Source organism: Bactrocera dorsalis, chromosome 2 (assembly GCF_023373825.1).
Source record: "Bactrocera dorsalis isolate Fly_Bdor chromosome 2, ASM2337382v1, whole genome shotgun sequence".
NCBI classification, from domain to species: Eukaryota; Metazoa; Arthropoda; class Insecta; order Diptera; family Tephritidae; genus Bactrocera; species Bactrocera dorsalis.
In genome coordinates, this window is record NC_064304.1 from 84,990,409 (window position 1) to 85,134,587 (window position 144,179).

Here is a 144,179-nt window from a genome sequence, read left to right on the forward strand (position 1 = left end):
GCATTGCAAAGAGGTAGCCGTGCAAAATGTTGCCTATAATATTGTTTAATCATTTGCAATGAACGAAAAGTTAAATTGCGTGAAATGTATGAAATTAAAGGTATCTCAACTAAAGGAGTCCACATCTTCAATGAACAACTGAAATAGTGTTTTAAGATCGTTTAATAACAGTTCAATACTGGCCACTTGGAGGCAAACCAACCGCTAACCATCAAGAACGAAATATGTATATTGGGTCTCGAAATATATTCGTACTATTTCTCAAGAGATGATGTAACTTGATTATTATTCCACTGAAGCCAAAGACGATTTTACAAGTCAATAATGCAGCTTGAATGCAACGAAACCCCTAAACTCAAAGGAAACTTATGTGATTGAACGCGGATCACATAAGAATCGGGTATCAAAAGTTGACGCAGTGTTTTTTTGAGTTGAAATCCACAAATTGCCAGAACGAAAATGTTATATAGTCCGACGGGTAATACATTGAAAAATTCTATTGTATTAGTTTTCTTTTCTTTTTTAATGAACGTTTAACTTATGAAAAAAATAGACCACACGCAAATACATATTTATGGACTTAATACATTGATGTGCCATTAGCCCTCCTGGCTCTTCATTAGATATATATTTAAGTAAGATGCTCTTTCGAAATGGATAACAAGTCTTACAAGTTTTTCGATCACCAATGTCTATTATCAATATTCTCAGTGATAATCTCACTTTAAATCGTTCGTACATATTTAATTGTGCATTAAAATTAGTATAAATACTTGTAGATATGTACTTGTTTTTAGCACCTCTTAACTGGTGAACATGTAGTTAGCCCCTGACTAGTGTGGGTTAGAGGAAGCATAACTCACTCTTCGCCAAACAATTGTTACATCAGTGGAAGGCACATCACGCTAAAACTTGCATCCGCTTTTCTATTTTGTGCATGTATGAGTATGCGGTACTAAGCTTATGCATTTGATAACATGTTTGCATACATTTGGTTAAAAATTGCATTACAAGAATTTGTTCACGCGCCAGTAAATCATCGCATTTTTTATGACGGCTGGAATTCGTAATAATGGAAAATACTCGGTATTGCGCAATCCTCAGCTGTTTTGGAAATTATGCTATTTCATGTGCAGTCAAAAATAGTTGCATTGCACTTCGAATGCCATACATTCGCAGCCATATACACATATACATACATATTTGGTAGGTATAGCAATAATTTTGTAATTTTGTTTTCAATAGCCAAAAATTTTCAGAAAATTCTGAAATAATTGAAATATTATGAAACAAATGGAGAATGCGTTAGACATGATTTATCACATTTGTAATCAAAAGAATGCGCCAAAGTATCCTCAAATTGGCGAAAAAATGCATAAAATTATGGACGTATGAGTGTATGACCTACCATATTTATTAAATATATTTAGAATATTTAAAGAGAATATGCTGAACCCTTTCATATGTGTAAAATTCAATTATTAATATAAAATTATATTTAAGCTTTTGTACATATGGGCACAGGATCAAATAAACAGGCCCTTTTTAGCTTATTCCAACATTCGTGGCACCTCGAGTGTGTTTTATTATGTATTTTGAAATGATATTTAATATGCATTTAGACAAGTACTCAAATCATCAACGACTCAAACGATCAATGACTCAAAGGATCAATAAATTGATCAATAGTAACACACACAGTTTCTTTGGTATTGACGACGCTGCCCGAGCCAAAGATTTTTGAAACACTTAATTTTTTATAGCTTATTCGACAGACCATGTTCTCTAACTGTAATCACAGACTGTAGTCCAATTGGTACAAATATGGATTTTCAGACAGCCAATCACTATGAAACTAACTAACTATGAAACCAAGAATATTGTTTTAAGCCACTACTGTGTGGTCATTGCCTTGTGTTCTGGAGCAGAACTTTCCTGACAGATCCAATGCTATCCTTCGAAGTGAGTATAGTTTAACTGTTTGTCACGCTTTCTAAAACATTCTCACAAAAATGAAGAAGTGTCGGCTCTATAGGAGACTACCCAAACATTATAGCAGCTGAATGGTCACCACGTTCATACCTTGGAATAACATTTTTTGCTTCGTTGGAAGTTTTGCGTAGGTTTTGTCGTTTTGCGTATAAAATCTTTTCAACAGTGCAATTTTTGTCACCACCGAAGAAGTCACTTGGACTGTTGAGCCTAATTTGTTTGAAGCACAACAATGGAACAGAATTTATGGTAAGACGAAGTATATTTATGTATATACGTAATGCAATCATTGACACTATCACTAGCACGGCGATGTAATAAATATTTTATGGTAACTAAAAAAGTTAATAATTCCAAATTTTCAATGTATCTAAGAGAAATTTTATACAAGCATGCGAAAAAACAAATCATTGATCAGTATTCGAACCCGAGCATTGTTCATACCACTAGAACCACATTCGATCTTACACAGGCAGTATTTTATACTTCGGGATAAGAGAACAAAAACAGATTTTAATCATTCAAAATCGCTTTATCGTTTTTTCAAATTGTTCTCCATTAAGATCTCCAAAACATGCGTTCTTCAGGTGTCGAAAATCTTTACTTTGGGCGCAAGCGCGTTAATCCACGTTTCATCACATCTCGCAATTTCGTAAGCGTATTATAACTTAATCCAGAAAATACTGTACAACGGTTTGGTGTAGTTTGTGAGCAGGTGGAATCATCGGTACATATTTTTCCAAAAAAGTGGTGAGTACGTAACCGTCAATGACAACCGTTATCGCACCATAATAACCGATTATTTGATACCTGAAATTGAAGCTCGTGATTTCGGCGACAATTTGGTTCCAACAAAACGGCGAGACTAGCCACACACCGCATCAATCAATAAATATATTGAGAAAACACTTCGGTGAGCAGATAATTGGTCGGTCAATTGGCCACCGAAATCGGTGGTATCACACCGTTAGACTCTTTCCTGTGGGGATATGTAAAGTCTAACATTTATGCGAATAATTCCGCTTTGATTCAGGTCTTGAAGCAAATCATCACGCGTGTCATTCACCAGTTAATAGTCGAAATGCTCGAAAGAGTCATCAAAAATTTGACTTAACTGATGGATAATCTTCAAACAATAAATGCCAAGGAATGTTCTTTGAACGTTGCCACCAGGGGCGCTAGATTCAAAAAGTCCTGTTTACTTTGGAAAGCTCCTTGTATATATAAATCATAACTAATGTCCATTTAAAATTTTAAATACTCTTTATGAGCAAAAGCTAATTTTAATTATTTTAATTTTGCTTGCCAAGTCATGTTGCAAACCGCAATAGGAGCAATAAACTTATTTGTAGATGTGGTTATTAAAGTCTCAATTAAGCAAACCGATGTGGTGCTTTATGTGGCGAAAATCATATCTATAACAATTTAAAGGCTTCCATTTGCTTAAGTAGTGCATGATATGTTGAAAGCCAATTAGTTTTACAGTTAAATTCCACCAGTCAAGCCTTATAACTGCACAACTATTGCTGTGTTGTGTATTAAATTCCCTTGAATTGATTTTTCGCCTCGTGTACTCAGTCACGTTTTGCTGCAGTGACAGCGCCGGAAAAGGAAAAGGATATACATCCTGTAGTAGTGAAATGCAAATGCATATCTATGGAAATCTCAATGGCTGATGTATGATTACCATTGTTCACACATATACACGCACACTGATTTATATATAAATTCTCACCAGCTCACTGGTGTATGTGTGTATATATTTATGTAGTATATCGGCATATCTGTAAGCATTTTCATTTTTATAGTGGCACGTGTAAATTGCCAGCAGCTACAAAAGCAACAGTAAAGCGATAGCAACGCAAATGACGGTACGGCAGCATTGGCAATGACAACGCACTAGCAACACCCGCAGCCAGCAGCAGCAAATACATAAGCGGCCGAAGCGAAAGCTGGGCTCAGGCTGAGCTTTAGCAGGCAGCCAGGAAGAACGGAGGAAATAAAATGCAGTCTGCATTTTCGTCAACGCAATAAAATGACATTGGACAGAAAAAGTAATATGCGAGTGGGGGGTGGCATTGGGTTTGGGTGCAGTCGATTTGGTTTGCGTTATAAAATTGTGTGGGTGGCTGCCGGCTCGTTCTTTTAACTCATGTTGGCTTTTCTTCTGCTCTCACGTTTTCCGTTACTCATGCGCATCGTATGAATGTACGTCATTCACGGCTGATAAAATGACACTGAGCTGTGAATTGTATTTGATAGCTTCAAAATTGTCTGTACGATATAAATTTTTCATCTATTCAATTTCGTTAAAACGTATACATACATATGTATGTATGTATGTATGTATAAGGAGAAATGAACGGGACGCGCACCACGCGAGTGCGAATGCCGCTGGTGATATTTTGTTTTTGACAGCGAGGAAGTGATTGGAAAGAAAGCAGGGACATTTGCGCGAGGAAATGGGATCTCAAGAATATTTAAAGCCAAATGAAACGTCATGATAAATAAGCAAGTAGCAAACAATCTACAAAATAAGGGAGGTGTGGTTGTTAAGTTATATGGCTAAGCGGCAAACTAAGAAAGAAGATATATTTGTTTTTGGCTAAAGTACACATTAGGGTCTTAAAACGTTTTTAATAGGCAAAATATTACAAATTTTAGTTTGCCTGATCAATCCGCTGTAGTAGAGTTTAAAGAGGATGTTCTTGAAACTGTGTTTTTTAAATTGCTAAGTTTTTCTGTAAAAATGGAACCAATTTTACCATTCCGGTTTTTCGCAAAAAACCTAAGTTTTTTACTTAGAAGTTTTAAATAGATAAGGATCCCATATTGTATTTAAAGAAATTATAAAATCGGTTCTGTTTTCATTACCTTCAGATTAAATTGTCATTTTGAGAAAGCAGTCTTAATTTATTTATTTAATTTACGCTGTCTTTTTTATAACATCCTAATCTAATCGAGATAGATGTGCAGTTATACACATATAGTTATATAAACGATCATGAGACGAGTTGAATACCGAGTAACTGTCTGCCTGTCTGTCCATGCAAGCTGATATCTTGATGGAACTTGGTACAAGAGTTCCTTGGCACCATAAACCGTTCCGCGTTGCAGATGTGCGTAGTCGGACCACTGTCACGCACACATGCCATTAATCGAAAACATACGAGTATAACACGCTATAACTGAGACGCAAATGAAGACACTAAACTTTAATTTGGTGCAGTGAATTCCAGTAGGGAGGACAGATGTGGTTTAAAATGAGGGCGTATTGTCCATACCTACCGCACAAGCCAGCTGTATAAACCGAATTCTTTAATGAAAAATCTTTCAGTTATCGTTTCCGAAGTGAAATTCTATATCTTATGACCAACTCAATTAGTATCCACCAAATTTGATATATACCATTATTGAATATCTAGATATTATACGATATTATCACACCTAATTCCTAACGGGTTTTCCAATAAAATCGCTACAAAAGCGGTTTCGATTATCAATGAATTCGATGCCATTATCTATGGAACTCAATTTCTTTTGCATGGCAAGCACGGGCATGATTGCAGAACTCAGATGCTGAACTCAATTTCCGAGGGTTTTGAAGCATAAAAGCATCGCTGATACTGCGGCAATTTCACTTGACGTATCTCCACAGGAAATAGTCTAAAGGCGTCAAATCGCACAATCGAGGCGACCAATAGACTGGGCCATTTCGTGATATAACACGTCCACCAAATTAGGATTTCAATAAATCGATTGTGACATTCGCTGTGTGGCTTGTGGCACCGTCCTGTTGAAACCACATATTGTCCAAATCCATATCATTTATTTCGGACCAAAAATGTTCGGTTATCATTGAGCGGTAATGATTCCCATTCACAGTAACATACTGGTCTTGAGCATCACGGAAGTAGTACGGCTCAATGACGTCGTCGGCAAATCGCACAATCAATAAATCGATTGTGACATTCGCTGTGTGGCTTGTGGCACCGTCTTGTTGTCCAAGTCCATATCATCTATTTCGGGCCGAAAAATAATATATCAAAAATAAAAAAAAAATGCTTTATTTGCGATGAGAGGTCGGGAAATTGAAGTAATATAACGTGTTAAAGTTGTTGAGGTTTAAAAACGGTTTAATTCAATTTTAGGTAAAATTATGAAAAACTGCATATGACTTCTTCATTTTAGCACCCAGGTAGCTCGTTCCATAGGGTTTAGATTTTCTTTACCATCCTTCAGTCGAGGTTGTCTTACAGACAAGATTCAGATGTTTGCCATACACTTCTTGGCAATCTCGTCCACTATTTCATTGCCCCCAATGCCTTTGTGGCTTGGCACCCAGGACACTTCAGGCCGATATGCGATACGAGGCCTTGATTACTGCTTGGCTGTCTAGGCAGATATTGACTTTAGAGTTGCCTGTAGGTGCATTAGAGGCTAGCTCAGCGACTTTCGCAATATCAAAGACCTCAGCTTGAAATATACTGCAGTAGTCTGCGATTTATTTCCTACTTTATCTTCGTTTAGCTTGATGCACTTGACCCAGCAATGTTCCAACTTTTTTAATACGTCTGAAAAAAATACGTTTTCGGGAGGTCTAAAAAGTAGGCCGCCGTGAGGAAGAGAGCCTTCTCGGTCATCATTCACTGCTGTTGGTATTATGAGTGAAACTTTCATTAGGAAAATATTTATATGACCATCATTGTAAGCAACAGAATTTTCAAAGCTTTGGAATTAAGTTCTAAATAAATGTTTTAATTGCTTTCTAATAAAAATCGCCAAGTTATGGTCCATGAAAGTCGTTGAAACAGTCAAGCCAGCAGTAACTGATGATATCCCTTAGACTTCTTTTAAGATGTTGGACTGGTTATTATTAACTACATGTAATAAATTCGAGGAGCAGTTGCATCCGCTGCACATAAGGGAAAGAAACAAAAGAAAAAAAAAATGTTTTTAATCGAAATTATATTAACTGTCTTCGATTCGCCAAGCGTTACTCTCGAGCGAATCGTACAAACTATGTCAGATGCTCAAACCAATGTGCAGCATTTGTGGTGCAACCCTACGCTAACATATCCGCTGATACATGCGAAAAAGTGTTATACTATAATTCCTTATTATTAGAAAAAGCTCTTCTCGCGTGAAAAAAAAACGCTGCAGTAATCCTTTATTTTTGTTTTTATAAATTGCTATAATCTTAAGTTTTGAAAATACAAGAAAAAAATGTTATTTTCATTTGTCGTTAGAATCATTCACATTAGTCCAACTGATTTAAAATATGCAAAACAAAACTTGGTAACATTGGAGTTAGCAGCTGTACTAATAATACCAATAGTTCAACTCGATAACTTTTTTATTGAAGCGACCAGAAGCGCGCAGAAAAATTGCGAAACGAAGACAGCTATTATAAAGGAATATCAGTTCACAAATTTTTAGTACAACTTTTTATTAGAAATAATATACATACATACATATATCTACTAATTTAAATTTTAATTAAATATTTTTGAGTATTTTTATAACTTATAGAATATAAAAGCAAAACAAATTATTTAAAAATAAATTTCCATTTTTACAAAAATAATTTCTTAAAACATAATATCACTAACAATTCACATTGCTTGTATAATATCCAATTGCGATATATATTATATATTAGTATATAAAATACAATGAGAAACGATTCTTATTTATTGCCTTGCAAATTAATGTACTTTCAAATTATATCATACATTTGCATTTTAGTCTCTGGCGAAAATTGTTGGGATAGAAAATATGTTATGCCCTAAAAATTTTTTTTTGATTCATAATTTGGCATAAGCAGCTTTTTACTAAAGACTCTACTCACAATTTGCAGCTGAGTACGTTAAAAGGCGCTTAAAGTAACCGAAAAATGATTTTTGGTATTAATTATTTATTACTGGTTAACAAAAGTATACATAATAATGTTATACTAATGAATTGTAACAAAATTTTAATCTGCACTTTTTTCTGCTAAAGTGTAATAAAAAATTGTTGTTTTATTTCTACGAATTGACTTCTTGACAATTTATTTAATCTGTATTATTAATAATGATTTTTTTTTGATTGCGTCATTAATCGATAGTTCGGTTAAGTTCAATAAGCAGTTTAACGATCGATTAAATTGTGATCAACATTTGATAATTTTAAATAGAGCTAAAACGAATATTTTCATTTTGACAAATCTAAGAAAAAAGATGTATTTCTTTGACAAAGTTTGGCTAAGATAAATTTAATAAAATGTAGTCTAATTAATTTACTAAGTATTTAAAATAACTGAAAACTAAATTTTCGAGTAGTCAAATAATTGTGCAGATTCCAATTAAATCTAATCTTCCACATTATTTATATACACTGCAGTCTGTTAGCACGGACTTCAGTTTCCAAGATTCCCTCCATTTCATTAATTCAATTTGTTTGGCGGGCACTTAGAATTCTGTGTGGAAACTGTTTGCCGTGTCTATCATTTTGGAGGTGAGAAAAATCTCCGCATTTTCAGTTAACTGGAAGAGAAAAAGATTTTCAGAAACAAAATAAATATTTTTAAAAAACATCGTAAGTAGCAATTTGCCTTTAATCTGCACCTCTCCTCTACTTACCTCGTTCAACGTCAGTCGCCCATCCTTGTTCTCATCACATAAACTGAATAGCGTTGCCGCCTCTTGCAGCGCATAACGTGGCGTCTTCGGATTTACATAATTCAATAACTCCTCCCTATCCGCCCTGCCATCGTTATTCTTATCAATAATTCGCTTGAATTCCGCCCTTCTCTCCACAACCGTCTGTGAGATGAGCGACTTTCTGCGTAAATCTTCATCATCATCCACATTTACTTCGGAGAACTCATCGATCGTCAACTGATCATCGCCATCCTGATCGAATTGTCGCAGTAAATCATCAACTAATTCCAGTAAATTTGATATACTCGATTCGGGATGTCGAAATGAAAGATACTCATCGATTGTGAGACTAAAGAGATCGGTGCGCGCTGCTTCCGACCAACGAGCCTTATCGCGCATCATATCTTCGCGCGCTTTTCTATTCAATGCTGTATGCTTTATCTCATTGTGCTCATCAATGTCTGCATCGGTCATGCCGTGCTCTTTGAGAAAGAAAGTGTGATATTCTTCCCATGTGATTAAGCCATCGGCGGGAGATTTGTCCACACGCTGAAATTCGTGTGGATTATTCTGTATCGCCTCCTCAATATGATCCAAGATCTTCTGATTTATGTAAACACCAAGTTCCTGAATTGTCAGCTCAGAGTTACCATCTCGATCGGCGCTAAAAGAGAAAATGGAGTGGGAGTATAATAGATTAGAGTAAAAAGCACTGAAAGTTATTTACTGAAAGTTAGTTAGTATATTTTTATCGATACTGTTAGATTACACTTATTTATTTTTAAGAATATATTGGCGTTGTTTGATATTTTATACAAAATTGGACTAGACTGATATTAAACATATCACTTTATTACTCTAAATAAACTAACGGCTGTGTTTCTTTCGCAATCAGTTGCAATAACTATTGAACATAACTTGAGCAATTGCAGAGCTATCTTGAAACAAGAAAAAAAACGTTAACTTCGGTTGGACCGAAATTATTTATGATGTGGATTCAGAACAAATGAGGTCTGTGAAATAATGAACTGCTTTAGTTTTTGAGACATAATTGCGGAGGTCAAAAATATTTACTCCTTACAAATATTACATAAGGATGTACATAGAAGGAGCGATCCAAAGTAAACAGGACTTTTTCAATCTAGTGTCGCCTGGTAGCGCCATCTATATGTCGACTGGTCTATTAGAATCTGCTATCTTTATCGATTGTCCAGTGAGAATTTCATGACATTTCATTGATTGGAAGTGAAGTTATTGCGTTTTAAGTGTCAGTATGTTTGTGTTATTATTTATTTTTTAGGTTGGTAGTACTGTCAGTCACATTTTTGTCAAATTTCATGTCAAAATATTCATTAGTGTTTGAGATACGTGTCGTTTTGGGAACTGCTAAAAGTGAGTTGTCGAAATTTGTTGAGCAAAAAATTTGCATTAAATTTTGTTTACGGGTTTATCAATTTTCTGCTGTGGATACGTTGAGGATGGTGCAGAAAGCCTTTGGTGATGAGGCTATGTCTAAAAAAAAATGTTTACAAGTGGTATAGTGAGTTCCAAGGCGGCCGTGAACGTGCCGAAGACGAATAGCGTCCAGGGCGACCATCAAGCTTAACCGACGAAGCTCACGTTCAACAAATCAGAGATTTGGTGTTGAAAAACTGTCGATTTACAACTAGAGACCTTCCTGATGAAGGTCGCATATCGATATGCTCAGCCAATACCATTTTGAAGGAGTATTTGGGCCTCAAGCGCGTCAAATCTCGACTGGTACCGAAAACTTTGAATTTTTTGGAAAAAGTTCGTGATCATTTCGCCAAAAACTCAACCCATATCGTTCCGCAACCACCGTATTCACCTGATCTGGCGCCGTGCGACTTCTGGCTGTTCACCAAGCTCAAAAGACCGCTCCGGGGACACCGTTTTTATACGATAAAGGAGATTCAAGCCGCAGCGAAGACGGAACTGAAGGCCATCCCGGAAAGTGACTACAACCAGTGTTTCGAAGATTGGAAAATCCGTTGGCATAAGTGCATTGCATCGGGAGGGGATTACTTTGAAGGGGATGAAATTGATTTGGAAGAATAAATAAAGAATTTTCAAAATAAATACAATGTCACCTTATTTTTTGGACACGGTAGTAAATCACGATCAACATGTGGGCCAATCAAAAACTGTGCGTGAATTAATCAAAAATCAGCCGAAATCGTCATTGAAATTCAGGGAAATCGAATTGAACATCTCCAAAACATCGACTTCGGTGGGCATACCGGCCAAGGAGATAAAACACTCGTTCGACATGCTTTTGGACCGTGCAAAAAGCTGTATTGAAGCAGAAGGAGACTATTTTGAATTACGACAGTTATATCCAATTACTTTCTTTTGGATCTATTCAACAGGAAAATACTTTAGCTTGTGACGTCAATTAGCTTTGCTTAAAATATTATGAAAGTTTGACAGTTCGTTTATGACATAGCATGTCAAAATACTCTATTGTAATGGAATGAAAATGCATAAGTATGGGCGATATGGCTATGCTTTTATGATTTCATCATCAGAACAATAATTAGTACTACATATACACAATATTCATAATGTATTCATACTTTCTTGACTAAATAGATGAAAAGAGATAATGTTTCACTATCATTTCAGATACAAAGAGCGTAAAAATTTAATGTAGTTCAAAGAGAAGTAAATTAAATGTTTAAATAATGCGATTATATAAAATTACTTATTAACAATATTAGTAAATTTCTGCATTTTCGAGTTTTGCAGATTTTTTATCAATTAACCTAAAGTACCGCTTAAAACTTTTTAATTTAGCCGCTAAAAATAGTTAACGCTTTGCTTTGCTGACTATCGTCGGAAAACTTTACTCAACCGAAACAATTTCGAAACTATTTTAACGATACATACAAACATAAACACATCAAGACTTACATATATAGGAGAATATGCTAGTGGACAAACATTCCTGTAAGTGAAAATATTTTAAGATTATCAGAACTTTTCGGTAAACACGTTGTCTCCTTCACACGAAATTCGTATTAACCCAGTAGATTTTCCTGGTATCCACTGATTAATTTAGCAGCACTACTTCGAATAAATGAATAATTACGTATTATGTCATTGTCCAACAATGTATTGTCGTAAAAGTCTACTGAATGCACTGGTTAAACGCTATCGCCCGAACAGGTACGATTTCCTCAAACTGTTAAAACTGTTTAAGATTAAGCTACCTAAGCAATTTGAATGTACTCGAAGAACGGCTCCAACAATAGCATTTTATTCCTTCCTCGGAAATTGCCGGCAGGTGCATTGCTGAGAAGGTCGCTCTAAGGCTTATAGGATCTGCGTATATGAGGAGGTCAAAACAAAGTCACGTTGAAACTGTAAACTTGAACCACTGCGTCACAGAAGTCGGTTGCTGTGTCTCCACTTGCTTGCCGACTAGGAACAGAGAGAAGTTATTGAAGAAGATGCGCAGTAAGCTTTTTGATGAATGGGTCGAAGCAAAGGGGGGGAGTTTGGAGAGGAAGTTTTCTGAAATAAGGTTTCTAGCAAGCTTAGTTTTAGGCTACCGGGCTACTGCAGTGTTTTTCAGCTTCTATGCAATTGCGATGTCCTTCTGACTTAGAGAAGAGCGTAGGAGTTCAACTGAAATTAAATTCAAGCTTAAAAGAATTTCGTCGATTTGTGGCGGTCTTTTTGATGAATTCTATAGGAGACGTAGGAACCGCAACACAACGGCGTTATAACATCCATCATTGTTCTGTTTGTGAACCGAAAGGGCTACTATTTTGTTACCCGCTTTTTGAGAGGCCTCTATTAAGTTTCCTACTGGGTATTTGTTGATATGTAAGTATGTATTTATGTTCAAAAAGTAAAATCTTTTATTTGTTTTTCATTATGTAATTTTTGTAACTCTGTGTTCGCATTCCGAAGTTCGATGCTTTAAGCGCCTGCGGGAGAGGCTTGCCGTTAAAAAGTTTTGCATTTGCGTTTTAAATGCCGCATTGCAGAGCAGATCTTAGCAAAGATATCTAAGTAAAAGTTATAGCGCAGCATAGACAAACAAACATTCAACATACATTTATATATCTGTATATTTACGATTACGTGCTTATTTGCACTTGTTTTATAGACCACTTAATTTAGTTAACTGTTGCCAAATTTTCTTGATACACAAGCAATAAATTAGCACATTTTTTTGATATTGTCTCAGTGCGGACTTTACATTCGAAACTTATGAGTAACAGTAAATTTTACAAATTTATTTTAAAGTAATTACCCTATAATTGGTTTTGGAACTTATTCAAATTTAATAGAATAATGTTCATTAGTGAACTTTTAATTTTTAATTAAGCATAGTGGTATTGGAAACGAGAATTAGTATTCAAAAATTATGTAAAAATGTAACAAATAAATATTTCAGCCTCAGATTGGTATAAAAATTTGCATTATTTACCTATCTTAAAAGAGGATTTGATTGAACTCTATTTCCTGAAAACTCATTTTGTTCTGTTTACGAAGAACACTATGTATTAAAGTCAAGACTCTACATCGTGAAGATTTCTGACCTTCTTACACTATCGCCAGATCTTGACAAAAAAAAAGTTGGTATATTAATACACTGCTAACTTATTTTTCAGTGTGCAGCTTTCATTTTGGTGGTTTGATGACTCAGTTCTTATTTTTAAGAAATACAAATAGCAGCAAAATGTTTCCATTGGTGAATATCCGCGTTTGACAATCCTAGGTTTGTTTTGTGTGCATTGTAATTTAACAAAATGAGATTTGAAATAAGAAAAACATTAATTTCGCTTGCGTGGAAGCTAGAATACCCCGCAAAAATAGAAATAGAAAAGTTTCCATAAAGTAACTTGATTTTGACTGGTCACTTTGTATGACAACTATAGGCTGACTCAATTTGAATAATTTCTTCGGAAATAACACCGTTGCCTTGGACTATAACCTATGTCAAAACTGCATCTTGAAGATATGTCATCAAATAAAAAAGCTTTCTGTACAAGTACTTCATTCCGCTCTTTCAAAAACTGTTGGACCAGTTCGCATATATACAGAAGGACACGGCTAAGCTCGTCTTGCTGATCAGTTATACATACATAAATGCATTTTACAGGGTCTCCGATGTGTACTTTTCGGTGTTACAAACTCCGTGCAAACTTCGTACAAACTTAATAAACCCTGTTCAAATATTACATTATTGTGATGATAAAATAGAAAAAATATTTTTATATTACAACAAGTAAGAAAGGGTTAAGTTCGGGTGCAACCGAACATTTTACACTCTTGCAACTTGCGAGAATCAAAGCCTGTAAAACGTTAACCAGAGGATCGAAATCCAAGCAATTTTATATAAAATATCGTATATACAAGTGCAACTCATACACTGAAAGACACATAAGGTTTGTTAGAAAACCGACTCGAATTTATCTATTTTTCCCTATACCACATACTATTAACATGCCACATCCTAAAAAACCAATCATTTAGAGTAAAGTCAGCCGGATGTTCGAAAATCATGATATTCGTTATATATGGGCTAAGTCAAGTTTTTGCTCAAATTTATCTATTTTAGGCACTAAGATACACAGTTTTGAGTAAAACATTCTTCCTTATTTTTATTAAGATAACCCATACATTGGCCGATATATGCGTTACAAAGCCACCCGGAAGTTCGATTATCTTTATATTAGGTATATGGAGCTAATGGAAGGTTTTTGGAAAGGCCCGATTCAACCCATTTTTTACATACGGACACATTATTGTTGGAGAAGTATTATCCCTGAATTTCAATTATATATCTCACACATTGACCGCTATTTTTGGTCAAAGGTCAACTACTGATACTTAGATTTGAAAAGGTTTTGGTCATAAGGCGAATTTAATCCCGTTATATTAATTGCTTTATTATTTGTGTACCAGAAAGTAAAAGAATCAAGCTGAATTTAAAATGGTACTATATTGGAAGTACGAGTAGGTGGGGTTATTGTCCGATTTCGCTCATTTTCGCAACGTAACATAGGAATATAAAAAAAATGCTAAATTTTGTCAAAATCGGTCAGCCGAGGCTCGAGATATGGCATTTCACCAACAAGTGGGCCACGCCCATCGTCCAATTATTACCCCGCCTCCGCTTTTAGTAGTTTTGAACAGTATCGTTATATGGGGAGTGAACGGCGTTTTCATCCGATTTCATTCATTGTAGTATTAGTGCCGCCCGAATTTGGTAGTTGCAGTTTTAGTGGTTTGAAGATATGTATATTAAACTTATTTGAGGGCAGGCCACGCTACTGCGATCCCCTGTGCCAAATTACAGTTTCATATCTGAATGTAATGCTTAGTCATGTACTCGTACCTTTATATGCTTTCGGTCATTGGCGATTTGTGGGCGCGGAAGTGGTCAGATTACGCCCACTTACAAACTCGTAATTTTTAAGGAACCTGCATACCACGTTTAATCAAGATATCTCAATATTTTACTCAAGTTATAGCTTGCACGGATAGAAACTTTCTTGTCATCCTGACCGTTTATACATTGCATATATATTAAAGCGTTTTTTTTATTGAACTATTAATTTTTTTCAGTCCCGTTACGAAATTTCCTTGGAAATACCCAAAAAAAACTCCCTGAAAATTTTAGCCCTTAATATTAACATTAAGAACTGGACCAAGGCCTGTAAAAATTTTCCATAGAAAATAAAATCGTGAGTTTTTATCTTTAAATTCCTACAGATCAGAGGTATTTTATGGCATCGCTTTGACTTTAGGCGCATGTTTCTTAGAATTGTTCACTCTACAAAAGTGCCCAGTGCAACAAAGTCGTAACTCACACCAGCGAGGTAGTACGGGGCTCTAAACTTGATTTTTAAATGAAAATCGTATTTTTTTTGTATTTATCTCGTAAATGACAAGAGCTATAGAAAAAATTTAAATGACAGATTTGTAGGAAATTTTATTTGTTATTTGTTTTGTTTTAATTTTTTCGAACATATCTATTCGACTCGACTATTCATATCACCATCATTTATCTTGAGACCCAGCATACATTATTGGATAATATTCGACAGAACATACCACGTCCCGCAAGTGGTGAAGAAAATATAGCAGACCTAGTTGAGAGTCCACGAAGACCGTGGAGCTCGATTCGGCGCCGTTCGCAGCAACTCCGACTGACGTATGAAACGACTTGGCGCATTTTACGTCAAGATCTAAAATTGGAAGCGAACAAAATACTTGTGCAAGAACTGAAGCTGATCGACCTTCCTAAGCGATAAAAAGCTGCAGAAAGATCCGACGTTTTCTAGCCAAATTTTGTTCAGCGATGGGGAAATTTCTGGCTCAATGAATATGTAAACAAAAAAAATTGCCCCACTTGGAACGAAGAGGAACCTGATTCAAGAGCTACCATTTCATCCAGAAAAACCACGGTTTGAAGTGGGTTGTTGATTGGTGGAATTATCGGTCCTTATTTCTTCAAAAATCATGCCGCTGAGAATGTAATCATCAATGGCGACCGTTATAACTGACTATTTCATGCCTGAAATTGAAGTTCGTGACCTCGGCGACATTTGGTTTAAACAAGACGGCGCCACTTCCCACACATTGCAACAATCAACGGATTTATTGAGAAAACACTTCGGTGAGCAAATAATTTCACGTTTTGATCCTGTGGATTGGGAACCAATATCGTGCCAAAATCGTGTGATATCACACTCTTAGACTTTTTTCTGTGGAACAAAACATCACGCATGTTAGTTACCAGTCAAAATGCTCGAACGAGTCATCGAAAATTGGATTAAACGGATGGGCCATCTGAGCCGTGGCCAACTTTTGAAAGAGATATTCTTCAAAAAATAAATGCCGAAGAATATTCTTTCGAATGAAAGTAAACATTCCCGATTAAAGTTCAAGTTTCTGTGTTTTTGGTCTAAAAAAGTAGGGAGCCTCGAAATGTATCACCCTTCATTTTATACTAAATCTCGTATAGATCTCGCATTAATTTCCGGTGAACGGAAATGAACTTACACAGCATTGAAAGTGTTTGACTTGCGAGATTAGAAATGCTGCTCCACGTGTTTGAAAAAACTTTCACATTTCATTATGTTGGAAAGTAATCATTCAAATACTGATCGGAGAAGGCTAAGAGGAAGTAAATAACAATATCGCTTATTGCCTAGCTAAAGGTTGTTTGTTATGTATATATGTATATATATAACAATCAGGGTGACAAGACGGTTTTCAGGTGACTGCCTGTCCGTTCTTCTAATCGTCACTCCTGTAGGTGGAAGCGATAGCACAAGTGACACACATGTTCCATAGCACCCAAGGCCGGTTGGTACTGCAGATTGGCGGATAAGGTTAGCCACACTTATATAATGGCGTTAAAGAAAATATTATAAAGGACTATAATTCTCACCGAGAAAATGTTTTTTACAACTTCAGAGGCTGTGTTAAAATGAGGAAATCGAATGGTAATCTCGACCACTTCCCTTATAACGGTCGACCTCCGAAGCGTTCGATTTTACATCCAGCCTGATATAAAAGGGCCTCATAGGAATCGGGGAAGCACTATTCCTAGCTGCCATATATTTAATATAAAAACTTTTGAACTTCCGGTTGACTTTATACGGTATACATATATCGGTCAATATGTGATTTATCGTAACGAAAATCAGAGAGCACCTTTGTTATGATAATTGTATGCCATGGTGGCGAAAATTGATAAAATCGGTATTATAGTACCCTTCGTTCCCATCTGCCTAATATGAAATTTGTAACAAATCTTAGTCAAATTAAAGGATTTCACCTGACGCTAAATGTATGATATTTTAATGAGGATTAAAGTGGACATGACCAAATTAAGTTTAAACCTGAGTATGAATAAAATCGTTTTAAGCCTCATATTTCCAATATAAGGATTTCCGATTCTTTGTTTGACTGTTTGCTTATACAATATATACCTCCTATGTAATTTATATCACATATATCTTACATATGTATACGTAGATTGTACCACGTACATCTCATTTGAGCTAATCTCGACGTTAATATATGTAAATATCTTGGACATGAAGCAAAATCGAGTATTGCAACTACGTGAGTCAACGCTCAATAAAAAAAACTTAACGAAAATCCAATTTTGATTGTAATAAATTCGCGCTTTCATGAAATGTAGAAAATTTAGTTTTTACTCAACTTATTGCTATAGAGTATAACATAGTATTTGATAAAAGAAATGAAGCTGTGCGGATTGCTATAGTTTCTTTTTTGTTTTTTACTGTTTTAGAAAATTCGGAAATGTGCAAAGATGACTCAAAAATAGATATACTACTTAAAAACCGCTAGTTTGCGTTAAGTTGTCCTTTCAGTTCGTAATCTTCCCACCGAAATCACATGTAATTGATTGAGAGTCTAGCCTCCTTATATTTTCGATTACCAAAATAATGGCAATAGCGACACTCTTTTCACCACTCTTTATTTCAACAGCCCATATTTTTTTATGGATGGTAATAATATTTTTTTTTAGTGGCAAAAATGCTCGAAATTCAGGCCTCTAGCCTAGAATACCCTCGTGAAATAGATTATTGCAAACTGTTATTCAGCCATTAACTGCAAGCTTTTGACTATTCACTTGTAAGCGCATAATTGCATTTCGGCGCTGATTAAAATATGCTCGTGCGCTTTTAAGGTCATTCGGCGATGCATAAAAATTCAGTGCGGCACAAGCGCTTGAGGCGACCGGCGCGTTGCGCACGAAAATATCTTTATTATTAACATTTTTAATATTTCCTTTGTATGGCCGTGTTGCAGCTAACATACTTGCGGCTTTTGTGAAACAAATTAAAATTTAATTCCTTTTAGCATTTAGCGTTTACACGGCAGCTTCATGGAAATTCGAATCAGCGTGCGGGCCATGCCATTCACGCGGCGCCGTGTGGTGTGAATGGCGGAGTGTAGAAAATGTAAATTGCAAAAACATAATGGGAATGTTAAAAATGTGGCCGCGGCACGCATATAATATCTTCATGTATGTATGTGTATGTACGAATACATAGGTATGTATTTGATAAGTCTGAATGCGGGAACTCATACGCCGTGTACGCCAAAATTGCAGATTAAAATATCACATCCATACTTACAGCGCTCATACATTTTTGTGAAGCGCCCATATCGGTGTGTTTGTGTGTCAGAATGTGCTTGAATTTCCTTGCATAATCACATTTCGCCTGCGTATGTGTTTATGTGTGCGTGTGATGCAAAAACGACATAATAATTATGCGCTCACACCCGCAGTGCAAAGTCACTGCAGTCCATCGCCCCCGCTGTTTGCGTAACTGACTAAATATTGCCAGTTGAATGGCAGTTTGTGTCTATGTGCCTTGGTGTGTGTGGCTCTCCGCGTGTGTGTAGAAAACAAAATCACTTTGGGAGTTCGTGTGGCGTGTTGTTGTGTGCAACCGCGGAATGTAATAGCAGAAAAAAAACCTGGCAACTAACGGGAATGCTAACACACTCACACACTCTCGCAGATGTGCGAGGGATTTGCGTTCATCGATTTCAGCTCATCCTCAGCGATTTTTAAAGCTGAACAGAGATGTTTCGCAGTTCTTTTTGCCGCTAATTCCCCAGCGTAGTTTTGTTGTTTGTTTTTGTGTGCAGCTTGGTATTTGAGGAAGCGATTAAAAAGTGAAATGTGATGACTGAGTGCTGAATCCACATATTGGGAGTTGAACCTTTTTATTATCAGAGAGATGAATAGTAATATTCACTTCGAAATCCATTAATATAAAGCAGTTGACTGCGGAGAAAATTAAATATTTATCAAAACGTAAAAATACATACATATATACTAAGGGACGAAATTGTATATTTGCGAATAAAAGACATAAGGAAAACTACGATGCGCTTACGAAATTCCAAGAACTGACAAAATTTCTTATAATTTGAGAAAGTAAATGTAGAGAATTCATCACCAAATAAGTTCATTTTCAAAAGTTCAGTGTTCGTGGAAGGGAACAGCTTTTATACCAATACAACTATTTGGGATAACTGCATATGCCGCTATCACTCTCCCACAAGATTACTGGCTTGTACTGTAGATAAATTTTAGGATGCCTTATGGATCCTTCTTCATCTCGATTTTGTAGATCTTTCCAACCAAAACAAAAAATACCTCGATTGGCTAGAAAAGCTCTTGGAAAAAAAAACTTGGTTATTTCTATTTTTCAAAAAAATCTTTAGGCTCTGTGAAAAAAGTGTATATAAAAAAGTTGTAATCTTTTCATTACGTACAACTTTCACATATAACTTTTTTATATAGGACTCGTATTTTACTGAAAATCGATTTAAACCGTTTTACCCTTAAAAATTCCACCCTATTGTTTTCTCGACCTCAGATTGCTCGTAAACTACAAGTATTCTTCCACACATTTTATCTTCCTTTTCCACATTCTATGAACCTTTTACTATTCTTAAAGTCTTCTGCACTGGCCTATTGATCGCGAGGGGAAAAATGTATGTTATTACGCTTTACGAATAAAAATTGTAAATGATTTTGTAATCTTATAATTAATAAGTATGGAAGGGCTAACTTCGGGTGCAACGAATATTTTATACTCTTGCAACTTGCAAGAATCAAAGCCAGGGAAATACTTTAAGGTATAAAACCAATCATATAGAGTAAAAGCAGCCTGGTATCAGTTTTATAGGAGCTAGGCCAAATTTTCGTTCAAATTTATCTATTTTAGGCACAAAGATACACTTCTTCTTCTTAATTGGCGTAGACACCGCTTACGCATTTATAACCACAGCGCGCCAGTCGTTTCTTCTTTTCGCTACTTGGCGCCAATTGGATATTCCAAGCGTAGCCAGGCCCTTCTCCACCTGATCCTTCCAACGAAGTGGAGGACTTCCTCTTCCTCTGCTTTCCCCGGCGAATACTTTCAGAGCTGGAGTGTTTTCGTCCATTCGGACAACATGACCTAGCCAGCGCAGCCGCTGTTTTTTAATTCGCTGGACTATGCCAACGTCGTCATATATCTCATCGTTCCTTTGAATGGGATATTCGCCGTGGTCAACGCGCAAAGGGCCGTAAATCTTTCGCAGAACTTTTCTCTCGAAAACTCGCAACGTCAACTCATCAGTTGTTGTCATTTCCAAGCCTCTGCACCATACAGCAGGACGGGAATTATGAGCCACTTATAGAGTTTGGCTGTTGTTCGTCGAGAGAGGACTTTATTTCTCAATTGCCTACTCAGTCCAAAGTAGCAGCTGTTGGCAGGAGTTATCTTGGATTTCCAGGCTGACATTGTTGGTGGTGTTTACACTGGTTCCCAAACATACGAAACTATCTACAACTTCAAAGTTATGACTGTCAACAGTGACTGTTTGTTTGATGACAGGAGATATTTCGTCTTGCCCTCGACCACATACGCATCTGCTTTGCTTCCTTGTCCAGTCTGGAGCAAGCAGAACTAACGGTGCGGTTATTGAGGCCGTTGATATCAATATCATCGGCATACGCCAGCAGTTGTACACTCTTATAAAATATTGTACCTGCTCGATTAAGTTCTGCAGCTCGAACTATTTTCTCCAGCAGCAGGTTGAGGAAGTCGCACGATAGGGAGTCGCCTTGTCTGAAACCTCGTTTGGTATCGAATGGCTCGGAGAGATCGTTCCCGATCCTGACGGAGCTCAACGTTAGTTTACACAGCCGTATTAGTTTTGCGGCGATACCAAATTCAGACATCGCGGCATAGAGGCAGCTCCTTTTCGTGCTCTCGAAAGCAACTTTGAAATCGACGAAGAGGCTCGGCTCGAAGATAGCTCGACCGGTAATCCATCGGCCCCCGCCGCTTTTTTATTCTTCAGGCGGGTAATTGCTATTCGAACTTCTTCATGGTCGGGCAATGGAACGTCTGCTCCATCGTCATCGTTTGGGGAATCGTGTTCGCCTTCTCCTGGCGTGGTGCATTCACTGCCTTTCAGCAGGCTAGAGAAGTTAAGTATGCTCTGGGCATCGGTCACTAGATCACCTTTGGGGGTTCTACAAGAGTATGCTCCGGTCTTGAAACCTTCTGTAAGCCGCCGCATTTCTTCGTAGAATTTTCGAGCATTACCCCTGTCGGCCAGCTTATCAAGCTGTTCGTACTCACGCATTTCGGCCCATTTCTATTTTTGTCTGAAAATGCGTCTCGCTTCCCTCTTCAACTCTCGGTATCTATCCCATCTCGCACGTGTTGTGGTCGATCGTAACGTTGTTGTTTTCTCTCCGCTGCAACACGGCACTCCTCGTCGTACCAGCTGTTCTTTTGCATTTTCCGAAAACCAATGGTTTCGGTTGCAGTTGCACGTAAGGAGTTTGAAATGCCGTCCCACAATTTCCCTATACCGAGTGGTCTCAGGGAGCAGGAGCGCAAGTCGAGTAGAAAATCGTTCGGCTATCTGTTGTGATTGCAGCTTCTCGACGTCGAACCTTGAGCTGCTTGAGCCATATGTAAAAGAATCGTTTCTGGCCACTCCCAAGTGAATGGCGATCAAAGAACTTTCCTCACTTGCGCGAACTTCTACACATGACTCCATCCACCACAAATATACACTGTTATGAGTAAAACACGCTATCTTGTTTTTATTGAGATAACTCACATATTGGCCGATATATGCGATACACCCGTAAGTTCAAAAATCTTTATATTAAGTATGTGGCGGCTAAGGGAGGTATTGGTCCGATTAAACCCATTTTGTCATACAGACATACCGTTATAAAAGAAGGTTTATCCCTGAATTTCAATTATACATAAGTACATATATGTAGTTTTTAGTTTATTAAGTTCATTAATTTAATATTTTTACACATTTTTCACAACTTATATACTCACTTAACTTATTCTAATTTATTACATTTTTACATTACATTACAGTTTACACTTCAATTGTCAGGCACTGGCTTGTCTGCCCCTCTTGACTATTTCAGTACTACTATGCCAATCAACTCGATTCTCGACTATGCTTGACTATATAGTTCGAATATTGTGCGAGTGTTGTTCGAATTAAGTAGATGTTCGTGGTTTCAAAGGCACGTCCGCTACGTGTGGACCTTTGACCCACAGGTTCCACTCCACATATATATCACACACTGACCGACATTTTTGATCAAAAGTCAACTATAGATACCGGGGTCTACAAGTAAATATTCGGTACATAGGGTCTTGAACAGTTCTTATTGCATGTGATCTAGTGAATGATGCCCAGAGCATAATGAAAATTTGGGAGGGCAGTGAAAGCATAACACCAGGAGATGGTGAACCTGATTCTCGAATCGATGACGATGGAGCAGATGTTCTATTGCCCGACCATGAAAAAGTTTAAATAGCAATTACCCCTCTGAAGAACAACAAAGAAGCGGGGGCCAATGGATTGCCGACCGAGCTATTCAAATATGGGCATGACAAAGGGCCAACACATGATTCTTTGTAAAACAAGGTCGGACGAAAGCATGCCCGACAATTGGAATTTAAGTGTGCTATGCAAAATACACAAAAACGGAGACCCACAATCTACGTCAACTACCCTGGTATAAGCCTCCTCAACATCGCATATAAGGTTCTATCGATCGTATTGTGTGACAGACGTCAACAAATTATTGGACCTTATCACTGTGCAACATGAAAAGGAGCTGCCTGCCGCTACGTCTGAATTTCAGGTTTCAGACATGGCGACTCCCTATCGTGCGACTTTTTCAACTTACTGCTGGGAAATCATTCGAGCTGCAGAATGTACAGCTGCTGGTGTATGCCGATTATATTGCTATCATTGGCCTCAACACCTGCGCCATTAGTTCTCACATACGAATTTGATATCTCAGCAAATTAAAATGGCGGTTAAGCTGATGTTGAGCAATACCAAAGGGTCTGTCAGGAATGGGAAGAACTTTTCCGAGCTATTCCATATAAAACGAGGTTTCAGACATGGCGACTCCCTATCGTGCGACTTTTTCAACTTACTGCTGGGAAATCATTCGAGCTGCAGAATGTACAGCTGCTGGTGTATGCCGATTATATTGCTATCATTGGCCTCAACACCTGCGCCATTAGTTCTCCTAACATAATTCATCTATTATGTATTAAAGCTGAAAAATAATTTAATTTGTATATATCTAGGATTGTTAGGCAAAATTATGAAAAGACAAAAAACACGCTTTTCAAATTGTCAATGCAAGTAAAATCGCTTTAAACCAGAGAAGGCTAAAAAATGAAGCAGAGATTGTTGGTGCAAGTACTTGCGCCAGTTACGGTTTGGATAAAAATTATGTGCGATAATTTAATTTATTAATGTTTAAAAAAACTTAGCTTTTGGACTTTTTTCTTTAAAATAACATCCATTCATATAAAAACCTAAATAAAAGTTCTCATCACCTGCTTATTATCATCTGTAAGTGCTTTTATCCATCCTCTAGCGAAATGGCAGCCTAATCCACACTTAATCTAATGAAAGAACATTTGTAAATTTCTAGGCCATAGCCTGTGCATTGAAACCACTTCAGTTGTGCTATTCCACATTGCTCATTAGCGCTTGCTTAAAACCATCAAAACTCTGCACAACAATTTATACGGATTTAGTTATTTCACCCTCATACTAATGAAGGCATTTAGTAACCATTAATTATTTTTTCTCCCACACTGCTCACCGTCTCATTGGGGGATAGGCAAGCAAATAAAAACAAAAGAGGAAAAGAAGAAATATTGCGCGCTGAATGCCTCGCCTTCGTGTTAATGCTTCGTGCACGTTTATCTACATAGATATGCTTAAGGATATGGATCCCCACAAGGAGGTACTTACCGTTTGAATGCTTTCTCGAGAATTTGTTTCTCGTTGACGGAGCTCGCTGCTAAAATAACAGTTTCCGGTTCGCTAGGTTTACCGCCTTGCCGCGCGCCACTCACGCTCACAACACCGCCGGCCGCGTCGTTAGCCACAACGGCAGCAACACGCGCCGCTGTACTCTTCTGACTGCCCACTTGCTTCGCCGGCCCATTGCTAGCACTACTCAAGCGCTGCTGGGCATTTTGTTGTTGAAATGTTGTGGCCAACACAGCTTCCGGCGGTGTTTTCAGCACATTATTTCCGTTCGCTGCGCTCGACTGCTCGTGCAACGCCGCCGAAACTGCCACCTTCTCGGCCACACTCTTTTGTCCGTTTCGCTGTAGCGCTTCTTTTGTTAGCCTACTTTGTTGTTGTATTGCTGCTTTCGCTTCTATTGGATATTTGTTTGAGTATTCCAGCATTTGTTGTGGCAGCGCGCCTGGCTGTGGTGCCGCTCCGCCATCGCCGCTCCCCGCCCGCGATTTGAGCGTGTGCTGCAGTTTGTATGTGGTGCTGTGCAGTATCAGTCCAATGAAGAACATGTAGAAGAGTATGGCACAAATGGTGGACCAGCGCAGCCAGCGGAAAGTCTTGCTGAGTTTGCTGACAAGTGGTGACATTGTCAATGTGCTATTGTTTTTGCTACTCTGATGTTGTTGTTGTTGGAAGTGGCTGACCGCACGGTTGCTCGCCGCTCAACGACTGATATGGAACGTAGCTGCGGTGGTGATATTGTTGTTGTTTTCGTTGTTGCTGCAGCTGTTGCAACAGTTTGTAGCACTTCCTCGTTTTATTTAGGAAAATTGTGAAATTTTTAATTATTTTTCTTGTCTTTGTGCGCTTTGCGCATTCTTTATTGGAATCTCTTGCGAGCCTAGCAAGCAGGACCCTGCTGGAGCCTTATTATTTGTTGTTATATTTTTATTGTGCTCTTTTAGTGTCACTTCACCATTATTTTGGTTGTTGTTGTTGTTTTTCGTCAACGCTTTTGCAAAGTTAGTGACAAAGCTGTCACAGTCACTGTCACTCTCACTGTGGCGCTCTGACTGTTTTGCAGTCGTTTTTAATATCGGCGCACTTCTTTTATTTTGTATGTATTTGTTGTTGTTGTGTGTTTTTGTGCGTGAACCCTGAAAAAGATGTTGCTTTGTGAAAAATGTGATTTATGGCGGAAAGAAAATCACAAAAGCCACAGCAATCACTTTAACAAAAACTTCCGAAAATCACAAAAAGTTCTCTCTCGAGCCTACCGCATGAGTTGTTAGTGTTGTTTGTGCCACAATTGTTCGTATGTAGTATGGGTTTTTCAGTTATTTGACCGCCACTTGTTACAGCATTTATCCTTTTTTTAACATTTTACTTTTTCACAATTTTTGTTGATGTTTGTGTTGTTGAAATCCAATATGCTTTCACTTTAGAATTTATTTCTTCCTTATTTTTCAATATAAAGCAAGTTAGGGTACAACAGATCAAAGGCCTCAGTGTATAATTTTATCTTCCTTTCTTTTAAGAGTCTAAAAAGTTTTTTTTTTGCTGCTTGTTTTGGTTTGAACCAACAAGCGGTCGGCATACATACTAAAACAGATTGCGAGTCGAATCTCATTACATAGTACTGTTTGAAATCCAAAGGCAGCTATTTTGTTTATTTACTGAAACTTGAACCTATTTTTTTCGATCTAGAGTATCTAGGGTCTATACTGCTGTCGAGGAGTCATTCGCAAGAGGTGGCGTCTATTAACGAAAGTGGCCCTCTGGCTCTATGACACCATAGTCAAGCCCATCATGTTCTGTGGAGTCTTTATGTGGTGGAGGGCTCTGGAAAAGACCACACTTGCAAAGAAACTCGACAGCGTTCAACCGGCGGCGCTCATCAGCATGCATGGTGCACTAAGGTTCACTCCAGCCATGGCAATTAACGCCATTAGCTATCTATCCTAACTTAACCTCTATGGAATGATTTATCAAACTGTGGTTTGTTGGTTAAAAGTGAGACACGAGAGCGCCGGTCCGCAGTTGGCTGCATTCACGCCATTTTTGGCCTTATTGTAACCCCAGGTGGTAACCAAATTAAGTCTTATCCAAAACTTAAGAGGATTTGGTAAAACACAAACTGATGCATTTCTTTTTCAATTACACTCCCAAAAAAGTAATGGGCCACAAAAAATTATTCGGGATGCATTATTATCTATGGTAATTATTATTACTTTTTGATTAGACTAATGTCATGTTCAATAATTTTCGATTAGCAGCATAAAAAATTTAATAGTTTTGTTCACCTAATGGTTAAACGTAATTTCTAAAAATAATCGAGATAGGTTGGGTTGAGTTAATCTGGTAGGCCAATAAGTAACGCATAGAACACGCTTGACGTGAATTTTAACAAAGTCTACGGCCTCACTATTGATACTTCCTCCCGTGTATCATACCATGGGGACCTCAGATGCTTACAGCGTAGTCTTGCCAATGTGGGACACGTACACAAGTGTTGCTCCTTTGTTTCCTTGGTGCCCTGCTCTAGACATTTCCTGCAGCCTTCTCGATCTGTCAGCCCCATTCTGCGGGCATCAGTTAGCATTCTCATCATGTTCCTACAGTCTCTTCTCTTCGAGTTTAAAATATATAGGGTTATGTATATCAAAACCATCAGAATGTTGAGGCGAATTGATTTCGGTATATCTGTATGTTCGTTCGTATGACTATGCAAACGATATCTTGATTAAAAATTAGGAAATATTGATGCAGCTTGTGATGGGCAGAAACAGTTTGTTGCTACTTTAGAAAAATGGTCGTATTGAAAAAGATTAAAAAAAACATAATAATTCACTTCAACTTTGTGCCTAATTAAGCTATAAAGCTTGACTTTAATACAAGATAATGACTCTTATTTTATAACGAGCGTATTGCCACCTTTTTTCTGCAGGAACTTTGACGTCGAAGCTTAAGTTTACTTGCCTTTACAAGGGATGCCTTAAACTGATGGCTGAAATCGGACTTACTTGAATCACTAAAGCAGATTTTTGGGAATGTTATTTCAAATTTTACTCAAATTAGTTTAAAACTGAAAAAAGTTATGTTATTTTTTCCCAATCTATTCCAATACCAGATTTTTTATGCTAATTTGTTAACTCTTGATCTGTCACCACATCAAATTTAGGTAAATGAAGTCGAAAACGAAGAATGTAAACTAATCGTTGTTGTTGGCACAGAGTTAATAAATCAAGAAAACTTTTATATGCAAGTGTTGGTTTTACTTGCTGGGGCCAGAAAACATAAAATGAAATTCATAATTCGCCGTTCGTCGCACAGTGTCACATCATGAACCATTCACAAAGCGTCTCGTATTTATTATTGCGAAACTTTTTATACGCTGCGCTAATAGCTGCACTTAAAGCACTCTTGCTTTTACAATTGCCGCACACCCACACACACGCATACACATATGAAAACACTTTGGTTTTTGTTATTGTTATTGTTATTTTTGTTGCTGGTATCACTCTTAAGTGTGCGCCATTGAAACGTTTTAACAGCCTTTCTCGCATCCCATAAGCACTTCGCACAAACAATTGCTGGCCACACACATTTGTGTGTGTGTGTGTGTCGTGTTGTTCCTGTTGCTGCTCCTGCCGCGGTGCAGAATGCCGAGCAACTGGCGCGCTTTATTATTTATTTATGTTGTTCTTAGCATTTAAATATACACTCATCAGCAACCCTTGGCAGCTGCTCCAGCAACAATTGACGCCGTAATTCACTTTCAATGCCTTAAAACACACAAAACTAAATGCGGTAAAAATGTTTTATAATTGTGTCTAGTGGTTTGTCGTGCTTGTTGTGCCATCGTTGTTGCTGTTATACACACGCTTACTCACTGTCCCACTACGCTCGACTGACGACTGACGGCTGATGAATTCAAGTTGCGCCGCGACATTTGCACGCGCCCGCACGCCAACTCGCTCGATGACTTACTGGCTGACTTCTGTGTGTGTGTGCGCTATGTATATGCATATGTATGAATTTGTGGCCTCAATGGCGCTCGAGATTGTTGCTGCTTGCGCCGCCGCTGCTATTGAGTCGTTTATTGTGGTTGTTGCAGCTGGTTTAACTCGTGCTCTTTCGCTGTTGTTGCTGGTGTTGCTGGCGTTGCCTTATCGCTTGTGTAACTCTTTGATTTTCTTTTGGCTTTTTGCTGGCCTCTTGGCTGGTTGTGGCTCACGAGTTGTGTGTGGTGCCCGTATATTTGTTGTTGTTGTTGTTTACAACAGACAACAACAGGCAACCGCCTCGCCTTAGCATTTACATATATTTCATGTAATTCATGGTTTTTACGCGTGTCTTTCGTAGTAGTTGTTGTTGTATTTCTTGTATTAACTTGGTGCTTGCTTACCGCCACTATTGTTGTGTTTACTAGCGCTTTGTCTTAGCTGTTTTCTTGTCTTTTTTCCACTCGAAGTTCTCCAGCCACTTGCTAAACCAGTTTTTTGTCACTGCTCTCCACTCTGGTTGCGCCATAAGAAAGTAAATCAACGAACGCAGAACCGACGCTTGAGTCCACCTTAACGTTCACTTTTAACTCGCGCTCTGCAAGTTGCCCCTGTCACACCGCTCACTTACCTCCTACCTCCACCCTCCGCCACGTGCATGCTCATGCTTACCATTTATGCACTTGCAATTTTGTTGCTCTGTTTTTATGTGAATTTTTTCGTTGCTTTCGGCTTAGCTTGGCCTGGCTAAAAAATAGGTTTCAGTCTAAATTTATTTTGGTATTTCAGGTCTTTCAATTTTTGTTTGCGCGGCTTAGACTTTTGTCTTTTGGCTCGCTATTTTCGTCAGTTTTCGTTTTTTTCTGCACTTTTCTTTTTTCGTTGGATGTCTATTTGTGTTATGCACGTTTTCTGTTGTTATTGTTGTTGCATTCTTCGCTAGTTTATTACAGTTCACGTATGTTTTGTTGCTGCTTTGGTGAATTGTATAAATGACTTGTTTTACAACTGGTTTAAATTTTGGCTTCAGCGCTTACAGTGTGACAAACTGAAAATATAAGAAAAAAAAGTTATTTTGTTGGTGTTATTTTGTATAATGATACACATATGAAAGACAGTAAAGCCTATATAATATGTAATACAAGAACTTAAAACATATGTATGTATATGTATCTCCAGAATAGAACATTCTAAAAGAGAATTTATTGCGCGTTTTGACTAGAAAGAAATGTAAAATTTAAAATTTTTCCATTTTAAGGCTGCGCCATACAAAGATATAGTGTCCTAGAACCCACAGCTATGAGTATCGTATATTAGAGGCTCAAATTTCAGCTTTGAAGATAAATAGGAATATGGATCTGATTAAGAATCGTTTAGGAAAAGCTATGCTTATGAGAAGGCAGTCAACATCTTTATTGAAACTGGTATATCAAAACACTCTTTACAGCAATCCTGAGTATTAAGTAGATGTCGACATTCGTTATACATCTAATGTAATGGGTGATCCATTTCAAGGTTATCTGCTTATTAAAAACAAAACTCAAATACTACAAATTGTATGGGGAATGTTTATTATTAATCGAATGAACATTCTTTGGTATTTTTATTTTAAAGATTATCTCTTTCAAATGTTGGCCACGGCTAGGTATGAGATGGTCCAACCGTTGAGTCTAATTGTCAATGACTCGTTCGAACATTTCGACTGGTAACTGGCTTTAAGGATCGCCATTGACGGTTACGATCTCACCGGCATTATTTTCGAAAAAATATGGATCGATAATTCCATCGGCCCACAAACCACGCCAAACCGTTGTTTTTTATACCCTGAACAGGGTGTCACGAAGTTTGCAACATCCAGAGGGAAACGTCGGAGACCCTAAAAAGTATATGTATATATAAGTGATCAGTATGTCGAGCTGAGTCGATTTAGCCATGTCCGTCTGTCCGTCTGTATATGTACGAACTAGTCAAGAAGAAGAGTCTCTCAGTTTTTAAGATATCGTTTTGAAATTTTGAAAACGTCATTTTCACTTCAAGAAGCTGCTCATTTGTCGTAACGGCCGATATCCGAACACTATAACATATAGCTGCCACACAAACTGAACGATCGGAATCAAATGCTTGTATGGAAAACTTTCATATTTGAAAAGATACATATATTCACGAAATTTGGTATAGATTAGTTTCTAAGACAACAATGTAATCTCCAAAAAAATTGTTCAGAACGGATTACTATAGCATATGGCTGCCATACAAACTGAACACATAGTTACTAACAGAAATGCACCTGTGAAGGGTATTTGGCTTTGTTGCATCCGAAGTTAACGTTTTTTTCTTATTCTGGATAAATTTTGTACGCTTTCAATTAACGGCGTGATGGACGTGGTATATTCTCTCAAGAGGGGTAATGGTGTTGCGAATAGTAAACTCAGTGGGCCGATTATGTTGACCATAAGTTGAGGGAAGTGCGCGAAACACATTATTAACAGAACTTGAATTTTCGTAATAAAGTTGAACAATTTGTAAACGTTGTTTACGCGTAAGCCTTTCCTTGATGAAATGCCAAAAAATACTTAACAAAAATAACATAGTAGCTTGATACGACTGACGAGTGATTTGCCAAAAAATAGGCTAATGAAAAAAGTTCTTCTACTTGGATCACCCATAAGATATAATCCAGTTGTTTGCCGCATTTGCTTGGCGAAAATTGTATTTCCAAGTAATTTGCGTCAAAATTCGTAAAACTAGATGGTTTTCTTAGATGTTAAGTGACAAGAAACCCGTCAAAGTTCGCCAAAGAGCGTATCGGTTAAAGTCAAAATTTTAAGACGAAAGAGATGATTTAAATGCTAATTTTAATTGTAAAGATTTCCAGTTAATTATTTAGGTCAAAATTAAGACTCCATCTAGATCAAAGGAGATAACATTACGAAATAGTGTATTTAAAACGAAGAGACGGAACGTTGTTAATTGCCAGAGTTTGCTACGAATATTTGAAGCTTAAAAGCGTTTAATACAAATAATAATACGTTAATACAAATAATAAAAATAATACAAAGTTTTATCCCGTTATATTGATTTCTTCTTGATTTGTTGATTGAAAGGAAAGAATCAGATGGAATTAAAAAATTTGTTATATGCGAAGTAGTCGTGATTGTTGTCCGATTTCTATCTATGAACTCTACCTTACTTCTTTGCCAGGAACATATGTACCAAGTTTCATTATTATAGGATCTCAATTTTTACTCAAATTAGAGCTTGCTGGGACGGACGGACAGCCAGTCACTCGAATTTCTACTCGTTTCTTCATCCTAATCATTTATACAATTTATACATAACCCTATATCGGTTAGTTTTAGGTGATACATACAACCGGATGATATGTTGCAATAGTATAGAAATGCAATCTTAAATTGATTTATCGCAGTTACTAACACTTTGAATAATAAGTTTGTAAATTTATATTTAAAAAAATCAATAATTTTTCTCATGAACTATTTGAGGTGCTCCTTACGGTGCAGCTGCAACCAGCTTCTCCAATATTCTGACATGACTAAGTGGGATAGGCTAAGTGTTTGATCCTAACAGCATCCTCACATTTACCGCTTAGAACGCCCCTTTGTTGTGATACTTAAAACTCGAACCTCTAAAACCTAAGAGATCAAAAGAGCCTTACAAATCGGCAAAGCGCTTTGAGGATAACACAAAAGTTATTGAGGCCGTTAATGTCAGTTACGGCTATTTTTTCGGTTTCGCCGAAAGTAAAAATGCCGAAATTTTTCATCCTTGTTCGAGATGTTTCATCTCTTAGGAGAGTGTTTTCACTTCACCCTCCACCATATAACTTTGCAACTTACATACATCCGACAATGTCCAGTAAGAACACCTGCGATTGCGGTAAGATGAACTTTGCTAAGCATAAGTGATTCAGTAGAGCTCCTGGTATAGTGAGATTCGATAGATATGATTTTGGAGAACTTGTCACATGGCTAACATCCAACAATTCTTGTGAGTTTCAAAAAATCACTAGACTTCTTTGAATTGTCCATGATTCGTAATTAACAGTAAAATCCATTTCCATGTGAAGTGTCATCGTCCTCTAACCTCTTTCAAGCTATACATACATACATGTATATACTTAGGGGACTCACAACTTGTCATAACGCAAATACAATTCAAACGCTGTTTTCGATTCCTTATAACTTCTAGCTTTATGAGACTATATGAAACCCATAAATATGCACTGTGTACATTCCCTTACTAAGCTTCAGTCCTAACCAATCCACCCTAAAGTGTACTTATTGCTGTTATTTCAGCACTGAAACACACATACATACATATGTATTTATAAAATATATGTACATATATCGTTCTGAGGTTTATCTATGCAATTTCTAGGTTGCCAAGATTCCTCTATCGTGTTTTATAGATCCGTCGAATCCCACGTACAAATTCAAAATATAATTGCTGTATGAAAATTTTAAACCGAGCTAACACAATTTCGGGTTCATAATGTATTAAACACCTCGTTCGATTTTGATATTAATCGCAATTTGCCAACATTTTTCAGTAATATAGTTTTGAAAATTATTAAGGGTTTCATTAATATACCTACATATTAACATTCAAAACGCCGACAACATATCAATAAAACAGACAGCGTTGGGCCGCAGCTCGCAGCTCGCTGCTTTGACAGGATTTGTTCATGCTTGAAATTGCACCATGTCCAATAGTGCGACCAATAATCACAGTGCACTCTTGCAATTCTATGGTCCTATTTATTTGCACCCAAATCGTGTATGCAAATTAGGTGGATAGCGGTTGAATCGCGCTTGCTGTACAGCACAACAAATATGTGACCTATCTGTCGGCTTTCGTCGTAATCCTTTTCCGCATTAAAACCGAGCCTTCGCTGTAACCAATCGCTGCGCCATATCTTCTGCGGTATTTGCTTTTTCCGCATGTCATTAAGTGTGTTTGTTGTTGGTTGCACACATTTGTTTGCTTGTGTGCGAACGTGAGTAATTGCTGTGGTGTGTGGGTATTTGATTCATGCTTGCAGTAAGGCCCACTTGTTGTGAATTTATAATATTAATCACCCACTCATGAGACATAATACATACGAGAATTCAGTGGATTCATTTACAACACTTCCTGTGAAATATTAATATATAATTAGGAAGGAAGTATTAAGTTTGAAGGGAGCCGAATATTAAGTGCTTTCTTATAATAATAAAATTTAATATTTTCAAGATTCGAAGGTTTTTTTTTACATCGATGGTTTTCAATGTGGCAATGCATTTTTCGAAGTTGACAGCCTTTATTTGATTTATACGCAGTTTGGTTTGCCATTTTATAATAAACAGACTTATTCCGGAACAACGTTGCAAATTGTGCAAGACTATTACCAAAACAATAGTTCGGTCCGCCCAACTGAGTCGGATATTCGAGCAACTATGTTTCGGCTTCGCGTCATCTTTTAGTGGATAATTTAAATGAACAGATATGTCATACAGTGCGCACCGAAAAAACTTTTGCTGTTCCGAAACAGAGTATCGAAGAAGACCGGAATGTGTCAAGCCGACATTGCGCTGTTGAAGCTGTACTCATCCACTTTATGGGAGAGTTTGCAGAAGGATCTTTGTTTGTGGGCTTACAGAATTATGGCCATCGAAATCATTTAAAATAAAGCTAAATTCTTTGCCATAATGATAAGTTATATGCGTTTTATTTATTCTTGAAAATCACATCTCTAACAAAACAGCCTTTACCATATTTAGGAGCAAGGCTGGCAAACATCCGTTTTATATAATCACGAAATTTTTTTATTGCGATTGAGTTTTAAATGAAATACGAAACAAAAGCCATTACACCAGGCATCATTACATGGAAGTCATACCTGTGGAGACCCAAAACGTCAGTACTGAAAACCAGGTAAACGTTGAGTAATCTAATTGGGTCAAAGTTGGCAAGAGATTTGCCTGAACCAAACAACTTTCACCAACTTCCTTTAGCAAAAATAAACGCAGATGTTTAAAATTGTCCCCTGCAGATTGTTTCATAGTTCGAATCCCCACTGTAGCTAAAGCAGGTGTTGGCAGCAAGCAAATTACCACCGCATACACGCACTCACCATGAACTGACCGACTGACAGACCGCTCAACCGCATTTGCACAATTCGCTTACCACAACTGCAAATTTCGAACAACAACAACAACCACTGTAGTCATGTTGCATAGGTAGGACAGAGCAAAATTTACAGAAGCCACAATAAAGTTAAACAAATAAACAATGGCAACAACAATAAAAACAATAGAGGAAGAGTCGAAAGAAAAAACAAACAAAAAAAAAAACAAAAATACAGAAACAGCAACCAAGTAAATGCGCTAAAATGGCTGCTAGTAGTAATTACTAATGCATAAGTGAACGGCAGTTGTAGTGCAATGAACAAAGCAAACAACAAGAACAAACAGCATAATAGCATCAGCCAACACCAACAGCTGGCTATGAAAACCGAGCGAGGTGAGGGGTAGCGACACAAAAAAAGAGCAAATAACCAGTGGCGGCAAATGCAAATAAGAGTTGAAGCGTTGGAAGAAAGAGCATGGTGCAGAGAGCGGATGGGCAACGAAGTTCAAAAGGTTGCCAGCAACTGCAGTTACAGCGGCAACACCGAATGGCAGCAACAATTGTTTCTGTAATTGCGCATAAAGTGCAGTTAAGTGTGAATTTTGCATAACGGTACCGCTAGTTAACAACAGTAGCTGTGGATAAGGGACAGTATAGGGCGAGCGGGAGAGAGACTTGGAAATAAAAGTTAAGACAAGAGTTGAGAGAAGCTTTCGCATTCAAATGGGGGCAACAAATGACGCATAAGAAGCCTAACAAAGGCTCTAACGATGCTTAAATGCCATATACACATACATACATACAAACACACGTACAAACCGTCCAAATGTATTAACGGGTGATCGAAGTAAAGGTACTTATTTCAATAGCATTTTTTTGGCAGATCACGTGTGAGTCATGAACTGAAATCGCTCGATCTCTCCAAACGACATCATATTTGGGACGAAGGCCAACCTGAAGAGCTTCAAAAGTTGCCATTTCTTCCAGGAATAATGACGGCGCCACTTCCCACACATCGCATCAATCACTGGATTTATTGAGAGAAACCTTTAGGCCGGTCGATTGGCTACCGAGATCGTGTGATATCACTCTATTAGACTTTTGCCTGTGGAGATATGTAAAGTATTAAGTCTATGTGGACAATCCCGTTTCCGTTTAAGATTCCGAGCAAAACATCATGAGTGTCATTCGCCAATTATCAGTCGAAATGCTCGAACGAGACATCGAAAATTGAACTCAACGGATGGACTATCTGAGACGTAACCGCAGCCAACATTTGAAGGAGATAATCTTCAAAAAATAGATGCCAAAGAATGTTCTTTCGGATGATAATAAACATTCCCACTGAAATTCTTTGAAAAAGTCGAAAACCTCGAAATTAATCACCCTTTAAATGCATCGCCAAGCTTCTTTGCCGACACGTGTTGTCTGCATTGAAGTTATGCGACAAATGGAAGGTTCTACATGTTCTAAACCAACACAGAGTGATATGACAGAAATACGTTGAAGGTTTTTTAATTGCTTCCTAGGCCATGTGCGATTTCAAAGTGGACATTTTGTTCGGTACTTTATGCTTATCCCAAGACAAATGAAATGCAAAAGGATTCGCTTCATCGCCTGCCCGTAGGCAATCGCTCTTAAGCCTTCATTAGTCTCATTGTACTCCCGTATTTTAACCAAATTAAATCTTATCCAACAACTGGTAAAACTAGTTTTTTCACCCCAGCAGTCCAAAGTCTCATAAGTTGGAGAATTGGGAGCCGGGGGCAGCCGAAGTTAACGGCTGAAGGTTAGACATTCGCATAACAGGTAGGTGCCTTGTGAAGACCCCCACAATTTTACTAGGGTTTATTTTCCTTAGAAGTCGAAGCTTTTTACTCTGTCTTATAGAAGCCGAATGGTAAGGAGCAGCTGAGTGATTTGTGTTTCCTTTTTCTTCCTGTATGACTGGGTATCCAATAACCTAACGCAATAACGTATTGGTGCTACGGATAGCCTTAATTCCCGTTTGGAAATCTACTAGAAGGTTTATGGACTTGTCGGTTAGAGCAGAAGCCCACTTCAATTATTTACTCCAACAATGGACTAAATAAATCATATGGAAAGGGTCACCCTAAATGAAGTATACTTCAAGGATATCTAGAGCAAAGAGTCATTCTCGATATAATTCAAGTCACTTAGATTGAGCTGCAGGAAGCTCAGCAGCTAACCAATTTACCTAACCTGTTTGGGCATAGTGATCGTAGCTAAAAAGAAAGGTTTTGTGAATAAGTGAGCTAGAGCAAGCGGGCAGATTTGTGGTTGGTGTCGGCTATTTATGTGAGTAGTTCAAAACAAGAAAAAACGTTAAACTCGACTGCACCGAAGCTAGTATACCCTTCACAGGTGCATTTCTTTTAGTAACTATGTGTTAGTTTGTATGGAAGCTAGCTAAATTATCCGGTCTGAATGATTTTTTCGGAGATTATATTTCGTGAAGATACCACGTCAAATGCGAAAGTTTTCCATACAAGCCCTTGATTCCGATCATTCGGTTTGTATGGCAGCCATGTGCTATAGTTAACCGACCAGAATAATTTTTTCCGATATTACATTATTTCTATTAACAATAACTCATACCAAACTTCGTGAAGATACATTGTCAAATGTGAAAGTTTTCCATACAACTTGATACCGATCGTTCAGTTTGTATGGCAGCTATATGTTACAGTAGTCCGATATCGACAGTTCCGACAAATGAGCAGCTTTCTGAAGAGAAAATGACGTTTGCAAAATTTCCAGACGATGTCTTAAAAACTGAGGGACTAGTTCGTATATATACAGACAGACGGACAAACAGACAAAAGGACATAGCTAAATCGACTCAGCTCAACATACTGATCATTTATATATATATATATAATATAGGGTCTCCGGCGCTTCCTTCTGGGTGTTACAAACATCATCGCAAATTTAATATACCCTGTTCAGGGTATAAAAAGCAATAGCGAAAAACTACACAAGTATCTTCAACAATACGAACACTTCGATCACACTTCGTAGTGATCTATTCCTCGTTATTACTTACTCTATGGGAATAATTTTTGGGAGACTGCCATCAATGATACGAATGATACAATTTTATAAATAATTTTCGATTTTTTATTTATCTATGTGGACATAAATCGTCTATTGCTAAATTAAAATAGAATAAAGAATCAAGCCAAAGAGCACTAGAAATCCTTACTTCATTTGTTGGTATCGGTAACGATTAGCAGAGAATATAAATCCCACAATTATTGCTAAATACTTATATTTGCACACTATGATCCTTACTTCTTGGGTGGAATGACTCTTGAGATAACTGCAAACGAATGCCCAAGTATTTATCTGCTGAGGATTAGCAAATGCCAAACGTTCACATACCAATCAGTGAAGCTCAGTCTAGCAGGCAGGATTTACATGCTAAGTAGCAGCACGGTCAAATAGTAAATGCAAAAAGAAAATTCCAAGCACACATACGCACATATATGTCTAGGGGGAACTAACGGGTGATTTTTTTGAGGTTAGGATTTTCATGCATTAGTATTTGACAGATCACGTGGGATTTCAGACATGGTGTCAAAGAGAAAGATGCTCAGTATGCTTTGACATTTCATCATGAATAGACTTACTAACGAGCAACGCTTGCAAATCATTGAATTTTATTACCAAAATCAGTGTTCGGTTCGAAATGTGTTTCGCGACAAATTTTGTTCAGCGATGAGGCTCATTTCTGGTTGAATGGCTACGTAAATAAGCAAAATTGCCGCATTTGGGGTGAAGAGCAACCAGAAGCCGTTCAAGAACTGCCCATGCATCCCGAAAAATGCACTGTTTGGTGTGGTTTGTACGCTGGTGGAATCATTGGACCGTATTTTTTCAAAGATGCTGTTGGACGTAACGTTACGGTGAATGGCGATCGCTATCGTTCGATGCTAACAAACTTTTTGTTGCCAAAAATGGAAGAACTGAACTTGGTTGACATGTGGTTTCAACAAGATGGCGCTACATGCCACACAGCTCGCGATTCTATGGCCATTTTGAGGGAAAACTTCGGACAACAATTCATCTCAAGAAATGGACCCGTAAGTTGGCCACCAAGATCATGCGATTTAACGCCTTTAGACTATTTTTTGTGGGGCTACGTCAAGTCTAAAGTCTACAGAAATAAGCCAGCAACTATTCCAGCTTTGGAAGACAACATTTCCGAAGAAATTCGGGCTATTCCGGCCGAAATGCTCGAAAAAGTTGCCCAAAATTGGACTTTCCGAATGGACCACCTAAGACGCAGCCGCGGTCAACATTTAAATGAAATTATCTTCAAAAAGTAAATGTCATGAACCAATCTAACGTTTCAAATAAAGAACCGATGAGATTTTGCAAACTTTATGCGTTTTTTTTTTTTTTAAAAAAGTTATCAAGCTCTTAAAAAATCACCCTTTAGAACAGTAAGTGTCATAGCCAACAGCAGGCAGCAGAATGGCAACAGTGTAAGCGACAGAATTTTAACTAAAAACAACACCGACAACAGTAAGGAAAGAATAGCCACGTTCGATCTGAATTGAACATTATTGCACTTTTTTTCGTTATAAAAATAACCGGTAGTTGGAAGAGGTTTCGGTTATGATATTATTCCCTATATCATGATATGATATATTTCCAAATAACTGTCATTTGTGGTCGCGATATCGTTACGTTTCCGTCCGTCTGAGGATTAACCTCCCACATCCTCAGAGTGACAAGGAATATATATTATATGTATATCAAATTCTTCATAAAACAAAATGTATATACTTTGGGCAACATGTGGCGGGGGTTTAAAAATAAGATAAGGAAAATACACGTTCATACAAGAAAAAAAACAACAAAGTAAAAGTGCAACTTCGCCACTTTGGCGCACTTCAAATGCCAAGTGGCATACGTGAGTGCAGAATTTCAAACTTTGTGAGTGCATATATGTATGTTTACATGCATACATAGTTTGCTACATACGTGCCTGAGTACATGCATGTATTTATATTCTACCTCACAACACACGCCATGGCGAATACGTAACATTTTTAATGGGGGGACGCACAGTGGCACCGCTCCATACATTTCTTGGAAAAAAATAGAAGGAGTGGTCGTACAACAATGAAACTTTGCAGAAACACTTCTCTGGACAAAATTAAGAAAATTTGAAAAAATTTTGGAAAACCGCCCACTGCCACACCCACCTCCCATATAACTGCAATTGCCAAAATTTTTATTTTTGGACCTAGGGACTTGAAATTCGGGACACTTCTTAATAGAGTTCTCCTGATGAAAAAAAATTAAACTTAAACGCAAAGTGACGTTATTTATACCTTTACCTTGATAAAAATCCAATATAATATGCAATGTTTTAATTGAATATGTAACAGGCGAAAAATTGTGTTAGTTTTTATTTGTAATATTATGCAAGCACCATATCTTTAACAATGGGATCTAGTTCTAAGGAAATTTTGTTCGAATGACGCCTTAAGCTACTTATGTAAGGATCCGAAGTTATGAGAAGTCTGTTGAAGACATTAGTATTTGTGGAAATTCGATCACACTTTCTCGAAAACATCAATCGATACTTCCTGTAGTCTTTGTTTCTGGCTTTCTCGGCTTCGTCTGAAAGCATTCCCATTGGTAATACGGCAGCATCCATTATATCCTTACCATGCATTAGTACTTCGTGCACAGTAACAGGCATATAAAACCAACTATAATTTTGTACGAACAGTTTCGCAGTTTCCGACGTATATAATTTAAATTTGTCACTATCAATTTTTTCGCCACATGTAATTATTTGAAGAATTATCCTGAATAGATTGATAAGTTCTTTATTGACGCCAGTAATATCCGCAACCATTTGTGGGTTTAAAAAAAAAGCCTTGACGTGTTCCCGTCGTTAGAAGTTCCTGTACCTTGTTGAACAAAATCAACTCGCAACCGCATTTTATCTTTAAAGGCCGCTTGTATTTTTAATTTATTTTGTATTTTAATTTCTTTGTTTTCGAAGGTTGCAGCCCATTTCTGAAATGGTAAATTATAAGAAGGAGAATGCATTCCATAAACTTGATTCTAGCATGTAAGAATGAAATTCCCAATTCACATGCATCAGGTTTAATTGTTTTCATGGAAACTAACTCTAAGTTGTTCATTTCAGTAGGTTTCGCTGCACAAATGTAGCGTACTGCTGCTGCAGTAGTATGTGTCACTATCTGAGCGGTTTTACCATCCAGCATTGTAAAAAGGACCTTGTGTAATACATTAATTTCCTTGCCCTTTACATGAGCGCCTGAAAGTATACTACATTTTTTTTGGCTTTTTGACCATTTGTATGAAATATTGGAAGCGACTTTTGAAATTAAAATCGATGTTACTAAAAGGGACGGTAATTGGCGGTTGTTTCTTTTTTTTTAATTGAAAGTACAGACTTGGAACTTTCATTTCTTTATAGTAAGAGGGCTAAGCAAGGCAAAGCACATAAAGTTTTTTTCCATCAAAAAATGAAAAGTTGATATTTTTTAGTATAATTTTTGAAAAATTATAAAAATTAGCTTCCTTTGCCAATTTCAATAAATCTTTTTTTTTATAAACAAATAGGTGCTATATTTTCACTAGAAAATAAAAGAAAAGTCATAGCTATAAACTTACACACAAAAAAAAATTCTTTATTTGGACAATAATTTTAATCTGATTTTATTGAATATCTTTCCGTCGACTTCTGTTAGTTTTTTTAACATGCATACATAGTTTGCTACATACGTGCCTGAGTACATGCATGTATTTATATTCTACCTCACAACACACGCCATGGCGAATACGTAACATTTTTAATGGGGGGACGTTCCGTTCAAATACATACATATTTCGGCGAAAATCAAATTTACAACGTTTGTGGAAGCAATTTCTTAAAAATATTTTTGTGAAATTTTCCGCAAAAAACTAGATTCAATATTTTTGAGTATATGGTTTTATTAAGTTCGATTAATTTTAACTGTTACTTCCTATTTTTTAAAAGCCACTCCGAGATTCACAAAAAATGGCTACCACGGAGAATAAAGTGACAAAAGCCTCGAACTCGTACTGATAGACTGCTGACAGAACGTGCCTTAATAGCTGAGACTCTATGCGTCTTAAAATACCGTGTGAGCCATAATTTCAAATATTGGACACGAGAAATCTTTGGTCACTGCGAACAACAAGGCAGCTGTAATCCACTTAAGGTATTAGGTGGGTTTGAAAATTTCAAAAAATCGATTTTTTTGTTTGTCTTATTAAATTCTACAACACCTCTAGAATATTGTTTTGAATTTTCAAATTGACCCGAGTAATAGCTTCGGAGATACAAACCTGAGAACTTGTGCGCTAGCGTTTTTCTCGAAACTGAACACTTTTTTGTGAGACACCCAGGGAGGTGAAATCTCAACGGGTGAATTTTCAAAATTTTTATTCCTTTGATATGCCATATTATATTTTTCAAATATATGATTGCTTCTATTAAAAAAAAACTCGTAAAAATATTTTTATTTTTTGTACCTCTGAAACCCAGCTAACCCATTAAAAGTAATTCGAATTAGCGTCGTTGAACGCTTTTTGAGCGCCAATAAAACGAAAGTGGTAATCTGAAAAGACTATACTACCTGTAGAAATAGTCCCGGAGCTGTATTCTGCCGAATTATTGGGCTAATTCAACACTTAATTACAAGAAGAAGACCTCAGGCTTTCATACTTCCGCCGTCGAAACTTATTCAAAATAGGCTGCGAATTGCTCTATCTAAGTAATCACTAGACCAAGCGCTTATCGATCCTGTATAGTTTCCTAGCGTCAATCTCGAAACCGTTCCTACGATAATCTGATCTATCCGACCACCCGGCCAACCTCTATCAACTCAAAATCTCAAGCTTAAGAAGCTAAACCTATTGAAATTCGAATTTCCGAACAAGTTTTGAATAATTCTCCTTGAAAAAATATTTAAACTGGCAGATAAGCTACCAAGAACTCTCCATCAGCTGTTTCTTAATTGCTTAATTTATAAAATATTTTTTTGTTTGATGAAGTTTTCAAATTATGCATTTTAATTTTTCACAACAATTTTGATTCCATCATAAAATCTTGAAAAATACATACAACGATATTTTTTATCCGTACTTAGGAGTTGTGGGCATCACAATGTACAAGTTAGTTGTATTTGTCCAAGTGGGATTATTCGTGGCCTCACTAATAATCAGTCTATTTACCTAACCTTACTTTCTGTCGAGAACATTTCAGAATCTCAAAGGTTCCAGATGCAATAGTGCAACCCTTCATTTCTTCTTCTACCATACCGCTGTGCCAATATAAGTGCCACCACTGCATTTATGTAAAACTCAAGTACTTTTGGTATAAGTACATGGGATTGTAAAAGACATGTGTTGCTATAAGCCTGGTTCCGCATAGTTTGTTCTTCTTTTTAGTTTAGCCATCGTGTCAATTCGCTGTATGTTGTTGCTGTTGCTGCGCCATGCGGTTTTTTATTTCGCCTTTTGTCACAAAGCATAACAGCACAATGACACTTGCGCATTTCATTACTTACATACGCACACACAGGCGCCTGTCTTTTTAACCTTTGGCTGCTCTTTGGGTTGCTTGACACTTACTGCAACGCCTCGCATTTCTATTATTGTCATTTTTGTTGTTGCCACAATCACTGCTCGCGCTGTTGCAACACAGCCACTGGTCGTTGTCATTGTTTTGGTTATTATTGTTGTTGTTGGGATTTTTTCTACATTACGACAAAACAAGTTTCATTTCGACGTCTACCTGTATATTAATATGCAAGTGTGTGCGTGTGCGCGGCGCTGAAAGTGAAAGTGCATTCACACACTCATCGACACATTTCGCTTTCAGCGTTGACAAGCTTGACTCACCGATGTTCACCTCACGCATGCACCCGAAACGTGACAGGCGATGGACTACGAAAATAGGCGCGGCATGCATACATTCACCTTTGCGGCACAAAACAAGGCCTGACTTTATTTGATTACCCTGTGAGAAATTGATTTATCACCGGTTTATGATAGTTACGTTGTTTTTGTAATAACTATAACTAGAACAAATTTGTCTGAAGAGATTCGTGTTGTACGATAATGATGTCGAAGTGCCACAAATATGTACTTCTCAAAGGCAAACCCGTTTCGAATATCCGTTACAGTTACGAAAGAGTTCTCTAAAAGGTCAAAATCTTCTCGCAAACCTGCATCTTGTTTAAAATACTCGTACATACTGTATTAAGCAAATAGTGTAAGTTATGTAATAACAAAACAAAGTTTAATTATGGAAAACATTGATTTTCTCTCAGAGGCAGTTATCGCTGTCAAACGAGATTTGCAGGCCTGGATCGGACATCTTAGTAGGGCGTTACGATTTTTACAATGAAAAAAAAAATACATATGGAACAAAGAATTTGTCTCAATTTTTGTATTTCTAACCAAATTTCGTATGCGGAATCATTGCGAATGTTGGAAAAAGTTAACGGTGATTCAGTTTTATCATAACCACAGGCTTACGATTGGTACAAAGTTTTCAAAGAAGGCCGAGAGAGGTCGTTGAAAGCTTCTAACACATATACGATTTTCTTTCTTTTAAAAACCTGAAGAAATCAAGGAGATTTCGAAGAACCCATCTGGCAAAAAATATGTAGGAAATCTACAATAAAAGACAGTGCGGGGCGAACGCAAAAGCAATATTTTTCAAGTTCCCAGATTACAGTTTTTGCGAGCTAGAAGCGTTAGTAGAAATAACTGTCATGTGAAATAAATTCTCGACTGTTAAATAGGAATAAGAAGCCATGCGCTAGAGCGGAGAAAAAAACTTGGCTCTTTCTCAATTACCCCATAGCATAAGCTGTCCCAATGGGTCACTCAACATGGGACAGCATTAAATGGAATTACTGTGTATGAGTAAATTTGTGGATGCTGTTGTTTTGCATACGAATAAGCAGTTAGTTTGTTGGCCAGCCGACCACGCACGCCACGCAGGCCGGCAGACAGCTCCTTGTTTAGTCGTTCAGTTGTTTAGTCGCTTGGCTGATTGTCTATGCTGGCGACAATGACGACGGCAGGTGATGCAAACGAGTTAAGAGAGCGAAAAGTCAACAACGACACAGCAAATAAAGGGGGGTGCACAACAAAAACAAAAAACAAAAACAAATATAACAACAAATAGAATGACACACAAAGCGTTAAAGGAACACTGAAGCAACAGGAAAGAGTACTACAACAGCGATGGAGGAGAAGGAAGTGGCGACGAGTGGATAGAAAGCCTTTGTTACATAAATATGCGAATGAATGAATGGAGCAGCCAGCGGTGCCGGATACGGAAGCATTTGTTGTTGTAGCTGTTGCTGTTGCTGTTCCCGCTGCCGTTTTTCTTAAATTATGTGTTTTGTAGGCGAGTGTTGTAGTTGTTGTCTGCACTGTTGCTTCCTCAGTTTAGTCAAGTTAAATAAAGTTGGTCTCGAACGATTTCGGATGAAATGAGCGTTACGAAAGTGTTTCGCAAATTTATGCAAAAATACATGCATATTTATTTTTATCACGCTTTACACCAATTTTGTTCATTTTTTGCCCACACAAGAGCAAAATGTACGAGTTTAATTTTAGCATTTCGTGGTTATAATATAAAGTATCAAAGCCATGAGCGTATTAGGAACTGCCAAATCGCTATGATAGGTTAGCAACAACATGGTCTTAAAATCCTTAGATTCAAAGTGTGCAAATCAAATGGTTGCTCTAACCTCCAGATACTGGTACTTCCCAAACACAAAGAATTGGATTATTGTTCGATAAGAAATAAGTGCGTATATTGCAGCAAAGCAATTGTAAGAACGAGACGAGGAGGTCTTCTGATTTTCAGAGTATACTTGAGATATTAGATAGAAACAGCAGCGAAGGAATACGAGAAGGAAATGAAATACCATAAATAAAAGAAAAATTGTTCCTATCTTTTAGCTCATAGAATCTATTGGCCGGATCGAGTGGAATGTAAAAATGTGTTAAAACCTCCAATGTTTTTGTTTCCACGGGCAATATTTTTAGTTCCTTTATGTAGTCCTTTTTATCTCTTTCTTACGATATTCATGTCGTTTTCCTTCTCATACATATGGCCATGCTGACAGCTAGTCACTGGCAGCAGCAGTAGCATTAAGTTACATCCAACAACTCGTCTGAGTGATTGGCCACGGCGGAATCGTGAAAAATTGTAAAGCCGAAGAGATTTTTAGAAACTGCTCCCTAACCCGAATTCCATCAAGATAGGAAAGAGCAAGGGCTCGCCCCTCTTCGTGCTTTCTGGCACTGGATCTATGGACATCGCGCAACCTCAGCAAGCTTGGTCAACAACAAGCACTTACGAAGGGGCGAAACCCTTCTCGCCCACAGTGAACGCAAGAGATTCATTGAACCAGTAGCCCTTAGCAAACTCATACCTTTCGAATTGATTGGTGTCTCAACTGAACACTGTCCCATTGGCTCTCACGCGGTGAGACTAAAGATTTTGTATTCAGACAATTTCTCCTCCAATTTCTATCTTGTAAGTTTGAAGAATCTCGGTTGCCATACTTTTTACGTACCCAGCGAAATTGAAATTTCCCATCTCAGTAAATTTGTGACAAGCTCCAGGCATTTTGTCGATATGCGACGGTCTTTTAATCCTCTAAAAACACGCTCGGAGGTCGACGTGAACTGAAGACCCCCAAAAACTACCATTGGCCCCTCCTCGGGCCGTCATGGCTGTGAACTTTTCAAAAGAAATTATCTGAAAAGCAAAAAGAAATGAAAAATTCCAACAATTAGAAACTTGAAGTTAAAATTAACTTTTACCTCACGCTGCCAACAAAGTTAACGTAATACAGCTAAACACATATACAAACTGACTTGTACATACATAGACATATGTACATGTCAGGCATTCATATATTTAGATATGTGGATTTGTAGTCTCAGGTGAAGGTGAACAATGTAAACTCTTGGCTCATAAAAATACTTCACCTACTAACTTCAATTGTTGTTGTTGCACTATTTCCTTGTTAACAGGAAGCTTAGCAAGTGAGACGCCGAGAAGAATTGTTCGCATTTCTTGTCGACTACGACTACATACGTGTGTGTATGAGTAAGAAGGAGGAAAGGAAGGCGAAACCAGACCAGACAAGTAAAGGCGAAGGAAGGCGGAGAATGATCATTAGTTTAACTCGCGGCAGGAACGGGAGCAGAGGAGGTCTAAGGAGGTGGAAAGTTAACTAAAAGTGTCAATCAGGTGAAGTGGCAGCGTGCGTGCGAAAGCATTCATTTGCGAGATGTGGGCGAATACGCCAAGAATACTGAACAAGCGTGTACGCGCTGAGAATGTAAGTGCTTATGTATGTGTTGGTTGGTGTATGTAGCCTAGAATGCGGACAACTAAACGCTCAGCTCGGCCTGGTACATTGTTAAAACAATTCCTTGATAAGATGGAAACGTGTCGGAAAATATGAGCGATAAGCAAAAGGAGGAAGTAGTTATGAACGGTAGTTGGTTAGACGCTTGCACACATACATATAAATACACCATAGCGTCCGTTACCTGCTATTGTACAAGCACACGAAGTGTTCCGCAGTAAAGTGAAAGTGAAACGGATACAACACGCAATTGTTGCGCAATAAAGTAATTAAGTACTTAACAACAGTTTACGTAATTCATGCAAATAATATTGTTTGGCTTCCATGGAGTGAGAGCTTATCTTACATCATTTTCCTCACACTGGATATGAATAACAAACATTTTCAACAAATTAATTATAGATTTCCGCTTCCATGGAAACTTTAGGGTCTCTCTCTGACTAGGAGACCACTACTGGAAAGACCAGGGGTAAACAATTTCTTTTCATTTTGAGATTCATTTAGAGAACAGCCTATATTTCCAAGAGCACCAACTGCGAACGCCTTCAAGACCTTCGGAGCTAGAGAGCTTCTATCTAGCAACTACAGGACGACTTTATATAACGCTGTCAGATATAACCAATATAAAACGATTTTATAACGAAAACTCAAATTTTGTTTCAATATGAGTGATTTGATATTGTATCACTTTTCTTCGCCTGTAAACTTATGAAAAGTGATGTTCCGTTATTTCGCTTTTTAGGTGACTATATGTAACAATTTGGATCTAATTTATTTATATTAAAAGGGTTAGAAAGAGCCTCGTTTTATAAATAAATCTAAAAATCTGATATCTAAATCTATAAATCTGTTTATTTCAAAAACACTGCATTACCATTCATTGCAGGACTACGCTTTTTTCGCATTTTTAACATTTTTCACAATCCAATCGCTATGATTTCTTATCCATTCTAAAGAATGACAGAGGAAGAAAAAGACTAACTAAAAGTTTGTTTCTTTTTTCAAAATTCTAACTTTTACTTAACATAGTTGTCGTTGAGGTACGACATATACCGTAAGTATGATAATTATCTGACCTTGCGCCAAAAATTATTATATTTGGGTCAATACTTCTCCTACTTTCCATATATACTACTTAATATATTGGTTTCCGACCTTTCAGTGGACTTAAACAGCTTTTTAGGCAAATATGAACATTTTAATGAAGTTTAGTGTTTTGTAACCACTAGCTAAATATGAATGAAATCGTTCCTTACTCTCGCTACCTTTGCCTCATATTCTCAATATTTAAATTTCGTCCCTTTGATTTAGTTTATTTAGAAGATAGCTGAATTAAAATAATCAGAAATTCAGCAATACAAATAATAGATATCGGAAGGTACCTTATCACATCAATAATAAGATGAATGTAGAGATTTGTGTCAATTATATGGATTTTAATTTAAGGAGTTTCATGGGTATACGGGCTCGAATTTTTGCATTGTCTTATTAAATTCTACAACACCTCTAGAATAATGTCCTAAATCTTCAAATTGATCCGAGTTATAGTTTTGGAGATATAGCCTTGAGAACTTGTGCGCCGTCTTCAGACTAGTTTTTCCCGAAACTGTGTTTTTGAAGTCGGAAGGTCTTTGAAATACAATTCTAAAAGACTTGAACGAAGAGTTTGCTTTCGATTAAAACTATTTGAAAAAAAGTCGCAAAATTTTCACTGAAATTTTAATTTTTTTAATGTCTGCCAAAAATCCAATTTTCAGTTTCTTTTCCTTCATTCAAGTTCAAAGTTAAGGTTTTAACTAAAGCACGTATTTTTCACTTTAGATAATCCTGTTAGGAATTATCCTGCCAACGCGAAAGCATTTTTTCCGAGCGGTTACCGGAAATGCCGACGCAATGACCGGGTTAAAATCTTTTTTCCAAAAATGTCAAGATTTCTTAGTTAATAGTGTATGTTTGTAACAATAAAAATTTGAATAAAATATTGGTTAGTTGAAAAAGACTTTTCGCATTTATAATCAAACTTCAACTTATTTTTTTATTTATACAAATGAATAATTAAACAAATATATACCATTTTTTGTCATTTTTTCGCTAGAGGCATTATTCCATCAGTGTAAATCGAAATTTCCAGAACCATTGTTGTGCTATACGATCTTATACAACATCTTCTCCGTAAACTTCCAAATTCCATTGATGGCTGGCGTGGCATTCTTTCCTTTTTATACAAAGTTTTCAAAGTATAGCGAATTTTTTTATTATTTTCACTCATTTTTGAACAGCTGTAACTCTTTTCAACTTCATTTATTTTTGGTTAAATCAAACTTAAAAGCACACCTTTCCAACACTACGAGTATATGGCAGGACACAATGCGATTGGTAGCACTGAAGATATAGGATTGCAACGACATCTCTTGACAAAATACGAATAGACTTTTTCGACTACCCAATATTTCACTTTTTATATGAGATAAGCTGTGTTTTAACCGAGGAAACCCATGCAACCTCTTAAATATATCAAATCAACTGATTATATAATTTATAGTTTAAATTTAAATAACAATTCTGATTTGGGTTCATTCATAATTTCGCCGAATAATGAATATTGAATAATTTCCCAACATGTTTTAAATTAAATTTTTGTAAAATTTGAAAATCTGCCCCCAACTTTGGTCTTTTAAAATTGCGAGAGTATAAAATGTTCGATTACACATGAATTTAATTCTTCCTTCCTTGTTCTACTAGTTTTTGGTAAAAATTTCATTTCACTTATTTTAGAAAAATCATAAATGTCATAATTTCCTTCTCGAAAGAATAATATTCTATACATTTTTAACTCAGAAGAACAGTTGTTTAAACTAAAAGTGCAAAAAAATTACAACAACAAAATCTTTGAAAATATCGAAAAAAGTCGTTTACGGAATGTTTAAAAATGGTTTGAGCCATTTTAGAACCATATTGAAAGAATAAATATTAACATTTGCCTTAGTTTTTTCTATTGAACCAATTCGAACTTAACAATGTTCACATGTATCAATTGTTGAGGTGTTCGCTTTGAATAGAGTTCTTCAAGAAACAGGGGTGTTGATGTTGTTGATCTTTCGTTATTTTAATCGGCCTAAAAAAAATTTTTCTAATGAGAAGTCTGCAGAGAAGAGGATGGCATGTATCCCTTTTTCTTGGAGGTATGTCTTCTAAGATAACTGTCTAGTTGATAGTAGATTAATCAAATATAAAACTATGTAGCTGAGATCCAAACTAGAGTAAAAGTGTTAATCACACAAATCATTAAGGGGTTACATGGGTTTCACAGTTTCAAAAAATCGAAAAAAAAATTTTATCTTATTAAATTCTATAACATTTCTAGAATATTGTCCTAAATTTTCAAGTTGATCTGATCAATACTTTCGGAGATACAACCCTGACAACTTGTGCGCTCGAGGCAATCTAGGCTAAGTGCGCCGTCTTTAAGCGCGTTTTTCTCGAAACTGTGTTTTCAAAGTCGGTTGTCGAGATTTCTCGCGAACTACTCAACCGATCTTGATGAAATTTTACACAGGTCTTCGAGATATCATTTACAAGGTCTTGAACGAAGGATTTTCTTTTTTTTTAATTACAACTATTAAAAAAAAAATGTCGAGAAATTTTCATCGAAATTTGCATTTTTTTATAAAACGTCTGCTAAAAATCCAATTTTCATTTTTTTCTTTTTCCTTCGTCCAATACCCAGTGTATTAACTTTACTAAAACACGTATTTTTTATTTTTATTTCTGATGATCCTGAAAGAAGTTCTGCTGACAACGCAGATGCACCTTTTTTCCGAGGGACTGCCGGAAATGGCGTCGTAATGACTGCCATTTTGATATTTTTTTTTTGAAAATTTTACAAAATGTTTACTAAATATGAGTCTTTTAAATAAAAAAAATTCATTAAAATATTTTATTTTTTATATGTAAAAAAAATTATTGAAAAAAGGCCGTTTTTTGCCCGAGGAAACCCATGTAACCCCTTAACTTTGCATCAAATCATATAGGTTAGTTATACTAAGAAGATTTAATTTTTTGGAAAGACGGTTGGATCGCTCTTCTCACGAACTAAATTTGCATTCCAGAGCATAGTTTGTTAGAGAATACAATTACCATCATCTACTAATGAAAGTCTGAATTCATTGCTTTTTTATCTACGATCTGAGCCTATGTTGGGTGTTTAGAAAATTTATTGAATTTTTTTCAGCGCGAAGTTTGAAAATACAAAGAATCATACACCAGACAAAAGCATTATCGAATATGCATATTCCGTTTCGAAACTTTTATGTTGGGTAGAAAATATAATGATGGACGGCCACATACATACATGTATTAGTAAAAGCTATTCTCTTCAGCCTATCGAAGCTTTCAGTAATGAATTTTAAGAGTCTAACAGACCTCTCCTCTTTTTTCATGTATGTGTCTTGACGTTATTCGACTATCAGAGTGCATTACAAGCTTTGAATCGTCTGCGAACTTCCGATGGATTTTGTAATAAGCCTTTGCAAACCATTATGCTACAAAATGAAGCTTAATGGCAATCGACCACAAGCTCATTTCTTCTGTGGCGTCATCAAACTGCTTATTTATTAAATACCACAGCTATTTGTTACATTAATATGCACGCACATATTTATGATACTGTCACATGTGACGGGTAAACAACAACAACACATACATATATTACTCGCGGTAATTTACAGCTTTCCACATGAGCTTTTATCGCATACCAAGTCCTTATTACTTTTGCCCATGCCATTAATAACACAAACATTTGCCTATTTGCATGAACATCTCCACACACACGCAAATAAGGGCCTGCGTGTGGGTGTGAATGCGCGCCGCTTGTATATTTGTCTACATACACACTCTTTCGTCCTTTTGTGTTCTCCACTTCATACACCAACAACTCTTGTATTTACGTATATGTGCTTGAGAGTTATTTTTTCTACCGTTAACTTCATTTCCATTTGCATTTTTTTCATTTCCACACAGATGCATATATGCGCATGTGTGTGTGCAGATATAAGCACTTTTCCTCTTCCACGTCTTTCTCCCTTTTGTACTTGCTGTTTCCGTTGGTCTACGGTGCTCTTATCCTGTTTTATTTATGGCTATTTATTTGTTGCTTTAATTATGTTTTACGCATACGCACCGGCGCACACGCATACACATGCATGTATGTAATATATTCACGCATAATGTTTGCGTTTCGTACACTCGTAGGCTCTCACACGTGACTACATTTGTATATACATACATATATGTACGTATATGCGCATGTATGTGTGAATGTAAGCACGTCTGTACATTTGTCATATGTGTGACCCTAGTTCAAGGAGGTCTTCATTTGCATACAGCAACCGTCGTGGCATTCCAACATGTACGGCAATGTTTCCCCAACACTGCTGGGTATGGCCACATACACATCCATACTTACCATGCATATATACTTGTGTACACATGCTTTGGTGTATACGCTGCTGAACTACAAGAAACAAGAAAACAAATCAGGAAAGAAAATTCGCTTGGGACTGACAAGATTTATGCCCTTTGCAGATATTTTCTTGTTGGCACAAAATAAGATGGGACATCATTTTTCAACAAACCATAAATATTTTTTTAATTTTCCTTACATTTTCCTTAATGAAAGGCGGAGAAATATATGTATGTACCATAAGTTTTCTGGTTGTACGGAGATTGCCAAGTAATTAATTGTCGGTAATTCCTTTTCTGCTTGATGGCGGTAATGTGTATGGTAGTAATTTTAGCCAAGTTTACAGTAGCGTGACAATTATTTTTTTCATGGCAAAAAGTGGTTGACCAAAATGGTCTATATTTGTTTATTTATTTATTAGTATAAATACTAATAATAATAAAGGCCTCACCCCCTCACTTTATAATATAAAAATAGATAGGACGTTAAGAAAAATGTGTAGTCTAATCTGAGATTATAGTGATAGAAATAGTTCTCTCTTTCTTAGGTGTGACATGTTTACAGCACTTTAACTTCTTGGTGAACGTCATTCTAAAATCGGAATAATGCTCTAAATTTGCCTTTCAGCAATACCAACTTTCTACGTGCATGAATACGTGTACCAAGGTTTTTCAAGATATTTAAATTTGTACTCTAAATCCATCTCCATTATTTTTAGATGGTATAAAAAGACCGTTGCAGAAACATCAACGTAATGTGAATAAATATTTCCGGACACTATAGCGAAATTCGCTCCACATATTTCACTTGGTACACTTCTTACTCCTAAATCATAAAGCAGTAAAATTTGGAATAAAGTGAAAGCAATCAAAATGTAATGAATGTGGTAGGTTCACAGTGGTTTTCTCATGCTCTTTAAATAAAATCTTACGTCTTGAAGGTTCTATAAGTTACTGCAAGTTAGACTTATTTGCTGAGGACATCACTTTTGTTGAATTGAATAAGACTTTAATTAATCATCCATGGTATTAGTGCAACGCCAAATCTAAATCAAAACTAAAACTCAACAACGCTTTTCCGAGATGCGCAAAATATCTTATATTCCAACAAAAAAAATTTAAAATAGATTGTTTCTCAAAACCGAAAAAAAATTTCACTGAGCTTATGCTTTTTAAATCCTATAAATCTTCGCTTCATTAATATGCATTAAAACCATACATATAGAATCATATTTTTATACATACATAGCGCGCACTAAATTTCCCATTTACAGTTTGACAACCGACGAAATACGAGTATGTATGCACGCACATCAACTCAGTCACTAATCCATGCATTTATTCATATGTTAATTTCGTGCGTAAGACTACGGGCATAAATGGAGCAATAATAGACTACTTGACTGCAAAGTATCCTAAGCCAGCTAAGCCATTCAAGCCAAGCCAAGTCGAGCCAAACCGAGCGGAACGCGGCAATGGGGCGGCGCAATGCTTGTGTTAAGTGGAGCGTCGCCGCCGGTGTACGAATATGGCTTTTGAATTACACATGGGTTGACAGACATACAGACAGACATCTAGATATGTAGGCATGGCAGATCCGTAGCGAAAATATAGCAGACTAACACACGTGCACTGGTATAAAATTATGACTAATATGGCTGTGGGGAAGCTGATATAACGTCTTCACTTAGGTTTTAAGCGCATCGCTAAGCCGACTGACCGCCCGTCGCACTAACTGTCGGCGTAGCTATTTGTCTGCCCACTTGACGGCTTTTGCACGTAACTGCCAACTTGGATGCGGATATTTTTAGGTTGGTTGTTTTGGTTGAAGCAGGAAAATAAGCAAGAAAATAAGAATCATAAAATGGGACTTTAAGAGAAACTAAATTCTGATTTTTATCTAAGCAGTTATGTAAATATTTACTTAATGAAAATACAACTATCCTAAATGACAGATGATGTAATTTTCGTTCTCAAAAAAGATAAGTACTGCTCGAAAATTGCCAATTACTTTAGTACTTAAAGCTTCTCTCAATATTTAGTGCCGTTAACACAACTCTTTCAAAATTTGTCATTAAGATACATTGACGACGAATGGAAAATAAATATTATGTTATCAATTTTTGTTCGGGGCACTACAAAAGTAGACCGATAGGGACAGCAAACGACGCCATATTTTTTCCTGCGCTTTTCACATTTCTCTTCAGTAAAGTTTGCCATTTCATCATGAAAAGATATACGATGCAACAATGAGTCGAAATCGTTAAAATTTATTTCCGAAATTCGGAGTCAATGGCCTCAATTTTAAGAGCGCTATGTCCAATTTATGATCGTAATAATCATCCTGCCTGACACAAATCAGTCTCTCACACGTCGTTCTCATGCGATGGGCATCTCTGTGACAACATTGTAGTGAATTTTGCTAATAGATTTTGGCCTATATTCTTACAAGATCAAATTGACGCAAGAACTGAGCCACTTGACCGCAAAATCGTATGTATGTTCGTAAATTGGGCTGAGCAACAACTTAAAAATGATCCAATGATGCAATAAGTTATTGCATAATTTTTGACTGAAAAAATCATAGTGGTAGGAAAGGTCGGATATATATTGGATATATTGGAAAAGGCTTCCGGTGATAATGATTTGTTGCAAGCAAGTGGTTTTAATTAGTACTAACCATTAAAAGAGAGTCGAGAACGCGTTGACGACGAACCACAGGACGGCTATCAACATCAACTGAAGATCAACATGACAATAAAATATAGGTATCGGTGTTTGAGAATCGATTCACAGTCAGGGATCTTACTGGCATCATTGGAATATTGTAAAAATCAGTAAAAACTGTTTTGATAGATCATTTGAGCCTAAGAAAAGCACGGTTGGTTCCGAAAGCACTCATTTTTTTCGAAAAAACAGCGTAGGCCGAATATCGTGGCAAAGGTGAGCCGAAGCCGAAGAAACCAAAAATCAAGCTTATGTTCACAGTTTTTTTTCGATTATGGAGATGTGGAGCACTGCGAATTCCTTCGATTTAGCTCCGTGTCACTTTTGGCTATTCAGCAAACTCAGGGAAAACGTTTAGAGACAATATTCCGAAAATTGACTTTAACAACTGTTTCAAGGATTGTGAAAAACGTTGACACGAATGTATTGGGGGCCAAAATGGTTTACCTTGAGGGGAACGACATAGAATTTGAAAAATATATATATGAAGAATTTTAATTATGAAAAAGTCTTACTAATTTTTACTAATTTGTAAAATTTTATTTTTATTTTTTTCCTCACAAAATAATCAATATATTTTGACTTTAATTTTTAGCTTACAAAATAAGACTTATTTTATGACTCTTTTATTGTTCACAATTTAATAGTTATGTGGGTTAACAAAATGTGGTAACATCAGAAATAGATAAAATCGGTTCAACGCTATGTCCAATTCCATTAACCTGATATGAGATTTTCAAACTTTCGTTTAGCTTTATACCGTATATAGCGGTTAATATGTCTTAGCAAAATTTGCAGCATAAAAGATGTGTTCTCTAGTATATGTACTTGAGCAATCTGAAAAGTTAGTACAATACTCGTAAGTCCAGACTTTTTCTGCACCTTATATAATGATTTATGGCTTATCATGTATCGTAAAAACGTTCAGATTGTTAAAAATTTATATGATTAAGCGATTGATAGGAATGGATTTGCTTTAGCCCTTTGACCAAACCTCATATGTATTCTCAATATATTAAATTCCTGTTCTCTGGTTGACCTTTTGCGCATTAACTCAGTATATTAAATTTTGCTTCTTCGGCTGAGTTTATGTCAGATATATCTTATTTGAGTATGATTTTAATATAATTTTCGCCGGCAATATAATTATACAACTAAATCCATAACCTATAATATAAGTTAGTATGATACAAATTTGTTTGATTTACGTTGAATTCTTTTGCTTAATAAAAATAAAACTTTGTTAACACTTGAAGGCATTTCCTCGGCTTCGATGTCTGCAAGTTGCAAGATTATGAAATGCTCGGTTATAACGTAGCCCTTCCTTACTTTTTAAAACATTTACTTTTAGGCGTTAACACTGGGGACAAATTCCACAACCAATTAGCACTCAAAGTGCAGTGGAAAAAATTTAAGAATTTTTATTAAGAATATGTCAACTTTACTTTACTACAAGACTTCCTTCTGAAAATCGTTTCATACGCAGAAATAAAATTCTCTACATTTTCTATATCAGAAATATACTCCAAGTTATGTTAATAATGTAATAACTTACTATTTGCAAATAACTCAAATCAATACCAACTTGCATTAATTTTACTCATATAAAAATATTTCCTATAAAATTCAACCCACAACAATATCAATTTTACTTCGTTGGACGACAAATGTGTTTGAGTCATAAATAATTGTTAAATATAAAAGCAACCTATTAAATTCTCTTTTTGTTATATGTAAGTCGCAAAGAATGTTTGATTTTTAGAATGCCAAATGCGTTGCCTAAATTTACAAAATACACACATTTCGTTATATGAACAAAATAAGCACATTGCTGTTATGTGAAATTTATATAATAATAGAGACTGAAGGATAATAAAATTCTTATCACATAGCAACAGCAAGCGACAAGGACGAAATGGCCAAAGCACAGCCACCGAGTAAATTTGCTGTTTGACATGGCGTATGAGTAACAGATAGAGCCAATAATATGGATTGGCTTTATATAGCCATTGCACACACATTCTTGCTTCATATACATATATGTCACAATACAAATGTACATACATATGTGTGTGTGCAGCAAGCAGTTTACATTCTTTACAAATATTTTCTTATACTATGTACCATTGTACTACGTCAATAGATTGGCAACTTGTGGTTGTAATAGGTTGGATTATTCAATCACACAATCGCACAATGCGATGGGAAAACTGTCCTTTCATTTATTGGGACAAGCTGGATAAGAAGTCACACACAGCATTTATGGCACAACAAAAGAATGCGTTTATTGTTTCCCTTTTCTGCCATAAACTGCACGAAGTTCAACCATGAGATATAAAAATGAAAAAGGAACGGATTTAATCTTTGTGAATGTCTTAACTAACATAATAGCCATTATTGCATCATATAACTCAAAAACTACAGTTGAGTTAGAATAGAATCAATAATTGCACATCGGTAACTCGTAGGTCAATTTAAAAGCCCCCGACCTGATACATAGATGGCGCTACTAGAATTAAATCCATATAATTTTTAGTTAGCCTATATAAAGGCGGGGGTATAAATTTGTCAGCTGTCGTAATGTCATGAATTCTATCATTTTGTGTGAAGCAACTTTAGTTATTGTGAAAAAAATGAATAGAAAGGAAATTTTGCAGCAAATGTTTGGATTGATCAACATTATTTGAACTCTTCACCAAGGAAATCATCCCTTGAAAAATTGCATGCCAAGTTTAGACGTGGTGAAATGAGCACCGAAGACGATGAAGTCCAAAAGAGGTCGTCATCAAAAAAGTCTACATAATAATTTTGGATGACCGTAAAGTGAAGTTGTTCCTGACAACAGGCGCTGTAAAGATATCAAATGTTCGTGTACATCGCGTCATTCAGGAATATTTGGGTATGAGAAAGCTCTGTGCAAAGTAGATGACGTCCGAACTCACTTTGACCAAAAACAACGACGTGTTCTTTAAGCGTAATAGACCCGAGGTTTCGGGTCGATATATGATAATGGATGACACGTGGCTCCATCATTTCACTCCGAAGTCTAATCTGTATTTTGGGATGCATATGGAATAATTTTTATTTACTCTTGATAAAGGAAGGCCCATCAGTTGCGATTATTGCATAGCATTATTAGACCATTTGAAGTACGAAATCTATTAAAAACGTCCGTATTTGAAGAAAAAGAAAATGCTGTTTCACCAATACAATGCACTGTGTCGCAAAACGATGTCAAAAATCCATGAATTTGGTTTTGATTTACTTGCGTATTCCGTATCTTCAGATCTGGCCCCAAGTGAATATTTCAAATTTCAAAGGAAAGCTCGCTGGGAAGAAATTTCCTTCGAACGAAAACGTGACCGCCGAAACTGAGGCCAATCTTGAAACAAAGGACAAATCGTACCACAAAAATGGTATCCACAAGATGGGAGGGTCGCCATAAGCCATAGTTTTCGTTGAATAAAAAAAAACGAATTTTAATAAAATTATTAGTTTTACTATGCTAAAGAGGGGATCTTTTAATTGACCTGTTACATACGGCTATGTAGCAACGTGTTGCAAAATTGTAAAAATGTGAGGAACCCAACATTAATTTTTCATCAAAACCGTGTATGAATTACCATCGTATTTGGTACTTCATTAACGTGTGTGATAGATCATAGACTCATTTAGTTTAATTGCCATATTTTGCTTCGTGTCCAAAATCCGCATATTACAATCAACCTGAATGACTCAATATATTATAATTATTATATGATATTTGTATGTGACATAAACTCAACCACGTGGGCTAGATTTAATAAATTGAGTATATGGTTAAAATAGCCACCTAAAACGTTTAACTTCAAATGGATTGTCTGGGAAATCACTATATCGGGTATATTGTGGCGAAGGAAGTTATAGACTGCTTGCTTTATTTAAGTATTATATAAAGAATTCGTCTAAAATTGTATTTCCAACCAAATTTCGTTTGCGGAATCGTTGCTAATGTGTTAGAGAGATGGCAGGAGAGCTCTACATCTCTCGAGAATCCGATAAAATGATTTTGGTGGATATTTTGGGTATGAAACGCGTTCTTGCACGTCTCGTATCGATAAAGCTGATTTTTCATGTGGAGCATTATAACTGGCGATAAGACAATATGTTTATGAGTTTGACATGCGAACAAGTCAGCAATGATCGAAATGGAACCCGTTTTCAGACGAACGAAGAGACAAAACAAAATTCGCTGTAGGCCATCCCAAGAAGTGCTTATGAAAAGTGTTTCGAGGACTGGAAAAATCGTTGGCATAAGTGTATTATATATAGTGGAGATAGCTTTGAGGGCGACAAAATAAATATAAATGTATAATTGAATATTTTGCGTTTTATTTATAATATCCGGGTACTTTTTTCTCACAATTTATAAATAATGTTTGTAAAAAAAAATATTTGTTCTATCGACAACTAAAAAATTAATTACAATTGTTGTAGTTTCATATTTAATTAATTTTATAAAAAAAAATTCTTTAACACGAGTATTTTATCACTTCAACTTCAGTTTTCCCTCTCTAGCTGATAGGCTCTGCATTTTTAACAACTACTGTACTCGTATGCGGTATGTAAATCATTTTTGCTTCGTCTTCTTAAATTTCTACATAAAAATGTAATACACACTGCCGTGTTGACAGGCTGCTAGTTCGTGGCACAGAATTTTGCACGTCAGCACACGAATCGACCAGCTACGAGGCTTTCTGCGCTGGCTAGATTGCTTGACTGATATATTGCTGGCTTGCTGAGCGAGTGGCTGGTGGGTCGGTAGCGCCTGTTTGGCAGCTGATTAGCGGCTGCGATATACCGTTAAGAGTCATTTGTCAGTTCATTTTGGCCTCAGCTAAAGCTCAGCTTGCGCAGACACAAATTGGGGTAGAGTAACACTACATGACGTTTGTGTGTGTGTGTGTGTCGATGGTATATGTAAATTTATTACACTTACATTCACAAACAGTACACAGTGGCGCTATGAACATCAAGTTACAGTACAGTAGCTCGATTATATGTGTGCATACCTTTTTTTTAATGCATTGTACCTGTAAACGAAAATTCCAGAAGTAGCAAAAACTTAAAAATAAATACGTTTTACGTATGTACAAAAGTCAGTGCCTTCTTATGAGTTGACTGGGCCTATTCAGTCGGTGTTAAGGTGTTACATGGGTTTACGGGTTTAAAAAAATCGATTTTTTATTGTATTATTAAATTCTACAACACCTCAGAATATTGTATTAATTTTCAAGTTGATCCGAATAATAGTTTCGGAAATTCAGCCTTGAAAACGCGTTTTTTCCAAACTATGCTCTTGAAGTCGGTTAGCAAGATTTCTCGAGAGCTACTAAACTGACATTCATGAAATTTTAAAGAGGTCTTTGAGGTATAATTTTTAAAGACTTGGACGAAAGATTTTTTTCGATTACGACTATTTGATATAAAAAATATTGCGAAATATTCACTGAAATTAGCATGTTTTTATAAAAATGTCTGCCAAAAAACCCGTTTTCAGTTTTTTTCCTTCGTTGAAGTTTTAAGATAAGGTTTTAATTAAAACAAGTATTTTTTCAATTTAGATGATTCTGTAAGGAGTTATCCTGCCAACGCGAGCGCTTTTTCTGAGAGGTCACTGGAAATGGCGTCGCAATGGCCGAGTTTAAAATATTTTTTTCCAAAAATTTCAGAATTTTTGAAAAAAAAACTGCTTTTTACCCGAGGAAACCTTCTTAAAATACAGTTAAAAAATACTATAAAATATGTAAAAAAAAATTTGGATCAACAAAGTTAAAAGTTTTCTCAGAAAAAATTCCCGAAAGATTGCCTTTTTCTTGTTGCCTTCTAACTGTATATAACCCCTTAAGGAAGTAGGTTTTAAGGGAAATTGAATTTTTCAGTACAAATTTAAGCTTTTTGTTCTTCCTTTTAATTTTAATACATAATATCTTTAGACAAAATTATTTAAGTTACATTTACATTTTATGTGATGGCATATACATTTATGTATGAATAGTCTGTACCTTTTACTACCATACAGTCATGTATTTTTTGGTTATTACAGTTGCTATATTCGGTTTTACTGTACTCACTGTTGTTCTTCCTGTGCAGACTACCGTAATTTTATATTGCTGCCTACATTTGCCTGCCTGCCTAGAGATAATTTCCAGCGTTGCGACATCGACTAAGGTGGTTGGTAGCTTTTGCACTGCTTCATCATCCTCATCAATATTTTTTCCCTTTTTACTTCCCTTCCGTTCTCTACTTTCTACTTTAATGTCAATGTACTCAGCGCCACCATGTTTTTTTTTTATTTTCGGCTCCTTTAGATTCGTATTTATAGCATGTTTGTCATTCATGTTTCTATGTATGTATGTGTTAGTTTACGTCGTTATAGGCGCAGTCGTGCGTGTTTGCAAAGGTTCCGATTCGAAGTATCTATTTCTGGAAATTCGTAATAACGTCTTCCTTTGTGAATTGTGAATAACCTGTCAAAGCGTTAATCAATAAACAGTTATGCGATTTCGAAGTCACATTCGTGCTTGCGAGGTATAATTAATATTCGCTCTTCTCCAACCACTTAATCCAAGGAAAAGCCGACAGAAGAAGTAAGGTTAATTAAGAATTTATTTGAAAAGTTTTGGAATATAAACTACTTCTGCTTAGATGCCATTCACGCCTGTTTAATTGGATTCATAATCATGGATTATTTTACAATAAGTGCTCAAGTCAAGTCAAGAAGTGGCGAGGGGAATCTTCTTACAGGTCTAACGTTTTATTATGGCTTCGAATCTTGTAATCGTAAGTGAATGAAGGAGAAATATTATCTTAATTTGGGCATGAAAAAAAATTTCACTTACGTAATGTTTCGAAATTTTAGATTAAAAGTTGAGTGAGTATATGTACAGTAAATCTCTACAAGTTTAAATTTTTTAAAGAAATTGTCATTGTTATTGTTATCAATGGCGGATTCAGAGGGGGAAATGTGGACATTTTTGTGTGTTTTCAAGTTTTCAAGAACACGGATCCGAAACGTAAAACCGCATTAGAAAAATTACTTGACGAACAACTTATCCAGTTATGTGAAACATGATGTGTTCAACCTGGTTATCGAATTTGCCGGAAAATTGTAGTTGATCGTCAAAGCTCTGACAAAAACTAGTAACTGGAAATATAAGGATACAGCGGGAAAAGGCAACAATGCTCGTCGCAGCCATGTCCAAATTTGAATTAATACTTGGGGTTTTTGCCTATATGATATTCTATCTCCGAGTCATTCACTCAGGATGATTCTTCAGAAAGAATCGATGGATCTGGCAAAGGCAGCAAATATGATAAATGCGCTGCTTGTAACGTTCTAAAATCGAAGAATTTATTTGGACACGAAAAAATGGCGGCAGAACTGTAAGTTGACGAAGGAAAACCAAGAATCTGTGGCCGATAAACAAAACGCGAAAATTTCTGCTTCAGAACTTGCGAAGAATACTACAGGGTCACAGTGTATGTACATTCTTCTGTTGAATTCAATCGGCAAAGATTTGAACACCCGATTTTCTAGAGAAGTATTGGATGTATTTCAACTGAGTTTGATTATTTCAGAAAAGTGTGTGCTTTGAAAACAAAGAAATGGAAAATTTTTTGACTGTTTGATAGATAGATTTAAACTACGATATTTAATATAATAATCTTCATGTTTCAAGTAAATGTTTATTGTAAATCATCACATTTAATAAAATATCTGTTATAGGAGGAACCATGGGGGTATATAACGTAGTGCCGATAATCAAAATCTCAAAGTTTAGAATCCCAACAGGCCTTGCGGAATTCGGAATTCGGCCTTCGGCCACGAACACGCTCAGGATCATAACTCTTAGTCAGTGGAATTCTCTTTCTGTGCTTCGATAGATACAATGTCGGCATTTTGGTTTGTCGGTATTTTGAGCTTCGATATTTTAAGTGTATCCCGAACCATGATTGTTCAATAGACATTGGAGGTTACATATATAAATTTACAACAAACTGAAAATTAAAGAGTATGTTCAAATCATGATTGAAAATAATATATAGAAGTAAAATAATCGAGGTCAAATAATAGTTGAACTTTGACCTCGAGTATTTTATTTTCGCATTTCGAAATGATGAGTAAAAATCCTAATATACTACTGTGATCAAATTGAAAATGTGTCCCTTTCATCTCCTTCAAACTAGTCCCCTCCCTCTGCAATACACTTATGCCAACGAATTTTCCAGTCATCATAGCACTTGGAAAAGTCCTCCGTCGTGATGGCCATCACGCCTTCTTCGATTCAGCTTTTATATCCTCAATTAAGTCAAAAAGGTGTCCTCGGAGCGGTCATGTGAATTTGCTGAATAGCCAGAAGTTACACGAAGGTTAATCAGGCGAATGCGGTGTTTGCAGCACGATATTAGTTGAAAATGTGACGAAATGATCACGAACAACAAATACAGTATGACATGGTGCATTATCGCAGTTCATTGGTCAATAATATTATTTTATTTTATTATATGTAATATAATGTAGTGAATCGTAAGGAATAAAAAACTCAATTTCGATTCTTTTGATGTTACGTTGTTTTACATTTTATGTGATGGCATATACATTTATGTATGAATAGTCTGTACCTTTTACTACCATACAGTCCTGTATTTTTTGGTTATTACAGTTGCTATATTCGGTTTTACTGTACTCACTGTTGTTCTTCCTGTGCAGACTACGGTAATTTTATATTGCTGCCTACATTTGCCTGCCTGCCTAGACTATAATTTCCAGCGTTGCAACATAGACTAAGGTGGTTGGTAGCTTTTGCACTGCTTTATCATGCTCATCAATATTTTTCCCTTTACTTCCCTTCCGTTCTCTACTTTCTACTTTAATGTCAATGTACTCAGCGCCACCATGTTTTTTTTTTATTTTCGGCTCCTTTAGATTCGTATTTATAGCACGTTTGTCATTCATGTTTCTATGTATGTATGTGTTAGTTTACGTCGTTATAGGCGCAGTCGTGCGTGTTTGCAAAGGTTCCGATTCGAAGTATCTATTTCTGGAAATTCGTAATAACGTCTTCCTTTGTGAATTGTGAATAACCTGTCAAAGCGTTAATCAATAAACAGTTATGCGATTTCGAAGTCACATTCGTGCTTGCGAGGTTTAATTAATATTCGCTCTTCTCCAACCACTTAATCCAAGGAGAAGCCGACAGAAGAAGTAAGGTTAATTAAGAATTTATTTGAAAAGTTTTGGAATATAAACTACTTCTGCTTAGATGCCATTCACGCCTGTTTAATTGGATTGTCAGGAATATTTTACAATAAGTGCTCAAGTCAAGTCAAGAAGTGGCGAGGGGAATCTTCTTACAGGTGCTCTAACGTTTTATTATGGCTTCGAATCTTGTAATCGTAAGTGAATGAAGGAGAAATATTATCTTAATTTGGTCATGAAAAAACATATTCACTTACGTAATGTTTCGAAATTTTAGATTAAAAGTTGAGTGAGTATATGTACAGTAAATCTCTGCAAGTTTGAATGTTTTTAAAGAAATTGTCATTGTAATTGTAATCAATGGCGGATTCAGCGGGAGAAATGTGGACATTTTTGTGTGTTTTCAAGTTTTCAAGAACACGGATCCGAAACGTAAAACCGCATTAGAAAAATTACTTGACGAACAACTTATCCAGTTATGTGAAACATGATGTGTTCAACCTGGTTATCGAATTTGCCGGAAAATTGTAGTTGATCGTCAAAGCTCTGACAAAAACTAGTAATTGGCAAAATGAGGAAACAGCGGGAAAAGTAACAATACTCATCGCAGCCGTGTACAAATTTAAATGTGTAATTGGGATTTTTTGTCTATGTGATATTCTTTCTCTAACTCATTCACTCAGCATGATTCTTCAGAAAGAATCGATCGATCTGACAAAGGCATCAAATATGATAAATACGCTGCTTGTAACGTTCTAAAATCGAAGAATTTATTTGGACACAAAAAAAATGCGGCAGAACTGAAAGTTGGCGAAGAAAGACCAAGGATCTGTGGCCGACAAACAAAACGAGAAAATTTCTGCGTGAGAACTTGCGAAGAATACTACAGGGTCTCAGTGTATGTACATTCCTCTGTTGAATTCAATCGGCAAAGATTTGAACACGCGATTTTCTAGAGAAGTATTGGATGTATTCCAACTGAGTTTGATGCTTTCAGAAAAATTATGTGCTTTGAAAACAAAGAAATTGAAATTTTTTTGACTGTTTGATAGATAGATTTAAACTACTATATTTAATATAATAATCTTCATGTTTCAAGTAAATGTTTATTGTAAATCATCACATTTAATAAAATATCTGTTATAAGAGGAACCATGGGGGTATATAACGTAGTGCCGTTAATAAAAATCTCAAAGTTTAGAATCCCAACAGGCCTTGCGGAATTCGGCCTTCGGCCACGAACACGCTCAGGATCATAACTCTTAGTCAGTGGAATTCTCTTTCTGTGCTTCGATAGATACAATGTCGGCATTTTGGTTAGTCGGTATTTTGAGATCCGATATTTTAAGTGTATCCCGAACCATGGTTGTTCAATAGATATTCGAGGTTACATATATAAATTTACAACGAACTGAATATTAAAGAGTATGTTCAAATCATGGTTGAAAATAATATATTATAGAAGTAAAAAAATCGAGGTCAAATAATAGTTGAACTTTGGAGAGTGAGTTTTGTGAGTGGTGATGATGAGTAAAAGTCCTCATATACTACTGTGATCAAACTGAAATTTTGTTCCTTTCATCTCCTTCAAAGAAATCCCCTCCCTCTGCAATACACTTATACCAACGAATTTTCCAGTCATCATAGCACTTGAAAAAATCCTCCGTCGTGATGGCCATCACGCCTTCTTCGATTCAGCTTCGATTATCCTCAATTAAGTCAAAAAGGTGTCCTCTGAGTGGTTATGTGAATTTGCTGAATAGCCAGTAGTTACACGAAGGTTAATCAGGCGAATGCAGTGGTTGCAGCACGATATTAGTTGAAAATGTGACGAAATGATCACGAATAACAAATACAGTATGAGATAGTGCATTTTCGCAGTTCATTGTTCAATAAATTCAAACATAGTGAAAATCGAAGAATTCACTTTTAGAGCCTCTCAAAACGACGCGTATCCCAAATACTAATGAATATTTTGACGTGAAATTTACACTTAGTGTGCTCGATTTGTTTGGAATATAAACAAATTCTAAACATATGTTCAAACGACTTTTTTAGTTCGAATTGTACTTAACTGGCTACTATATCAACTTTAATTTAAAATTGCTTTTCAATAAAATGTGTAAATTTTTCATTCTACTAAATTTAATTGAACTCAACATAATGCACTTCAATGCAATTTCTTTAAGAAATTTATAAAAATTTAGCTTTCAGTGCTTGAAGTACTAGAAAAACAAGTCTTATCTCAACTCGATTATCGAACAAAATCTCAATATTTTTTTTAAGTGTGTTGAGTTTGCAAAACCCCGTCGACGAACTTCTTAGCCAGACATTTATATTGTAAAGGATTATGCTGGTATACAAAAATTCGTTTCTAGTTCAATGATACTCCAGCAAGAAGGCAATCAAATTTTTACATTACTCTTTCGCTCATTTCTTACTACACAATTTTCCTTTTCATTGACTTATCATTGAAGTGTCTGCCATTTTGTGCCTTTTTGCCGCTATTTTACAAGCTTCCGTAGCTTTTTCCGCGAATGCACATTTACCATACGCTTCATGCCTTATTCACTTAATTTATTAGATATACTTTTATAAAATTTATTTACCCGATGCTTATTGCCAGCCATCGACATTCCATTGACTAGCATTTTAAATATTTATCAGCCACTATGCAATCACTTACTCATGCTCTCAAGCATGCCAGTACGGTGGTGGCGGCAGTGTGCAGTGCGATGGCGTGCGGTGCCCATCAACAATAGCAGCATGCAATGCACACACATACATACATATGCGCATATCTAGTTGTTACCGGCAATGAAAGAACTGCACTCAGCTAATGCTAGTTTGCTTAGTTAGGGCTTCTATTATCCCACCACGACAACGCGCGCTTAAAAGCCCGCATACAAACACATACATATCTACATATGCATACATATATACATATATTCATATACTTATGCTAACTGTACGTCTGTGCCGTTGCATTTTTCGCGCTTTCGTATTTTCGCATTCGCTGATGCCGTTACGTATCCGCCACGGCGTACCATAGCAGTCTTATTGCCTTCTGCACGCTTTCTGCGTTTACGTGTAAATTTTTGTGTGTATGTGTGTGCGCATTTATTCGAGTTTTGTTTTTAGTTTTACGGCATTTTTCCACCTTTCAGTTAATGACGTTTCTCTGTTTCCTTACTTCCTACGCCGCTTGTCTGCCGTTAAGTGCGCTGCTCTGCTTTCGGTCTGTCTTAAACTGAATCTTGTTCACTGGGTTTTATTACTTTTCTGCTTTGGTTCACTTTCCGCTATTCGCTATCCTTCACTTGTTAACCTTATTCACCCGCCTTTCTTTCTCCTGCCCTTCAGCCGAACATTGCCTTAACTTTATCTGTTTCCTTCACTTTTCACCTTTGTCCCACAACCACGCCGCGCCCTCTCTCTCTCTTATCAATCTCTCACTGCTCGTACTTTGGTGCTGCCATCACCTGTTTCTACCTTCCGACCTTCCGCATTCCCTCTTTGCCAACCCGCCATGCCGTTGGCCCACTCGTGGCTGGGACGCTTGTTTGCTTTTGCTGCTGTGTGGATTTCTAATTTTCTTTTGTAATTAGTTAATTAACTAATTAATGAAGTTTGTGTTTAAATTGTTTGCGCTGCACTAAAAACAAAAACATAAAAACACTGAATAAAAATAAAAATGGCTCAAAGCAGATTTGCAAATTGAGATCCGCCATCCGCCATCTATTTACCTCCCACTGCAGGGCCGCATTCCCTTGAGTCCATCACATTTTACAACTTTTTCGCATAAACGACTGCTGATTTACTTGTTGTCTGTCTGCACTTGCTTATACATATTTGTTTGTTGCTTTCATTGACTCAGGCTGGGCATTTATTGTTGTTAAATTGCTTCAGCTGCCAGGCTAATTAAATGCAGCAAAACAAAGGCGACACACGCACAAATGCAAAAACCTGCAGAATGAGCGGTTATTTTGCGCTGTTGCTTGCTCTCTTTCTCTGCTGTTGTTATTTTTTCCGCCTTTTGTTTTCACACTCTGCAACAACAATTGTTGCAAATCAGACACTGTATAAATTTACTACACAAATCACTCATTCACAACAAGCGCAACACAGACACACCTCCCCACACACGCGCACACATGCACACGAACACATTAGTCCACATGTGCGCTCGTAAGTACTCACTAACGGTTGCTACGCGACGCGCCACTAGCCCATACGCTCGCAAAACAACAGAGTCGAAATGATAAACCGCACAACAACAACAACTCAACGGTGGACGCAACAAATAGTAGCGTTACATCGTCACACTCGTCCACGGCACGCTGCTACCGACGGCACACTAACAGTACACTTCGTCATCGTCGCGGTTCATGCGCCATCCGCAAAAGCAACTTCTACAGTATGTCCAAAAACAACGCCGCACCAACAGTTACTGCCAGTGGAAGTCGTCACTGGCGCCGTGTAAGGCCACTGAAATGCCTCAGTGCTGCTTGGTTCTGTTGTTGTTGCGGCTGCGTCGTCGACGCTGCCAAGTTGAACAGAGCCGAACTGGACATGTGTCGGCATTCAACAACAAACAGCAGCCTTACACACGCACCTACACATGTAAACTTGTAGAACTGTTATAAAGCAAGCAGGAGCAATGTAAAACAAGAAGAAGCAGTCTGTAGCGCAGAATGTTGTCCAACACAACAACCTCGCCGACAGCGACTACGCAAGGGCAACATACGAAAGCCAATTTGTACAACAACAATGAAGCCGACGTGAAAACGACAGCGAACGGAAGGACGAGGCCGAAGAAGTACGTGGCCGTCAACAGCAGCGTTAACGTCAGCTAAGGGAGCTTGATTGCAGTGATGTTAACAGTGTGCTACCATTACATGGCCACAGAGTTAAAGGCATTGACGAATAGTTGTATGAGCAACATTTCAAAGAACTCAAACTTTATAAACTTTATAGTTTTGATTTTTCATTTCCACGAAATTATAATAATAAATAAGCTGTTTATATATTTTTATAAAACACATAGAATAACAGAGAGAAATTCGTAGATATTATTGATGGCTTTAAAATATTTTGTTTGTTTTGGAACACCCAATATAACTGGGACCCAGTGTTATGATATTCACTCAACCCAAATATTTCGCTACAGGCTCATATCTACAAAGCTCACCATGACTATTTCCGATTTTCCATTCAGTTTCTTGGAAATTATTATTTTTTGCTTTCTGCTTCATTCTATAGGCTTTGAAATGGCTTTATGTTCCGAAAGTACATATGAACAGTTGGAAAACTTATTTGGAAGTCAGTCGAATTTCATTTTTAAAGTGACTAAGCGCACGGTTGAGAGCGTACAGACGTTTACTGCTCCTGCCTGCTCTGTAATGACGTCACACCATTCATTCATTCACCGATTTTCCAATTCCAATGCGACTACAAAGGTTTCACCAAGGATCTACCGTTAAAGAACTGTTAATAATCCAAAATATTAGATGATTCTTCTTAAAAAAATATCTGTTGATTTAGTTTTACAGTATTTCCTCTATTTGCTTCCTGAGATTGGATTAGAGTATCGACCAAGACACATCAAAAGAAAAAAATGCTAGTTTTTTGTAACGACATTACGTCATTTCGAAAATAGTTAAGATTAACCATTATTATATGCCCACTTTGATTACGTTCAATTGATAAAATATCGAGAAGTTTCCTTTCAATATAAAATTAATATTCCATTAGTGCAAAAAAGGAAAGTTCATTTACATAGCTAATAGCATCAATTCGCTGTTTGTAGTGTATTATTCTACGGGTAATCATTTGTGTTAATAATATAACTTATGCGTTATTTTGTTTAATAATCTGAAATCTCTATTATTCATACGATATTATAAACACAATAAGCAGATAAAATTTCAGAAGAACGCAATAAGTTATAAGATATCTAACTATATTTCCAACAGGAACACAAGCACGCTGTGTTGCGCGCCATCTATCAGGCAAAGAAAAAGTGCTGCCACAAATGTATTCGTTCTCTGGTTGCTGCCTACTCAATTTTACACCGCTAGGAAAGCAACACTGTGTTTACTTTGTACAAAATTTTGACGTTTCACTATTTCTTTGCTCTGTTTTTATTCCCAGTTTCGCAAAATTTGTAAACAAAAGCTAAAAATTGTGAATTTCGCAAGGAAAATTGAAAAAAAGCTTTAAAAAATTTAACGAAAGAGAACCGCAAATAAAACATTTAGAAGAAAAAAGAAAAAATCACAAAGATAATTGTGCGATAAAGTGCAGAATATAAAATCGCCGCTGATTCCGAAGTAACTTCGGCAAATTTTAGCTTTGTATTATTGGTTAAACATAAAGGATAGAACGGGAAATTGTCTAACATCAACAACAAATGCCAAATCAGGTTTCATTGTGCATCGTAAAGATCGAAATTGACCCACAGCTGAGTGAGGATTTTGGTGCGTAGTTTTTAAAAGCATTACGGAAGAATATAACTTATTGACTTACAGAACCCGGAGCCACATCTGCTGAACATCCCACAAATCCGCGCATGCTAAAAGAGCGTGAGCGTGATCGAGGTCTGCGACAAGCCAACCAGATTGTAATTGAAACCTACACAAATCGTTTATTGGCAGACGCGGACGAACTACAGCTTTCAGCAGCAGAAGAGAATCATCCAGCACTTGGAGGTGAAGCTTCTGTACCGATTGATATGAGTGGCGAACGTAAAAGGGAATTGCGCTCAACAGCTAGTGGTTCACGCGAAGCTACGCCGCTCGAAGAAGGCCAATGTGCACCTGAATTTCCCAAAGAAATTGGATTCTTCTCCGGTAATCCGGAAGTTACCAATGGCATTGTGCATTTATACAAGAAAAAGTATGCCAATCTGCATATAGATTACTACTTGTTTGCTTACCTAATTCACATAATTTGTTTTTTAATATAATATCTTAGCGAGCGTAAGGAATTAAAAGAGGGACCATCCGATAAGTTGTGCTTATTGGCGGTGCCCGCCAGTGTAAGCTGTCATGACTTAATGGGCTTTGTAGCGCCCTGCCAGTCGGCGATTCGACACATACGCATTGTACGCGACGGCAGCCCTAACCAATTTATGGTGATACTCGAGTAATTAAAAAGAACATCGAAACCGTGCTTTGAACTCGATTGTAATTACTATACTTTTAACAGATTTCGTTCGAATGCTGCAGCCTTAGAGTTTTACCAGTCATACAATGGCGCCGCCTATAATTTGTTGGAGCCCGACTCTTTGTGTCATGCCGTATGGGTGTCGGAAATAGAACGCGGTGGAGATGGTGTGCCACCAGCTGGTCATACCGAACTACCCAATTGTCCAGGTATATATTAAATTTGTTTACTTGTATCGTTGCTTAATTCGTTTTAAATTTAATACAGTTTGCTTGGAGCGTATGGACGAAAGCGTTGATGGCGTATTGACTATACTATGCAATCACGCCTTTCATGCCAACTGTCTTATAAAATGGGGTGATTCTACCTGCCCTGTTTGTCGTCATGTGCAGACTCCCGAGTTGCTTGAGAACTCCGTTTGTATGGAGTGTGAGGGCACAGATTCCCTATGGATTTGTCTGATTTGCGGTCATGTTGGTTGTGGTCGCTACCAAGGTGGTCACGCTGCGGCACATTATCGCGCCACGAATCACACTTTTGCTATGCAGTTGGGTACGTCAAGCGTCTGGGACTATGCTGGAGACAATTTCGTACATCGTCTCTTCCAAAACAAGACCGATGGCAAACTGGTGGCTACTGCTAACGACGAGGGCGAAGAGAAGATCGATTCAATGCAACTAGAGTTTACATATTTACTCACCTCGCAGCTGGATACGCAGCGCAAATATTATGAAGATCGCTTAGATCGCTTGGAAATGGAGTGGCGGGACTTCAAAGCCGGCGCTGACAATGACAGCAGCAAAGTGAACGCTCTGGAGCAAAAAGTTCAAACCCTATCCAAGGAAAAGCAGATATTGGAGCGCAAGTTGACACAAAATGCCACAAAGTAATTGTAACTTGTAACTTACATATTTAAAATGAATACACACATATTTTATATTTATTGCAGATTGAAGGACCTGCAAAAGCAGCTCGCCGAGGAGCGTGAATTCTCCAAAACGTTGCAAAGCAATCACAGTTCTTGGCAGACCAAATATGCAACACTCGAAAAACAATACAAAGAATACAAGGAGGCGCGCGAAGCTGAGCTGAATGATGTCAAAGAGCAACTGCGCGACATTATGTTCTATATGCAGGCCCAGAGCAAAATCGCCGATTCTGAGCTCAAGGATGAGATTGTTGGTGGCACAGTTGTGGTGCCTGAAGCAGAAGCAAGCACTTCTGCAGGAAAAACGGCCAGACGAAAGAAGAAGCATTAATTTTTATGATTGCCACAGCCTTTGCTTGGCTCAACTTCTGCTTATTGGAGACTATAAAGAATTTTCGCTATAACTTAAAACCATACAGATGTAAAGTGGCTGCTATTTTTCTGATCTAAGCATTTAAAAATAAAACATTGTAATATGAATGCTAATCAAATTAAATAGCTTTATATAAACATACATACATACATACTTATACACAAAAATGAGAAATAAACCTTTACATATCGCTTCACAAAGGACTATACTTCACCTAACGGTTGTTTATAACAAAAAAATGATGTTCTCTGATAAATTTGTTATAAAAAGGAATGGAATTATAAATCTTTTTAAAGTGAAAAAAGTAAATTTATTAAAAATTTTTCCTAATGAGCTATTTACTAGATCCACAAAACGTTTCTGTACCATCTACATATGTTTTTTGGCGAGCATTTTGAGAACTTATGTACATCGGTACTTCACAATTTCTTACTCTGCCCAAAAACAAACTTTGTTGTCAAAGTATTTCTGCCTTTTTGATATTGAAGCTCAATTACCAATTGCTGCAGTCTCGAAGTTATGTCGAGTGTTAGCCGAGATGTGAGTATTTCGAATGTTTATTTGATGATGACAGAGGTGGTAAGTCAAGACCTTTGCTTTCAGTCACCAGCAACAGCTGTTCAACCCAAGATTATCAATGTGTTCAGCATAGGTCAACTCTTTTACACCTTTAAAAAGGAGGGTCCCTATTGATTTTAATTCCTCTGCACGATAAATCTTTTTAATCACATCACGACTACTTATTGTATGTAATGTCGTTTCATAACAAAGAGTTCAATTTAGGCATTTAAAGAAATTTTGCCTATATATTAGCGTATACCTTTAAAAATAGCATAAAAAATTTCAAATCGATATCTCACAAAGTTTTGAGTCACAGCCATTTAAAGAACAAAAGATCATTCCGGTCCGCCACTTTACTTTTAAACGCATTTTTCTCCAAACAACATGTTTCGAATTTGCTGAAGTGATTTCTCGAAGACAAATAATCCGATCATCATGAAATAATTTTCTGTTTGTGCTGTTACTTCCGCTTACTTCCCATATTTGCCCACAATTTTAAATTCCACTTGATTCGTTCAGTTTCCAGTACAGAAAACAAGAAGCAACTAATATAACGGGAGAAAACTTTTCACAAATAATGTCTTCAGTGTGTGCCCCCTTATGACCAAAAATTGTTTAAATCCAATAAAAGCTGTTCAAGGCCCTAGGTATCCAATATTTAGACCGCAGTATCTAAAGTTTTTTGATCGAAAATGTCGGTCAATGTGTGATAAATTTAACTAAAATGTATCTCTTATAATTGTATGTCTGTATGTCAAAACTGGGTTCAATCAGACCAGTACATTCCTTAGCCCCCCTTTGGATTTTCGCACACCCGGCTGACTTTACTCTATGGTAAATGATTGGTTTTACACCTTAAAGTATTTCCCTGGCTTTGATTCTTGCAAGTTGCCATCGGAAATCTCATATAACTCAAAAAATATAAAATATTTTATTTTGCAATATAACTGTGTATTCTTGAAATATGTATAAATATGCCACGAAAATTTCAAAACAATCAATGCAGTAATTTTTTTTTAATTATTTTAATTACCAAAAATAGACGTTTATTTAGGCTGCCACACTAGGTGTGGCCTTAATCTTGTTAATTAAAACACGGTACTCTGATGTTTCAATTCAGGTTCACCTTCTTCTTCAAATATTTTACAAAGATGAGTAGCAATTATGTAATTCGAAATACAAAATGTTATACAAATTATGGCTGGTGATCGAGTAATAAAGAATTAATACATTCTGCTGAAAGCAATAAATTAATAAGCAAATGTAAATGTATCACAGACATTAAATTTTTTACCCGAGATGATACGAGAGGTCTTTATAAGATCCGCTTTCAAAGATGGACGATGGGCGTGGCATCCCCCTACTTAGGTGAAAGTTCATATCTCTTTACCTACGCGACTAATCTCGTTAATATTACATATCTTGGCATTTCTATGTTCCTGCTCGAAAATGAGCGAACTGAACGATAGCACAACTTTAAATTTTCATCTGATTTTTTCCACTTTCCAGTTTACAAATCAAGCACAAATTCATCTATCGGGATAAAATTTTGCAAATAGTGGTTTTGAAGTATGCCATCTGGAGTTTAAAGACGGTCAAAATCTGTACATAACTGTTCAAGCCCCACATATCGCAAAGCGTAATTTTGACATTTTGTCGGATATATTGGTCAATTAATGAGATATATTTCTGGAATTCAGTGAAAATAGTTCTTTAATAGTAATATACCCTTATGTCAAAAATAGGTTGAATCGGGTCAATACTTCTCTTGGCCCCCATATACCTTATATAAAGGTTTTCGCCCTTTGAGGTGAAATTATACCACATACTTCGGCCAATATATAAGTTATCTCATTGAAAATGAGAGAGTATGTTTTACTTTTCACAAATTTCAAATCTCCTGGTTGACGTTTTTCATATCAGCTCAATATATTAAATTTAGTCCGTTCGGTTGAATTTATATCACATATTTCTAATTTAAGGATGATTTTAATATAATTTTCGATGACGCGTAGGCTATGTTAGGTCGTAACGTTGATTCGCAATCGATAGATCTCACTTGGACTTGGTCTTTTGTGTTATTAATATTTAGTCTAGTCAGGACATCTACAATTGCGGCGATATGGGCTTTGATAGGAGTCAGTAATTGCGAGGACCTCTGCCTTAAGAATCTCGCAGTCGCACAAGTTCTGGTTGCTGACCAGTGCTTGCTGAGCTCACTGGAGGTCCAAATATTCAATTACAGAACAAAAGAAGATATCGGAAAACCGACTTGCTTCCAATCAGATGAAATTGGGGAAAGGGTGCCCTCCCTAGCAAGCTTATCAGCTTTGCAGTTTCTGGCGCATCCGCTGGGACTGAGTACCCTTTTAGATTAGATAAATAAATGATTATTGCACCACCTAGGGTCTATTGTCCGCATGGTGGGCACCCATAAAAGTATAATATGGAAGAAGTTTGAATCACCGATCTCAAAGCCAGTATAGCTGATCGGCTATCGAAGTGAATGCACACCTATCTAAAGAAAGATGCACTTCGGAGCAATACATCTTCCGCTTCCGGTGATGAAAGCCACCTCCACTAGGAAGACGCTACAGTGGTCTGGTAGTATGACAGAAGACTCTGCCACCTACTTTCCCTCTTAACTTCGATGCAAACGTGGAAAAGCTCACTACACCCCTTCTCCCACGGCTAAGACCAAAAGAGCTAGATCGGCCTCATAGACATCTAGTTTCTGACTTTCTCAGAAGACAATTTAGTCTCCCTAATCTCTATTTTAATTATAACAAGTCCTACTGTGCCAAATCTGCATTAAGTCCCCTTTTGAGGGCCTTATTGAATTTACTTCATTTTGAAGATCTTATTTCCGATAACTCTGATGTCCATATAGAAGGTTTCCCTTTTCCTTTCAGAGTTTTCAGAGGACTAACGCTTTCGAGAACGGACCTGCATACTGGACTAAGTACATTGATCGCGTTGGCGCATGGCATTGAGCTTCGAACTGGAGCAATCGGAAAAGCTGTTCAACGATTCTTTTTGTAAAGGACCCAATCCGTGTTCTCAAATAGGGCTGCCGTGCTTCTATAGGACTGCCTGGTTGCACTTGCTGTGTCTAGGTTGAAACGAATGTATCTATGATCAGAAAAGAAATGGGCCTCGGCTTCAGCCTCAGCCTCAATTCAGAGATTAAGGGAACTATTAGCCAAAGTTAGGTCCCTGCCTGCAATAACAAAACTGGGGGATTTTATCTTTTTCTTTATATAGAGATCTATACATGAAGTCAAAAAGGGACTCCCCTCTAGTGTTTATATCAGATCTTCCCCAGACCGCGTGTCTTGAGTTCGCGTCCGAAACAATAATGACACTGTCTTTCTTTGGTTGGGCCTCCACCAGAATCTTCTTTAGCATTGCTAGAGGTGGCTCTCTACACTACGTATGAAGTCAAAAAGTGACTCTCTTCTTAAACAGTAATGACACTGACTTTCTTTCGTCGAGCCTCGGAGATACCGCTACAGTTCAAGCACGGCTCTTAGATTAAGACGAAATCGGCTCCGTTCATTCCGAGGCGAAACAAATGATTGGAGTCGGTGAGAGGATTCCTTATTCAGGAGAATCAATACCAGCCGATATGGTTCATCCGTTCTGTCAAGTGTTATAACTCTCCAGTCGCGAGTCGAGGAAGGGATTGCAGTAAAGAAGCATTTCATCTACTTCCTCTGGGGAAACCAGTTGCGAGCGTGATATCGCAGTGGAATATCCACCGTTCGTCGGCACACCTGACCAGCTTGTGGATGACGTGGTGCCATCTCGCACTCTTACACTTTGGAGGTGGTATACCATTTGTCTTGACTATCTTCAAAAAATCTGCGGATGACACGTGGTAATAAAACTAGGCTTTAAAATCAGTTTATATGATGGCAATTTGATTGTATCTATTCACGATTTCGTCGAACAATGAAATTGAACATTTTCGCTATATTTTTAAATAATACCAAACCCTGAGGGTATTTTCCTGGCTTTGAACCTTGCAAGTTGCAAAAGTATGAAATGTTCGGTTACTCCTGAATTAGCTCTTCCTTACATGTTTCTACAGGAGTTGGACTTAATCTAGTAGATGCTAAGTAAACACAAGTAAATTCTTCAAGAAGCGGGAAACATGGAACGTCTTCAAACAGGCTTAACTGACAGACTTTGGACAAATATTTCTTAATTTCTTTTATTATTTAAATGTTTAATTAACCATTCGGCAAAGGTTTAAAAAACCGGTATTCAAATAAATACTTCTCAAAGGCCATCATTCATTCTATAATTTCCCGTCACATCAGCGCCGAATTATAGACACACACACATGTGTACATACAAATGACTTTTTAAAATGCAAAATAGACAAAGCGTGTGCAAGCGTTTTACTTCGCATTTACCCAACACACACACCCAAATGTTTTCGCCAATCATCATTCAGTATTCTAAGTTCTAAATTTTGCTTGGCTGACCTTGACCCATGCGAATAAAATTAAATTATTTACGAGTGTATACATATGTACTAATATTTATGTGTGTATTGAATGTCATAAATACAGGAAAATATAAATATGAATACACATAAAAATATAAAAGTTTTTGAAAGCCAAAGTAAGAGCACACACAATCACGATACATACTTACATATCGGCAGCTACAACATTATGACTAATTTCAGGGTTTGTTGATAGCTTTGGTTATGTATAATTAAAAATTTTAAACATACACAAAATTTATGATAAAATGCTTGCTCATACAGTGGCACTCACGCACACAACCACACATACATTCAAGTGTTGTACAATCACATTAGCGTGTAGCAAACATCTGTGTGGCGTAAAAGTCTATAAAAAACACAACATTTGGCAAAAACACAAAATTAACTCCTCACATTAATTGCCTTTGGCTGTCTCAATACTTCAAGCACTGGGATATTGCTTAGAAGAACGCAGAAGCAACACCAACAAATAAAATAATATGCCATAATAATAATTATAATAAAGCGCAGCCCTCGTGCAAAAAAAAAAATTAAAACAAAAAACAACAAAAATTGAAAGAACACCAAATTTGCGAAACCGGTTTTACATTGTTTTATTGTTTTACTACATGTTCTCGTCCAGCGCTTGACTGCTGAGTGCTGGCGATTGTGCTGATTAGTTACTTGGACTGCCGTCGTTGATGCTGGGTGGCGCTGAGTGGGGGGCGGTGAACAGTGGCCGATAATAACTGGAGAACGACTATTTTTATTTGCGAATTACTCACAATTTTAATCTCCATCGGAATTTAAATGACGGGAATTTAATGTGGCCTCTACAAAGATATAAGAAATTATTTCTTCAGCTGAAAGGATATATTCATGGACGTTACTGACTTGAGCATGATCTCCATCTGATAAATTTTTTTTTATGCTAGACAAGTACCAAAAGTTCTGTTTTCTTTTTTAAACGACTTCGAGTAGGTTTATGAATTTGACCAAGGATTTTGCCAAGTGCTTCTTCTTAACAGAAGGTGACCATGAGCAAGACGAAATTCAATTATTTGGAATCCAAAAAGGGAAAAATTAAACAGATTAAGTAAAACCTTTATTGAGTGCAGTATTTGATCATAACTATTTCTAAACTATATGAACGATATTATTCAAATAAGCTAATATATGTGGTAATAAAATCGGTCTTAAGCTTCGCCTTGATTACTGTGGCGTTTTATTGTCTTTTCATATATTAAATTATTATATTATATGACGCTTCGTTTACTAAAACATCTAAATATTATTCAGTCGGAACTTTTTTTGGTACAACACCTAGATAAACACCTTCTTTTGGAGGTATGGTCCTTTGGAACTTAGTTATCCAGTCTGATGATCAACTACGGTTTACTCTTGTGCATATCCCAATACAGTTTGCTCCACTGTGCTTACGTCTATATTGTATTATATGTATATATGTTATCTCACTTGCGGAGGCGATAATAGGGTAGTAGCAAAACAACGTTACTGAAATAAAAGTAAACAAGAAAGGAAGCTAAGTCCGGGTGCAACCGAAAATTTTATACTTTTGCAACTTGCAAGAATCAAAGCCAGGGAAATACTTTAAGGTGTAAAATGTCAACCACAGAATCGGAACGTCAACAACTCATACATTGACCGACATATTCATCATAAGGTTTGTTATAAAAGCGAAAATCATGCCACTTACTAAAATATTATACAATCAAATGGAGTAGTCAGCCGGATGTTCTAAAATCCGGATATTAGTTTTATGTGGACTAGGTAAAGTTTCAATTCATCTATTTTAGGCACGAAGATACTCTGTTATGAGTAAAACACGCTCTGTCATTTTCATTGAGATATCTCACATATTGGCCGATATATGCGGTATAAAGTCTTCCGGAAGTTCGAAAACTTTTATATTAGGTAATAGGGACTCAGAGAATTATTGATCTATTGAAACCATTTTTGATGCACAGAAATACTATTATCAGGAAAAGAATCTCTTTGAATTTCAATTGTATATCCCACACATTGACCGACATTTTTGGTCTAAGGTCAACTGTAGATACTGGGGTCCCCATATTCGGTGCTTAGGGGCTTGAACGGTTTTGATTGGATTTGATCAGTTTTCAGTCAGAAGGTGATATACTCTAAGGACATTATTTGTGCAAAGTTTTAGCCCGTTATATTAATTGCTTCTTGATTTATTGCTGGGAAGTAGGCGCGGTTGTAGTCGGATTTCGCTTAGTTATGGCGTTTATACGTTTTTGATAAATGGCGTTTTGTGGGCGTGACAGTGGTCCGGTAATGATCATCTACGAAGTCCGCTTTACTTTTTTGCCAAGGAACTCGTGTACTAAGTTTCAAGATATCTTAGTTTTTATTCAAGTTACAGCCGACCACAGACGACCTGACAGACGCTCACCCGGATTTCTACTCCCGTCATCCCGATCATTTATTTATATACATATATATATAACCATATATCTATCTCGTTGAGTTTTATGTGATACGTACAACCGTTAGGTGAACAAAACTATTATACTCTGTTGCAACATGCTGCAAGAGTATAAAAATGACAGACCACAAAAAGACGGGAAAGAAATCCGCAACAAAAAGCCAACGCAATTTCGAAATTGAATTTTAATTTTGCAACTACAATTTTGGTAATTAATCATTTTTTCGTAAAACATGCTGTTCTACGTGTGTTTGCCTAATATACGTACATATATATATATACGTATGTACATATTATATATATGTTCCTTAATCTGTGGTTTTAAATATACAAGTAGAGTTGGAATTTCAAGAATATGAGCACAAAATTTACATTTAGAATATAGCAATAAAAAACATGAAACATTTTAAATAATAAATCTATGTGATATTGTTGCTGCAGGCACATTTAGCGGTAAAAAGAAATATTTGAATTTTATTATAAAATAAACACGCTCACAATTATTGCCGGTTAAGGCGGAGTTGATGCTGTAAGCTTTGCTTGAGCTCTGCAACTCGTGATCATTACCCAAAACAACAACACCGACAACAACCTCAAAAGCAAGTAATTAAATGATTTAATTCAACATTTTGATTATAAATAACAAACGAAATGCTCATTAATTTCATAATATTGACTTTAGGAAGGGGGCGTCTCCTTTGGATGCATATATAGGAACACTTGCGTATATATTAATTAATTTATTAATTTATGTATGGTATGTACGTATGTATTGAATGTACATAAGTATATAATTTTATTAAAGTATTTTAATTAGGAACCAACCCATTCATTCTTGACTCCATTACACAAATGCTTCCAGCGTTGATTCTAATATGTCTATCAGCGAAACAGGATTTGAGATCCCTATTCGGGACATTTTCAAACATTTTCGAGCATATCACTCAATAATGTTGTCTCTTAACCGCAGGTTAAGCGCCGAGATATTTCATTTAACCTTAGGGAGGGACGAGATTACACTCGTTTTGCCATACCCTTCTGCGGTAATTTGATTCATGGTATGTTTATCTGTTTGTTTGACTACTAGCTGATGCGTTGTGAGATCCAGTATGACCTCTAATGCTACCGCTCCATATGTAACAATAGGTCTCACGATCATGATGTACATCCGACTGATGATACTTGGCTTACAGTCCCGGGATTTACCAGCCAGGCGAGTGCACACAATGAACACCTTTATGGCTTGGGTGCCCCATGTAACAAATATCAGGATTTTCAAATATCCGTCTGACCTTACTCCAAATGATTGATGATTGTATGTGAGGTACTTTATTAAACCCAGGAAAGAGTTTTTAGTACGTAACATGTTATTTGTATGTGGTCTTGGTGAAAATAGATAAAAGCGAGGCAATACTACCACTACTTCCATGTATTACTTATAATGATTTTCGTTTTTATAACAAAACTTATGTCGAATATGTCGGTCAATGTATGAGGTATATATATTTTATGTATATATAAAATTACTTTGATTCCGATCCTCTGGTTGACGTTTCACACCTTAAGTTATTTCCTTGGCTTTGATTTCTGCTGTATAATAAATTGTTCGATTGCACCCGAACTTAGCTTCCTTACTTGTTAAAATATTGTACCAATTGGTTTTTGAGTTCAAATTATTCAAGAACTTGTTTCAATGTCCATTCATAATTCTATTTTTTCCACACTCTGAATACTGAGAGACACCACTGACGCCTTTACATCTTTTTCATATTATCTATTTTTTCTTTTATATACTTGTATATATTTTCTTAATTTAGTAAAGTCTGAAATTAAAAGTATTAATTGCGTACAAACCTTAAACATATAAATTTAGCTTAACATATTGTACCTATATCAATAAGGAAACTGAATCGAAAAAAATGTGTAAGAATAATACAACTGGTTTAACCATGACTTTCTCGACTTTAACTTAATAGTTCAGTTATTTGGAGAAACATGCTTGCACCTTAAAATTACATTTAAATTTACTTGAAGCGATGGCAATTACTTAATATCAAATATAACAAAGCTGTCCAGACTCTTCAAAATATTTCACACACCTTTAAATTGTTGTTGCAAAGTACGAGCACATATGTATAAGTTAAGTTCTGGCTTGGGCCTTCCTCATTTCTTTGTATTGAAAAATTAAACTCTTCTTGACACACCCAATCAATAATTGCACTGTACAACACTCAGTTGGGTGTTGGACGAAACCAATTTTCTTTACGAGTAAGAGCCTGTATACAAAGTATAAAAGTAATTTCTGCGTCTTTCAAAGTAAGCCTCCGAAAACGATATGCTTGTCTTCCAAGTTCGAAATTAGGGTTATTAAAAAATATTATTATTAATTAGGGTATGAAAGTTCTCAAAAAAGTAAAAACATGGATATCACCCACGTTTTTATTTTATTTCAATGCGGTATAAAATTGTTTGGTCAAGCTTCTAAAACAAAAACGGGCCAGTACTTTTGAAATTGAACTTTTTATCGTAGATCGAAGGGAGTACATTATTCAAAACCAATCTTTCTGGGCAGTACAGTCCCCACTATCGATATACAGTAAAAATAACTAACAGATGATTAAGTAAGTGGAGTTGACTTCAAATCCTGTTCATTGGAATCTAATTTGAAATCGACAATAATATTGCCGAAACACTTAAATTTTGGTCTTAACGACATATTTCCAATGAGTTATGTTTTCGTTATGGGTTTCAAAAAACATTTTGTTTTATTGTCGATATTCATTAAACTTCACACAGGTCTTTGAGATACAATTCGTAAAGACTTTGGATTGCAACTATTTCAATTTCTCCTTCTTCAAGTTCTAAGTAGAGGTACGTAAAACACGTATTTTTTCACTTTAGATGATAAGGAGTTATCCTGCCAGCGCGGGTGCATGCTTTTTCCGAGGGTTTGAAATTTTTTTTTTCAAAAATTTCAGAATTTCTTTGTTACGCTATTAACAAAGAAATTCTGAAATTCTGTTCGTAACTATAAAAAATTCTAATAAAATATTTAATTTTTTATGTGAGAAAAAAATTGTTGATAAAACGTTGTTGTTTACCCGAGGAAACCCATGTAACCCCTTAAATGTGTTTGCCAGAAAAAAATTAACAAACGAACGATTTGTAACGAATTAAAATTATAAAAAAAAAACTATAAAAATCGTAGAAAAAAATCAAACGATTTAGTCACCGTTACCCATATTAGAAACAGCTATTCGGGAGTCAATGTGATTTTAATAGTGTTGTCACGAGATTACTTCTCCATTACATCCAACTTATAATTGAATTTAAATCAGTTTTTATTACAATTGTTTTCGTATTTTTTTCGTTTTAACGCTTGAAATACTTAAATCTAATAAAAAATCATTTTCATGCCACAGCAAATCACCGGTTTACTAAAAGATCAACGACGGAATTAAGTCGCACGCTTTTTATAATTGGCAGCTCTCAAAAAATAACAACAAAATCTGTCTAAAAACACGTGCACACAAACTTTTTTTGACAATTTTTCACTTTTTTGGCTAAAAAGCGCAACACTTTGTAAAAAAAATTACAAATAAAAAAGCGAAACGGAAACCCTGACAAAAACAGCAACGATGCACAACGCAATTGAAAAAGGCAACCGAGAATATGCAAAAAATGGATCACAAAGGCAATTATTATAAATGTATAAAAAAGCTTTATTAAAAAGCAAAAAGCACACGCACACCTCTAATTCCTAAGGTGAATAGAACCAAAAAAATAAAGGAAAAACGAGTTTGTGCGTAGAAAAAGGATTTTTCGTTAATGAAAATACACATAAAAAATAGTAATTGTCATACATTTTCCGTTTTTTTTATCGCCAATATGTTAATGATTTTTTTACAAATAGGCAGGAAATACCAGAAAAACGCACGAATTGTATGAGAAGGTTAGAACATCAGCGCTTGAAAAGCGCGACAGGATGCTGTGAAATTTCACAAAAAAGGTGGCGGTTAAAAAAACTAGACAAACAAGTACGAAATATAAATACGGAAAAAAATGACTGAAAAAAAGAGTTAGACTAAAAAAATGTGAAATTAAAATTAACCGGCAAAATATAAAAAATGACAGGCTGTCATTGGGAAAAAGCGCGGAAAACCTTTCAAAGGTCTGTTGCATGTGACATCAGCAAAACGGCAGAATAGAAAAAAACACGAAAATCACAAATGAAGCCAAAACGCATTATTCAAATTCGTTTGTGAGAAAAAATCCGATGCGCATCCTAATGACTTTTTCATAAAAAATACCCAAAAGTATGCAACGTTTCCAGCGCGGACACATACAGTACTCGGCAGCCTCATTTGAATATTTCGCTACGCACAGCCAGTTTTATCCTTTTTTTTATACCCGATATGTCCACAATGCATCCTAAGACGATTTTTTTCTCACGATACGATGAGGCTACATTGACTACCCCACAGCACAGTCAGGGTGTCGACGATCACTCCAAGCTTAAGATGATCATACATCATACATATGCGCACATAAGACAACGAGAGGTGAGCTCAAAGTAAAATCCTTTCACAATCCAATTTGCATACGGAAGTGACACGACGAAGTAAAAAATCCGGATTTTTTGCCTCATTTCCATGCAAGAATTCAACGCAAGAAATTAAGATTCAAGACAGCGCGGCGAAAGGATGTGCTGTCAGTGGTGAACAATAGCAAGCCAGCGCACCAAAGCACAGCAAACCAAATACAGCACCCCGAAGAAAGGGTACAACAATAAATAAGTGTGTGCTCGAGGCGAGGCACAAGGAGCAAGAAATACGAGTTGAATGCGTACATACGACTATTTGTGCTTCGTCGCTGGGGTTGGGGTGAGGGGAGGCTTTGGTCGCCGTACAGGACAATAAGCGGTGCATCCTCAGCTGTAATTTATGTGTAGCACGAAGCGCCGAAGCGTTCAAAAGGGTTGATCGCGCCTAGCGAAAGGGTGCTTGCTTGCCAACTGATATCCTTTTGTGGGACAAATACAATGCGATTTGCATATTTGATCGCGTCATAAAAGCAGTAACAAATGATGTTATTTACATAAGTGTATGCATGTTTGTATGCACATAATGTGGACTAGATGTATCCATGTACATGGATATTTTATAAGGTGTATGTGTTAAAGATTTCAATGTTTGAAAAAGATTTCCTCACAGCTCGTCGAGAATAGCGCCAACGAATTATGCTTCGGGCGTCATTCAACCAATCCAAAGAAGCTGTTCGCGAATGAAAGGAATTTGCACAGCCAATGACAAGCGAGTTTTCTTTTCTTGCAGCATTAGAGCAAAAGTTTATATCGTTATAATGAAACATATTTGTGTAGAAAAGTTTAAAATCCAGGTGTCGAAAAAACGGTTTTCATTTTTTCCTTTCTTGTGTGTTTCCGAGTTACACCTTAAGCAGCGCAGAATCTATGGTAATACCATTTTCGTTTCTTCGTTACCGCTCAAGCAAATTTGCAGGCGAACTTGGCTTAATTGAAGATTTTCTACGCCTAATAAATGCATTTTCCAAGAATAGCCTGAATAAAACAATCATTAATAAGTGGAAAAATAAATGCCTCACATGCTCCTTGTCCTTTCTTATCAATAAAAAGGCTACCCTTAAATTTCTTCCGTTATAATTCACTTATGCGTGCTCTACCCTATTGACTCCTCACTTACAGTTTGACCTTTTTCCTGGTATTGATTTTGTCTTCTTATTGATTAGCGCTTCCTTGCGCTCTTCCTTTCACAAATCACCATTTGCATTTCCTCATTATTTTACATACTCATTTGATTAATTGTATTTTCTTAGCACCCTTTCGTTGTTATTCTTCCTGTTGTTGTGTCTCAACTCTTATAGCATAAGTATGATTTCGCTTTCTCCTGCGGCGTCTTCGCATTGTTTCGCGAGTGAAAAATTAATAAAAATAAATATTGATCCATTAGTTTTATGCCCGCGAACAATGGCAGTGACAGCAAACTTAATTTAAATTTTCTTTAAGAATATTTTTCTAGATGATTATTCTGGATATTTTGGCAGCTGTCTGCAAAATGGTAATGAGCCATACAGATAGCTATTAGAAGATAATTTTATTAAAAAATGAGAATAAATATTGAAGATGCCTTGGGCTTGTAGCACGCAGCTGCTTCACAGTACTTGATTTATTTAATAATTTTTAAGAAAATTACACAATTGAAGACGCATCCTTAAGCCTAGACACTGGAGCAAGGATTTTGACGTACATGAGTACCGATTATAAAAATTGAATATAAATCAACTAAGGAAGAGCTAAGTTCGGTATAACCGAACATTTCATTACTACTTCCAAGAATTAAAAGAAACTTGGCATGTTACTTATATGAGGTCTAGGACCCATTTTTATTCATTCTAAGCACAAATATGAGGATTTAAAGGATGTAGTCATGAAGGATGAAGTCACGTATTCACGCAAATGAAGAAGGTTCTCTGACAGCCATTCACTTGGAAGTGGCCAGAATCGATTCTTTTACATATGACTCAAACAGCTCACTTCTTCCGGTTTCACACAAGTATCCTCTGGGTAGCCAAAGAACATCCGTTTGAAGGCGAGCTAAAGTGAGAAGGCGCACCATATCTCCTCAGGGTTGTACGCTGCGCTTGGTACCAGCCACGTAAAAAGGCTCCAAAGAAAAGAAAACAACAGCCTCGGACGAAAGACTTTACGAGTTTACGAGAAAAAGGTTTTGCGGAAGATTTATGTCCTTTGCGCATTGACCGGAGAATATCGCATTCGATGGAACGACTAGCATTATGAGATATACGGCGACGTTGACATAGTTCAGCGAATTAAAAGACAGTGGCTACGCTGGCCAGTTCGTGTCGTTCGAATGGACGAAAACAATTCAGTTCTGAAAGTATTCGACGCAGTAACCGCCGGGGGAAGCAGACGAAGAGGAAGACCTCCACTTCGTTGGAAACATCGGGTGGAGAAGGACCTGGCTTCTCTTGGAATCTCTAATTAGCGCTCAGCAGCAAAAAGGAAGAACGACTGGTGCGCTGTTGTAAACTCGGCTATAACCGCGTAAGCGGTGTCTACGCCAATACCGAAGAAGAAGAGGAGCGATGCAATAAATTACATACTTGTTGTTCATTTTTGTTGTTGTTGCTTTGCTGATAATCTAATTAAATAATGTATAGGGTAAATTTCAACGACTGGGTGCTATATTGGGCATATGGCACAAAGTGTGGGTTAGGACCGAGTTCAGGCAACTTTGTATGTGAGAAACAACGTTCTCTATCGAGGCTTAAAAGTGTCAAATGAAAAGCAAACTAAAAGAAAAAGAAAGAAAGCTTGAAGAATGTACCTTTGTCGATTGGTGATCCATGAAATTGTACTTGCGATCCAACTTACGAACAATAGCTAACAACTTAGAAGACTAAAGAACTCCTCTTCCAATTTAATTCCTTTAAAATATATATAAAATATATTAAATATATATATGAAAATAAAGAGCCTACATACATATACATAAATCGTGAGTATTAATATCACATGTAATATAAGAAATTGTGTTTCAACTTTTTCATTATAGTTTTTATATCCAAAACACTTACGTAAACTTTGAATTTCAATATACGTATATACTTATGTACATATATTTCTTTTCAACAAATGACATTGCTAATATGCGTCAGCAATTGAAATATGTGAATGGATTTCATTCAAAAAATGTTGTTATTAACAACTTTCTTTCATACGGTCCTTCCTTAAGTACCTGCGCAGTGCGCATGCGTGACGACCACATGTTGTTATTGCTGTTGCTGCCTTCTTCACAGTTGTTGTCGCTGCTCAAACGCCTATATCCGCACATCAATCTCTCGCCTTCATCCGCCAGATTGCCCAACATTGAATGAAATAAATCGCTGAGCAAATGTCGGTCCGCGCAAGGAAGGCAAACCAAGGCAGTGACCGAGAAGAACAACAAACATCACAACCATCAGCTGCAACACCGCAAGTGTAGAATAAATCGTCCACAAGAAGAAGTAGAAGAGACGAAAATGCAATAACAAGTGCACCTCCACGCGGCCAATGACCAAACATTTGTGGTTCACGATTTCATATTTGGATGTTGTTGTTTCATTTTTAGCTCCTCATTCAGACGAAAAAGGAGCATAAGAAGCAAAAAGTCTCGCGTTTGCCCATAAAGTGGAACATATAATGATCTACCCAGTGACACAATGAAAAATGTGCACTCTTGTGTTTATGCGAGAAGTAAGGGAAAGAGAAATGGAAAGTAGAAACCGTAGAATTGCGTAGGAGCCTCACCAAAGCAGCAGTTTCATTGCGATACCTGTGAAAAAAGACATACAACTTTCATACCAATTGTATAACAAGGCGTGGTGAATAAGAAAGAAAATTAAGAAAGAAAAAATGATCGGGGGAAGTTGTAATCATTCATCATTAATTTGAGTAGACACTCACAAAATGTATACCCTGCAAGAAATGTGTAAATATGTGCTCATTCTAAGCTGGCATTTATTTGGTTTAGTCTACTAACTTTGAAGTTCTACTTTACACTTCCGAAATTCACTAATAATTCTATCTTTCCACTAACCGTTTTTTATAGTATATACTACATACCGTCCCAAGAAATATGAGAAGATTATTAAAATCGATATTGAGTGCTGAGGTCTGTTAGCATTTGAGAAGTAAAGTCGTCTCTTATCGAAAAAATTTATAATTAGTAGATCATTTAGTCACAATGTACCCAAATGTTTATCCAGACAAGGGCAATTAGCTTAGCACTTCTCGTCAATAACATTTCAGGAAAATTGTATGAATATTATGAAAGTATCAGAATTTTAATGTTGTTACTACCCCGCTACCCAGAGCGAGCAGAGGAATGCCTTCAATGTTGGATGGAACGAGCGAGAAAATGCGTCCCCGAGCTTCTCTCTTTATTTGTGGCGGGCTCCATGATGACCACCGGTAACACAGACTGCCACAAATTTTAATTTCCTTATGAAAGAACAAGAACATTTCACCGAAATCAAATGTTAGTCTTTGCCTGTCAAATGGTTTTAAAAACTTGTTTGATAATGCTAAGAAACCATATTTGCCATGCCCTTATAAAACATGTTCTACACACAAGACCGTCTCCAGAACGAAAACCTGTTGCCAGACATTTTGAGTGACTGAAGTTTGAAGTAAGGCTCAGTAGTTTTGAGTGAAAAGGTCATGTGTAATAAGGTTTAATGACTTCGCTTCGCTTTCTAGAAATTTGGTTAGGTTCCTTGACATTTCTGGCATTAAGTATACTTTCATTCGTCTCGTCTTCTCTAAAATCATTTAGATCTTAATTGATGACGTTATTTAAGGAAACTCTACTTTGAAAACTAAGACGCTTTCAGGAAGCCAAGATTGCGGAACATCCGAAGGTGCTCTTCTACCATCGATAGGGCAAAATTTCAATGTATATGAGATCTATGTGTTCATGTTTTTTAAATTTAATTCTTTTTTAAAAGAATTTTATCTCACAAAACGTACTTAACTTTCAACTAAATTTAAGCATAATATAGCCTCAAACTAAATATTAGACCTTACAAGAGGATTAGCATAAAGGTACAGCCTATGTACATATGTACATACATACCTACAAATAAAAATATTTCACTGCTCAGCTGCTGCTGTCGGTAAAAATAATTAAACAACAACAAAACAACAAGTCGAGATAGGAAGCCGCAGAGAAATCAAATTGAATGAATTGAGATGAGATAAGAGTCTTGAGTCACAAGTGGCTAGAACCTGTTTTGTGAAGCTGCTTCGTGAAACTTACACATACACGTACATACATACTACATATGTACTTATAAACAATAAAATCCCAACTTTTCGCATGCAAGCACACACAGTAATGACATACTATAAGTATCTATGTACATACTTATGTAGTACATGTAGGTAAGGCAGACAGGTACACAACCGTACGTGCATATATGCACATATACTTACAGCACATTCAGCATGATTGCGCCTGCGCAATCTTCGCTGCCATCGTCGCAGCAAGAAATACATACTAACATAGATTCAGGTGTTTGTAGGTTTATACAAATCTTGTAATCATCCCTCCAAACGCTGTGCCGCAACATCTGTGCCTGTCTCTGCTGCTTGTTTCAAACTCAAATTGTGTCTGCGCGCCTACGCGACTGCGGTTTGCTGCACTCAACGATCTTTTTTGTGCTCAAACGTGGGAATATTCCTGCTGCAAGTGATGTAAGTTGTTGCTATTGTTGTTGCTGCAGTTGATCTGGGCCATTGCATGCTCGTACAACTTGCGATTTCATTGATTGTTGCTTGTGAGAATGTGAAGATAAAAGAACACGCTGCGCTAAAGAATTACTGCACCTTCTTATGTTCACTTTTACTTGAAGAGTTCTTCAATTGCAATGCGCTCTAAGAAGCGCAACGGCTGCAGAAGTTGTTGTAGAAAACAAGTGTTGCATTTTTGATAGCCGCACGCCCACCAGACACGCCTTCCACTTCCTTTTTCTGGCAATTGCTTTCATATTTATTTAACATTATAGAGCGGAATTGTTGAGCTCCTTCTTCGAAATGTTTTTGATAGACCAATGAGTATTTTATATTCGTGGATATACACGGATTTGAGTATAAGTAATAAAATAAAATTTTTTCTCAGATGAGGGTAACAAAAATCGACTTGATTCTTTCTTGGCCGCCAATTTACAAATTGCGCATGGTATGCAAATGAGCAATATACACAATTTTATTCGAAATCGCCTTCTTCTGCAGGAATGTTGCGCTTAAGCCACTGCTTTATATTTAGTATTTGTGTGCTGCAGCAGAGTCTTGTTGGAAGAAAGTATTGCTTAACTGCTTTACCTTCATCTTATTCATTCATCTTGATGGTACCCTTCTTCACAGAAGTAAAGAGGTATAACGCAATTAAAAAGGACTCATCGCCAAACCATTACAGCAGCTGGATGGTGACCACGTTGAACCCTTTGAAAAACATTTGTTACATCTTTAGAAGTGTTTGTGTAGATTTTGACGTTTCACTTATTAAAAACATTTTCACTGTAAAAAGTATACTTTCACTGTCGTTGACCGCATGCCACTAAAGAAGTCACTTGCAGCTGTTGCGCCTAATTTGCTTCAAACGCATAAGAAGTTGATTATTTGACCTACTATGGGCTTTCATATGGAAATCTTCAATAAGTCTCGACATTGATCTTGTCACATTTCCGAACAGTTTTTATGGCTGAATTGGTTTGATCCACGCAAAGGCGACCACTTCTCTTTCTGAATATCTCCAAGCTCAGCATATTAAAGAAATGAGATATCAAATATAATACGAATTGTCGGCGTGGATCCAAATAGTACATCACAATACATTTGGTGAAAAAATTACATTTCGCCGCTATAAAATCGGGCAATGACTACGTCCATCCCTCATGATTTCTTTAAAATATCAGTAACCGTCAGAACGTGTTTTCAGAGATTGGATCATTCGGAGGATGGTATTGCTCACAAATAAATCTGATATAAAAAATGAAATATTTTATTAGAATTTTTTATTGTTACAAAAATACCCTATTAACAAAAGAAGTTTTGAAATTTTTGGAAAAATATATTTTGAACTCGGCCATTGCGACGCTATTACCGGTGACCCTTCGAAAAAAAGATGCCCTCGCGTTGGCAGGATACCTCTGTACAGGTGAAAAAATACGTGTTTTAGTTAAAACCTTAACGTAGGACTTAGTTAAAACCTTAGTTAACCAAATTCTGATAGAACCCGCTTCGATCGGTTTAAAAACTACATTCCTGCCATTAAAAGCTATTTTAAAAGATTATCGGTAAGGCAAATTTTGCTATGTTATTGGTGGGATTGGTAGGGAATCACCTGCTAATCTCAATTTGAACCTTTAGGGTCAGCAAATGGACAGTGTAAAGTAAAAAAGCAAAGTGAGCAGCTTTGGCTCATAAAAGAGGAATCGCGTTCTATCAGGGCAACGCCAGGATAGATATTAACTCGCCTGAAGCTCCAAGAGCTTAGTTGGGATTATCTTATGCATCCATCTTACAATTTGGAAATTTTTTTCCATACAAGTATTTGACTCCGATCGTTCAGTTTGTACAGTGGCTATATGCTATAGTAATCCGATATCGGCGATTCCGACAAATGAACAGCTTATTGGGGAGATGAGGAGGTGTGCTAAATTTCAGATCGATATTGAATCAGCTCGTCATTTGTATACATACATACTTTGTATATACTTCATAGGTTCTGCGAGGTTTCTTTCTGGGTGTTAAAACCTTCGTACTTCGTATACTTAACGTATCCTGTTTAGGGTATAATAATGAGTTTATTTTTACTAGGTCAAATAAATTTATAAAGCTGGACTTGTTACCCAAAACATGCATATGTAAATTAAAGATATACAAACACTTGTTAGAAGTAATAGTGATCGTTTCAATATTTACTAAGCCCTTCCCTACTTGTATGTCAACCTACCTACTTATTGAGCTTTTGATCTGTAAAATGCATTAAAAATGAGTCAACTAGGATTATGGCAAAGTTAGAAAAACTAATGCATAAAATTGTGAACTTTGCAAAACTCTAGAATGGAAGTATTTCTTCGCGAAGTGAAAGCATTACAAGTCACAGCTCAAAAAAATGTTCATACTTATATATGCTAATATTAAAATTTATCTACTGACCGTTAACTAAAAATTTCGAAGAAAATCGAGCGAATTGCATACAAATGTCTACTTAAATAATATTTATTTATTCTATTTTTACTATTCATATTTTAATTTTTTCTTTATTTTCCAACACTGAAATTACCTTTCTACCATTTATGTTGCCAATTTTTGCACACCCATTCGTAGCCATTCGCTCGTTAACACTTTTTTATGTTAATGGCAAATTTTCATGTTTGTCAATTTATAGTCTCATAAAAAATGCCAATAAATTGTTAAGTATCAATTACAAATCAATTTGAATGGTAATCACAGAGAAACATAAACAAAAGGCAAACAAATATAAAATACAACAATAACAAATCTATAAAAAATAAAATTAATAAATATGTAAATAGCAAAAAAAAAGACTGAAAAGACAACAAACACATGTACCTATAGAAATCAGTGACTCCACTGCTACTAGCATTACACAAAAAACAAAAACGCAAACAAAAAACAAAAAAAAATATAAATAAAAAATGGCACGATTAAAAAGTAAACGGCAAAAAGATTTAGTGCAAAATAGAGAATAATAACTGCAAAAGGCAACTTCACAAAAGGTACAATAGCGATGAAAAGCACATTAATACATTTATATGAGTGAATGGAGGAAATGCGAAATGCGCAACAAGTGAAAAAATATTGAAAGAGACAATGCCACTGACAGGCGAACAAAGGGCATGCAAAAATGGCACATTGAGAATGGCAAATACAAAAAGACACGAAGAACACCGCAGATAACCAATCGCGTCAAATTTCACAATATATCGCCTTATTAGACAAAACCAACGCAAACACAGAGCAAACAAAAAACTACAAAGCAAACAACAATGCATTTTGAAGTGCAAAATATTGTTTTCCACAAAAGAAGAAAGTTGTAATGAACAAATAATAAAGAGAATCTTGCGAAAGTCTTAGTTACAACTTGGCAAAAGGCAAAGCGAAATCTGCTTATGGTTTAATAGGCTGGAGGCAGAACTCAAAACGCCCTGCAAAAAAACTCCAAAAATTTGCATATGCTATTATGCAACGCAGGGCGCACGCATAAATTCTCCAACAACTTCGCAAGTAATATGTACACACACCTCCCATTCGATATGCGATCAATGGGAAAGATCTTTCCCTAAGCGCTTAGCCGCGCCCAAAATACAATTCTCACCATAATGCTAATTACGATTACGTCGATATACCGTTGTATTTAGTCTTATTGTTATTGCAACATTATAATCAAAGCCACACATTCTTGCCACATAACACCATTCATGCTAAATATCATATTTTTCGCCCATACAATACCAAACAATTGGCATTATGGCCATTGTAGCGACACATACAAAGCGCTGCCTAATGATTTCGCAAGTAAGCAAACGGTTGAGAATCAATAGTAGATCGATGCGCATTGGCAAAAGGGAATAATGTCGTAAAGAAAAGAGTTGGCAGCAGAAGCGCCTGCACTGTAACACCCAGTGAGCATTCAACAACACAACAACAATAAGCAGCGTAGAAAACAGTCTCCTAATCGAACGTATGCCCTTCCTTAAGCAACCCCTAAGTGTAGCTGATTATCTTCATGGCGCGCTCAGCCTCACACAAGCCATCCCGTCGAATCTCGAGAAGTCATAATCTCATTTGCATATCACGGGGCATAGAGGTGGCAGAAAACACATTCCTTCATCGTCCTCACGAACATCATTCAGTTGCATGAGTCCTTTGTCGTTTCGTGCAGTTTATAAACCCCAAAATCTATTAAAAAATCGTCCTAAGTCTACACATATTCAGATGCACACGTTTTATCCTTTCCTATGCAGATCGGTTAAACATTTTCTCTGTGAGAATATTCCCAGGTGATTTGCATAATTTTGAAAAATTTCAATGAAAATGATTTTCATCAAAATACTAAATTGTTTGGAGGTGATAGCGACACAATGTGTTATTAACATTTTGTATGTGCTCAAGAGACAATTGCCTATTTTGCCTCCAAGGTGTCGTCCCTGTCGAGAGCAGAAATTCGTTCACCTTGAAAATTAGTACACTGAAGAGTTTGTAAGAAATTACAAGCATAATAAATGGTTCGATTTAGATTTTATCTGAAAAATTTCGTACTGACATAAGTCTCTCAACCTCTTTAAACTATAACCTCAAAACATGGATCGTGTTATCATTACCTTAGCCTCTAAGACCCAAAATTATTCGGAAAGTATGTACTTTCAAACGCTATTCTCACTTTGAGGGACAGTTTATATACATAATTGACAGTCCATATTTCATCCTAAATAAGGTTTGTAAATCATTTCTTAAAAGCTGTAAATGTTTGAAGACCAAATCTATGCCAAATTAAGATTGCAATTCTGGAGTAATTGTTGTCGAAAATCATCAAAACAAGAAAAAAACGACAAATTCGCATACCCGTAAATATACCCCTCACGAGTATAAAATACCCCTCACAAGTAAACAAGTTTCCAATAACTTGATTTTGATCGTTCATTTTGTATGGCATCTTATGCTATAGTGATCCGATCCGAAAAAATTGTTCGAAAATTGTTGCGTTGAGTTTGAAAATATGCAAAATTTCACGTAAAATACTCAAATAAATAATTTGACCAAGATCTTGATTTTATTCGTTCAGTTCGTTTGGCAGCTATATACTTATGTACATCGACAGTTCCAACAAATAAGCAGGTTCTTGGTAACAAAAGGATGTTTGCAAAACTTCAGGTCAACATTTTAAAAGTCAACATTTTAAAAGTCATTATTAATGTCGCTACGAACTTTGTAACACTCAAGACGAGCTGCGTCTGTCTGTCTGTATATGTAAACTAGCCTCAGAGGTTGCTAGTAGCGACATTAATAATGATGTAGCTTTTATTCTGCATTTTTCTCTTTACCATATCTCTCAGATGTCTTTCGTTAACAATGCTTTATCTGAATCTGAAACGTATCGATCTAATACTAGTGTATGTCACATATGTATGTTCGTATACAAATAGAGATAGCAAGATAGTTTTTGAAAATTAAATCTTTAGACATTCAGATCAATGTGTGATATTCAATTCCATAAGTTACGAAGCCATGCGATTTTACCAAAATGTCTAATAATTCTATTTTTCAGTAGAATGTACTATTACTTGTCGTCTATATAGACGATCGAAATTTTTACATAATCTCTAATTTGGACTCCATATTTTTAAATTTAATACATATACATATGTACAAATAACTAAGCATTCACGAAATCAACACCACTTTGCCGCAGTTCCTTTCCCAATAAGCAAATAAAATTGTATTTTATTTTTTTCAAAACCACAAAAGAATTTCGCAAATGCTCATTTCTATGGTATCCGATTTCGAAATTTTCGTACAGTGTATTCTACTACCACACTTACACCCCAATTTTCTTAATCGCCTTTCGTCCTCTAACCCACCGCATTCACTTCGTCACCACTCCGAAATGTGTACGATTCCCTTCAAAGCCATCGTCAACATTATACCAATTATTGATTGTCTGCGATTCGTGTTTGTATTTCGTGTTATTATGAAAATTATGTACCCGTTATTGAAAATCTATGCAGATCCAAAGATGATCAGCAAATGAATCTGCATTAAAGGCAGCCGAACCAATATCGAAAAAGTTTGTTTATTCGCCAGCACTAATGGAACATTGAAAGACGGTCGCATTTGAATTTTTCTCATAGTTTGCATGACAAAGCCAAACCGAGGATTGCCATTCGGTGGTGTAGTCAGATAACGCATCGAGACTCAACAAAGCAGCAGAAGAGTAGCCATAATGAGGGGAAGATGCAACACACAAGGCCCAGGTAGGGTGTATTAAAGTGATGATTTCGGCACCCAAACGCTGATGAGGGTACACTGACTAGGCAGTGATTTCTTTTACAGACTCTTTCTCTTTGTTAAACACGTCTCAGGTAAATTTGTAAACGCCAGGAAGAAATAGCTCTGCTTACTTTCTTAGAAGAAAGTGCGCTTGCTGGCTGCAATGACAATCCAACCATCATCTATGTATGCATAAGAAGAACAGCAGAACAGCAGCAGCTGTTGTGGCGCTGCTAATCTCTGTGAGGACAAACCGATTTCCACATTACTGCACACGATCACGAATGTTTGATATGCTAATCAATGCGCTCGTCGAGTTCCATAGCATATGGGACGATTGTGTGTGACTACAAGGCATTATTGTTGCCTTCGAAAGGTACGAAAAGTACACAACAACAACAAAAGCGATAGGTAAGCAGTTGAAGAGACAACCTCATGTGTTATGATCGATGATCTGGGCGATCGCTGGTTTACGTTGTGTCTGCTCAACCCTGAGTGCGGTCGCAGAAATCAAATCATTTATCAATTAGAAAATTGGCAAACATTGCGTTCGGTTTGGCAATGCGCATGCGCGCAATTTCTAACTCTTCTTACCTTTGCTGTGCACGTTCACCATTATAATTTCGCACAATTTACACAAATGATCGATTGTTTGGCCCTGCTTTCTTGTTGTGCGCAATGCGAAATTGTAAAATTGGGTTTGTCTGCTTGCGGATTCTATTCAATCAGCTCTTTACATTATATTCACATACTTTGGAGATGATTTGTGAGCTTACTTAACATATGGATATGTACGAATGTGGTGTATGCTGCTCCTGATCGCGGCGATGTTGTTGAGGTCTGTTGACAATTGCCAACAATAGACACAATGGCAATAACAAACAGTCTTCAGCCTTTTCTTTTTTGCACTGCGTTTGTTTTGTTTCCTTTCTCACATTCGCGCTGATCTTGTAAATCTTTAACTTGTCAATTTTTATTGCCTTTTAAGCGGGTTAACGGGGCTTACTTCCTTTGTGCTGCTCAATAAAAATTGGAAATATTGCAAAAAAGTAAAATAATGACAAAGAAAAGGGCTGCAGAAATCAAAGGAAGTGTGACCCCGTGTGGCAATTTTTCTTTGTTTTCATTTGAATTACACACTTGAGATCCTTTTTCATGATCCTTGTCTTAATAGCTAACAATTTCATTAATATATTCCTGTGGGTGCGATTTTTTCATTATCGCAAAATTGATGAAAAAATACAACAATGGTGAGATGATAGGAATGGTTGTTGTGATCAACAAATGTTCAAGTTATAAATTTATGTTTTTCGGCTTTAGCATATACATATGTATGTATAATATGTATTATATATTCGTAAGTAATATACAGATATTGTAGCTCATTTTTCTGTGATTTATTCCATTGTTTTGCATATTGTAGATTTTTTTACTTTGTCTTTTCTTCATATTCTTATATTTTTTGCATTTACAGACTTTTTAATTTAAATTTTGCGCGAAAACCTACTCGCCGAAATATTTTTTTCTAGTTTCAAATGACTGTCAGTGACATCTATGCCAAGAGGGTCACATAAAAATAATCATTAGTGTTTAGAATACGCTTGTCTTTCTGAAGTACTAAAAGTGCATTCGGCGATTTTTACGATGACTGAAATTATTCAAGAGAAATTCCATTAAAGTTTGTGTACGGAATGAAATTTCTGGTGCCGGAACGTTCACTATGTTGGAAAAGACCTCCAGTGACAATGGTTTTTCTCGAGCAAGTGTTATTAAAAGAGGATCGAGAACGCGTTGAGGACAAACCACGTTCAGGACGGCTATCACCATCAACAACTGATGATCAACAAGCCAAAAAAATAACGGAATTAGTACTTGTGAATCGACGATTAACAGTCAAATATCTTACAGGTGTCGTTGGAATATCAGAACGATCAGTGATCATTATGAAAAGAAATTTGTAATAAGAAAAGTGAAAGCACGGTTGGTTTCAAAATCACCACATTTTTTTGAAAAACAGTGTCGTGTTAAGGTCTGTGAATCAGTGCATTCCGACTACCAGAATGTCATGAAACGGATTATTACTGACGAATTTCATGGCAAAGGTGAGCCGAAGCCGGAAAATCACGTTAAAGCAGGTCAAAAATAAAGGTTATGTTGACAGTTCTAAAATAAAGGTTATGTTGACAGTTTTCTTCGATTATCGAGATGTGGTGAACTTCGAATTCCTACCCACCGGACAAACTGTCAACAAGGAATACTCTTTGCATGTTATGCATCGCTTGCGCAAAGTTATTCGAAAAAGACGCCGAAATTAGGGGCCGAAAACTCTTAGTGTTTGTATTACGATAATGCACCGTCGAATACTGCATTAATTCTTCGTGAGTTTTTTGCTAAATTCACAACCTCCATATTCACCTGATTCAACTCCTTGTAACTTTTGGCTATTCAGCAAAGTCAAACGACCCCTCCGTTTTAAATCATTTGAAAAGATTATTCGTGAATAGCTATCGGTAATTGACTTTAACAACTGTTTTGAGGATTGGAACAAACGTTGGCACAAGGTTTAGAACCAAGAAGAGACAACATAATTAAGAATTATGAACAAAGTCTTTATTATTTTTTGCTCATAGTAGTAGCAGTGAAAAAAAAACGATCGAATATTACCTCGTTTTGTAGGATATATAAAATTATACTATTGGTCAAAAATTTTTCTATAAGAAAACCCTTCATCGTTGTTTCTTAAATCTTTTAAAGAGGTTTAGCAATCTATTTAACCTACACGAAAATCGATTTGCAACATTTTCTTTGAAAAGTAAATCTTGTTCAAAACTCGTGGGAAGCTAGAGTGATAGTTTATATTTGATCTGAAAATAGAAAAGGAAATTATATCCGAAACCCGTTGTTTTGATATATGATTACCTATTCAGCTTACTCCACTGCCGTAAATTTAAAGTTTTTATCGCACTATAAATTATTGATCATGTTATAATTTAGCTCATAGTTCTATTTATCTTACTTAACATTAAGAAATGGTGTTAATCTTTATCAATCCATCACTCTTGCGCAGTTTCTCTAACCTTTCTAAATTTTAATCTTTTGCGTTTTATTATTAATCGTCTCCGGTCCCATAAAAAGTGATTGAAACGGGTTAGTATTTTAAGCGGATTAGAGGATAACTGAGAAAATATCACACAATACCCTTGAGTAGAGGACGCTGTAATCCCTGACTTTTTGCTTAAGCTGTAATTTTCTACTGTCAAGTAATTCAAAGAGATTTTTGCAGATTGATATTTGTAAACAGTATATTATGGTTGTGATATTTAAATAATATGCATATATCGTAATCTGAAATACAAAACAACGTATCTTAAAAAACCACATGAATTCCATAGCGGTCGGTTGTAAGAAATTGGGAATTGTGCATAGGAAAATTGTGCACAAGAAGAATTGGTACTCAAAATCAAATAAAACATTTTTAAAACATGTTTTAGTGGAGAAATTCACGATATTGCTTTAAATCTACATTGCAATCTTTCTTTGTCATACATCTGATTGGGCTTCTGACCGAGAGTGAGGAATGTTTATACCATATACCATTCAAATATTCAGATATATGTTTAATTTAGATTTTATGTTTTTTTTGTTGTTATTTTGAAGATAGAAGCTGAGACCTCTTGTGACATTTAGCTGTAGGGATCAAAAAAGCTAGAAAGATTTTCTTGCTTAGAGACTTCTTAAAGAGTCTATAGTGCCCTTCTGAAAATATTGAGGTGCCCTAAAAGTAATTGAATGCGAAATTACAATTATGCATTAAGAAAGTGTATTTTGAATTTCCTGATCCCCAAATAAATTTTAAATTAAATTAGAATTTCAATTTGAGTATATAAAGATAACACGCTGAACCAGTTGAGCGGCATTAAATGACTTACGAGTGAGCGTTTGCTATTTTTTTTTAACTTAGTTTTATATACATATATTATTCTGAATTTAGTCATATATACGCACACATACATACATACAAAGCTATGACCGGGTGAATGTACATGAAATGGGCAGGCACTTTATAATACGTGTTTGTATATTTCACACGCGCGTGCTATTTTAATTTATGGTTTAAAAAAGAAGCAGTCATCAGGAGAAATATTATAGGTTGCTCTTCACCCCAAATGCGGCAATTTTGCTTATTTACGTAGCCATTCAACCAGAAATGAGCCTCATCGCTGAACAAAATTTGTCGATACGTAAAGCGCGAAACACATTTCGAACCGAACACTGATTTTGGTAATAAAATTCAATGATTTGCAAGCGTTGCTCATTAGTAAGTCTATTCATGATGAAATGTCAAAGCATACTGAGCATCTTTCTCTTTGACACCATGTCTGAAATCCCACGTGATCTGTCAAATACTAATGCATGAAAATCCTAACCTCAAAAAAATCACCCGTTATTATAGAGACTGATGACGTGTTGCTGCATACAAAATTTGAATTGTGTTTTTATAACTAAATAAAAATCTCTAACTAAGAAGCCTATGAAGTCTTCACTTTGGATATTGTAATAAGCTCTATTACTCCATAAGTTCTTGATTGCGAAAGTGTTAAAATGGTATATAAAATATTAGTATGCTAAGTTCGGGTGTAAACGAACCTTTCATGCTCATGAATCTTACAAAGATCAAAGTCGGAGAAAACTCTATTCGAATTTCAGTTAAGTATCTGACTGATTGATCAATATTTTCGGTAAAAAGTTTGCAATAACAAATGATTTTATCCGGATACACTGATTGGTTCCTGATTTGTATATTGGAAAGTAAAAGAATCAGAGGAAAACTAAATTTGTGTTATATGGGAATAGGCATGGTTGTATTTTGTTAATTTTCGTACTGTATTGTAAGAATGTGCGGAGCCGCGCTATCGTATAAATTTTTCACCGGCCCCTTTAAAGCCCCATCGTACCATATCTATATATGGTATTCCTAGTAGTTTTTATCAACGGTGTTATAGGAGGAGTGGGAGGGGTTATAATCCAATTTCACCCATTTTCACCGAGTGGGAATGATTACTAAAAGGATTTGACCAGAGCATGGTTATTCAAGCTTCACTAGTTGGAAGATATATACATTAAACTTATTAAAGGTCGGGGCCACGCCCACTTTTTAAAAGTATTCCCAGCCGTAGATGCTCCTCGCTAATACACTTTATATGTTTTTCATTAATCGCATTCTGTGGGCGTGGTAAAGGTCCGATTCTGTCCATCTGCAATGGGCAATACCAACTCTCCTTGGGTGCCAAGGTACATATGTATGTACCAAGTCATCAAGGTATATAACTTTTTAGTCAAGTTTACTTGTTTCAAAGAATTAATCTTTCTTTCAGCTCTGAAAGCATCCACAAAAATGCAATGCTTGGAATAAATATCGCTGGGAACGCGTTTTATCAGAAACCCATTTTGTTTCAAATATATGATTAAGAAGAATACAGGTGCTGCTTCCTCCCGAATAAGCAGTCGGAAAGTGAAATCCAACCACCGAGTACATACAAGTATAAACATTTTCGAAGATGCGTAAAAAGGTATTTCAACAACACAGCCTGCAAGCCATCATCCAGAAATTGAACGGAGATCGATGTTAGACTGGAGTAGAGTTGTACACTACGTTCTCGAGATTGAGACAAAACCTCGGTTTGTCTTCCATTCCCTAACATCCTTTACCTACTGGGTGTTTAGCTATATTGGTGCATTCGTTTAAAGAAAAAAACGTTAACTTCGGCTGCACTGAAGCTATAATACTCTTCACGCGTCATTTCTTATAGCAATATGTATCTAAAACTTTCTAACCAAGTATAGGTATACTTAATAGGGTTTCCGACATTTTCTTCAGGATGTTACAAACTTCAGGAAAAACATAATATCCATTGTTTAGGGTATAAAAATGGCTAGTGGAATTAGGCAAAACTCTGTAACTTTTCAGACATTTTTAAATGTCACTTTTACTTTCCTTTACTTACACACTTCTTCCTCTCTTTTTCAAATCTCATGAAAAGGAAAAACTTCCTTACTGTTGAAGAATATTTATTTTATATTTTTATATGCCCATAGGTTTCTGAGTTATTTTGTTGTTTGTCTGGTTCTAAAGAAAACAAAAAAAAAACAATTCAAGTTATACTTGATTTTAATAGCTTCATTAGAGCACCTAAAAACTTTACAGCCCGTGCACTCTTATGTGAGTTTGGATGTGGGCTTAATGTTTAATGTTCTACGTGTACTTTGAATGTGTTTTCAGCAATGTTCTTCAAATATGTACATTAATAAATACATATTGTATAAATATTATGTATTTATATACAGGTCTTGTATATGGTCAGTTTTGCCGTACTTGCCGAATTTTTCACCAGATTGATGCCAACACTAAGTACCCGCACTCACAGCTGTGTATGCGTACTTGAAAACCGCACTCTTCAAAAAGCTAAGCGTCGCGGTACCTCATATCACCCGCGCCACCGCTTGAGCCAACGTGCTGCTCGCACACGCGAGCCCGCGAATTCAATTCTCAAGGTCTTTACGATGACGTCTCCAGCTTCAAGTCATTCGCTTTTTTATTATTCATTGCTGTTGGTTTTTTTATTCTTATTCTTTTCATTATTTTTCGGCATGTTGATTCGGCTGCGACGGCGCAACTAAAGCTCACGCTTGTAGCTATTTATTCTGCGCTTACAAAAATTGCTTAAGACTTGCTTTGCTGCCTTTTGCCGGCGAGGTTGGGATTAATTGTTGAAATGTGTGTGGGGCCAGCTGCGCCACACAACACCACATAACTCGGCAACAAACCCCACTTGCCTAGTGTACATATGTAGGCATGTACATTGTGGCTTGTGTTGATTACGATTTCCGCCCCGCGCTCAAGTTCATCACGAAATTCTCAACAAACACCAAGCTTTGAAGCCGCAGCCGCTAAGCGCTGTTCGTGGCGACTGTAAGTGAGGCTGAAGTGTTCCCCTTTTAGTCCACTTGATCGACTGTTTTCTTGCTTTATCTGCTATCGAAATTTCGTTTGTTTTTCTTACTCTATATCATCTAAATAAGTATTCACATACTTTCAATTTATTTATATACATATGTAACATTCAAGTAGAAATCAAGACGGACTTTCCAAAGCGGCTACTGTGGAATTGAAATATTTCGACAACAAATGTAACATCTTTGGTTAATGGAGTTACATGTTTTGCTATATATTAAGAGCTTTGCTATATATTTTGAGTCGTACCAATATCTAATTTTTATTTACTTTGAGATCCGTGGATGGGAAGGTTTGTTCTTGATAGTTTCAAAAATTTAATGCAGTTTTTTAAAAGAAAATATACTCTGAATTTCCGAACTACCAAAGAAGAATAGATACCATTTATTTGAAGTCCAAAAACAGGAAAAAGTCTCTGGGCTCCAAATCTGGAAACATGATGGATGCGAAGGGGAAAGCGAATCCCAATTCGGAACGTTTTACCAGAGCCAGATTTTATCAGTTGTAATATATCGATACAAGAGTGGTGGCTCATCTTCGGATTATTATGACAAATGGGCTCGAATTTATTAATAGATGTAGTATACAAGTATATTTCGAAATGTACTAAACCTAATTCAGTTCTTCTAGAACGTAGATAATTTCCTCCATCTTGGAACCAGTATTAATATCAACAACAACGTCAGCTTCGAAATCCAACGCAGAATAACTCTTGCCAACAGGTGTTACTTGAGACTGAGTAGATAATCCTGTACAAGTTCCTCATCATTCTCGTCCTGCTATATGGTGCAGAAGCACGGACCTTGACAACACCTGATGAGTCGACGTTACGAATTTTCGAGAGAAAGTTTCTGCGGAAGATTTATGGTCCCTTGCCCATTGTCAAGGCGAGTACGGCGGTCGATGGAACCATGAGCTGTACGAGATATACGACGACATTGACATCGTTCAGCGAACTAAAAGACAGCGGCTACGCTGGCTAGGTCATGTCGTTCGTATAGATGAAAACATTCCAGCTCTGAGAATATTCGACGCAGTACCCTCCGGGGGAAGCAGAGGAAGAGAGACATCCATTCCGTTGGAAAGACCAGGTGGAGAAAGACCAGCCAATCTCCAATTGGCGCCAAACAGGGAAAGGAAAGAATAACTGGCGCGTTAAATCGGCTATAACCGCGTAAACGATGTCTACGCAAATAAAAAAGAAGAAGAAGTATGTATATACATATATGGTTTTTAAAGCCTTATATCCAAAATATTTGTTACAACAGACTACGTGAACTGTGAGTGCCCAAAAAAGGTGGCATTGTATTTATTTTGAAAAATCTTTATTTATTCTTTCAAACCAATTTCATACCCTTCAAAGTAATCCTCTCCCGATGCAATGCAGCGGATTTTTTAATCTTCGAAACACTGGTTGTAGTCAATTTCCGGGATGGCCTTCAGTTCCGTCTTCGCTGCGGCTTGAATCGCTATTAACCAATCATAACCTCAATTTCATTACCAACATATCTGAACTCGAGAAAAATAGTTCCGTAAAAGTATTTTCAGTTTACAGTTGTTTGAAGTAGTTGTTAGAAGAGTGAAGAAAATATCATTCATTCAATCCGCGGAAGTTTCGAACCGTTAGCTTCAGTACGAAAAATTTTAAACGTGTTTTCTCGAAATTGAATCGGAAACTTAATCGGACGACTATGGTACTAGTAGACAATCGAACGTATCCGCTCGAAATTTTAACTGCGGCTTTGGAGTAATATTATCTAGTAAACTATGTACGAATATTCGTATACTACTTTACGAAGAAAACGTAAGTAAATCTTATGCAGCCTACGTTTCCGTTTTTTCTCCTTATCAGATAGCACCAAGCCCGACTCACACTCGCCTCTGGTTCCATAATTTTAATTTTCAATTGAGACCATCTTGGGAACTTAATTGTTCGCAGTTAGTGTTAAGATCGGGTTAACGCCTAATCTGCGGACTGTGGACCGCCACTTTGACCAAAGCAAAATCACTTGGTTGTAAACAAGGGATATCTAATATTAATAGTAAGAGTAGTAAGACTAATTTTGGTATGTGATATTTCTTTTAATACATCAAAATTAATCAGTCTCATGTACGTTAGAAATAAGAAAGCTGACAGAGTCGTAGTCTTTTTAATTTATTTATATTTAGCAAAGAAATGCCTAACCTACCTCCACTCAGCTTTCAATTAACTCTGCTTACCCTCACTCAGATGATGTTTCTGTAGCTGCGAAGGTAATTCTTGAATTTCACTTAGTTCTTCTTCGTCAGCATTTTATGGCCATTTGATTCTCCACACAAATTCGACATTGATTAATTAGTGTTAGATTGTCAAGTAAGTAAAAAAACTTGTTTTTCGTTAATATTAACATATGTACAAATATATACCACACATGGATATTATACATTAGGAAGGTTGTTAAAAATTGAATACACGACTCATGCCATCCTCTCAAACGATCGTTGTGGCTACAGTGAAAGTTCTGAGTACAATAGAACAACAGACAAAATTTATATATTATATATGTATAGTACATATGTGGCGCATATTTTCTCCCATACTTGTAGTAATAAATAAACAACAAAATCTTAATATATTCGATGACCACAGAAGAAAAAAGACTTGGGGCCCCATACCAAAATCGTCGAAATAAAATATTAAAATTTTTAAATAAACATTTCCACTACAAACAGAGACAGATGCTTTTAGTTTCCAAAAACCGCAACTGGTTTTTGTATATTTACGGCCTGCCCTAATGTACACAAACATGAATATTGGGATATTTGGAAGCCAATATGTAAATTTGAAAGCGAATACCTGTAATTTGTTGTTTTTTTTTTTCTAATTAACCGAAATTCCCCATTTTTTGTAAGAAATGCAAAGTAATTAATTTCATTGGCCTTGAAGCGGATTTCTCTAATGCACGAACTTTACTTTAAACACAACAACTTTCAGAACAAAATAAATATGTTTTAATATTATCTTATGACACCATAATTAATAAAAGTTTCACAAGGCGATCGCCATTTTCCACGCCCTCGGAATTGAACTAGGAGACCACTGACGGCCCTCTCATACAGGCAAGTTAGTCAATTGCCTAGGGCGAAAGAAAATGCCCTCCTAACATTTTGACTATTTCATCGACAGTAGTACTGTTAATTTTTTAATAGTAGCACCGATGGTTGTTTTTGTATGGGATGTGTTGATTGCGAGTATTTCGTTGATTTGCACAAAAAATATCAGATATTTACTATATAGTGTCTAGTACATATGTATGTACATTCCAAACAGAAGCGGTATCAGTTCGCTTGAGAAAACGGAAAAGACAGTTCAATTATGAGGGGAAAGATAAGCCAATTCGCGTTACTAAGCAATTTTAAATTTAATTTCTATATTGCTTTTATTGATATGCATTGTCTCCATTCAATGAAAGATGCGATCAGTTGATACCAGTTACTAAAACTTTAGGATGTTTATTTAATATTGACCAGCTGAAAAGTTTAATTAATGGATATAAGTAGATGCAACAGATCTGTGCTTCCCTCAACTTATCATCAACATAATTGGCCTACTGAGCGTACTATTCGCAACACCATCCTCCATCTTCCGACTTAGCATTCATTATTGGATAATATTTGACCGAATAGACCACGTCTAGCACCAGTGAAGAAAATATAGCAGTCGTAGCTGAGAGTGTACACGAACTCGGCCTGATGTATGGAACGACATGGCACATTTTATGTCGAGATCAAGTGACATTGCTTCGCTCTATGGGCGCTTGAAAAGTTCTAAGAAGATTCAACGTTTTCGAGCCAAATTTTTGACTGAATAGGTACGTAAAGTAGTAAAATGCTGCCGCCATTACATCCAGAAAAAACAACGGTTTGTTGTGATTTATGAGCCGGTGGAATCATCGGTTCATATTTTTTCAAAACTGATGCCGGTGAGAACGTAAGCATCAATGGCGACCGTTATAGAGCTATTATAACCAATAGTTTAAGCCTGGAATTGAAGCCCGTGATTTAGGCGACTTTTGATTTCAACAAAACGGCGCTACTTCTGACATATCGCATCAATCAATCAATGGATTTATTGAGAGAACGCTTAAGTGAATTGATAATTTCACGTTTTGGGCCGGTCGATTGGTCACCAAGATAGTATGTTATCACAACGTTAGACTTTTTCTGTCAGGATATGTAAAACAAAAATCTATGCGGACAACCCCGCTTCGCTTTAGGCTTTGGAGCAAAACATCATGCTCGCTCATTCAAAATGGAACGCAGGAATGCTATCAGATTATTGTTGGAAGCAATAATTTCTCTAAATATATGTATGTATGTATGTAGATGATGTTTGTATTTTTTAAGAGAAAATACAAATATGCTTTGATGTCTCAAGAAAAACTGACGTGTCAATTTTTTTTTTTCATTCATATTAGAACGTTCAAAAGTTGATATAAACTTTCATGTGGCAAAAAAAAACATTTTTGTTCAAAAGTGTAATTAATTAAGAATTAGAGGAAACGCATTTGCCTAAGTCGGTAAAATTACCGCAACCCTCATATGTAAAAGCCATCAATCAACAGCGCGATTTTTCCTCTTCCTTAGCTATTATATTGTATATGTCTTCACCGCCGTTCTTTGCACTGAAATTCTCTTTTTCAACTTTAGTCTAGCTTATGGACCGAGAAAGTTAATAAATTCTCAGTTTTACAGAGCTCTCGCTTAGACCGATGTCGATTTAACAAGTAAGGAAGGCCTAAGTTGGTAGGATGCAACCGAACATTTTATACTCTTGCAACTTGTAGGGATCAAGTGTTCACCCGATTTTATTCATTTTACTATATGCACAAATGCTCTCACTTATCTCACAAATTGATCAGTATTTTCGATAAAATGTTCGTGATCCGAACTTTTATGCAAAGTTTATATGATAAGATAAAAAAATCAATTTAACATTAATCGGCGAAAAGAGGAAGTAATGAAAACATTGTGAACTGAGTAAGTTGTAGATTCAGATCTTATCCACTTTGGGCGTGTTTATACCTGTTTTTAACTACTAGTAAGAAAAACGGGATAACGGTGCTGATTGGATTATTGTCTGTTTTATTAAATATTTAAATTATTAGTAAAAAGTTTTTTTTTTTGTATAATTCTTGACTAGTCCAATCGTAATTAAAGTAAGAACCACACATTATAGCAAAACCCCTCAAGTGGTTAACAAAATTAATGCACTTAACACTTAATTAACATCCGAACGACTTTTTTAGTAAGAGAAATCACACCCTTTGGTTATGGATACTCGTACTGAAAATCGCACTATCGGTAGAGGCGTTTGAAATAATTTCAGAAATGATCTTGAGTATATGGTTACTCACATCCCACAGTGAAAACTCGTAAAACCTATACAAAGAGATTTCTATAGAGACGCTAATATCTGGAGTCGAAGTGTGTAATAATTACACCCCTCAATCCTATGGACGTATGTAGCTACAATAACAACATATAGTGTATATATTTGTTGGCATAATGCAAATATTCATACTTATAGACACACATACATACATGCACCCATATATTAACAGCTCAGCAGGATAATGTTCTTCTTTGTATGCAAAAAGGTAGAGGAACGGTCAGCAGCTGAAAAAAATTTGCGGGAAATGGAAGTAAATACATACATGCCATAATATAAAAGGAGAAAATAGAAATACGTGGTGTAAGAGGTAGTAATTATCAATTACTTGAAAATGCTTAATTTTGGCGCCTGCATACATAACATATGAGCATATACATATGTATGTATTTATATACATATACATAGTACATGTTAGAATATTTCCTTAAGGCACATCTTATACAAGCTATTGTTCGCATTTCAAAATTGTCGCTCTATATAAATCTAAGAGGGCATAACTTTTGCTAAACTTTAAAAAGCAAATTTGGAATAACTTCAGCGTAAATGCGAAAGGCCACTCACAATCTTCGTCTCCTGGTGGCGCCATCTACATATACATATATATATGTTGACTTGTCCGTTGGAATCTGAGAGTTTCATGACAGTTCATTGATTGGAAGTGAAGTTATTGCGTTTTAGGTGTCAATATGTTTGTGTTATCGGTGCGAAAATTAGCTTCGAACAAAGAACCAACATTAAAATTTGTTTTAAAATTCGTAAAACTTTTACCGAAACGTTTCAATTGATGAAAAAAGTTTATGGAAGTGATCCCTTAGCAAAGTGCACAAGTGGTTTCAACGTTTTCAAAGTGGTCGTGAATGGAAGGCACCGGACGAGCCGAAACCAAAAAAATTGCGCATGGAGAAGTCAAAAGTAAGGCAATGCTGATTTGTTTTTATGATTTCAAGGGTATTGTTCACAACAAATTTGTTCCACCCCCGTATGCACCTGATATGACACTTTTCGGAAAAATGCATTTGCCATGAAAGGAAAGCGTTATGCAGACGTAAAGGCCATTCTAAAGGCTTGTACCGACATACTGGCGGCCATACCGGCTAACGAGCTAAAACACTCGTTCGACATGCTTTTGGACCGTGAAAAAAGTTGTATTGAAGCAGAAGGAGACTATTTTGAATAAAATAAATTGATTTTGCCGAAAAGAACATTTGTTCTGTTTTTTTTTTTTAAGTCCTGTTTACTTTGGAGGCACCTTGTAGGTGTGGAATAGGTATGTAAAAATTCTCCTTGAGCTATTTTGGGAGCACAAAAGTTCAAATTAAAATACTTCGTTGTTTTTTTAATCAAATGTTTTTTATATTTACTACTTTTTATGGAATTTATTCACTCCACTTTTTACAATTTTTACATTTTTTTCGTTAGTAATTAAATACATTTTTTCTTTATTTAAATCTTACAGCCTACTATATAACTAAATATACGGAAAAATTTTAATCGGTTTTCCACAAAAACACTTGATTCCGATCGTTCAGCTTATAAGCCAGCGTCGGCATTCGATAAATGAGTAGTTTCTTGGAGAAAAAGGTACAATTTTAGATCTATCATATATCTTAAAAACTTTTGGATTAGTTCATGCAGATGGTCGTCATGCATAAATAATAAACATATACATTGTGACAAAGGGTACCCGGAAATTGTAAATTAAATTCCCTGGATGAATGATATTAAAAAAAAATATTTTGCAAAGTTAGTAGGACTGACCTTTATTACACCTGTTACACCTCAGTAACGCGTTGCGATTTTTACAATAAATAAAAATAGTCGAACAAAAAATTTGTCTAAAATTGTGTATTTCTAACCAAATTTCGAGTGCAGGCTTCCGGTGATTTAGTTTTATCAAAACCATAAGCCTACGAGTGGTACAAAGCCTTCAAAGGCGGTCGAGAGATCGATGAAAACATGCCTCGTTCTGGAGAACCTTCGGCCTCTTCAACTGATGAAAATATTAAAAAAAAAATGAAGAATATCTCTAGCTAGTCCATTCGCTCCGCTAAAGATTTTCCAGGTAATCCACAATGTATCATCAGAATACATTAAGCATTAGATTAATTAACTTAACAATTTTCTGCTAAAATGGTGTAATCACTTGCTCCATAGCGTTGTAAATTTGGTTCACAAAATAAAAATTTAGAAAAAAATATTTTATTGTGTATTAATTAAAGTTAAATATAAATAATTTTGCTTTGTGAAACTAAAGAGCTCCTAATAAGACTGTAGTATACAAATAAATGTTTAGGTTTCGTTTTATTTAACCTTCTGAGCTCTTTCATATAGTAATATTAAATCACTGTTCCTCAATGGACCTTTGCTGAAAATCTCAAGGATAAATGAAATTGAAAAAAAAAAAAAATGTGACACGATGTTTTCATTTCTTATAGCATGGGAAGATAGTGAACAATAAACGCTGATTTATTGACGATTGTTTAGTATTGATAGTATACAAATAAATGTTTAGGTTTCGTTTTATTTAACCTTCTGAGCTCTATCATATAGCAATATTAAATCACTGTTCCTCAATGGACCTTTGCTGAAAATCTCAAGGATAAATGAAATTGAAAAAAAAAAAATGTAACACGATGTTTTCAATAAACGCTGATTTATTGACGATTGTTTAGTATTGATCACATACATGTAAATATGTATTGTATCCTTCCCAAATTATTCCAAAAAATTTCGAAGTTACTCTAAAAAGATTGTGTAACTCTTCATTTACTTTTCAAACCATTTTGTGGAAGTTTTTATTAACAATTTTAAATACTTTTAAAATGAAAAAGGTCATTTGGTATAATTTTTTAGAAAACAATATGATTTCGGTCCATGTTTTCTACTTTCCCATTGTAAACACCGTTTCAATAGCCTTTTCTTGACAGATCACGTGAGAAGTTTAAAGACGCCATGTTATTTTTGTTCAGTCTTGTTAAGCATTTCATCATGGAAGGACTTTCGCCTGAACAACGTTTACAAATCGATGAACTTTATTACGAAAATTCTCGCACCCTTCTCTCAACTTATGGTCAACATGATTGGCCTACTGAACATAATATTCGCAGCACCATCATCCATCTTGAGACCCGGCATTCATCTTTCGATAATATTCGACCAAATCGACCACGTCCATCACGCAGTGAAGAAAATATAACTGTCATAGCTGAGAGTGTACACGATTGGTCACCAAGATCGTGTGGTATCACACCGTTAGAATTCCCGCTTCGATAAAAACCTGGAAGCAAGCCATAACACGTGATATTCACCAGTTACCAGTCGAAATGCTCAAACGAGTAATCGAAAATTGGAACTCAACGGATGGACCAATTGAGACGTAGCTGTGGCCAACATTTGAAAGAAATAATATTCAAAAAATAAATGCCAAGACATGTTCTTTCTAAAGGTAATAAACATTCCCTATTAAATTTGAAGTTTCTGTGTTTTTGGGTTTGTTTTCATTTTATGAATATCTGGAAGTCTCCATAAGATTTCGGCTTATCGGTAATCGATGTAAAAAGTCAACCCGTTGATTTATAGCATCGGAGGAAAACAAATTAATTGTAAAAAACGAAACGAAACGAGGGGTAGTCACGATTTCGAAGAACAAGACCTATAGTTTACTTAGTGAAATAAGTATACGCATTTGAATATGTCCAGATTTATTATTTCACTCAATTTCGGAAAATGTATTTATTTTATTAAATTTTCTTTTATTTTTATATTTTTCATTTTACTACAGTTTTACAATTAATCAATTCATTTGTTGCTGGGCTATTGCTTTTAAATAACCATTCCATTATAATATATGTATATATTATTCCGTATTTATAAAATTACATTGCAGATTCTGTTTCAATATACATTTATCTTAAAAACTATTTGTGCTCGAGTTCTGCGTTTTTGTTCGTAAAAAAGAGTAAACCTTATTATTAAATAATATACGTACCATATACAGACAAAGATTTTGAGAATACAAAAATAATTAGTTAAATATAATGACAGAGTTTTAGTTATAAAAATATGTATACATTTAGAATGTAAGAAGAAATCTTTTTAATAATAGCTATAACTACTGAAATATAAAAATATACACTTATCTTTCAATCTTTATCATAACCTTTGATTGGACTATTTCGAAATCAGTTTTATCATGCGATTCTGTACTGTGATACAGTCTCAAGTCTCTAAATTTGAGATTTTAAGTTAGAGACAACTTTTGAGACTTGCTATTCTGTGGCAGTCACGAAATCTATTACATTTCATTATTCAGAGATGTTTTTACACTTGAATGAAAATAAATATGTCGATAACAAATATTAAATTTTCTATAACATAGTCAAAAAATATAGTTATCAATAAAAAATAAAAATATATATTGACTTTGTTTCATAATAATTACGAAATTTATGTAAAATTGATTTATTTTATATATAAAAGAACACAATTGATTAATATCTATGATGATCTCCATTCAGTATATTCAAAATGGCAAACAAGCATTATTATTTTTAGTTTGGTGACGATTAGGTCTCAAATTTTGGGCAATATTTTGAGACTAACGCTAGAGACTGTTTAGTGAATAGTAACCGGTCACAAATTAAGACTTTACCTCAAAATGTCTCAAATAGAAACTAGAGACTGGTTACAGAATTAATAATTACTTTCAATGTGTTTTTGTTTGGTTGCTTGATTGATTGAAAAAGAAGGCACATGAGCGTCAGACTTCAGGCCATCATTAGCCCCACCTTCTTCCGATTTTAGTTTTTCTTATCATAAGAAGAATAAGATTTGATTTCATGAAATCGTAAAAATAATGGAGTACTAAAGAAATCTTAAAAAATTTTCTTCAAATAAGTAAAGGTCAAAGGCAATAAAGTATGAAACTCTCTGAGAAAATCACAAGTTCCATACCCTGTTGCTTTTGATCGCAGAAACTGTTTATATATCATTATAACTTTTTGGAAAATGTTGATCTCCATAATGATTATTAGGGACATCAAACCAGATCTATTTTTGACAGCGAGTAATATGAAAATAATTACATAGACATAGAACATGGGCCGCTGTTTTTTAAGAAAACTTAATTTAACTGATTAATTTTAATAGATGTTCATACTGTTTCAGTATTTATTTATTTAAATCAATCGTTTGACTTTTTCATTTAATATGAATTATTTGTTATTCCCTTGATTAAAAGTGGATTATATAATTTACAGTACATTTATTTGAACATTTCTTGTAGTTTCTAAATTTTAGGTAGACACTTTGGAAGAACTGTTAGCGCAAAGTGTTTGAAACTTCAACATTGAAATTTGTGTTATAAAACTGATTTCGTAAAAGCCCAAAATATTTAATGTGAGTCAGTTTAAAAAAGTATAGCGTTTTATTCTTTAAAAAAAAATCTAATTTTTTATAGAAAATAATACAAATATTCTAACTTTACTTTCATTCCGAAATGAAATATTTAAGTGGTTACATGAGTTTCACGGCTTCGAAAAAACGTTTTTTATTGTTGTTTTTAATTCTAGAATATCTCTAGGATATTGTCCTTAATACTCATGTTTATCTCAGCAATAGTTTTGGAGATAGAGTCTTGAGTAATTGCGCTCTTTTATCGAAACTAAGTCGGTTCTGAAATTTGCATTTTTAAGTAAAAACGTGTGCCAAAATTCCGAGGGCCTGCCGGAAATGACGTGGTAATGGGCGAGTTTTGAAAATTTTCCTTTGAAAATTTCACAAAATCTTTGTAAAATATTTTTCTTTGGAATAATAAAAAGTTTGAATGAAGTATTTCATTTTTTATATGAAAAAATATCGGAAATATGCTGTTTTTTGTGTGAGGAAACCAGTGTAACCCCTTAAATGAGAACAATGCTTATATGTATGTGCAGGAATATTGTGTCAAAACTTATGTATCACATTGACACGGAGTTGTTAAAACACAAGGTAAATTTATAATTTAAGAAATATGGATGTTCGTTATATGCAAACAAGCGTTGCCTAGTTATGGGATCAAGCAAGCTGTTCAATATGAAAAATACTCCGCATTGTAGATGAAATTAAGAGCTACTGCTTGAGATATTTGCGTTTTTGTGCTTGTTCTCAAAGAGAAAGTTATCACCCTCAATAGCAAGGGATCTCAAAATCTTCATGAATAGGATTTTTCAATAGCGTACAATAAAAGTAAATCAATAGGGACAGCAAACCATATTTTTTCCCGCAGTTGTGACATTTCATCACGAAAAGATATACGATCCGACGAGTAATACTCTATTTACTTATTAAAATTTACTATCGAAGTTAAGAGTCAGTGGCCTCAACTTTAAGAGCGGGATTTAAAAAAAAAAATTAAGGTTTGGTGCGGTTTATGGGTCGGCGGCGCCATTGGGCCGTACTTCTTCCGTGATGATCAAGACCGGCACATTACTGTGAATGGGAATCGCTACCGCTCAATGTTAACCGAATATTTTTGGCCCGAATTAGATGATATGAACATGGACAATATGCGGTTCCAACAGGACGGCGTCACAAGTCAGAATCGATTTATTGACAACCAATTTTGGTGAACGTGTTATCTTATGAAATGGCCCGGGCAATTAGCCGGCTCGGTCGTGCGATTTAACGCCGTTAGACTCAGGTCTATGGTCTATACCAACAAGCTAGTGACGATTGATGAACTTCTTAGGAATATCAGACGTGACATTGCGTATCGGCCGATTTATGCTTGAAAGCCGTCGAAATTTGGGTTTAGCGTCTGGACTTCTGCCCGTGCCCGTGGTGGCCACGCAAAAGATCGAGTTCGAGAATAAAATGTACTTTCACAGGAATAGTAGCACCCTTATTGAAAACCCCTTTATTATAAAACCCTTTCCTTTCTTTATCCAGAATTCGAATTCTTCGAAGAATAAAAATATCATATATATTATATATGGTATATGTATGTATGTTCCTCAAATAGCAAAATATCGAACACCTTGGACAGCTCGGCTTTAAAGTTAATATTTCTTTTACGAGTATATTCAAACACAAATTATAATTCATAAAACAAGAGTTTAAAAAATGCATACCAAAACTTTGCCCCAATAATTTGAAAACGATGAAATGATTTTTTCATAACTGCTATCACTCTAGCGTTTCTTTATCCAAAAAAAGTAGCAGAAGAGAACACAAGTTAGGAGCGTAAGAGGGAACTACTAATTTGCTGTTTGGGAGAATAACTTGCATTCTTGTTCTTCCTGATAACTACAAGCAGTTATGAAACAAACCTATAGAGAAACTTTCGACGTACATAGTTGTTTTGACACAATATGCCTGTCGTCATTACTCAGCATACATATTTATGTACATACAGTTCGAAATAATTACATTTGTAGCAATCAAAAATTTGTATTTATTTTTAAATCGTCTTGCCACTCTGACGCAAATGCTTGGTAAAAATAAAATAATTTTGGTTTAATGCGTTATTTAATTACTTTATTTTCTTGATATCTAACATTTGAGAGTCAATATAAACAACAAAGAGAATAATCAAAATATGTTGTCACGACATGCATAGACCCACAGGTCGTTTGTAAATAATCAAAATAGTATAATAAGAAATCCAAAAAAATATACATACACATACATATATATTATATGAAAAGCTGTGAAATTTTATTGAGATTCATAAATTCGTTGCTACAAAGGATGCAATCACTTAATTGACTACAGAAGCTTATTCAATACTTATTGCATATACATACATACATACAATTAAAAAGTTTTAGCATTTTTACAAAGGAGTTAAAATATATTATTTTGTTTAACAAAACTTTAAGAAGTTTAAAATGGACACCGCATAAAAAAATATTTGTGATAAAAAAACTAAAATCAAATATATGTACATACACATACAAATGTATATAAACTACATACAAAGATATACTTTTGTCTGCAATTACACAATTCTTAACCTTAGCTGTTTCTTACTGAATAAAGTAAATTCGGCTTATCAAACTACTTTTACTATAATACGATTACCTAATTGCTAGACGGGTAACTAATCGATAACTACTTTTAATTACTATAATTATGAACTACAATTTGTAGATTTTGTATACTGTCAAGGCGCGCAGGCGTAGTATAAATGAGAGAAAAAATAGAAGAAGCAACATCTGGGTATAAAACGAGTGAATTTACAGGTAGCAGTACAGTGAGTATGAGAAGCACTTGCCATAGAAACGTGCAAAAGATTTAGGCATCCTATTGCATTTATACAGACATATACAAATGCATATTTGCACTTGTAAGCAACCATATACAGTGAAATTTCGCATAACCAGACACCTACGGTCGCAGTGTTTTTATCCGGCTAACGAAGCTGTCCATATATGAGGGCATGGACAAAAACGTGTGTTTAAAATTATTCTTAGAGTCAGAAGCTGCAACTCAGAACAAAATTTTTATTGAACAAATAAATGAGAGCCAATGTCAGCCAGCAGTGAATGAATGAAAATTATCCAATTAGTTTCCGTGGAACCAACATTTGAACGAAATATTACCAAAATAAATACTAGACGTACGGTATAAAAACTAGTTTTGTATGAAAATATTAATGAAAAGGTTGTGTTTATCAAATTCGTCCAGTTATGGGAGATTTCCGACTATGAAGACTGTCCGTTATGAGAAATTTCACTGCATAATATAAAGTTGAGAGGAAGTAGCGTTGAAAAATTCGCAGAGCTAAGACACTAGTAAATATATGTTGTTTTTATAAGTGTACACAAATTTTTTTACCCCAATTCATTCTAACTAATGTTTAATTTCTTCGAAGTTTTGTGTAATTTTCGTTCTCCGTTCTATCGCTTTGCTGAAATTATCATTAAAACCTGAGTTTTTAGTGTTGTTTGTTGTTGTGTATTTGATGTTGTTATTGCAGTTGTAGCACTGCCATTCCATGTGTGCGCACTGAGAGCTCACTTTATCAAACATGCATAGGGTCGTTGCGCGCCCTCCTGCCGATATGCAACTAACTCCCTGCCCTTGCGGCTAAGCGTCTCGGATAAATCAACTGCGATCACGTGCACGTTCGTGTACCCGTTTCTTCGACTTTTTGAACTTATTACCATACCTGCCGTTACTGTTGCCATCACCGCTGTGCAGTGCGGCGTACTATTGGCCCTTATCCTTGCCGGCACCGCCCGCGGTTACACCGGTCAAACCGAGCAGGTGATCGCTGGCCAATAGCCCCGCTGCCGCCGCTGCGCTGGGCTGATGCGCATAGTTGCGTATCTGGTGCAATGAGATAAGTTGTGTTGGGAAAGCGGCGGCTGCGGCGGCATTCTGCTGGTACAGGTACGCTGCGGCGGCGGGTGGACGTTGTTGTGCAGCCAGCGCATTCAAATGTGGTGGCGCCGTGTTGATGGGCGTAAAGGCGCTGGTTGTTTTCACGTCGTAGTTAGCTGCGGCCGCCGCCGCTGCTGCTGCCGCTGCATTGCCCATTAGCAGTGGATTGGGTGAGTGTGACTGTTGATGCTGATGCTGTTGTTGTTGTTGCTGCTGTTGTTGTAGGAGATGTTGCGGAGTTTGGCGCATCACCAGGTCCTCACCCTCCTCGTTGGGCGAGTGTGAGTGATTCGGCGTGTTGCCGCTGCCAGCGCTATCGCCACCACTGCCCGCTCCACCATTCACCAGCCGCTGATGGTGTTGTAATAGTTCCTGCTGCTGCTGTTGTTGGTGCTGTTGCAGTGCCGCGAAGTTGTAGCCATTCTGAGCATGTTGTTGCTGTTGTTGCGCAGCCGCGGCGGCTGCAGCTGCTGCAGCGGCAGCTTGCTGCTGTTGCTGTTGTATAGCTTCAGCGAGTGTGGCAGCATTCACGCCACTATCAGCACCCACTTTCGCCCAATACGAATTGGGATCACTAGTTGCAGCCGCTGCGGCAGCATTCATCACCACCTGTCGCTGCAAATTGAGGCCGATACCGCCGGCAGGTACATGGTGTTGCGCATTACTTGTTGCGCTAGCCTGTCGTTGCTGTTGCTTCTCCGCCTTTTCGGCGTGTTTTTGCAAATGTTTCTGCAAGTAAGTCTCCTGTGTGTACGACTTGCCACACAGGTTGCAGATGTGCGTCTTCAAGTGCTTCGAGTCTTTGTGTTTGGGTATGTGCTCGAGCAGCGTTAATTCGTCGGTGAAGCATTTGTAGCAGGAGTTGCATTTAAATGGTTTGTCCGTTTGGTGGCAACGAGAGTGCGATTGCAGATTGGAGAGTTGCGAGAAGGCTTTGGGGCAGCCGGCATGGCGGCACTTGTATGGTTTATCTCCTGTATGTGTGCGGATGTGTTGTTGCAGGTGCGACAGCTGTGTGAATTTGCGTTGGCAGATCTCACAACGATATGGCTTGATGCCCAGATGGATGCGGGTGTGTTGTGAGAGGTAGGAGGAATTGGCGAAGGTTTTTGTGCATTGCGTACATTTGTAGGGCTTGGCGTCACGGCCTTCAGGGGAGCCTTGTTGGTTACGTTGTTGCTTCTGATTGATGGTGTGTTGTTGCTGTTGTTGTTGTTGTTGTTGTTCGACAGCAGCAGCATGTGGATCATACTAAAATGAGTAGAGGAAAAAATAAAAATTGTTTAAGAATGCATGCTCCCCAAGAGAAAGAAGTTCTTATTTCAAGTTCATGGACTGATAGCAAAAGGAGACATTAAGAGAATATGTAACAATTGAAACGAATATTTTGTAGCTTTCTATAACGCAAAAATATTTACAGACTAGTGCAGAAGCCTTTAAAAGTTATTAAAAAAATAATTTCAATTACCATAGATTTTTGGTAGTTTACATTTATTGAGAAACTTTACCATAGTTACATATATATACAATGTTTTATACCATCTGAAGGCATGGAATTCCATGACAATAAAACCCATTGATAAAAAAAAAAATAAATAAATAAATAAGATTGTAAATTTAGACCAAATTTCATGAAAAAAAATTTGTGTTCAAGATAAATATAAAATAAAAAATAAAAAAATAAAATAAAATTTTAAAATTTGGTTATGTAAATTTTTCACATGTAAAAGGAGGGGACTTCCTTTTCCCCAACCACAGACCGCCTGTAAATTAAGTTTCCCTTATTGTTATTGTTTGTTAATTAAACTTTCGTTTCCGATGAATTTTAATCTGCTATGATTTTTTATCAAAAATTATTTACACTGGTCTATTAAGGTATTTTATAAGAAAAAAGCTTGAAAATTCAAAAGTTAAATATTTTTAAATTAGAAAATCGTTTATTTATTTATTGTTATTTTCGTAACGGCAGAAAACGTTACCAATAATTTTTAGAAGACTGCTGCAATGATTCCAGCCCATGGCCGAACAAATACCCGAGTCCAATTATGTAACTTGGACTACATTTTTCGTCGGAACGGTCTCTAACTGCTGTTCTAAATAATATTGTCCTTTGGGTAGTCATGAAACCCACTGTTATTATTAAATACGATTCCAAAATCCCCTTATATAATTGAGCAGTAAGGCAAATATGAGCCTGATAGCTTCCCAAGAGTTCTAAACGAATCACTATATATGTATTTCTCGCCATTACTACATCGAATTACTATAACTTACCTTCTGCTCGGGTTGTTCGGTCATGGTGGGTGTGGCCGGTGAATTTGGCGGACTATACGATTGTTTAAGCTGCAGCTGTTGGTGCTGTTGTTGTTGTTGCTGCTGCTGCTGTTGATGAGCCGCCTGTTGTTGTTGTTGTTGTTGCTGATGATGTTGCTGCTGTTGTTGTTCATGCGCTTGCTGTTGTTGGAGTTGTTGCTGCTGCTGCTGATGATCAGCGAGCAACTGCTGCTGTTGGTGTATAAGACCATTCTTCAACGAATAATCTAAACGCTCAACATTCTGACGAAATTCATTGATATTAAATGGTTTGTAATCGTGTGCCGCCAACTGTGCGGCATTGCGCAATTCCACCGGTGTCAGATGATGGCTTAGTGAGGAGAGGACATTGCGTTCGTTCATCGAACGCAGCTGATCGATCGAACGGTGGAGATAATCACTTGGGGGAGCGGGTAATTCGGCCATTTCTTTGAACGCGGCGTTGTGTGTCACACCGCTGTAGTATTGTTGTAATAGTATAATGTGTGCGTTACGCAGCCGTCAGTTGAAGCCGTTATGTGGTAGGAGTGTTATGCGAAGAGTGGTTGGTAAAAAACTGCAGCAAATTTCGTTTCGCGTATTTTTTGATCGATTGATGGCGCCAGCCAATTAATTTCGTCAATTCGGTAACCGCCGATGTCAGCTGAAATTGGAAAAAAAAACTGGTCAGTTGGCACTCTGCAATTGCATTGAGGTGTGTAATAATTATAATAGGTAAAAAAAAAAACAAATTTCATTAAAATTTTAAGGTAAATTGTCATATATGCCTAATCAACAAATTGTTTGTGCCAATTTTAATATGTAAGAGGTTTTTTTTTATTGTGGAGTGACGCTTTAGACAAACTCAGCGCTTATTTACCAAGCTGTTGTCGCCATACAATGTCTTTTCTGTGCAGGGTGTCAACTTACTAATCCAAATGGTGTGTAATCACCAAGCTGAATGTAAAGCTAAATGCTTCAATAATTCACATACTTATATACATATGTATATGTATGTATTCCTACACCTCACATTACATTATAATAAGTCTGATTAAATATGTTAAATATGTCTAATGGCTTTGCAAAATGTGTGTGCTCGGTTACGTTCAGAAATTTGCGTTGGTATGTTTGAAGCTGAATATAGCACACTATAAGGCGGGAATTATAAGAAGACGCCCTAATGATGCTAAGTTGTTTGAACGAATGAGTCGAAAAACCATTGCTGCACAAAAGAAATATGAAAGCACGACTGAACTCTGCTAAAGAGCTGTTAGAAAAGGCCGCCAAATTTTGGAAAAGAGTACTATAGAGCGATGGCACAAAGGTGAATCGTATTGGATCCGTTGGCGAACCATTTGTTCATTGCCCCTGGTGTCAGTCATATAACTCGGGAGCATTTTCCTAGTACAGCTTTGGACCATTGCTGGAGATAGATGGTAGAATGGACCAATTTTCATAGCTCAAGTTTTTCAAAAATACTATGGAACTTTTCGTGTTTAAATCAAATTTGGTACGTGATATTCCTCTGATTTTTTTATGTTACAGTGCGAAAATGGGAGAAACCGCACTACAGCCAAGCCACTTTACACATAACACAATACAAATTTCATCTGTTTCTTTTCTTTCGAGTGTACAAATCAAGAAGTAATTAATATTGGATAGTCGAAAAAGTCTTTTCGTATTTCTAATCATAGTTTAACTTTTTTATATTTATAATAATAAATAAAGAAACAAATATGTATAATTTTGATCGACCACTTTTTGCCATTTTTCCGCTAGAGTCAGTGTTAATCGAAATTTACAGAACGGAAGCGAGCGAAACATTATTGTGCTAGACGAACTGATACAGAATCGTCTCAAAAAAAAATTAATTCAAAATATGGCGAGTTCTTCATTATTTTCACTCATTTTTGAACAGCTGTAACTTTTTTTCAACTTCCCCGTTAAATGAGGCTTAAAATCTCACCTTTCCAACACTATATGGTATGATGCAATGTAATTGGTAGCACTGGATATATGCGACTGCAACGTCATCTATTGACAAAATACGAAAATACTTTTTCGACCATCAATATAACGGGATTAAACTTTGCACGAATAGTGCCTTTGATGGCACGACTTATGACTAAAAATTGCTCAAATCAAACCAAAAATGTTCAAGCACTTCAATACTGAAAATGTGGACCCAGTTCTTATTGTTCACTTTTCACCGAAAATATCTGTCAATGTGTGAGTATAATTGAAATTCAGAGGGGTTTCTTTCCTGGTAGTAGTATGTTTGTGTGTTACAAATGGATTGAATCAGGTCCATACTTTCCTTAGCCCCCATACACCTGATTTAAATATTTTCGTACTTCCGGGGCTTTATACCGCATATATCGCCCAATATCTTAATCGTAATAAACTTGAGAGAGCGTGTTTTTCTTATAACGGTGCATCTTTGTGCTTAGAATGAATAAAATCGGGTGAAAATTCTTAACTAAAACGGCATATGAACTTGATGTACTTCCCTGGCTTTATTTCTTACAAGTTTCAAGTGTATGAAATGCCCGGTCATACACCAACTTATCTCTTCCATACTTATTGATTTTTAGGATTAAGCCACCGAGGCCTTGCAAATTTCAAAACAATCGATTTAGGTACCAGATTTTACTGTCTTTGACTTTCTCCTTTAAACAATAGTTCTGTACAACAAGTCATGAGTCATTGGTGACAATAAAAGTAAATGAAAAAGTTTAAGAATTCTTCCAAATAGAGAGATCCAAAGTGTATTCAACAAAGTGAAATAGTAGTAAACAATTCATGTTTTTGATTATATTAACTTGTTTGTTTTATTTTTATGTAGCTTTCGACCACTTGTCATAAATTTCTTATAAACAAGTTTGGCTTGAGGCCTAATGAAGGGGTTACAGGGAATATGGGTTTCAAAAACTTTAATTTTTTATGGTCTTATTAAATTCTACAACTTGTCTTAAATTTTCAAGTTGATTCGAGTAATAGTTGCGGAGATACAGCCTTCCGAACTTGTGCGCTCGAGGTTAGCTAGGTTAAGTGCGCCGTCTTTGTCTTTGTCGGTTGGCACGATATCTCGAGAACTACTCAGCCGATCTTCGTGAAATTTTACACAGATCTTTGATATATAATTCTTAAATAGTAGAATAAGGAATTTTTTTTCGAATACAACTATTTAAAAAAAAATATGAAATTTTCACTAAAATTTTCTTTTTTTTTAAAGTCTGCCAAAATCAAATATTCAGTTTATATGCTTCGTCCAAGTACTAAGTTATGGTTTTAATGAAAACATGCATTTTTGTTACTTTGGATGATCCTGCAAGGAGTTATCTTGCCAACACGCATCTTCTTTCCGAGGGGTCACCGGAAATGGCGTCGCAATGGCCGAGTTGAAAATATTTTTTTCGAAAATTCAGAATTTCTTTGTATATGTTTGTAACACTAAAAAATTCTAATAAAATATTTCACTTTTTATATGAGAAAAATTAAAAAAAAAGCTGTTTTTTACCCGAAGACACAAATGTAACTAAGCCCTTCATGGTAAAAACGTAAACCTTGGATATTCCAGCAAATTTTGGTGTTTTCTGATGCTAAGATTACAAATTTCTTTATAAAATTACTGAATGATGACGTTTTTATGATGTTAGCAAAAATTATTTTTCCCGTAACGATTAGAGTCTGCACATCTTTTTCGTGAAGCTCTTTATCGAAATCATGCGGAAAGTTTTACTAAAATTGAAACGTGGAGAAATCTGACACACTCAATAAAATGTGCTGTTTTACTCAATGAAAACTTCGCTTTCGTTTCATAAGTAATTCGCATGAGAATTCTGAGAAGAAACAATGATATCGCCAACGTCTTCTTTTAGCTGTGAATGGGAGAGTGACTTAATACGTGAAAAAATTAGGAATGGTAAAACAATTTGCCAAAGTATTGGAGTGAAAGAATATTGTTTCAAATACTTTTGTAGAAAATTTCCGAAGTTTAGTATGGAAAAATGGGCCACAACTAAAGCAATTTTTGAATGATACCGGTTTATAAAAGTTAAGTTGTGACTGTTCTGGAAAGTGAATATGTATTGGAAAAGCTTTATGTTCATAGTCGAAAATATCCTAGGATTCAAAAGATAAACTGTAACAGAAAAGCTCATAAAAGGCATTTACTTCTTTTAAACAAAACAGATATTATAAATATATGTACTTGTTATTTTCTTTCATAATTTCTGATGATTTTTTTTTGAGTAAAATTAAAATAAAGACTTTAAAAGAAACGAGAGCAAATCTTACAAAATCATTTGAACTTGCAAGATTTGTGAGCCCAAATAAATATGTACATATGTATGTAGTATATCCAAAAAATATCGTATATCTAGGGCAAGTTAATCACTGTTGACCAGTGTAATAATAGTACAGTATTGACTCTACAGAAAATTACTTTAGTGACGGATTTGAAGAAATAAATTCGTATATTCTGTCTTTTTGCAGAACACTTTTTGAAAAACATATTTTGTGAAAACGAATTTAAAATTGGAAATAATTGGTTTGTTTTGTTTTTCATTTTGTTTATTTCTTTTGTTGAATCCAGTTTCAATTATTAAACTTCAATTTCAATTTTTTAATGTACATATTTAAATATACTTTCGCATTTATTATTCATATTACGTAGGTTTAAATCTCCGCTAAAATTGCCAGCGAATAATTAAATCTTATTGGCGAATAATTTGGTTGCCTTTGCGAGAATTTTTTGTTTTTGTGCACTTGTTGAACAAGTTCAATAGCTATAAACATTTTAAAAGTTTATGTGTATGAATGTACAACTGTATGTAAATGCTCACATTTTCATGAATCGACTGTTGCAGTTGTTAAACAAATAATAAAACACACATTTAAAACAAAAACTATACAAAAACAAATCTAGTGAACAACGAAACACAAAACAGCCAAATAAATAATCTGTTAAAACTGAATGCATTTGGCGCTGCATAAAAAGTAAAATTACACATGTCGAAAAAACAGCTTCAAAAACAATGAGGTTCCAAGCTGTTAATAAGGGGGCGATAATGACAGTTTAAAACATACACTCTTACAAATTAAAATATCAATAAAGCAAACATTATGGATGTACAAACGAGTGCCATATATAGCACACATAATCCAAAGGGTAGAACAAAAAATGTTAAATTAAATGCTAAAAAGGCAAACAGGAGGTGAAGCGTTTGTGACGTAAACGTAGGCGATGTATGCAAAAAAATTGCAAAATAATCGTATAAAAGTAAAGTATGTAGTTAAAAATAAGCGATAACACCGCAAATGCAAAATTCATTGCTAATTTCTCTTATTCAGCTAATAAAAACAAGCACAGAGCGTAGCAGAATAAATACCGAAATTTAAACCGGCCGTAAGACAAATAGACAGCCACACGAAAGAAGAAAATCAATAAAAAAGAATGTGCAACAACATAAGCGTACTTGCACATTCACACTACGCTATGCATTCATGCGCACATGGTGGAAACACGTACATCCATACAAACATACACATTGTATGTGTTGGCGATAATACGAAAATGGCAAAAAACGAATTATGTACACATGGAAGTGTGAGCGAATTCAAAAAACGCAAACAGCAGCAAAAAATTGATAGACGCAACAAAAGTATGGCAGCTGCCAAACGGCGGCGCCACCAGCGCTGCCTATCTGCATATGCAAAAAAAATGCAAATACAACGTCAGAGAGCAAAGCATGCAAAAACAGAGGTACAAACAGTGATGGTAAAATAAAATGTAATTGTATCAGTTTTTTAAGTTGGAGGACAAGCAAGTTAGGTACAATTCGGCTTTTTATCGAATTTTTTAAATAAATTCTTTTGCTACCCCATATTCATAGATTAATAATGCTACATCTATTATTTGGAGCTTGTGATTCATACACCACAAGTAATGAATTTTGACATTTCGGGTAAACTTTTAGACCCTTTTAAGGTATTTTCTTATTTAATGAATAATTCCTCTCTTATATATTCGGTATAAAACCGGTACTATTGAAGCAGTTTATTTCTTCCATCACTTTGAAAGAGCACGTTTTCGATTGTAGTCTGCTTCAAAAAAATGATCATCTGTAGACACTGTTGCATGAGCGTGGCACGCGTGACCTACTCTTTTCCTTAATTTTTTTCCCGTTAAATTTTCAATTGGTGAGTAGAACTTTTTTGTGAAATACATAAATATTCACATATGCATGATATATTTGGATTTTAAACATCAAAGTTGAATTTGAGTTAATGCATTAATTTTGTGAACAATTATGTTAGTAAAAGGTGTATTATTTTTTCTTTTAAATAGCATAAGAACTAAATTAAACGTGTAATTGTACTTATATTGTTGTACTCAATCATATTTTAGTATTGATAAGAATTAAAAATGCATACGACTAAATGCAACCGTGTAATTGTGAATGAGTAGTGTGCTGTTGTATGTTTGTATTTTTCCAATATGCAAAATTATCTTTCATCGCCAATATTATCGCCTACTTAGGCAGAGAATTTATCTGCTACGTTGACGCCAACGCCGACGCCTGACTTTTTGAAGAGCAAACAATGCTGTGCCGCGAAATTTAAAATTTGCTGCATGCGAGAATAAAAATATTGAAAATAATTATGAAGCAAAGAAGTTTTTAGAATTTTCGTGGTGTTCAAATTTGATTTGACTTCCCTAAATAATACTAATAAAAGCTATCTGAAGTACGATAAGGCTCTTTACCGACGGAACATTATTCTACTCAACCCCATCGCTGTAATTCAACCGCTACTCTGTAGTCGCATGCCAAATCGGCGTGCTGCTTGCCTCCTAACCAATCGGTGTCCCTGCTTGCTCCTTGTTGGCTTCAAATAAATTTTTGACATGCGCCCGCAATGTGCTATTTTTTCTATTCCTTCTTTATTGCAACAATAAAAGCGGCGCGCAAATAAAAGTAAGCAGCCACAAAAAATATTACAATAATAGAAACATTATGAATGGGTGCGCACTCGAAGCATAGCATAGGGTTGTTGGCACCAATACTTATTGAACTCGATTTGATTTCATTTCGCACACACAGTATTTACATTTACTTCTTTGGTTTCATTGTTTATAAATTTATAACAGCAATAAGTGGGCAGCCCAGCTGATTGTGTATAAATAAAAATATATGTATTTAGTGGAAATTGATTGGCGCAAGTCAACAATACGAAAGTGCTAATTGCAACAGATATACATACATACATTTCGATGTATGAAAAATTTCGACACAAAACTATTTGCACATTTTTATCGGAAAAAAATATACATACATACAAGAATAAAAAATAAGAAACTTCTTATTGTTTCTACGTGATAAAATATTCAAATGTACATACATACATAAATTTATTAGCGTTCATAGTCCAAAAACTTTGGTTTAAATTTAGTTCGCGAAATTCAAAAAAAAAAAAAGAATCGCCAAAACCTTAGCGAAAGCAAAGTACACAAAAACATTTAATCGGGAGATAAGAAATGCTATTTTTGCGCTCATTGTAAGCATAAAGTGGCGGTGAATAAATTCTCCCAGTAAGTTTATTTGAGATTTAAAATAATTGAAACTTTTATAAATAATTATAATTAGTTAAAAGAATTATTTAAATAAATTTTTCAAATAAAAATTTAACTTACACTTTTTTGTTATCTTTATTTGTAAATTTCAATATACTTCGAATCTGTTTAATTATAAAAAATAATAACTAAATTCCATTTTCAACACAATGAATAATTAAAATAAATTAAAATGTTATGTGTGCATTAATTGAAGGGAAAGAGGAGGTCCAGCGAGTGATATGTATCTTTTCAATCTTTTACGTTGTAAACTATTGTCCAGCAGCTGAATCGCAAATACATTTTTATTGGGTTGTCAAAAAAGTCTTGGTCTCTTTCGACCAATTCAGCGATTTTATCGCAATTTTCGACGACAGGCCTTCCGGAGCGTGGCGCATCTTCGACCACCTCTACACCAGAACGAAAACGTTGAAACCATCGTTGTGCGGTGGAAATGGAAACTGTATCGGGTCCATAAACTGCACAAATTTTATTGGCGGCTTGAGATGCATTTTTGCCTTTATCGTAGTAGTACTGTAAAATATGCCGTATTTTCTCTTTATTTTGCTCCATGTTTGCGACGCTATAACTCACGAACGACTTAAAAGAAACGACAATCAATCAAACACGTGTTAGCGCGTGAAATGAGCTTTCCAAAAAGGTATAGCATGACCCGATGCGACGAATAAAACTAGAACTACGCGCTTTCAGCGCCAACTAGTGAAAATGCCGCAAGACTTTTTTGACAACCCAATATGATGCTCCAAACGGAAGTTAGTTCCGTTCCGTTGGAGCACAGAACATTGTAAGTTGCTTCCATGAGTTGTTTTGCACAAGCAGCAAGTATTCAGCATTTCCCCCTCCTTATTTTAAAAAACTATTGTTTTCGTTTGGAATTTTTTTACTTTGTCTTATTTCATTTTGTTGAATATTCTTATGTATGTACATATGTATATTTCACAGTACAAAAAATTTGTAAATTCAAAAATAAAATAAAATTTAGCATACAAAATTAATTAAACACGCTGGTAAACGTAAAATCATCACCACTGTGTTTACGGCGATTTTCTCCTCCTACATACACGCAGCGTAAAAAACGAATTCTCATAAAAGTAGGTAATATTGCTGTTTATTCAAAAGAACAAGAAAAACGAACGCAGCTACGAGCCACAAACAATTCACCGAAAATAAAACATAAAACACGCAACTCATAAAAAATGGTATACACACAAAAAATAACGCAGTGGCGCAGCACGTACACTTCGGCAACGCTGGACAGCGTCAGCGTCGTCCTGCTAACTGCATTGTTGCACCCTAGCAGAGATGCCATCCAAACATGCATAGAACTCACACACGCACGCGATAAAAAAACCAATTAGTCCGTAAAACAAAATTGCGCGCTTAAAAACCAAACACATGTAAACAAAACACGCGGCGTAGGAAAGCAGCGACGCCGCATGACCACGTACGGCGCCGGCAGACTGCCCGCAGTCGCCAGCGTCGAGTGGACATCGACTGCAAGAGAGCAGAGAGTGAACAAAAACAAATATAAGTATTAAAAAAATAAGCAGAATGGATGGTGAGTTGGTGCGAAAAAGGAAAATGTATATATAAAAACGGAGAAAAAAGTCGATGCCATGTAAAAAAGAACAACATGGGGCTCTGCAAAAAAGTCAGAATAAAACTGAATGAGCGAATTGAATTATGCAAAATGAAATGTGTTGGAAAAAACGAATGAAAAGCATGTGCTGCGCGGGCAGAGGAATGGGCGGACATACACGAATGTTTGTATTTGAATGATGACATGGCTGGAGGGCGGGCGTTCAGCAGCAGGGTGACACACATATGTACGTGTATATGAGTATTCGCAAAGCGAACAGTAAACGTTGAAAATAGCATAATTGCTTGAAAAAAGTATTGCGAAAATGAATGAAAGTGCGCGGTAAACTTCACGCGATATCTCCCCAGCCAACCACGGCTACCCGCTTGTGACAAATATTTCAATACAACTACACATTTTTTCTCTTTGCACTAACACCAACGCACATTTTCGGGTTATTTTTTGTTGTATGATCACATGTATACGTACGTGAGTGGGTTAAATATTCGGTCGGCCTAAAACACACTCTATATGTTTATCCCCTCGTTTACCACCATGTTACCCACTGATTATCTAGTTTTTTACCCGCTGATGGTTTGCAGGGTCTTTATTATTCTATTTTTCTTCGCACATGTCTATACAAATGTGTGTTTATGTGTACTATATGTTCTATATGTGAAAATGTATATTAATTTTTGTTTGTTTTTAAACGAGCTATTGGGCTGTGTAGTAGTACATATTGCGAATTGCTAATTTTGGAAATTTAAGGCTGATTAGTATTGTTGGACGTGTTTCTACGGAATTTAATTAAATTTGATCAAAATTTAATTGAAAAAAATTTTTCTTCTTGCAAAGATTTTTCTGATATAAATTATTATTTTTTGAACTGTATGCAGGTATGTTTGAAATAAAAAGTTCATGAATGCAAATATATGTATGCAAATTGCTTTTATTCGCATACAAAATTTTATAAAATATTCGTAGCAATAATCTTATTGAATTTTACGTTCGTTACCTAATTTCAGTTTTATATGTAGTATGTATTTACAAGTCGTTAATCGATCTTTCTTTTATGTTTGATTTTTTTAAATATTATACTATCTGTGCAATATATTTTGTGAGACCATCAAAATATATTACATTATAAATTATATACTAACCGGAATTTATTTTTTAATAATGGCAGCAGCAGCTCAATTGTCAAAGACCACGCGTTGGCGCGCACTTTTATATTTACATCAATTGTTCGTTCACCAAGTAAAATTAATGTTTGATGCACAATTGCAATGTATGAGGACTCTTATCGTTTTTTAATTATTCGAACGGTTTGACACAATGGCACAATCGCATCAATATTTTTTACTTTTTTAAAGACGCTACTAAGTAGTGAGTTTTCGCGACTTTGTTTTCTACGTTTTAAAATATTTTCGCGTTACCGAAGTGTTAATTATTAATTTTCCAATGTTGCTGTTATTGCATTATTTATTTTGTTTAGTATTTGCGATTTTGTCATAGTGTTTGCAACAATGTTTACGAATAAGCACTTCTGATGTGGGTGCTGTTGTTTATAGCAATTTCTATACCTACTCTTCTTCACTTTTGGAGCATTCAACAACTACGGTCAGTGCGCACATACGTACAAACACAAGCCACAGTGCAAATGAAAACACAACCGACACTATTTTTTCTTCTTGTTGTTATTTTTTACCGCTCCTCCTTCAACACAATTTTTTTCTTCAATTTTCTTCTACATTCATCCTTTGTTTTCGGCACACCGTCGCATGTATTACGAAAAGTACGCACACACATACAAGTACTGCACACAAAAAACTACGCAAAGAAAAAATGGCCGCGCTTATTGGCACTGTATTAGCCAAAAATAAGAAATCAATTTTGTACTTTTTGCCAACTATTTTTCTCTATTGTGAAAACACGTGCGAAACTGCATAGGCAATTGTAATGAATTTTCGTTATTCTCTTAGAATGTTTTCATTTACACCAATTTCTTGTTGCTGTAACTTTTTTACAAGCATACACACACTCACAGCGATATTTTACAATTCACACCTACTCTCAAAAAACCGTGTCCGTTCGCTGTCAAAGCAAAAACTTGACTGTCGCTACGAGCAAAAAAAAATCACATCACGATTTTTTCAAATTGGTCGCTGCCGTCACTGCTGGTGGTTCTGCGTCGCTGCCAAGGAAGTGGCACAGTGTTGTTGGTGTGATTTTGTCTTTTGGTTTTGCTCTGCCAAATAGCTAAACTCACACAGAATTGAGAGAGAGAGAGAGAGAGTGAGCACATTGGCAAAGGGGCTATTTGAAGAGTGCTGGGCTGATGTGCTGTTGAAGGAAAAATAGTAGTATTTCCTACCAATTGGTTTTATGATATTCCTTATTATTGGATGTAATTACAAATATGGACAGTTTACATGTTTTTTTATTTATATCTATCTTCGTGAAATTTAGGTCAGTGCAAAGTCTAATTTTACTTCCCAGATTTTTGAAAAATATTTTTCTGACTCAATAATTTAGAAGCGTTCAAGGATAGAATGCTGTTGGCCCTTTGAATATTTTTGTCCAATTCATTTTCCATTTATCGAGACTTTTTGAAATATTTGAATTGTAACGCTGATCTTTTTAACTTAAAATTTCAAATTTCCACTGGCTAGTTTTTTTCTTCTAAACGCCATAACAGCAATTAATATGGGATTTCCAGTTTCTTACTTCTGTTTCATAAGTCAATTGATAAATGTGCATATGTACATATATACACAACAAAGTTCTAGTTGAGATGAAACGTTTATTTTTAATTTTAATGCCATTGAATGTATTAAACGCTTAAGAAGCGCATCAGGTGAATAAAACTAGAAAGACAGTAAATTAGAGATTCGATTTAGCGAAGTCTTTAACTATTTTAGTTGCGCTTTTTCGTGACATCTGTTGGCCGTAAATGAGACTTCAAATGCCAACAACTGTTTATAGCGACATCTGTACATGAAAATAGAGAGCATAATGTTGTTACCGGATATATGTGTGATATTAACCGCTGAAAATATCGCAGTTCTTTCAGGTTTGAAACTTAACTAATTTGTGTCAAAAGAAAATCGCATAACATTTTTTTCAGTAACCTGAAAATTATTTATGCGCAAGTCTATGATGTGTACCTTAATTAAATTATTTTAATTTAATCTAATTTACTTTATATATACTTATATATATTCAGCTTCATAACATACTTATGTACCCATACTCCAATTCACTGAACGAACTTTCTTAAGGACTCTTGATGAGTTTTATTAAATCTCCATTTGGAATTTGTGCTAATTGATGAAACTTGATATGCGTTCCTTAATAAAAGAAAGTACGAATTCGTAGATGGGCGTAATCGGACCACTGCCACGCCCACAAAACGCCACTAACTGAAAACCTATAAAGTGTCATAACTATGCATTAATTTAAGATACGATTCTCTAATTTGGCACAAAGATCGTACGCTCAGTAGGCCGATTATGTTGACCATAAATTCATTTAAAATATGCCACCTTATGACCAAAAATTACCCAAATCCAACTAAACCTGTTCAAGCTTCTAGGTACCGAATATGTGGACCTCCGTATGTATAGCTGACTTTTGAGTGAAAATATCGGTTAATGTATGGGATTTGCAATCGAAATTAAGAGAGAATCTTTTCTCTGTGTATTAAAAATAGCTGGAATCGAGTCAATACTTCTCTGAGCCCCCATATACCTAATATACAGTTTTTAGAACTTCCGAGTGACTTTATGCCGCATACATATATCGGCCAACATATGATACATCTCAATGAAAATAATTTTATAAAATTGGGCGAATTGACATAGCCCCCATAGAACTAATATTAGAATTTTCGAACATCCGAGCAGGACTTGACTCCATAGATATTGGTAATTATATGTAAGGTACCTTAATTAAACTCAGGGAAAATGTTTTTAGTATGTGGCAAGATGAATCTACTGGAGAGGGTTGCCAACGGTTTGAAATATTTAAGTTAATAAAATATAATAATTAAAGAAACGATCGGCACAGGCTTAAGAAAGCCGATAGAAGAAAATATTTGTAAAAAAAAACATCTTAACTGGAGTAAATCAGTTCTTCGCTCAAATAAGTGCTGAGTTAAAAATAAGTTTTAAAAACGTGATATAAATTCCAGAATGTTATGTACTTCGTTTGGAAAAATGGAACCAAGTTCTCTTAAGTCCACAAAATCAAATGACAATCAATTTCAACAAGTGCTTTTAAGGTAACGGAATTGACCTGGATTTTAACCGGGCAAGCTGTCGGTAAACCGGTCAGCATTAAAACCAACTCCAAGCAACAGGGCTACGCTATATCCAACCGTGTTCACATTGAGTTCAATTCAGAAAAATTTTTCAGATGCGTAGGCGCCAAGTTCTCCACCAACGTTAGATGTAATACAAGAAATGGACCTGTTCCGACAGCGAGTGAAATACAACTTATGTGGCACAATGTTGCCAACACAATACTGTGACACTAGGTATTATGGCTGTGCAAATAACAATTATTTAGTGCACTGCAATTACAGCTGAGTAGCCACAGGGAGTTCAACTCGGCAGCATGATTCCCGGTGGTATCAGTCCCACCCCCAACTTTCATCTGGTTCCACAAGGATTGAACTCGAACCATAAATTACCTCCTGGTTTCTCTCGCAGTTTGTTCCTTGTGTCAGTCAAAATATATATTTATGTCGGATCCCATGAGTCAAATGCAGTTTTTGCAGCGACTGGTATCATTATTCGACGAGTTGCGGTCCGCGGCCTGTCTTTTGGGGCTGGTTAAAGGGATCCCTGAAATTCTATCAAGTATCGGAATATAGTATATACAAAGCACTGTTGGCTTTTCGAAAGATTTTCAATTCTTGAGAACGAATTCTTGTATTGAAATACTTAACGTCAGATGTATGTATTTCAATACAGTACTAATTTTGAAAACCAAAAAAAACTTTATTAGAATTTTCCAAGTTTAAAAGTGTTTCCGAATTTCCATTAGATGTTGGAGGATGGAGTCATGTGTAGAACTTCACCCAAGTGAGGAAAGTTCTCTGATTGCCATTCACTTGGGAAAGTGAGAAGGCGAACCATCCTTCCTAAGGGTTGTGCGCTGGATTTGGGACCCACCACCAAATGAAGGTAAAAAACAGCTTCGGAAGAGAAACTTCCTCTTTTGATGACGTTCGACGCAGTACCCGCCCGGGAAAGCAGAGGACGAGGAAGACCTCCACTCCGTTAGAGAGATCAGGTGGAGAAGAACCTGGCTGCCCTTGGTATCTCGAATTGGCGCCAAATCGCCAAAAGAAGAAACGATTGACGCACTGTTGTCAACTCGGCTATAACCGCGTAAGCGTTGTGTACGTCATTAAAGAAGAAGAAGCTATACAAGTACTAATTAGTGGATTTCGCTGCATCAGTAAGTTAGGAAACTTTAGTAAATAATATTGAGACATGCCAGTGCAAAATAGAATCGACGTTAAATAAAAATAAGTATTAAATGGGCATTAAATTGGGGCTTTTCCTTAACAATCTAGTGGTCGAGCTGAAGGGTGAGTTACAAGGTAGAGGACTTATCGAGAAATCCGTTAAAATATGTAGGTACTTAGTAAGATTATTTCACAGGAGCTGAGTCGACTTAGCCAAGTCGGTTTGTCTATTCGTCTATATATACACGAACTTGTCTCTCAGACATCGATCTGTAATTTTACATTGTCCTTTCCTCCCAAGAAACTGCTCATTTGTCGGAACAGCCGATACTCCGACATCGAAGTATAGAATATAGTTGTCATACAAACTTTTTTATATATGTATAGAATTTATCTTGTTTTTTCTCATCAGAAGGGAAGGATCTATAGGCCTTGCACGAGTTTAGTAGATATTGGTCAGCATTGGTCTGCTATCAGCACTTGTGGAGTGGCGAGACCTTCTGACCTTGAGTGAATCATAAAACATCTAAGGGACTACCCGCTCTAGGTTTACTTATCCTCCACCGTCCAGCTTTCATCAGACTAAGGTTGAAGCATCTCGGTTGCAATACTTTCCATGAGCCCTCGAATTGACTGGAGTAGATATTAGTAATTATAAATTTGTGTCTGACTCAAAGCGCAGGTATTTCTACCTTTCCAAGTGAGATTGTTTGGGGCCTCAAGAAAAAAGTACCCTTTTTTCCAAATCTAAACTAACCTTCTCTTTGTTCTCCTAACTGTTGTTTGTAATTCAAATTATACACCAAACCTAAAAGATGTCACAACAACAACTACTACTCCTCACCATTCACTTTGAAAATTTTGCCTACGTGTATGTTTGTTTTTGTTTGTTTGACCAAACGCCACTATTTCGTGTAATCTCAACAATTACTACATTTTGGCAGATTCCAAGTCGCAATGGTTGATTGCGTTGTTTTGATAAATTTCATTTATAAATTGTTTGCTCACTCCTCTAATAGTCACAGGCCGCTCAGCCTTGAACTTCCAGCAGCAGCAGGAGCATTATGGATGGGCGGTGTTTCCATCAAATCGCTAGTAAATCCACCGAAACAAATGAGTTGGAATTTTTCAGATGGCGTCGGCTGTACTGTTGGCCGGAAGGTAGGGGTTGTGGGCGTATATACCGTGTTTGCTTGTGCTGGTGTGTGTGGTCTGGCTAGTCGGACATTTACTGGTTTGGGCTCATTTGTCTGAGGATAATGAATGCTTAGCACTTTCGTCGGCTAATAACGCTATGAGCGATAGCATATTTTCACAGCGGAGCTTATATGGCAAATCGCTCATTTATTCTGTGCTAATGTTTCGAAGCGAAGAATAAATAAATTTATTAGGAATATTGGTAATAATAGTTTAATACAAATTATAATGCCTACAGACTTTTCACTCTCATCTCAACTCAACTCAGTACAATGGAATTTCAACATTTCCGGTCTTACCCTATATGTTTTGATATACATAAACCTAAAATCGTTGAAACTTAAAGTAAAATTATTCAATAAAGGCAAAGGAATTAGACCACCCTCAACACGTGAATGGCGCTTTTTAACTCACAGTAAGCAGAGAAACCTAGTTAAAGATTTCTTCTTGTATAAGAGTTCTAACGGTAGGAGAATTCACTCTTCAGTTGCAGCTGTTCGATTTCATGAAAGTCTGCGAGTCTGCCATACTCCTTCAACTTAAGGTTTTCATGGTCATTTCAGTTAAGACAGGAGGAAGACTTCCCATCAAATGGTGTAACAACAACTTGGAACTGCTTACTCCTTTATGTAGCTGCAAATATCTGCTAAGTACACAAAAAAATTGAATTTTTACTGGTTACAATTTTAAAGCAACCTAAATATTTAACTCAGCTTATAGTTATGCTTTCTGAGAATAATGATCAGTAATATTTTACAGTCCATACGAACCGTCGTTGAAGACTTAATGGTATTTCGGTGTTAATACGAAAGTTGTAGATCTTTTTATTACCTACAATTTTGCTATATATCTGTTTTCTATAGGACTTGACTCAAGCCGTTGCAGCTTCGATAGTTGCACCCCAACCGAAGTCTGCGCAGCTTTTGAGGTCCATGCTACCTCCCCATACATAACTATCGGTCGCACGATCATGGTGTACAACCACCTAACGATGCTTGGCTTGTAGCCTTAGTATTTACCAGCTAGTCGATTGAACACCATTAGTGCCAAGAAATTTGACCATGTTGGTCATTTCTACCTCTCTGCCTCCAAGGATAAAGTTCCTGAGGCCGGCAGGGACATACTTTTCGTAGAAGGGAGGATGGTCGTTATGACCAGCAACCTGTGGCAAGAGTATAAAAATCTTAAGTCAGATTTTGGGATTGGGAAGGAGTTGAAATCTTTCCACAGAGAGCGGTAGATAAAAAATATATGAAGAATGCCTCACGTAATTTTTGAACGCCTCATACCACTTTCAAATTATGATCTTCTTTGTTATACCCTGAATAGGGTATATTAAGTTTGTCACGAAGTTTGTAACACCCAGAAGGAAGCGTCGGAGTCCCTATAAAGTATGTATATAAATGGTCAGTATGTTGAGCTGAGTCGATTTAGCCATGTCGGTCTGTCTATCTGTCCGCCCGTCTGTACATATACGAACTAGTCCCTCAGTTTTTAAGATATGATTTTGAAATTTTGCAAACGCCATTTTCTCTTCCAGAAGCTGCTCATTTGTCGGAACTGCCGATATCGGACCGCTATAACATGTAGCTACCATACAAACTGAAGGATAGGAATCAAGTTCTTGTATGGAAAACTTTCACATTTGACAACATATATTCACGAAATTCGGTATAGATTATTTTCTAAAGCAACAATGTAATCTCCGAAGAAATTGTTCGGATCGGAATACTATAGCATATAGCTTTCATACAAACTTAAAACATAGTTACTAAAAGAAATGCACCTGTGAAGGGTAAATTAGTTTCGGTGCAGCCGAAGTTAACGTTTTTTCTTGTTTTTAAATAAAAACTGGCATTGAAGTATTTAAACAAGTTGTACTAAATAATCCCCAAACTCAATTCAAGTCTTTAACGAATTAATTTTATACTTTCCACTTCTAGCTATCGAAAAGTTTTAAATTACTTTAAGGAGGTTCTCTTCGTTTCATACATTTTACTGCAGTCATACATTTGGAAAAGTAACTTCATCAAATATGCAGCATGCTACAGATTCACACGCGCCCATGACAACCCTCGGTCCTGTACTCAATTGACCGTTGAACATATTTGAAAATCGAAATCGTTTTATGGCATCATTGGCTGTTTCACGCCCCCAATGAACAATGTGCGGGAAAAGCACGAAAAAAATTTACAATGAAGGGAAAAAAACGAAGATGGTGTCAGTGCGATGCGGAAGAAGTGTTGCTGCTGCGAGACAGCTGGTGTGTGGTGGGAGTAAACCAAAACTCTATGGTGGTCAGTCAATAAATGTGCTTACCACGTCATACACACACATGCTTATGGGTCATGGCAAATAGTGTCATAGGAAAGCCGAGAAAAAGTTTTTTTTTCAGAAAGCAAACAACACAAAAGCAATCTGTGCTGGGATTTGGTGGGCCATTTATGGGAAAAGTTGTTAACAAGTGCGATGAGTTGCTCGAAGTTTTTCGGATTTGGATAAAAAATTGGTCTTTTTGTGTTTTATGACGGAATGATTGCTTTTAAATACAAATTAAAGTTGCATAATATGTAGTGGATTATAAGATTTGGTGTTTCATACTCTCACGCAGCTGAGTATATATGAGCATATGTGTTGCAAATGGATCTGGTAACATTGTACAATTCTCGTACAATTCTTTGCAATAATTAATATACATTTCAAATGAAACAAGCAGCGGCAGTTGAATTCCTGTGGACTTTTGCTAAACACGCAGATATTTCATTTATGTTTTCTTATAAATATTAACATGCTTAGACACATGGCTCCTTACTGTTACATGCAGAGCTCGAGTATATGTTACGAGTGTAATGGTTCGTGCCTTTCGTAAATGTAATAAATTATGGCCACGTATTATGTATATGTGGCAGTCATGCGACAAATTTTAATAAAATCAAATACGAAAATAATCAGTTTGCGCTAAATGAATGAGAAGCGTATCCTCCCCCGCTTCTACATTAGAAGTCATACGCAACCCTCCAACAGTTCACGAATGACAACGAATGCATATAATACTCGTGCGCTCGTATGAAGGGTGGTCGAAAAGTACTGCTTGTATTCGCGAAGTATTTATTAATAATTCGGATTTTGACAGGAGAGAATAGTTGTAGAATAGAATATAGCAACTTAGCCAAAATAAGGTAAGAATGATTAATAATTTGATTATGTTTTATATTTCGAGACCCTTTGTAAGCCAACAAATATTGAAGATAACCTCGTTCATTCACCCTCTCACTCACAAAGTCCTTATATCAGTATCTTAATGACTTTATAACTCAATCTTGGCAGCACTCATATATCTAAGAGGCAGATAGTCCAATGTTTCAAGTAAGAACTTCTAATATACACTCATTTTTTGAGAATTGAGAATATTTTTCTCAGTAACCTCAGCATATTTCTATTAAAGATCTCTCATAGAAATGACGGCGCATCTAACAAAGCTTTTACTTGGACTTGTGTCTCTCTTCTTATGTGCCGATACGGGTATACGGGATAGTCAATGGAATGTTTACCATCATTTCTGATGTGGATTATAAGTTTCACATCTTTCTCCAAAGTCTCTTATTTTTTTTAATATTTTTATAAGACAAGTCCACTTTATAATGAGTTCCATATTTATTAGAAATTTAAATGGGTTTAAAATAAATCTTATGTTGACTAGACTAATTTTACTTTGATTTCTAACCTACAGAAAGCACAAATAATTGAACCTTTTTCTGTTTATTTTTGGGCCACCCCTTGTATGTTGCATGGTAATTTGCAACAACACACACAACTTTCGCTTTTGGCTGTCATTTGCCACATTGCCACTTGAAATGTCTTGCTGTCTATTTTTCTGCCTGCTTTTGCTACTCTCCTTAAGACTGTCTGTCCAGCGTGCTCCATCGTCGAGCCTTTAAACAGAGCAAAACTCATTTGTCGGCCGTCCGCCTCCGCTTCTCTTATCAGTAGCAGCGAATGTCTGTGGTGACTGCCTTTACAAAGTGGGTTTGAACTTCTTTCAAGCAGCTTCCGGCCGTCTTCGGCGACTGTTGGTGGCAGCAACGGCGGCGGCTGTGGCACAACTCGCCCATAAATCATTATTGCCTTTGTCGCTCACATGCGTACCATACATAGATATGTTTGTACGAGTATACACATGCCACATATCAAAATTTTGGATCATGCCCTCCTCACATGTATGGCAAAATTGTAGAGAGGACAGTGCAGTGGCGGGTGGATTGCTAAAATATGTAACTCGGTAATTCGAGTAGTCGCTTAAATTCTCAGTGCTTAGTTCTTATTATTGCTCTAACATTAAATTGTTTTACATTTTTTTAACTCTCTCGACGGTATTCAAATGTTTTGGATTTTTCTGGGCTTGTGCCGCTGAAACTTGCTTTGTTATTATTATACCGATTTTTTGAGAGCTCATGGTATTAGTTTAGTAACTATAAGTATAGTTTCAAATTGTCCAGTAACTGGTGGATAGCTTAGTATACAAGCACAATATAAAGATTATTGGTATACAAATTTATTGAAATCGCACAGTTTCTTTTTCTACTTTCTTAAAACAAATTTACAGATTGCTGCTCATTAATCTTTACCATGAATATCTTGGGACTTTACTCGCATATTTTTTGCTTCTTCTCAAAACATTTCCCTCTACAACTACTACACTACTCTACTATGGCCTGCAACATTCAGGCTTTGGTGAGGTCGCACCACAAACAAAAAAACTTTATCCTTCGCTTGGAATATTAACAAAAATAATGTCAAAATTTCATGATATTTCATCCAATCGTTCTGAAAGACAAATATGAATTTCGTGTTTTATTGAGTCATTGGTTCTTGACGTGATAACTACAATTGAATACAATTCGCAATGAGTCTAATTATCAGTCTACTGAGTGGTTTTTTCTCAATAAAAGTCGTTGAGAGCGCCCGCATGTTGGGATTCATATGGAATAATAATTCTCGAGAACTACATACCTCAACATAATCGGTCTACGGATAGTCGTATTCACAACATCATCTGCCATCTTTAGACCAAGCTTTCCTTATCGGATAATAACCGAATAGACCAGGTCCAGCACGCAGTACAGAAAAATAGCAGCGATGATACTCATTTTTGGTCCAATGGGTATGTAAACAAGCAAAATTGCCACATTTGGGGTCAAAGGCAATCTGAAAAGAGAGCTGCCATTTCATTCAGAAAAAACAACGGTTTGGTGTGGGTTGTGCGGTTTAATCATCGGCCCAATTTTCTTCAAAAATGATGCCAGTGAGAACGTAACCGTCAATGGCGATAACGCGCCAAGATAACCCAAAACTTCGGTTGACTGGACACCAAGATCGTGTGATATCACGGCATTAGACTTTTCCCAATGGGGATATGTTAAATCTAAAGTCTATGCTCGAACGAGTCATCGAAATTTGGACTCAACGCATGGACCCTTTGAGACGTAGCATCGGCCAACATTTGAGATAATCTTCAAAAAATAAATAAGAACCTTATCTTTCCAATGGTGATAAATATTCCCCCTTAAATTTGAATTAGAAATTTGAAGTTTCTTTGTTACATATGTTTAAAAATATCTCATATATACCATAAAAATCGACGTTATCTTCTGTTTTTGCATTTTAAATTATATCGGAAGAAATAGTTACAAGTTTTATTTTTTAATATACTTGTAAGACAGTAATAACATTATTAAAGCATCAACGCCTTATCGGCTGACGAAGAAAAATCACTGATCCAATAAACGGTTAGAATTGATTTTTCTTCGTTCAGGATAACAGAATTTTAATGATGTTAATCAATGTTCGTACGTTTTAACATGAGTAAGCTGAGATTGAAAAGTTCCATCCGTTTTTGGAATTAAATCGAGGAATTCTGAAACCCGAGTATGCAGGGGTGACAATCTGTAGAAACGACTGGTGGGTTAATACCAAGGTTGCCATCATCAACACTATAAGTATGTGTGATAGATGTAAGTTGAGAAGACTCCTTTTTTGCACTGGTTGACTTTGAATATACTGCCTCTTAAAGGTGTGCGTAAACCCTGACTTCCAGCAATAGCACTTTTTGAATTCTACATTTACGAAGCACCCATGAATATTACCGGCAGGTGCAAGGGTATATGAAATGATCACGGTCATGCTTCAATACTATCCTCATTCAATTGAATCCTCTAAAAATTTGGATTACTGAGTCACAAAAGTTACTGTTGGGGCAGTGGCGGATTTGTCAGAAAGCTGAGTAGAGTGAAGCCTTTGTTGGCAATTTTTGAAGGTCGGTTATTTTCACTCATACATTTTTTACAAGCAAACACGAAATTTGCGGCCCCCAGTAAGTAAAAAAAAAACAAGAGAAAAGTTACTTTGGATGATTGCGAATATTATTATTTCAGGGCTTATCTTTATGACTGCACTATTATTTTTCAAAGTGTTAACACTCCCTTTGAAAAATGATAAATTTGGGTTTTAGACAGAGAGGCGAAGATGAAATTGTCTGTAGCCCAAATCACAAATATAAACAAAGATGCAGTGCTACTACAAGGTACACTGAAAACAAATCCTGTGACATCTCTAAAAGTGCTGATGAGCGCCTTGTCCTACCAGTTAATATCTTCCAAAGAAAAATGAAAAATAACGAAGTGAAAGACAGAAAATAGCTAGTTTACTTAAAAAGTACAAAATCTGTATATTGTGACCCCCCTTTCGACTTTGATCCTTTGGTTTTTGGAGTGTTCGAGTAGCTCAATCTGGAAACTCTGCACGTCATAAGTCTAGTATTTTTATATTAAGGGATAGGAATACTATTAATCATTGAAGCGATAATATACCGAAGGTTCAGATTAATGTAGGAATTAGGTTAGGTTTAGTTATGGGATCGATCATTCATGGACTGCTTAGAAATGCAAATCACAACGTTCTTGAGGCGGATAATGTCAGTCAGTCTACTATGTCTCATGGTTCGCCGAAGGTAAAACTGTCAAGATACTTCAACCTCAGCCTTCAAAAGGCTGAGCAATGGAGGAGAAAGTGGAG

At 36.2% G+C, this 144,179-nt stretch overlaps 3 protein-coding genes across 19 annotated transcripts; 1 reads left to right on the plus strand and 2 right to left on the minus strand.

The window, feature by feature from the left end:
- Positions 1-7,158: 7,158 nt before the first annotated feature.
- LOC105228515 (45 kDa calcium-binding protein) lies at positions 7,159-68,959 on the minus strand. Of its 16 annotated transcripts, none has more exons than XM_049449107.1 (6): positions 68,702-68,959; positions 68,248-68,550; positions 29,168-29,543; positions 24,495-25,648; positions 8,616-9,300; positions 7,159-8,519 (listed from the first exon to the last, which is right to left on the minus strand). In XM_049449107.1, exons 4-6 carry the CDS (start codon positions 25,136-25,138, stop codon positions 8,445-8,447), a joined length of 1,404 nt encoding a protein of 467 aa, XP_049305064.1. In that variant the 5' UTR covers positions 25,139-25,648; positions 29,168-29,543; positions 68,248-68,550; positions 68,702-68,959; the 3' UTR covers positions 7,159-8,444. The 16 variants fall into 16 exon arrangements, with proteins under 16 accessions (XP_049305064.1, XP_049305065.1, XP_049305066.1 ...); XM_049449108.1 differs by having other exon boundaries at positions 29,127-29,543; XM_049449109.1 differs by lacking the exon at positions 68,248-68,550.
- Positions 68,960-70,633: 1,674 nt separating this feature from the next.
- LOC105228514 (BRCA1-associated protein) lies at positions 70,634-73,169 on the plus strand. Of its 2 annotated transcripts, none has more exons than XM_029551223.2 (6): positions 70,634-70,968; positions 71,032-71,398; positions 71,477-71,647; positions 71,711-71,877; positions 71,936-72,554; positions 72,618-73,169. In XM_029551223.2, exons 1-6 carry the CDS (start codon positions 70,914-70,916, stop codon positions 72,925-72,927), a joined length of 1,689 nt encoding a protein of 562 aa, XP_029407083.2. In that variant the 5' UTR covers positions 70,634-70,913; the 3' UTR covers positions 72,928-73,169. The 2 variants fall into 2 exon arrangements, with proteins under 2 accessions (XP_029407083.2, XP_011206671.2); XM_011208369.4 differs by having other exon boundaries at positions 70,635-70,980.
- A 42,202-nt stretch (positions 73,170-115,371) lies between these two features.
- On the minus strand, positions 115,372-132,566 carry LOC105228570 (zinc finger protein squeeze). Its single transcript, XM_019991135.3, has 3 exons — positions 131,596-132,566; positions 121,200-121,881; positions 115,372-120,176 (listed from the first exon to the last, which is right to left on the minus strand). Exons 2-3 carry the CDS (start codon positions 121,662-121,664, stop codon positions 118,752-118,754), a joined length of 1,890 nt encoding a protein of 629 aa, XP_019846694.2. The 5' UTR covers positions 121,665-121,881; positions 131,596-132,566; the 3' UTR covers positions 115,372-118,751.
- Between the last annotated feature and the right edge of the window lie 11,613 nt (positions 132,567-144,179).

Bases quoted from the DNA above. Each gene is read 5' to 3' on its own strand.
- LOC105228570 (XM_019991135.3), bottom strand. From the start codon at position 121,664: ATGGCCGAATTACCCGCTCCCCCAAGTGATTATCTCCACCGTTCGATC. The intron at 120,177-121,199 runs GTAAGTTATAGT...TACTCATTTTAG, and splicing joins CCGAACAACCCGAGCAGAAG to TATGATCCACATGCTGCTGC.
- LOC105228515 (XM_049449114.1), bottom strand. From the start codon at position 25,138: ATGTCACCACTTGTCAGCAAACTCAGCAAGACTTTCCGCTGGCTGCGC. The intron at 9,301-24,494 runs GTAAGTACCTCC...TTTCTCTTTTAG, and splicing joins CTCGAGAAAGCATTCAAACG to CGCCGATCGAGATGGTAACT. The intron at 8,520-8,615 runs GTAAGTAGAGGA...TTTCTCTTCCAG, and splicing joins GGCGACTGACGTTGAACGAG to TTAACTGAAAATGCGGAGAT.
- LOC105228514 (XM_011208369.4), top strand. From the start codon at position 70,914: ATGCCAAATCAGGTTTCATTGTGCATCGTAAAGATCGAAATTGACCCA. The intron at 70,981-71,031 runs GTGCGTAGTTTT...ATTGACTTACAG, and splicing joins ACAGCTGAGTGAGGATTTTG to AACCCGGAGCCACATCTGCT. The intron at 71,878-71,935 runs GTATATATTAAA...AATTTAATACAG, and splicing joins CGAACTACCCAATTGTCCAG to TTTGCTTGGAGCGTATGGAC.